Below are 144,179 nucleotides of genomic sequence, written 5' to 3' on the forward strand. Positions count from 1 at the left end.
GATGTGCCCATGTCCCTTTTTCGGGATGTGCCCGGCCGGGCCTCATGGACTAATGCCCGGCCCTCAGGCACCCTCCCCAGGCCTAGTTCCAGGGTGGGGCCCCGGTAACCCTATCCCAAGCAGGGTGAACTGTTCCCTTGATGTTCTACTTATAGGGGTCTTCTGAATTGCTCTTTGTCTGGTCCCTCACCCAGGACCAATTTGCCATGGGAGACCCTACCAGAGGGCAAAAGCCCCCAGACAACATAGCCCGTTGGATCCCTGGGACACACAAACCCCTCCACTGCGATACGGTAGCAATTCAGTGATTTGATGATCAATTTTGTAATCGTATCACCAAATCTGTACCTCCATTGCCAAAGCCGCTTCACTGAGCTGTGGTCGCAAGGTGATGAAGAGAGCCACCAGGCTGAAGAAGGAGTCTTATCGGGCTTGGTTAGCCTATGCTGTCTTGGTTGACACGTCTCTACAATGTTGCGTGGAGATCAGGGGCGGTACCTCTGGATTGGCATACTGGGGTGGTGGTTCCCATTTTTAAGAAGGGGGACCAGAGGGTGTGTTCCAGCTATAACACTCCACAGCCTCCCTGGGAAAGTCTATGCCAGGGTGCTGGAAAAGAGGGTCCGTCCATTAGTCGAACCTCAGATACAGGAAGAACAATGTGGTTTTCATCGTGGTCGTGGAACACTGGACCAGCTCTTTATCCTTTCAAGGATACTTGAGGGTGCATGGAAGTTTGCCGAACCAGTCTACATGTGTTTTGTGGACTTGGAGAAGGCATTCCACCGTGTCTCTCAGCGTGTCCTGCGGCAGGTGCTTTGGGAGTATGGGGTGTCTGGCCCAAACCTTATACAACCGTTACAAGAGCTTGGTCCGCACAGCCGGCAATAGGAATGTTTCAGGTTAGGCTATTGTTGACTATTACTGACTATTGTTGAAGAGTTCCCTTAAATTTTGAGTCAACATCTAAACAGTTTCACTAGCTGCCATATGAAAAATGCTAATCCTACTGCTAGTAGTGACCACAGCTTTGTAGTTGCCTAAAATTAACTGCAAAACACTTGCAGCTAGTATAGGATTTTAATTTATCTATATACTGGTGCAGCTGGTTGGGGGCTATTGGAGAAAGGCATTTAAAGTCATCACAGAGCGGTGCCAGTGGCCTCACATGGTGACCTGCCAGGCAAACTGCTTGTTGCCACAGGCAGTGTAACAACTGAGCCTTTGCTATGGCAACAGTCTCCTCCAACAAAAGGGCAAAGACCTGTGGCGCTTTCAGCTGGTGCAGGATTTAGAGAGTGTATAAACGGATACACATGGCTCGATGCACTCAGTTTTCAGCAGTGACGAATACACACAAAACTGTGTTTTGTGTGTATTCAGCAAATATTTTTTTTATTACTTTTTTTTTATGTTACTGCATGGTTCGGATTACTTGCTATGAGAAAGTTGTGACCTTAAGTCTGACCTTAACTTCAACACCAAACTCTTTTTTGGCCAACTGTGATTATTTTCTGAATCCCTAAAATACTTGGTATCCAAGACACGATGGGTCATGAGTTTGTAAACTCAGTTGAAAGATGTGCTAAACGTGGATAGCGCCGATAAGAGATTGTAGCAACCATTGACTGTAGAAGAATAACGAGTCTGTTTTGAAAATAAAGGAATAGAAAGTGTAGATACTTGTGTCAAAATTTAGGGAGTAAAAGTAAAAAGTAAATACTCAAGTAAAAATACCTGAAAATTCTACTTAAGCCCAGTTACAAAGTATTTTTACTTGAATTTGTTACTTTGGACTTAGTCTATAACTTTGTCTCACTCATTTCATATTTAAGTAAACCACTGCAGTCTTCTACATTTGACTTATGGGAAAGACTTTTGTCAGATAACTGCATCTGTGTGTGTAATTCATATTCATGTCTGGCAAACACGTAAATAAGACAGCTTTGTGTGTAATTGGATCTTTAAAACATGTGTGTAAGCATGTAAGGCTGAGTTAAGGAAGCTGATGCTTCTCATTGTTGAGGCCAATTAAAAGAAAACCAAATCATGTGTTGTTTCAAGCATCTACTCACTCAAGTCTGACATTTAAAGAACAAAATACATTTTTTATTATTTTTAAAGTATCTTTTGTTCATACAACAACTGGGCAGGTGTGTGTGAACAGCAGGACAGATCATTGCTATCACTGTCTCATCCATGCTGGAGATGATCAAACAGCACTACATCCACAGTTTCCAGCATCATGTAAGACACCTCCAGTGGTTCCCACTAAGTTTTTTCACTCTTACCATCAGGGAGGAGATATAAAAGCTGCCCCAAATGAAAACCTTTACGTTTCTCAGGAGCTTCATAGCTCAAGCTGTGAGGATGGGAGGAAAGAAATAGGATTGACATCACATTACAGTATCATGCTTAATATCAGTGGACTCTTAAGCAAACCCATTCTCTGACAAATAAAATGAGGCCGCATGGCTAGGTGCTTGATTTTATACATGCAGAAAAAGAAAAAGAGGATTCAATCAAACGCTGCAATTCTTCAGAAAAAAGGGCTTGTATTAGAAAAAAAACAAAAAATATAAAAGTTCACACAACTTGTAAAAAGTGTTTAACAAATACACATGCTTGGACCGACCATTCAAAAATAGGCACTGAATTAACATTAATTAACAATCTGTAGCATTTCAGTGGAGCTACAAAGAAGCAGCTTCTTGCCTTTTCAATCAGTTTGCTTGCTGCTCAGTTTTGATGCAAATGGTTTGGGTTTGTTTTGTACTTTTGTTATTTGCTTTTCTTCTTTGTGCCAGAGAAACAAATAGATTATAATAACAGTGACTTCAGTTTTTCCAGTTGATTTAAAAAAAAAAAAAAAAATCAGCCAGAGCAAAATCAATACGCAAACAGATCTATCATTTCTCCCCGTTTACGAAAAAAGAAAACTACCTTAAATGATCTTGAATACAAAAACAAAATTAAATTTAAGGAAACTGAGTCCCTCCTGGATCTACAATTCATGTAAATCTAGAAAGATCTACAACACAGTTCATGTAAATTCACCTCCTCCTGCACCGGAAAGAGCTTTCTGATTAGGCCAACGGCTCAATAACCCCTCTGCAGTAATGTGGCTTTTTTGTTGGCTTTGAAATATACATCTCCCAGACTTTTCAGACTGCTCACATTTAGGGTCCCGCCTGTTAAGGGTGGTTTAAAGCTCACATGTCACATCCACTATCGCGCATTGGTGTTGCTTCGGCCGGTTGTGCAAATCTAGATTTTTGTAACATCACACCACTGCGTTGTGCTGCTGTGGCTGCCGCTGGGTTATAGACATGAGTGTATGATTGTGTCAGAATTCAGATTATAGTGAGGGTGATGTTGCAACAGTTTGAAAACATAAGACTTTGTGGGAAAAAGAAAAAAAATCTCTGCACTGTCTCTGAGTCTGGTTGACTTCAGGTGACAGTGTTGTCTGAATGTCAATGTCTATCATTCAGTTTCATTCGGCTACCTGCGGCTTAACCGCGGTGTCTTTACTCCCCTTCCCAAACACAATCACATTCTTGAAAAAGGTTTCTTTGTCGCATTGTGGTGATGATGTTGATCCTGTTCTCGGACAGCTCCTGCAGCTCTCTGATCAGCTCCTGCAAAGACGGACTCGGCCAGGGGTGGTCGTTGCGTTCACTTTTGAGAATGTATGAGCGCTCCACGATCAGCTCCAGCTGCTCGAGGTGTTTTAGATTGCTGAGGAGCAGGAGGTCTCTTTTTGGTTCCTCATGGAAATATCTACAGAAAAAGGGCAAAAAATATGTTTTAGACTCCTGATAGGAAGATCTGGTGCTGGGGCAACTGGAAACCCAGAAAGAAAAAATAAAAATCACATGACTCTTATCTGCAGATTAATGTTTGGGTTGTATTTAAGAAAATGCTGCAACATAGTTTAAAGTTCTAGTGCCTTTGTTAAATAAATGAAGCAAGTTTAAGCCACCAACATTTTTTTTTTAAATTGATTTGTCAGTCAGTACTGCATGAAGGTAATCAATGAAATGTAATCTGTAATAATTTCACTGAGCAATGCTATCTATCTACAATAACAATAAATACTAAATATAAAATAAAAATCTGCCATCTCACCGTATCCTGAGAGTCTTGAGCTGAGGAAATAGTGAGGGAAGCTTTTTGCAGAGACTGCCGGAGAAGCGGTTCTGATGCATGTCGAGGTGCTCAAGTTTCTTGACTTTCTTCGCGATGAAGCATAAATCCTTGAGTGATATGATCACTCTCAGCGCCAGCCTGGTCACACGGGGTGGAAAAGTGGTTGTATAGAACGCAAGAGAATTCCCACCTAGACAGACAGAAATCAGAAGAGTTACAGGAGGCAGTTTTGGCCTAAAGCTTGATCTTTTGCATTTTTTTTTTAAAATTTGCTTCTTACTTTTACAAACAGGAAGAAGGAACAGGCAACACATGGGACAAACAAAGTTTTCATCCCCTGTTTTCTGATGATGTATTTTGTTAGAGAGTTTGTCCTTTGCTAACTAAGGATGTATACAGCATCAGAGTATTCACTAAAATGCTGGCAGGCAACCTATACACAAATACTAATACCTGCTTTTTAAAAATAAAATAATGAGCACTATTAATAGTGCTGCTAGGACTTATGTGGCTAGTCTGTGCTACTGCTTTATTTTGTATATCAGGTCAAATTTGTGAAACTAAACTAAAACACATTGAACAATGGTGACACTCACCAATGATTTCCAGTGATTCTAGCTGTTGCAGATGATTCAGCCAGGACTGCAGACGACATTTGACGCCAACTTTTAGGTACCTATAGTGAACAGTCAGTGACTTCAGTGAGGTCAGTCCCCTCAGCGCGTTCTCAGACAGCATGGTTTCTGGGTAATTCACCAACTCCAGCGAAGTCAGTGTTGGGCCACCGTACACTTCTACAGGACCAAATAATGGGAGCAAGTTATTCAAACCTTTCATTACTTCTCTGCTAATAATTTGGCACAGTGGCTGACCTAACTGTCCCACCACTACAGGCTTAGCTAGTAAGTAAAACTCTGAATGGTGACTGATCAGTAAAGGACATCTTTAGTTAAGTTTATTAAGATCCTCATTAGTTGCAGCAACATAGCAGCTATTCTTCCTCGTGTCACATGTGATCCAGCAACTCTTAGCAAGTTGACTCCTTTAGGAAAAAACTATGATAAACAGTATCATCCACTCTGTACTCAGTAATGTCTTTGATGCTGCAAGTTAGATACATTGCTAATAAATGTATGAAATTACTGAAAGCTGTCTGATTTTGTGACCTGCTGAGTCACAAAATACATTTGATCCAGTTACACAGCAGCTGTAAATGGTGTAAAGTGCGATTTTCTCTTGATGAATGTTATTTTAATATTTCAGGTGAATAAAAAAAGTATACTGGTTCTGATGCAGGGTTATAAAATGCTGTAAAGACACTAGACTTACCTGGGTCTTCTGGGTCTGGGGGATAAAAGTAGTCGTCGGGCAGTGGCACTTCTGGCTTCTCTTCTATCTCCCAGGATAAGTGTTTCAGCTTCCTTAGGTGCAATAGCAAGTTATGGAAGGCCTTAGATGGCACCGGTTCCACCACCTGCAGCTTTCCTTCAGCCTGCTGGTGAAACAGCAAATATTCCAGATTGAGCAAGCGTGACATGCTGTTTACGAACTCAGCAGTGCTTGGCAGCTGGATGTTACACACACTCAGGTGAGTCAGCCGCTCTGCTAGCTGCCCAGTCTGACACTGCTGTAGCATTGGCTCGCTCCATGTGGCGTTTCGTATCCCGAGAGTCTTCAGGTTGGGGAAATCAGGCTGGTTGTCCACATTTTTCTTCTTGTAATCCTGCTGACCCTCCATGCAGACAATAGTGGTGAGCCGTGGGAGGGACTTCACAAGGTGTTTCCAGTCTTTGGGCCTCAACCGTTGCACTGCAACACGGGTCACCCTGCGATACTTTAGTGTGTCCCAGAATCCAGCTGTGTAACGTGGAAAGTTGGATAGGACCACCATGTGGTTCCGCCATAGGCATGGGTGGTCAATCAGCTTTTTGAGGACTTTACAGCAGCAGCGTACCCTGTGCTTTTCCTGTGTGCTCAGGTAGCTGAACACCATAACCCAAACTTCGGGTGGCAGATGTGATAGCCACTTGACCCTCATGTTAACTTATTGGAAGCCTCAGCTACAGGCCTGTTTAACGTTCCTTTGGCCTAACTCCTTGCCTTCAAGTTTTTGAAGGCAGGCTGCACCTGCAAGTTAACAACAATAACACTTTTACCATCCAGACTAAAATAATACAAAGAATATACACAGAACTCACTTAAGCCATCTCTCAAATAAGTTTATTTTTGGCCAGTTACTCAAGAAAGTCTCTTGATGCATGCTCAGCCAGATAAGGTCTGTTCAGTGGAGAAATGTTTCTCCCACTGAACAGAATCAACTTTTTTGGTATTTCCATACCTGGCTGTAGTCGAAGGACTACAGTCTTTAATCTCTTTTAAAGACAAATATGACTGCAAATTCAACAGAATGCAGATAAACAGAATCAACTGAAGAAAGCTTTACATTATGTCCTTCAACTACTCAACCTTATTCCTTGAACTACTTGTAGTTGTAGTCCTTCAACTACAGTGGCAGTCTTTAATCTATTTTAAAGACAAATATGACTGCAAATTCAAACATCATGGGCTATTTCTTTAAAGACTAAATCACTGAAAACAAAGCAGTATTGTATTAATCCAAGTTATAGTCATATAGCCATTGTTTGGTAATTGGTGTCTAAACTCATATTTATACGGAAGTTCAAAGTTGTGCTGTGAAGAATGAAATCATTATATTACTCCAAGAAAGCTATCCAGCTTTTTTGTCAAAATTATTGCAAACACTTTTACCTTAGTGCAGATGTGGTAAAAGCATGCTGAAAATAATTATGTGGTAAAATTAACATCCATTCAAATACAATGCTTTCGCCAAATGTCCCTCCAGTTTACGAATAAATGTATATTTAACATATCTCTTTAGTGGATGTATATAGTTAAAAAATAATTGTGATTTCTTACCTGGTAGAAACTCCTGGGAAAAATAAATTTGGTCTTATGCCTTCAAAAAACACATCCCCATGATCCTAAAGCCCAGAGGCAGAAGCTTTTCCAGCCTGCACACTCAGAGTCAAATGAAAATGAGTGAGTATCTCTGGTCTGCGACTCTTAAAAAGCTTGCTGGTACTTAATTAACATATGACTCCATGATGGAATAATACCTGCACATCCTGTTTATCTACAGGTTACTATCTACATGTGACCTTACTAATCAGCCTTTTGTTTTGTCCCTGAGTGTTTCAGTCTTGATTTTGTCACTTATCCTTTGTGTAGCGACAGACTCCTTGATCACCCAGATTTAAACCACACTTCAGTGATTGATTGCTGTCCTCTCCCATCCTCCTCTGCAACATCATAAAAGTAAGGCTTTGCGAGAAGTCCAGGGTCGCTGTGTCTGAAAGCCCACCGTAAGCTTCAACAGTTCACACCTACCTACACCCTTATTCATGCGTTCCAAAGCATTCACCTCATATGACCTCAACAACAACTCTTGATAGCTGAAGCCCCGCAAAAGAGTTAATGTCTGAATATCTAAACCCATCAGCCATTTTCTTACAGACAAAGCAGCCAGAAATTTTTCTAGGCAATGAAAGACAGATGTGCATGTGAGAACACAAATGCTCATTACAGTCAGATCAGAAAAGAGTGCTTAATCTGCCGGCTCCAGAAAAAAGTCTGTCCAAGGATGTCCAGCAGTGTGAATGGGTCTGAGACAACCTCTGACATGACCTGATTACTCAAACATTATTGGCAGTTCTTGTGTGAAAGAACTGTTAAAATAAAGTACCTTGAAGGATGTAAACAACTACAAAAAGACATGACTGCACTACAACAAGATACAAAATGTGTCCAGTTCTCTCTGTGATCACATTTGCAGTGATGTGTATAAGTGTTGGCAAACAAATGTTGCTCGCCTATGCAGCACATCCTGAGCACTCCACTGATTATGAAGTAGAGAAAGAAAGTTTTATTTACAGTCCATGTAAAGTACTCAGCCTGTACTCTATTACTTAAGAATTAGGAGGCAAAATCTTCACATCTAACAGAACTTTATAACACTCAAAAGTCAGTGGCCAAACAGCTGAGACTATTTAGTCTATAGTCTGTAGATGGTTTCTGCAAGCTGCAAGCTGATAATTATAGTGCATGTCAGCTCAAACAACATTTCTTATTCTGCAGTTTGCATATAAATATATTTCATGTCTTCAGAGGAACCCAAAGTTCTCATTAGATGATGAGTTTAACGCTCATTCAGTATGTTCCTTCCATAATAACACAAAGAGGTCTAACAGAATAAACAACCATGTTTTCCTACTGAAACCGATCCAAAGCATGTAAGTAATGATCTATTGATACTTTGAAACAAAGGGAGTGAGAGAGAAATGATCACTTATTTATCTACAGTTTACAGTCTTTTCATCTCATGGCCGGGTGGGTCAATGACTCTCATAAAACCCCAACAACTCTCGATAGCTTGAGTCCCCACAAGGCGGTTAATGGCTGGGTCTCTATAGCAGCCAGTTGTTTTCACACATGCAAAGAAACCACCAGGTTCTAGACATTAAAAGACAGATGTGCTTGTTAGAATAAAAAAGTTAATCAAAGTCAGACCAGAAAACTGTGTTTAATCTGCCGGCTCCCTACAATATAGTCTGTCCAAATATGTCCAGTGGTGAGAATGAGGCACAGCTTCGAACATAAAATGACTGAGCCATCATTTCCAAGAGTTCTGGTAGAAGTGTAAACACATTCACACTTTCCCCCCACTATTTCATTTTGCTATTCATCTCTGTGGTTTTGCTACAGCATGCACACTATATTCAGAAAGAATTCGCATCCATAATTCTTGCTAAACTATTGTATGTAAAAAAAAAAAAAAAAAAAACACCAAACATTTTACACTGAGCTGTACAAAAAGTTATGCCTCATCATTTTAGCTAATTGCTGATCAAAACTGAAAATATTCTAAAAAATAAATTACACTGGTAAACTGCAGATACAGATAAGAGACATCTTATAATTCTTTATCCTAGAAGTTGTAACATCACAAATTACGGTATAATCTCACCTAAAACATTAAACAGACTGTAACAGATCAGCCTAAATAAAGTAAAATAATTAAATAACTGGAAATTTGTTTGTGATTTAGCTCATTCTTTCCTGAATTTAAACATTAGCAGGGTTAAATGCATGCAAGCTGCAGGTTTTCTACTGTTACAAGTAAACATGCTATATCAGTTATTCATCATCAGTTTATAATATTAAACCGTTATCAGACTTACAGTGTAGATGCTCCTTTGAGAGGTCTTGACCTTTATTTCTTGATCAGCTGATCCAAGTGCTTTCTTGGCAGTTATGAGGGAAATGATTGGTCAACTCCTGGGAGGGACAAGGAAAGAGATTTAGTTCAATTGTATTTATGTAGTCCCAAATCACAACATCAGTTGCCTCTATGCTCTTTGCATTAAAAGGTAAAGACCCTACAATAATACTGAGAAAAGCCCAACAATCAGATGAGCAAGCACTTTGGTGACAGTGAGAAGGAAAAATTCATTTAAACAGGAAAAAATCTCATCTCCCGAAGAACCAGGCTCAGGGAGTGGGGGCCATCTGCAGCCACTGGGTTAGGGAAGCTGATTGTTTTTAAATTTCATACTTTTCTTTCTTTTCTTTTTTTTAAGCAATGCTATCCCAATGCTAATGATATATGTAAATAATGAATATTAATGGCCAGGCGACGGGCTAGCCGTAAACACAGCAATATCAAACATAGTCATTGCAAGCAGAAAGAAAAAAACAAAAGAAAAAAGGGCAACTAAGTTGGTATATGTAATTCCAGATCAAGTAGAGGAAAAGCGTTGGATCACAGTCAGTACTTTGTTGCAGCGCCTCCGACTTTCATAAAAAGGCAACCTGAAATCTTTAATTGGAACGTCTCATGTCACGTCACTTTAATCCACAGTTGCTTTGGACTGTAAGTCTATGTTCTTGTGTTTAGGTGTTACTGCTGGTTATTTCTTATCCGTGTATTTCAGCCAACCAATTTCTTATAGTTCTGTCACAAACACTCTCCTTTCTGCCCATGTTTTATTTTTAAAAGCATGCTGATTTGAATTTTCTGCCTACCTTTTGGCTTTTTGTTTCTCCCTTCTATACAGTTATCTGCTCCACCTTAATGTGTCTAACCTGCATCTGTATTTAAGGTTTGTTTTACGTACCTTAGTTTCCTTCCAGATGTGTTCGCAGTGTTCTTTTAGTACTCCTCTCATGACAGTCTTCTAATGTTTTTGCCTCTGCTTGCTTCGTATTTCTCTGTTTGTGTGGTTGCATTGATTACCTATGTCCTAACCCCTTTTTGATCACAAAGAATTTGAACCTTAATCTCATCAATGGAGTTGCACATTTGTGTCTTATCAGTTGTTACACTGCTGAAAGGCCCTCCAGTGTTTTGCAAGGAGCACTAAAAAGACACTTTAGAAATGTCTACCATTGCATTTTGGGGTAGCCTGTTTGTTAAGGGTCACTAGTCAGGCAGGACTCAAACAGTTCAGTGCGTTTATTTATTTACAGCAAATAACAGTTTAAACAGGAGATCAACCCCAGCAAAAGTCCACACAACAGGGTTATTCCACAAATCCACATGGATCCAAAGATTCTCTCCCAAGAACACAAAACAGCTCACCGCTCTCCTGCAAAGGTCCCTCGTAGACAAGGAAACAGCAGGTAAGCTGCTTTTTTTTTTTTTTTTTTTTTTTTTTTTGTCCCCACTTACAGGCAAACAGCACAGTCCCAGTGGTGAAGGAGCCAGACTTCACTAACTGGTTAAAACTCAACAATCCAGCAAAGACTGCAGCACTGCCACTACCTTAAGTGGTAGCACAAACAAGGACATCGGGAACAGGTGCGTGACTCCTCCAGGTGTGTGAGCCAGAGGGCAGGAACCAGAAGAAAGTCCCACTTCTGAACCAAAACCAACCCATGCACTCACACACTCGATAAAGGAGAGACAGAGAGAAAACAGAGATCATGCCACTGCTCTTTTTTCTGAAGTTGGGATTGCCATCATTATTTTTCTGGTTGAACTTAGTCATTCAGCCAATCAAGTGATTTCTCAGAGATGTTAATATGAAACTGCTGGTTAGCCTGAAGTCCTCTTTCTATCATCCATGCTTTCCCTGATAAAGTGCTAAATAAGTTATTAAAAACTGCATATAACTCCTGTACATCACACATGTTGGCGAGGTGATTATTAGGATGAAAAGTAAACTATGATAAATCAAAGAGAGCTTTTTTACTCAACAATGCTAGCTCTCTTTGAGCACAATGTGCAGACTTTAGCTCAGGGGTGGGGAACTCCAGGCCTCAAGGGCCGGTGTCCTGCAGGTTTTAGAGCTCACCCTGGGTCAACACACCTGAATCAAATGATTCGTTCATTACCAGCCCTCTGGAGAACTTCAAGACATGTTGAGGAGGTAATTTATCCATTTAAATCAGCTGTGTTGGCTCAATGACACATCTAAAACCTGCAGGACACCGGCCCTTGAGGTTTAGAGTTGGACACCACAGAGCAAAGAAAGCAGAACCAAAAACAGTTTGTTGTGCAGTCACTGGGGCACCCGTCAGCCTCCCGTTAAAGACCACAGACAAACCCACAATGTGGATAAACAAACAACCAGTAAATGCTGCTTTAAATGCTGCTGGCCTCTCAGCTTGAAAAGCTCAGCGTTTTGTTACCAGGACGCAGACACACTGGTGAACATGACAGAAGCTGTAGATTCTAATGGCTTCTCTCAGAAGATGAGGCTACAAAACGGCAGTAATTTACAGGATGGATGCCAACAGGAGATATTTTATGGGACCAAAGCTCTCACCTAATGCTGTCTGAGCTGTAAGAAGAGAGATCACTTTCTCTGATAGAGTTGAATAGGGTTTTTTTTGTAAGAGTTCACTAGACTAGCACTGCTTCCTTGCTTGCCCTAACTGAATGCCACTGTGTTTTCATGCACGGCGCACATTAAATACAATAAACACACATTTTCCCCCAAACGTTTCATAATTAACATTTGTGCTTTCCCCCAGCCTCCCACATCTGTACTCAATCTGCCACTACAGATGAGCTTTACACTTCGTAGCTCAGCCATTCTCTCTGGATTTTATCTGTCAATCCCCATATTCCCTCTCCGCAGCAGCTCTCACCTTTACTCCTCATCTTTTGCTTCAGAAAGAAATATCCGGACTACGACTCGATGCATCACTATAACTGGTCCTCAGAGGGTAAATTTACTTTTGCCAGAAGCAATTTTTCTGGCCCTGACCTGAAGAGATCTACCTGCAGGATCACATTTAGGACACGATTTTTTCTTTCTGCTTCACAGATGACTCTGTTACCACTCTGTAACAGAGTCATCTGTGAATGAGACAAGTCATCAGACGGGTTTAATAAAACTAATGAAATGAGAATCTGAAGTGCTGAATGAACAAACTGTGTTGTGTTGAGGATTTTTTGGCAGTGCACACAGAGAGGGTGAGTGTGCAAGACATTTTTGGCTGTAACGCTGCATCCACTGCCACACATGAGGTCATTTTTGAAAGAGCTTGCCAACAAAATCGGTGCAAAAATAATTTTTCTCTGCAGAGTTGCAATGGGATCGCAACAAGAATATTACTATAAGTAACACAACATTAAGTTGAATAAATTAGCACAGGTGAAGCAAAAGTGTCACCCCCAGAAACAGCCTTACTGATGGGATGTTTACACAGCACTTAAAGTTACTGTGCAGTGTGAATGAACTGCAAATGTGATGCTTTTTCCCAAGTCAAAGCAAAAAAAGTGAAAAACCAGTACAATCCCTTCCCTTGTTTCTGTTTGAGAAATGTGTGATCTACCAAATTTTATCACCTTAGCTGAAAATATTGGTGACACTCCCATTTCTTTTGTCCTTTACTTAACAAACCAAGCAGAAATAAGTGAGGCATCCACAAATGTGCAATAACACAAATGTGCAATAATCTTTCTGGCACCATTGTATTTTTCACTCTGTTGTATATAGCATTTGTATTCTATTTTTATCCTATTGTATATTTTATTCTATTTTATTCTACTGTATATAGTATTCTATTTTTATTCTATTCTGTACAGTTGTGTACTGTATTTATTCTTATTTTATTTTATTCTAATTGTCCTTCATAACTTTTGCACTGTCCACTTCCTGCTGTGACAAAACAAATTTCCCACGTGTGGGACTAATAAAGGTTATCTTATCTTATCTTATAAGCCACCTTTTCAACTGCTGCTACTAATTCCTAATGGCTTTTCCACTTTAAAGGTGTATTTATTTAAAAAAGGTTAAAATGGGTTTTCAACAAGGCTGTTTTTGAAGAAGTGAAGAACTCTTCTGAGTCCACCCAGTTTCACTTTAGTCAGAACACCAGTCAAGCAGAGACTGACACTGCTAATTTTCAAAGGTCATAACTGGGCCAGGGATGGCTTCTCTTAGCCTCATCCTGAACCTTCCCCTCTGCTTGTACACTCAGGGCACACGACTGGCATTTACTCTGCAGAGAGAGAACACATTAACACACGAATCACGTTCCTACCCACATGACCTGTGGGAAGACGTAAGTGTGGCTTTTAGCATGTGGACCTGTGAGAAAGAGTGCATTAAGGGTATATAACACCAATATCTCCATTATCACCAATGAACTGCATACTTCAATTCAGCATGTCACTGCAACTATAACATTTTTTATCTTATAATACTAGGAATACCGTGAAGTAGTATTAACCTTCACTGTCAGCTATTTAGTAGCAATTGTTGCTGTTTTTGTAACTGTGAATTTTACAAGTTTGCTCTTTTGTCTTTTTAAAGTTCTATTTATGACTAGAAAAATGGAGCTGTTACCGGCTGGAGCGATGAGCATAAAGAGATTATAAGAAAGAGGATATTGTAAAATATAGCTGACAAAACAAGTTTTTGTTGCAGCCAAATCTCTAAGAAACAATCCTGAACTGTGTAATACTTGTATGTCCATCAGATGATGTTCACAAGGCCAAAAAATGGCTTTAAAATGGTGAACAAAGTTAAAAACACCATTAATGACTCCATGTTACAAATCAGAATTTGTTAAATATGTTTCAACATATTCAAATTCTATAAAACCGGAAAGATTATTTTTATTTAATCGTACTCATGTGAGGCAAGCAAACAGGAAGTCAGCCAGATTCTGAATAAGTATTCAACAAACTCATGGCAATCATGCAACTCTATGCGCTAAACTCATTTATATTGATAAATAAGGAGGAGAAAGCTAAGAGTAAGATGAGCACGCAAAAATATATTTGTAAAGTCAGCACTATTTTCTCAGACTGCATACTAAAAGGTCTTGTCACTAAAAAGCCAGTGTTTGAGCTCATGTGTCAAGTTAAAAGGCCCTTGTGTAAAACCCTCAACCACTTCTTTCCGTCTCGTTGTCAGGTATTTTTGGTATGCATCAGCAATATGCAAATTGGTCCGTTTTTGTATCCTCGTTGGCAGGCAGCCGGCCTGTTTTCGGCTGGTTTCTGATGTGGAAACCAGTCAAGGACAGCAGGTTTTAGAGTAAGACTTTGTACTGGATGGCTGCCCATTTTAAATCAAAGGGAAATTAATCATGGCTATTAACTCTAAATAGAGCTTCAGCTTAATATTCCATTGTGCTGCTATATAATATATCACCTATATGCTGATAAAAATGTTCATGTGCACTTTATATTAGTTTGCTGAACTAACCAAGCATGTTGATGCTCCAGGCTAAATATTTAGTATGCTAAATCTAGCTCAAAGTTAGCCACCTTGCTGAGGTGTCCTTCCAAGATGCCACGCAGAAGGCAAAACATCCAGACTTTAATGCTCTTGCAGTTTAAGTACTTAGCAGGTGTGTTCCTGGGAAGTCTTTGAGTAATGACTGCTGTCCAACCTGCAATTAATCAAGGGGCCTCAAGTGAAATTTCCGCAGACCACCAGAGGGTCTACTTAGAGTGCAGACATGCTTTTCATCAGATTTTAACAACTGCCTGCAGCAACATCATAAAATAATGCCTGTATTTGTCTTAAAAACAATAAAAGAAGGCTGTTTTGCGGTTTCTGGTGGCAAGAAATTCAGAGGAAGGGTCGGCTCATGTAAAGTGGAAACAATGAATTCTGACTACTGGCTATAAGTTGTATCTACAAATACTATTAAGAACTATTCACAATCACATCCCTTTGACAAAAGCCAGTCAGGGTTCCTGCGATGCAGGTGAGCAATATGGCAGTTAGATTGTCATCCTCCTCAGGCCAAACCTTACCAAAAAAAAAGTTCAGCTGTTTGCTTGTATTTTCACCCTCTTTCTAGTATAATCTTCTCTCATAGCAACCATCTGGATGTCTTCCATCAATACATCCATGGAACACAATAGCTCTCCCTTTTTTCTGTCCATAATTAAAAGCCCGCTTCCACCTTTTACCATTCATAGTCCTTTTGTTTAAAGTCCCTACGTTACTGTCTTTCCTCCTCTCTGGCTGCCCCCCCAAACAAGAAATAGCACCGGAAATTGGCCCTGTTGGTAAACACCATCAGAAGGCGGTCCTTGTTAACCTTGGTCAATCTGGAATAGAAATCTTATTGGTTGATTTGGCAAAGATTTGACACTGGATGCCCTTGATGAACCCTCTTCTTTTACGCAGGGCTCAGGACAAGCACAAAGAGTACACTGGCTTGCACCCTAGCCCCCCTGGCTGGGTTACTTCTCAGAGGCAATATTGCTACACTTTAAAAATCCCATGTAAAAAAACTCTTCTGCAACATAACTGCTGTGATGGCACCCTTAGATTTATGGACTTCACATTTTGAAGAATTAATTTAACTTTGAGTCAATCAGTTTTGGGCGTTCGAGCCATACGTGGTCAAAGCTTCTGCCAGCGAGTTTAAAAATACAGTCCTCCAGGACGGTCTGTACCTCATATCAACCGTATTATTTATTTGATAATTCCATTAAAAATTCTCCAGAATCACTTCAGCAAGCATAGTCCTGCCTGCCACTCAAAGGGGTAATACTAGTGTAAGTTTAAAAAAAAAAACAAAAAAACAAAACGTAAAGTCTAGTTATTAAAAACAATTGTTTTGAAGATGAAAATTAGCTATAGAGACAACAATCAGATAGCCATCAGAACTGCAGTTTTTCACACCAACACACGGACTTCATCCCCAGAAGTTGCTCACAGTGCTTGATGAGAGATGTTCCATTGCCCTCTCATCAAACTTCCCATCCCCCCTTTCCCAGTCCCACTCAGGGAGTAATCACCCTCTGGCCCCTCAAACCTCTCAATAACATACACATGGTCAATCTGCTGTATGCAGAAATCCCCCCTCTCGCCAGATTACAGTGCCGGCCGGCCGGGATTAGTTTTCCTCTTCGTTTGTTCATACACAGATGCTACAAGCAGAGAGCTAAGCAGCTAAGGCAGCAAAACAAGCACACCAATGACATCTTCAACCCAGTTATCATGCGTCCCTCCAAGACCTGAAAAAATGCTAAGAGTTTGTTGCTTTTTTATTTTACTTAACTATAATAGCCTAAAATATAACTTTTGCAGCCCAAATCATATAGCAGTAACTTGTGAATTTGTGGACAGTACTGTACCTCTGTGTTAACTTGATTCATTTTTCTTTTCCTATACTACAATTATTCTCTGAAGCTGTCTAAACAATACATAAAATACTTAAGGAAATGTTATTTGTGTGCCACACAAATGCAAATGTTTTAACTTTGTTATGAAAAATGTATCTTTGGAAATTAAAAATGTAAGAAATGTGCCAAAGGAAATGAAAAAGCTCAAATTATTTGATAATAACAATAATAATAATAATGTGACAGCACTTTGTGTCTATCATAACCATTGTTGAAGTAATGGCATTACAAATTAATCATACTGGTTAGGAGCTTGAAAGAATGGTTTATTGTGATTTAATTCAACTTTTTTCATTGACAACCACATATGCATGTTCTGTTTGGCCAGTGTTGATTCATTGCATGGTGCTCTAAAAATCTACTGTTCATTTCAAGTCTCAAAGAGATGTTTAGACTTCACCAATTTTCTTCCACAAAAGCCGGCTAAGCCTGTGACGTCACTGAAAACTGTAATTTACACATTGTGAATGCATTATGTGCAGATGTTTTGGAGCAATGTCCCTAATCCTGACACAAAAGCACGGGATAGATTATCCAGTTTGTCCTCTTGAAGCTTGTAGTTCACAAAAAACATGATCACATGAAGTATTAACCCTTACAAACTTGAAGCAATGTACTACTCGTGTATTCTGTTTTTTTTTTTCTTTTGGAAATGACTAATTCAGTATTTACTAATAGCCTTTTTTTAAAACTCTGAATTAACTTTAAGAATTACTTCATGGTTAAGACTTGGGGTTTCAGGTGATAAATTTTTAAAATACAAATCTTGTAACTGCAATATAAAAACGTACTTATTTTCTACTTTCTTCTTCTTTTTGTGCAATTTCATTTGAAAACTTTTGCAATTTTAGAAATTGTGCTTTTAGTTTAAAGAGAACAGACAAAGAAACAGACATTTTCATACAAAACACAGTTTATTCGACAGTGTCTAGGTCCAAGTACCAACAGACCCCATACAAAATAAAAAAAGGGGGGGAGAAACAAATGCTACAAAGAACAGAGAGAACTTCCATCTACACAAAACATCTCCTTGAAAATACATTACGAATAACACAAAAAAAGTATCCATTAAAGATAATATATGTAAAGGAAATCCCATCATATTTAAGTGATATTACATAACAAGCCTGGTAAAATGTTGAATGGGAGGGCACGTTGAACGAGAGTGTGAGCGAGGGACCGTACGGTGTGTTTGTGTGCTTTCTTCTTCCAACAGACTGGGAGAAGAGGGCAACAGTCAGTGATGCAGCAGTCATGTGGGCAGGACAAAGAAATTACTTTAAAAGAAATTAAGAAGAAACAAAAAGGAAGGAGGTGGGGAACAAGAGGTAGCAAAGGGGTGCGCAGAGAGGTAGCAGATAGCGAGAGGAAGATTTCTAGAAGAGGTAGCTAGCAGATGGAGGAGGAGGAAGAGGTAGCAGAGATACTAACAGTGCCAGCAACAGGGAAGGAGTAGTAGTTCTGGTTAAGACTTCACATTAAAACATCCTCATATTGGATTTATTATTCACTTGTATGTCAGCTTTAGAACGATGCAGGATGGTGAATGCAGACTAGTTGAAATGATGATTAGAGCAGCAGGAATAAAATAAAAATTTTAATTTATTTAAAGCTAACTTGCAAGTGTCATAAAATGTTTTTAATGGGTTGAAAGCACTTGCTGATGACCTGACAAAAACAACTACGTCATGAGGAAATGGGCTTCCAAATGTTGAGAGGGACTCGTTTCGAGGAATAAAATTCCGATTTTAATTTCCAAGATTACTGACATGAAAATACTTGGAAAATGTGGGGAATACTGCGACAAACCGCAGCTAATAAATGGATCTTGTGGTGAAACTGTTGGGCCATTGGCTTTTTGGAAATATGCTGTCCTATCCTAGTCCTAATTTAGAGGAGAGACAAAAACAAAAACAAAAAGCCCATAATGTTCCTTTTTTCCCCTTTTATAGCTACGGGACTTGATTTTTCAACTTTTTCAGACATTTTGTTCAGCTGATACTGAAAATTAACACGCAATAACTCTTTTTCTCTCAGCTGAGGTTACTTTAAATTTCCCATTACAGAAAAAGATAAAGGAAACCAGCATCCAGCTTGAGTAGCTGATATTTAAATACCAAATCTGCACGCAAGTATTCAGTGGTTTCGCCCCTTGTTTAATTTAATTTACTGTAACATCACAGGACAGAGCATTTAAGGACTAAACAGTTATGATTGCTTAGTAACTTATTTTTCTGTGTAATGGTTTGATACACAAAAATGAGGATATTGCAGAGTTTTACAGTAGCTGGAAATTAATGCAAAACGTGCACTAAAGAGGGGAGGAGGGGGAAGAGGGGTTAGCGAGGTAGGCAGCACTAGGCGTGAAGAAACTGAGCATAAGAGAGGGGGCGGGGTTTAATCGCTACAGTATCAGCACCTAAAAACATCTAGAAGCCCACCGTGCTGAGGAAGAGCATCGTCGTGTTGTGATGTTTCAGCCGCATCACAGTGTCTCCCTCTCTGTAAAGGCTGTGTGAAGGTCAGCAGGAGATTACATGTGTGTTTGTCCAGTGCTTTGTGGCAGGGTCTGGCCAAGTCGGTGTGTGCATGCAGCCTCCAGTGTTCGCCACAGCTTAGCTTACATGTCTGTGTGTGTGCGTTACAGTGCTGCAGGTGGTGTGACAGACAGAGGAAGGAGGTTTATGTACTTCCTTTCATGGCCGGAAAGTCCTAACTTGTGCCTCACAAAATGAGATTTAGCTTCCAATTTAGTTTATATTTGCTAAATACAGCAAATGTCTTTAGTAGGCAAAACTTTTAAATGTTAAAATCATACAATTTAAAGGTTTTACTTCTCTGATTAGGAGGTCACAAAGTACTGAGAAGAGAACTTGGGACACTTGGCTATTTCTGGTCTTTTTTAAATCAAATTTTAAAGTCTAATCGAATCCAGTAAAAAGTTGGAAAAAAAGTAAGTTTAATTGAACCCTTAATTGATGCACAACTAAGAACAGAAATTTAAACCTTTTCAGCAGGTACCCTCTCTCACTCCTATACTCAGATACTGTTAACAGTATTTACAGCTGCCATTTTTGGGGGGTCAAGGAGGATGCACCTTATCAGACAAAGGCAGCCTGCCTCTTTGTTCAGTTTTGACTTTATATCTCAAAATCAGCCAGTGCAGAAGTGAATGAAAAACAGATTCCATACATTTAAAAAAAAAAAAAAAAAAAAGAAAAAGAAAAAAAAGGCACAAATTACCATCACCCAGCCCTCTGTCTGACACACACATTCACAGACACACACTCACACACAGAACTACAGTGTATCATTTCAAGAGGAGCGAGAGGTAGATACTCGACAAGACAAGAGTGAGGGCAGGCTGGGTCCCCCGTGTGTGTTTTATTCATGTTAATGTCTGAAAAATCTGCTTGCTTCAATACACACACACACACACACACACCACCCACCCCTACAGGTCACACCGGCCCTCTAGTCTCGCTAGCTCCCCCTAGTGTTTGTCTTGGAGAAAGAGGAACCAGACAAAAAGCAGGGCGTGTGTTTTGTGAGACTGGAAGGGGGTTTCAGTGCAATTAAAACAGCACTGGAAAAAGAAAGGAGGAAAAAAGAAAAAGAGATGAGACAGTTTTTTAAATCATTATTTGTTCTGTCTCCTTGTTTTGTTTTCTGTACACAGGGTCATTCTCTACATCCTCGGTTTGGCCCAACAGAGCAGAAAACAGTGTTTATTACTAGACGACCCTTGCCGCTGTGCCCTGAGTGGAAGTCTGCATGTATGGGTGTATGTGTGAAATGTCGGGTTACCTCTGCTTTTGAACCCTGTGTGTGTCTGTGTGTCTGTGTGTGTATCCTGTGATGAAGTTTATAGTAGATGTGAGTGCTGAGTGAAAAATACCGAGCCAGTAGCAAAGGCCATCAAAAAGGGGTTGATGTTCAGAGAGTTAGCTTCAAGCTTGTGTGCTTTTGTGTGTGTGTATGTCGTGTGTGTGTGTAGCTCTTAGTTGTCAGCCACTCGCCCACTCGGAGGTGCTGGAGGACCTACGGGAGCAGGAGGGATCGCGTCAGGCTGTGCAGGTGGTGGACCAGGATCTAAGAAGGAAAATTTTTGTTTTTAGAGCATAAAGGAAGCAAGCTAAAGTTTGAACTAATATATAAATGAATATGAAGGTAACTGTAATCCTGGTATTTTCAATACCAGTCATGTGTAATCAACCAGTTCTACATGGTATTTAACCCTTTACTCTGGCTTTCATCGTTTGCATTTCTCTGTGCAGTCGCAGCTGCACTGTGTCTCTTCTGTCATATTCAAGACAACATTACAACACTGCTTCACTAAGTGATAAGCTTGGACGTGAAGAGCTTTTCACAGAACCAGAAATTCTCAAAGACCGCTTTTTCAGTGGTTCAAGTGGCTACCATCCTCCTCCAGTACAATTTATTCATCACAGGTTAATTGTGGATGCAATTTGTAAAGCTGATATCTGACTTTAAGAGCTCCCTCTACTGGATGATGAGGCAAAATACATCAAAAACAGTCCGTATCTTTAAAGACAAAAAGGTTTCATCTCATCACAACAATCTACCATGCTTAACCTAGCTAAAGGGCTAGTATTAGACTAACACACAGAGCAGTGGTGTGAGGCTTTAAATTAAAGTCTGTATTGATTTCTGGTAACCTATAACTTATGCTGATGGGCAACATAAATGACATCCTAAGGCATGAAGAAAATTGTATTTTTCTCCTCCTAAAAAAAAAATTACAGGTTAGGTATCAAAAAGTGCAAACATAGCTTAAAAGTTAACAGTCTAAGAATTAATGGTATCGCTATAATATGTCACCTGCAATAAAACTAACAAATTTTGTTTCTCTTGAGGAACGTAAATGCTGAGAAGTCTCTTTAATATAATGCAAAACAAAAAAACGATTAAGCAACTCCATTCTTAGAGTTCAAATTTCAGTTTTAGTACACGTGGAAACACAAACAGCAGCTGCCAAAAAACTTAAATACATATCATTACACTGGTGCTTAATTTCAGATGCTGATTGGCTGCTTTACAAGGTCAGAGAAATCAATGCAAACCACAGGGTCTGTGCGTGCTGTGATGCTAATAAGCAGCAATGATCCAAATGTTTAGCTGCAGCTGACATTCAAAGTAAATACCAGCTGTCAGCTCCGGGTCAAAGCATTATTTGATTTCCCAGAAAGATTTTTTTTCTTAGGTTGTTTGTTGGGTAAATAAAGGATCCTAGAAACAAGGCCATAATTTAACGTGTATTGGTTTTGGTGAATTAAATTTTCACAAATCAACAGAAATAAACCACCTTGAGTTTGCTTATACATATTCAAAAACAACACAAGCATAATGAGAGGGTGACTATTTATACTTACACATGCCGTTGGGGGCTCCGGGGTGGCGTGGGGGCATCATGGGAGGCATGCCACCGGGAGGAGGCCCAGCAGAAGGAGGGCCAGACATCATACGTCCAGGCATTGGCTGACCTGGTCCCATTGGTCCTGCAGCATGGAAAGTACAAATAAGAGAAATCAGACACATGGAGATCAGATGGACATAAGGAAGAAAACCTACATGAGGTGCTTCAAACCAGAAACAAACATTCAACCAACAACAAACATGATTTTGTAGAGGAAAAAAAGCCATTTAATCAATTCTGTCCTTATTCTCTGAGAACACTTGATATGTTATTTTGCTGAAGTTTAATGTAATGAGCCAATTATGTCCACATTTTCCTGCAGTTCGCAAAAGCAAATAATCACCAAGGGTTAAGTCCAAATTACCAAAATACCAGTCCAAATTAGTGGGACTTTAATAAAGTAATTCATGTAGCTGTTCTTTTAGGTAGATTAAGGCATCATCAAAAAAAAAAAAGAAAACAGAAAAAGAAAAAAGATCAAAATTGTTAAGCAAGTTAGCAGTTACTACCAAGCTAGCTAACAAGTGGCCAAGATCTAAGACTACAAAACATAGCTGCTAGTATAACTTTGGGTACATATGAAGACAACCCACTAAAGGCAGCAGAGAGTAGCTATCAGCTATCAATATCTGATATGGCAAATGTGTAAAACAAAGTCATAACCTGGTAAAGCTGCTGACATTCTTTTAATATAAAAATGCTAATATTTCACAATATCTAAAAGGACACAACTTCAGGGTTATAACTGCTCCCCCTGTTTCAAAGCACCTTAATCTCTGTATCACTTTGAGCACCAGTGTAGTTTTCCTTTCCCCTCACCTGTCTGTCCTGGGTGGTGAGGGGCCATTGGGTGGTGACCTATTGGGGGGTAGCCAGGGTGCATTGCAGCGCCGGGTGGGGGCCCTCCATGGTGTGGTGGAGGTGCTCCGTGGTGGGGAGGAGGTCCTCCGTGATGTGGTGTGGGTCCTCCTGGGTGCATGCCTGGTGGAGGGGGCCCAGAGTGTGGTCCAGCCCCAGGCCCCTGTCCCTGTCCCTGGGCCTGGGCAGCTGCAGCAGCAGCCGCGGCTGCCGCTTGCTGCTCCATCTGCTGCCTCGCCTTCATTTCAGCGTATTTGAGTTGCTCCATGTGGAACGCCTGACGCTCGGTTAGCAGCTGCTGCCTCTGAAGCTCCAACTGCACAGAAATGCAGGAACCATGAGGAAAGATGATTTTAAGACAGTTATAATACCAAATACCACCAACAACTGGCAGGTATTGCAGTACATAAAGTTACATTTTCATTGCTTTATATCCTGATAAAGTCTGCTGTACGCCAAAAAGGTGGACACTGACAAAATGTAGGCCTACATATTTTACAGGGCAGAAGCCTAACTTATGAATACCATGGCCATGAAATCTAAACACAGTTTTTACACATACAGGCTTTCTTGTTACAGGCCACAAAGGTATATTTTACAACTACTTTTTAAAAAGTTTCCTTTTTTTTAATCTTTAAAAACTGTGCATGCATTTAAGAACTGAAGAGCTTGTGCTCATTTCCATTTTGTCCAACTAAACAGGTCGCTGTTTTGGCCATTCCTGATATCAATCGGCGGCCTTTCCAGAACTTCTCTAATCTGGCAGCAATAATTCTTGCTCCAGACTGAACTTGCAGCAGGTGTACAGCTAGTGTGTGTGCAGCTATGCTGAGATGAATGAGCAAAGTCCTACAATAACTACATAGGCCGCTGCACTCACCACACATTCCTTATACTGATGAGGCTGGACCCACAGTATCATCAGGTGGGTATTTCAAAACATGGATATAAAAATAAAGAACTACAGCCAAAGTCAAAAAGAACGTTTATGAAGCTAAAAAGAAATAAACTAGCTTCATGACAAAAATCAGAACAAGAGAGGGGCAGGTCTGTTCAGTTCCTAAATAAAGCCTTGTGTTTCTTTGTTTTAGAGTCTCAGTGTTTTACAGTTTATGTTAGGAACAGCAGCAGGAGTGGGTTGGTTTCATTCCAGTGTTCAGAAAGCCTCTTTAACCAGACTCCTTTTCATGCACTGTTTACAGCTGTGAAACTGGGCTACACTGCCAATGCCGCTACCGTGAAAACACAGTTTTACACTCTCACTAGCGTCTCCAGGGATTGTGCAGGGACAGAACACACACAAACAAGAGCTGAGAGTCATTCATTTGCTCTGTCGGGGCAGGTAACACTTTCACTTGCCTCACTGAACAACAGCTTTGCTTTGGAAAAAATGTTCTCCTCACAGAGAATTAATGCTGCGTCTCTTTTTCAATCTCTATGGAAGACTTGGGCCAAGTGGGGACAAACCTGTTGACTGGCCAATATCTGTTGATGAATTAAGTATTTATTAGTTACTTGTGCCAATATAGCAACCAAAGAAGCGAAACTTTGTAACGCAGTCTTTTCTGGACAACTCCAAAGGATGTGCTTAATCCAAATACAAATGTAGTAGTTATCTTTCTTTTTCATTTTAAAGTGTTTTACAATTATTTTACATTTTTTTAAACAGTCTAATAAAGACTTGTAACAAGTAAGGATATTCGTATATTTGCCTATTAATTATATGGTAGTGGTGTAGGGCTGCACTCATGTTCCACCTTAAAACCTCCTATAATATTGACCTTTGTCCCAACTAAAAATGTCTGTTCTTAAATTTGGGAGTTTAAATCAAACATTCAACTTTATCTCAATATTTTGTTACACGTGTTGTTCTTTTTATAAAAAAATATTTCACAGGCTAAGATAGGGTATCTGTAAGTATGAACAAGTTAAATGTAAGACCTTTATAACACAATCTTAAGTGAATCTGCTGTGAAAGTCGCAAGTGAAATATACCCTTCCCAAGTAAACCTGTTGATGGCAAGCTGAAATGGTGTTTAAGGAAATGTACAAATATTTGGTTAATTTTAAAACACCATCCAAATATTTATCTTTTCAGACTGCTACAGTAAACCATTTGCACACATGCAAAACCTATTATGTGAAACCTTAACGATGCAGTCATGCTGTATGAGCTAATTGAGTAGCATTATGTGCCAGAGATTTTCACGGTGGTGAGAATGAAAACGTTCTTGACTCTGTGGTGTAGTGGTTGAAACATTTGGCGCACACAAAAGATCCCCGGTTCAAGGCTGACAGGAGACACAAACAACGCTTTAAGCCTTGATTATTGTGTGTATGTATGAGTCCATTTGGGTCTGAGTGACGTCCATGTGGCTGTCTGTTTTTTGCCAATGCTCGGACTTGTCTGTAGAGAATTTACATTACAATGCATGAGCCTCGAGTAGCAGACTTCAAAATGAGTACTCTGCTGTTGTGTCTCTAAAACTATCCAAAACAAGCAGTGCTGGATCTCCCCACAATGTAGTATAATAACCACACAAGGGTCACAGGCTAGTCTACTTTTCTACTTGCCAGTCCCAGATTAATGGGATGGCTGTGTCAGGAAGGGCATCTGGCATGAAATCTGTGCCAAACCAAGCATGCAGAGCCATCCGCTGTGGTGACCTCTTGGGAAATACGGAAGCAGCTAAAAGTACCCTGTGACTAAGAAAATTCTCCTTTGACTTCAAGTCTTTTTAAAAAAACTTATTAGTTGCATTAATATATTTATAGACCTTTTAAAGATCTGTAGACACTTTGTCTGAGAGGTGGGTAGTTTATGTCTGTCTTTGCTTCAAACAGCTAATTTTCCACTTTAGAGAGTAGGCGTAGTTTTAAAGTGCCGGATGAACTTCTGTTAACAGCTCACCTTCATTATTGATAACCACAGTTACAAGCCTTTACTGAGTATTAGAGGATTTGAGTGCCTGCATTAACTGAAAGTGAAGGGTCCTGCTGGGCAACAGAATACAACATTGTATTGAACTATTCCTGACTTACAGCCTCTTTCTCACGGTCCATGATGGTCTCAAGTTCCTCAAAGTGCCTCAACTTGATCTCCAGTTTCTTCATCTGGGTCTCGACCAGCAGAGCCACCAAGGACTTGATCTTCCTCTCCTCCACTGCTGCCAAATGCTAAAAGGAAGGCAATGGGCTGATGGTCAATATCTAATCAACGCTAAATAACCATTTCCAGCATTTTACTATTTTAACACTTACAAAAAAAAAAGAAAGAGAGAGAGAAAAAAAGTACAGGATTCCATCAGAACAACAGGTGCACAAAATTATAGCAGCAACACAGTGTCATTTGAGAAAAGCTGAAGTTGTTCCATGCATTTGCTGTTGCAGAGTCAGCAGTCCTGCAGTCTTACCTTGGCTTTTGTGGCAGCAGATGCCAAGGCAGCAGCGGCCGCAGTGGCAATGTTTCCTTCTCCGATATCATGTTCCAGCTTCTTGCCCTTGTCCTCTCCCTCCTCTGTAGGGGTTTTCTCCTCCTTCTCCTTCTCCTGGTCTGAAGATGACGTCTCCATAGACTCCTCTTTGTCTTTGTCTGATGAAGAAAAGAAAAAATAGAAAAGATCAAGCACTTTTTTGTAGACTTTTTAAAGAATGTGTGTGGAAAAACATTATCAGATATTACAGACTAATTGCTATTAATTAAACAATAAAACATTAAATACATTATCAAATCATCAGGATAATCAACCAGAACTAGACCCTTTAAATTGCAATTTAAAAACAAAGTTGCATGCCTGTGAAATGGAGCTCTAGTTTCACTTTGGCATAAACTGTTACCTGCTTGAGCGGTCTTAGCCTCCCCTCCCTCTTCATTCTCTTCTTCACGCTCCGATGCCTCCGCTCCCTCTTTTTTCACCTTTTCCGTTGCTTCTGTCTTGTCGCTTTTCTCGGCAGACTCGCTTGGCTTCTCAGCCTCATCCTTCAACTCACCCTGAAGGTCGAGGAAAATCAAAAATGGTAGACGTGCCACCACAGAAGGAAAAAAAACCCCAACAACAACAACTGTACTGCAAGTCTGAATTTAAGATTTGCCCTTAGATTTGAGAAATAAGTGTGGTTCAGTGTAGTTAGCTGCTTAAAAGTGTTGAATAAAGGACATTCATTCAAGGTTTTTCATCTACAAAATGCTGCGAGTACACTGAAGAGTTGATCAAATCTCGACCCTGTTAACTTTCTTCCCCCCAATCACTAATGTAAGAGAATGAATAAGTCAACAGCCACTAGTGTCATTACATTCACCTGCTTTTTAAAGCACGAGACAAGGGCTAAAAGTAAATGAATTGGAAAGTTCTAAATCGTGCAAAAAATAAGTGAAGTGGCTATCAGTGTAATAAGTGACAGGTCATCTGTCTGTACAGGAATACTCATGAACCTGTTACAGCATGCCAGACTATCTGAAGCTGTAATCTTGTAATAACATCAGAATAATGGAGTTAGTCTTTGTTTTTGTTTTGTTTCATTTTTTTTACTCTTGAGCAAAACATGATGAACTGATCTGGCTGGTAGTAAGACATTTCGCAATATTTTGCAATTCATACACTCTTAATAAAACCTGAGGTATAATTCAAACCATAGTTTTGATCAAAATAATCTACCTCACCATTGGATGGGATTATGTTGCATCTCCATTACCAACGCTTGTCACCCCTCCCATAATGTTACAAGTCTGGTTATATTGTGTACTGTCAATGAAAAACCTAAACCATGAATGAATTCAGGTATGTACACATGTCCAAGTTGGATGTTTTAATCTGATTTATTAATCAGTCTCACCTTTTAATTAGTAGGGGATTTATTATAATATCCATTTATAAACAGATGTTTAAAAACAGAGTTTTCCTATGAAACGTCAGTGAACGTCTGAAGATGCATGAAAGGTGGTCTCACCTTGTCAACCTGCTGGGAGTCGGAGTCTGTTTCCATCTTTTCCGGCTCTGTGGTTTCTGTAATTGACAGCAAGACTGAAAAATCAGCATCTGTCAGACAGATAAAACTAACAAAGAGGGTCAGAGATTATTTTAAATACATTCTAAATTTACATAGATATTACCAACATTTGTGATATGACTGTAGCTGAATAGTCAAACAAAGATATATCATCCTGTCTGGAGTAAAATGAACTTATTGATTTACTGAGATAAACACCATCAAAAAGCATCGTTTGACATGCAGGTACTAAGGTTGAAAGCACTTTAAATGAATAGGCCCACAGGAAATGATAAGTGTTGTGTGTACACCCACACGTGACCGGGTGAATACATGCGTGTGGCTGAGTGTTAAACCATGTCACGGGTGCACTTGAGCGCATGTTAAGAGTTTGAATATTGATTTTGTGCCAGCTGAGTGCTTTAGGCTAAAGGAGGCATGGAACACATTTAAACTTATTGATTACAACTGTAGCTCAAGAGAGCATTAATCCTTAACACGTGATAAGTATTGTGTGTGTGTGTGTGTGTGTGTGTGTGTGTGTGTGTGTGTGTGTTTGTTTGTGTGTGGGTAATTTTCAAGACAGCACAGAGAGAGAGAAAGCGATGAGAACATGCTAGAGCGTGGTGACCCAGTTTTCTCCTTCACCTCCTCCCACTGCGCTGCCCCATCTGCAACCGCAGCTTTAATCCACTGGTTACCACAGCAGTGTACACAGAAACACCACAACATTTCACAATATGTCTTTACTCCTCAGTAGCCTGCTGGTAAAAGGACTGATGTGTAGCAAAAGTCAAATACGAGCCTAAATATGATGACATGATGAGAAACATCCGTTAGACTGGACATATGCATAGAGCAGCAATTTACATTAGAGTGGACATCCCTCATTGCTGAATAACATCGTGATGTTGGAGCTGGTCACAAAACTACCAAACCTCAGCAAAGACAGACGATTATTTTAGATGATACCTACCTTTCCCCAACAGGAAATGCTTGAGGTATTACACCTTCTAACATGTTTAGAAATATGTTAAAGACTTTCGAGGTTGGCTTGGAGGCATTAGTCTGTCTTTCATTACTATCTGTACAAATAACACTCACCAGTCTTTTCTGGCTCCTCGGGGGCAGTTCCAGCAATGCCGCTGCTCTCCAAGCCGAAGGCGGGATCCACCTTCCCAGTAGTTCTGGCCGCCTCCTGCACCTTCTTCACGTGAGCCTCCACCAACTCAGCTGGCACCTCTTCACGCACACGAGAGAACTCCTCTGCAAACAAAGAGTGGATGTTTTTTACTTTCAGACTCTCATTGATAGTAATATGACAATTCATTAGTTCATGGTGTGCTCAGACATGAAGCTAGTGTTATATTCCCAAGCATGCCAGCTGGACTGTGCAGCTTGGGTTTATTCACTTTATAATGACAAAGTAGTCACATATACACAGACCGTTTTTGGAGCTGCTTTCAGTATTGTGTGTTCACTTGGTGTTCTCTGTTTATTTAGTTTCAAAAAGCAGTAGTAACAGTGTTAATTATTCACAGAGCTAAACCTTTTTTTTTTTACCTGTACATAGCTATTTTCCCCCTCTTATTCTTCCCACTTAAAAAGAAAAATGAAAGCCACACATCAGTATCGGCTCATATTCTAGCTTAGCTGACAAAAATCAAATCATTTGATATTTATTAATTACAGTGGACAGTGTTTGTCTGTTGTCTCAACTAAATCTCATGTTACGTTATCTGAGCAATTCAGTGGTTACATTTATCTTCTACTGGTCTTTTCGTTTTTAGTGTAACTGGCACAAGACCAGGAAAAATATTACTAACTTGTGTAACAGGTCACTTTTAGTAACACAAAAGTAACATGTGTAACCAAAAGGCAGACATTTCCTCTTTAACGTTCAAAAATCAGAACCATTCAAAACCCAACCTATGTATATTTGTGGCTGCATGATGTTGTTTAAGATAATGAAACTGAATATACAGATAAATTCCTCTGAAGTCAAGAAACTGCTGCACTGATATTTGTTGTAAATGTTTCTGTTTCTAGCTATTTAGCAATTAAAATACAGAAGCTCATTAAAATATCGTATAGACTCTAAACCCTGCAGTTTATGGCTTTTTCCCACCAGTTCTCACCTAGTGCTGCCTTGGCTGCAGCAGATGCCACTCTGGGATCCACAACAGATGCCAGGAAGGCTACTGTGCTCATGACTGGGTTCCCAGACTGGCTGAAAGGTATGGGCTGATAGGCAAGAGGACCAAGTGTGGCCTCCGTACTCTCCAGGTATGGATCTTCAATGGGCAATCGCAGGAAGTGCAGGATGCACTCATCTTGGGTGCGTGAACCAACATGCTCTGAAACTTTGTTCCAGTCATCTTTATACATCTCCAGGGCCTAGACATAGGTGACAGGAGTGACAATACAAGTCTTATTTTAAAAAGAAAGCCAGAAAACATTTAATAAAGCAATATTTATAATTCCATGAAGCATAAAGAGTTTATCTCCATCTTCTTTTTTTGTTAAAGACAAAAAAACAAAGAAAGATAATGACAGAAAAAAGTGTGTTTTTTTTTAATCAGGTCATAAGAACAGGCTGAGCTTGGTGATCAGCAGCAAAACATTGGAAGTTTTTCTTATTTAAAACAGGACACTCCTATCTTCTGTACTTTAAGACTCACCTCCAGCAGCAGCAGCGTCTCCTGCTCAGTCCAATCTCTGGTGGTGCTGCCTGCTTTACCCTGAGGGATCAAAGTCCACAATAGACATTTCTTTGTTTTTAAATTCTAACACACCAGCCCAGAGAGATTGTTAGAACTTTAAACATGAAAAACGCATTAGGAAGTTGAACAAGTTCCAACCTTGATGCTTTTCTTGTTGTAGAGGTCAGAACGAAGGCTAAAGTTCTGCAGGTCGATGGGCTTGTCTTTGCTTTTGTCTGCAAAATTGGGCATTGGCTGTGGAGGAGGAATCTGGAAGGAATAAAATGCCCACACATTAGCAAACCATCTTTATGAAGATGTATTTTTTTTTTTTGCAATCGGACCATCTGAGACGTGCAGCAGTTTTACAAATGAAGCACATCAATGAAATGGTACAAGGGTATAATGGAGGGAACCCAGAGAAAACAACACAGCTGTGATTTTTATTATTATAATTTCAGTGATAATTGTTTTACAACTTTCAGTTTGTTTTTCTTTTGACATCTTAATCAAAATGAAACATCCTTTGGGGTTGGTGTTTTGGCCAGAAAAAACCCAAAACAAACAATCAAATCACAGATGCCATGCTTCCCTTTTAAAGTGAATTGCTAGCAAAAAGGCAAAATTCTTCAGGAACTTGATCTATATTTGGTGTAAAAAAAACAAAACAAAACAAAAACAAAACAAAAAACCCCACAAAACTATTTTAGGTGTTTAGCGATAACGTTCAGGGATGTTATTAAAAGCCGCTCTGGAGTGAGAGTCATTGCTCAAAAATTTCTTTTTTTGGAACCAATCTATTTATCCTCAAATAACATAGTCCTTGCCCGCACGAGTGGATTCAAACCTACTTCTTCCTTCCCTCTTTAAGTTGTCCTTACCGGTTGGGGTCTGTGGTTAAGAGGCATGAGGCCAGAGGGTGTGTCAGCCAGCACAGTAAAATGAGGAGTGGGTGGGGGGCCCATCGGCAATGGACGAGACTCTGCATCGACCTGGTAGTTCACCAAACCCCACTGCTCCAAGAATGCATGTACCCTGGAGGGGGAGGGGGAATAATTAAATTAAGAAAAGAATTAAAACAATGAAAAGCTACTTATCATCTTCTCTTTAGAGCATTTGTGGTACCTACAAGGGTACCAGTCAAATGCATGGCATTTCTTCAGGACTGTGTTTGGCTGAAGGCCTCCCAGTAGGTGTTAACATGCATAATACAGTGACTAACTTTGTTGCGGCTTGGTCAGCTTTACCATTAGAACAATTCAATTAATTTAGGGTAAGTTTTTAATAATCACAAAAACTTTTTCACTGAGTTACCCACTGGCCATTAATCCAACCAAATTAATATGTAACACAAAAATCAAAACAAAACAAAACAAAAAACCCCCCAGAAAAGTTAACATGTGGATCTGTCAAACCTCATGATGGCACAAACATCCCCAGTCAGGTTCCTGCGGCAGGAGGTGGAGGTGAGGTACTCCTGAGGATTCAGCCGATACGTGTCGATCATGAAGTTGCGATAGGCCAGGTATCTGTGTTGGAGATGTCACAGTGCGTTAGAATGATAGGAAACTTATTAAATGAAAGCTACATTTTTATATATGTGGGACTGATGGGTTTGTGTGTGTAAACGCACATTTCTGGAGTTTTGGACTTGTTCTTTCCGTTGAAGAACTCTGGCAAGGCTCGTCTCTCGATCTCATGGATGCTAACAAGAAAGGAAAGGAAAAAATATTGATGGATATCAAAGTAGGAAGAAACAATGTCATTCCTAAAATAAAATTGTATTTTTAATGGGAATGAGATTAAGAATGGCCTGCAGATGTCTTCAAGTGCACCTCTAACTGCATGTAAACTGCAGCTGGTGGGTTTTTTTGTTTGTTCTTTTTAAATGCATCTGTAATCCATCTTCTTCCAAACAGCAACATCTCACTATCTCTCCAAAATAAAAAGCCTCCTATCATCTCCACTCCACATAAGTTTTTGAAAACTTAATTATAACTTATTAACTAAGTTATTTGTGTAATGTAGCTTAAGTTTCAGATTCACAACACTTACCTGTTGTAGTCAAACCAAGCAGCATAGCTGGGGATAACGATGTGATGCGTCTGTTCAGTCACATTGTCCTCATTGGCATCCAGTCGGTTTACTTCACTTTTGCCTTGTTCCTCATCATCCTGCAGAAGGATAAGCAGACAGATCAAGTAACAGCAGTCTAAAAAAGGCATCGTGCTGCGTAATTACAATTCATGAGACAGCCCTATTTTGGAATAAAAGTGCCTTTGCTCACAAACATTTATTTAAAAAAAAAAAACAAAGCCTGTATAAAGAATGAAGAAAAACAGCAGGTGCATGCTAGTTTTTAGTTCTTTGAATAATAACTATAGGGATATTTTAATCGTACTATTTCCTCATATTCCAATTAGATTTAGTTTAACTGAATCAAAATACACTGTTTATATTACATATCACTCCCAGGAGAACACAGTAATATTATCCTTCCTAACTACACTGGAGAGATAAAGACAGGCATCAGTGGTCTTACCTTTCCACCAGACATCACAGATTCATCTTCCATGTCATCTGAAAAAAAATAAATAAATAAAAATAAACGTCTCGACTCAGGTTTGCTTTTAAACTGCGGGACAGCTTATGCTCACATACAAAAGATGCTAATCTCACTCATATAACTCCTACACAAGGATACAAATTCATTTATAAATACATACCCAAGTCGGCCACATGCCCTCCTTTGACCGGTGTATTCTCGCTGTCTTTCTTTGAATTTGCTGTGCATGGAATAAAAGAAAAAAAATGAACAAAGTGAAGTACAGAAGAGGGGAAAAATTTAAATATTTAAGAAAAATTATTCAAAGACGGTCTAATTCAGCCATGGGCATGAAGACAATAACGAGCTTTCTGGTTTGCAAAAGGGGAGACTAAAATAGACTGAGTGTGTGTCTGTGTACTGAAGGAAGAGAAGGAGATTTCTTTGGGACAAAAGTGGGACATAACGAATGGGACTTGGTCTAAAAAGAGTATTTTAGACAGAACTGTGTGTGTTGGTTTTAAAGGGAATCTTTAAGCAGAATACAGATCATGAAAAAGAAGCACCCAAAGGCTGTTTTTCTACTTTCTGACTTGAAAACTGTGAGCGTCTCTGGGAATGTTTTTTTTCCCCTGCTGCTGAGGGGATTTTCTTGTCATCATAACATAATGATTCAGTGCACAGCAGCCACATAGAGAAAAATCACAAAAAAATGAATTTAAAATTGAATGAAATAAAATTTATCTCCGTTTAGAAAAGGACAAACCTTACAAAGAGAGAAACAGGACGAAAATCACAGTGCAGGTTTCTTACTGCTTATAAAGCTCTAGCTGAACATTGCAACACATAACAACAAGACTGAAGAGGGCACTTATGACAGGAATCATTTAAATATCCTAATTTCTGTCTCTGATCTTACTGGCAACTGCAGACAAATACCATTTAAAACTATTTAAAATATGATTATGTTACAATTATAGATAAAATCTAAATACGACTCAATTGAGGATCAATTAAATGTAAAGACAGTAAAGTCATTTTAGTTATGCGTACTTTGCTATACATGTTAGAGCAAAACTTTACATTTGTAACTGAATATTAAATACCCTTTTTATCTGCTTATGTAAAATTTCTTTAATATGACTATTCTGTGATGTTTAACTACATTTAACAAATCTCAAAGTATTGATGGCCAGGTTACGATGCCTACTGTGGTAAAAATTATTTGGTCTATGCAAGCAGTTTTTGTGTCCATGTAACCACCTAAATTTAAATTCAATTAGTTAGGCGTTTCATAATAACTGTCTGACGTTTTCTATGACAGCTAAGACAGAATAATTAAATTCATTTTAGAGGGCTAAAACATTTAATGAACAAGTGTATTTAATTAATCTAATGATAATCCAAATTAATGCTTTAATACACAGGAAAAGTATCTTACGTACAGATGGTAGTTTGCAACACAAACACAAATGGAGCCAAGCTTAGCCCCTATACTCAGCACATACCATTCTTGGAGATGCTGCCCTCCTCCATGCTAGCACCAGCTGAGGAATCGTCCATGTCTTTTGTCATGTCCTCTTCAGTGTCCTCCTCTTCTCCTCTGTGGCCCCGTCGTTTCCAGTGAGGTCCCGGATTCCTGAGAGAGAGAAATGATTTATTTTATTTTCTCTAACTGTTAAAACGTGACAATAAAAATCAAACACCAGGATAAATAACTGATATCTTATTATACTGCACCACAGGGCTTCATTGTCGTCCTAATTCTACTCACATCAGTCTCACTGCTGTACAAAGTGACATGTTCATTCATTAAACTATAGTCTACATTGACTCAATCACACATACACAGTCCTGCTACCATAAATGCTCCCTAGCACAATCACTGTGCATTAATATCCAAATACAATTAGTCCCCAAGCCTTGGAATATTTAATTTTTACAGCATAGTTTATTAAGACCTGCTTAAACAAAATTAATGATACATCTCCTGTTCCTGAGTCACATTTAGGCCTCTTGTCTTTTGAAAAAATGTACTGGATCACCAAGTTTTATCCTTTAGAGACAAATCTGAAGTTTTAGGAGACCACTTGCACAAATCTGTGTTTACTCAGTACTTGCTCCATTTTACACTACCAATAAAAACAAAAACAAAGAGAAGCATCCTTACCCCTTCTTGCCTCCCTTCTTACGGGACTCGGCTGGAGTGCTGGGTGGAGAGGGTGAGCGCCTCCTCTTCTTTCCCGCAGAGTTGGCCTTGCGCTCCTTGCGATCGGGTGTACGGGAAGACTGATCAGACAAACCCCGAGCAGCGCAGGGAGCGAGGGATGGAGGATGAGAGAAAGAGCGGCAGAATGAGAGGATGGAACGGTTGCACACACAAGGAGGGGAAGCGGTGGGAGAACGACCGTAGGAGGGGTGGGGTGGGGATGCCATGGAGGTGGAGGAGACAACCAGGGTTCCTGTATACTGTCCTCTCCAAACAGACACTCTTTCACACTGACCCTCATTTCAGGATCTGAGGAATTTCTCTTCAGCAGCAGACAAACTTCTTTTTGTCCAGTTGTCACTATTTGATTCTTTTTTTTTCCCCTTTTCAAATTTAATAAAAAGTAACAAAAAAAGGCTCCAGATTAGATAAAATGAAAAGCTTTTAATGTGTTTGCTGTGGCTCTATAGATGATGTTAACTTCGCACTCTAGGACTGCATTCTGGAGATTTATGCAAGTCCTACAAAACAATTCATCCAACTGTCAATGAATTTGGAGCTTTCACAAATATTTCTATCCTGCAGATGATGCTTCATCCACCAAATTATAACAACTAGTAGAAAAGACTAAGCCTGACCAGTCAGCTTTTCATATATGAAGTAAAAGCTTCATGTGAGTGCCCGCTTATTCAGCCCAAACTCAAGTGAAAGCTTCATCTACAGCTTCACACATGTAAACAAGGATGAATATGCCAGCCAGCATAGCAGTTCCTGATGATTAGGTCAGCTGGCAGGCTGTCCTGAGTGCACTTACTACAATAGCCATTCCTGGCAGTCTTTTTTCTGTTTACTTCCAGGCATATTCTGGGGCTGAGGAAAAATAAAAAGCTAATTCATATAAAAACTATTTATTTGAAAAGCTTAGGGAAGCATGTGCTTACTAACCTCATAGATGCAGTTCACTCAATGTTTTGTGTGAGTCCCTGTATGACAGAGGTCAAGAGTACAACGTAAGGGTAACCCAAAGAGCTACAATTAATGGGAAACTGGAGCACTTAAACATCTGTGTGGCCAGTTTGCTTAATGCTCACATGAGTGATCATGAGTGATCAGTGAAAAGGCCAAAACAGTGTAAAAGAAAACTTAATGTCTCTGGCATCATAACTTTCGGAGTTCATTTACTCAACATGAACAGGAACCCTGAAACTCATTAGAAATAGACAAAGTGTGAGGAAAGGCTTGGAAAGGATGGGCAGCATGCAGACTGAAGCCAGTTGTGATCGAAGAAAAGTGAGGTGCACAATCCATACAGCAAAGCAACATGCAACGGGACAGACTAACACTAAAAACATTCAAATTCACACCAACATTCACACCTAGTCTCAGTCAAATAATTTCTATTTCCAGGCTTACATACAGTACAGATTTGAAGACCAATTTTAGATCAATATCTCTACAAAAGAGCCAATGTCAACACAAGTCACTTGTAACAATGATCAGGTTGCTGCCCTTTAACAATGGCAGGAGCTGTGCTGTCACACTGTACTGATGAAACGTGGCTGGAAAACCTGCTTTCACACACGATTCTCTTGGATTTGAAGTTTGGATCACTGACTGACACACACACACACACACACACACACACACACACACACACACACACACACACACACACACACACACACACACACACACACACACCAAAAACACATACCTCTTCCTCTTTGGGGAAAATCCTCTGGCGGAAGCTGACTGGCTTCTTGTTCTCATCCACTTCGTAGTCTTCCTCATTCATCCACTCATTGAAGGCATCTGTGTCTAAAACCCACTTGGCATGGACCTTATCAGAGTAAGGAAGGAGATAACAGAGTAGAATCAACTCATCAATTTACTCTGCTGGCCTAATTTCCCATTATTTCTCAGTGGAAGACACTAGAGAACAAGTAGAAAAGACAGAAATACATAAACGTGCAAAACAAGGAAATTGGTTAGCTGAGGTGGTAAAGCCGCTTCACTTTACATTTTAAAATAAATGACTACAATAAAACTTTGCTTGGTATGCAGGTAGAAACACATGTCAGATGCATACAATAGTGACCATTTATATTTTCAGGACAATTTATAACCACATAGGTAACAAAAGCCAAAACTGGAAACTCTAATGGACACAAAAAAAGTCTTTCAGTATCAAAACAAAACCTATTGGTTACAGACATCTCACCTTCCAAGGTCTGTCAGTGCTGGGTGGGTCCTCTGGGTCACCGTCTAGCTCACTGGCTGACACCCAGGTGTCGTAGCTAACAAAATAAAAACAGTTATCAGTAACATCATGAAGTCATGAACAGAAATATCTCTCTCAGGATGATTTGAGTGATTATTTCTTTTTCTTTTCTTTAATAAAATGCCAACATTTTCCTGAAATGCCCAAATATTAGAAGGAAATAATTTACATCCACCAGCTGAAGCACAGATCTTTTTGTGAGCTGCTTAATGCCTCACTCTGCTCACCTGTCTGGGTAGAGACCCCAATGGACCAGCACCTGCTTGTCTTTTCTCATGACAGGACGCAGCCACTCCTCTGCAAAACATAAATACCAATATTCAGGAGTTTTCTAATTATTCACAATTATTTACAATTTTATAAGCAAAAACAAAACTAAAAAAAAAAAAAAGTGATAAGATTACCAAGCAGTATTTTATCACTTTACTATATTTTAAGTCACTTTTAAAATCTTTCATTATTTAACTTTAGTAATAAGTTGGTTTTAGGTCAGAAGGATAATGAAGTGAGAATGAAAGAAAGTAGATATGTGGCTCACATTACTTGACTAAGAATTAAGTCCGTAAATTACAGAGATAACTAACAGACCTTCTTCTTGCTGGGATAGTGATGGGTAAATGATATGGGTGGCCTTTGATTTGTCATCAGTAATGGAGCCCTAAAGAGAACAGAGAAAAACAAAATGAACAACTTAAAAGGCTGCTACACCAGAGCTTCCCACGAGAATATTTTACTACTCTGGAAATCATTTCATTCCTGTGCCCACCTGGTGTCTTTTGATGATGTCTTTGAGCTTACTAGCCTGTTTCTGCTCGATGTCTGGCGACAGGTAAACAGTGGGTCGAGTCAAGCAGTTATTCTACACATGAAGAAGGTTTAAATTAGAGTCACGCAAAAAGTACAAAAACAAAAGTACACTCACTCATCTCTCAATGCAGTGATTACAGCTGAAGTTTTAAGGGACACTTGACAACATAAAAACACACCCTTACCTCATTTCCATACAACTGTATACAGTCACAAATCTGATACCTGCACACTGGCTAAATGGAATCTGAACTTATTCATTTAAAATGTTAAAAGACTTGGAGTTACTGTCGTTTAATTATGAAACTTACAATAGTTTTAACAATAAACACCCTGTATACATTTTGAAAGTGTGAATGCCAGTTAAACACAACTGCGATATCTGAACTTCATAACTAGAATATATGAAGCCTAATTGAATTTTATTAAAGACTGCACTTTGATTAACAAATGTACTTAGAATAAACATAAGGAGTAGCTCGAGCATAAGGACTTTGTCTTGTACCTGGACCAGGTTCTTTTCAACATTTAAGAACATTTCCACGTTCCTGTCCATCCGGGAGGGATTCTGTAGGTCAAATCTTCGCCTGAGAATGACACAAAGCCACATGAATATTCAAATAATAACTCTGCATTTATTATGACTTTATGTGCAACTTCTATGACCTACGCCATCCATGGACTGCTGAGATATTCAACTTGGGGGACAAATAAAGTCATTCAAGGTAGTACAATCACTGGGAACTGACACAAATGGTTATTTAATTTTTTTTTTTTAACTCCATAAACCAACATCCTAAAATACAAGACCATTAAGATTTTTGCTTATCTTCAAAATGCACAACTGAGATAGTTCAAATTATATTTCTTCAATGACTTCAAAAGGAGGGTTTAAGTTGATGATCAATGTCAGACCCATCTGCTCATATTAAGTTACACAAGTTAACTTACCAGCCTTGCTCGCTCTTAAACTTGTAGACAGATCCCAAAATGTGACAGAGAGCACCTCCTGCCTTGAAATCCAGGAAACACTTGGCCTGAAGATATGAGAAGAACCATAAGAACAGAACACTTTACCATTTGGGATTCAACTGTGATGGCGATTTTCGTAGAACGTAATGTTTGTATGCTTACAGGTAGCTTTGTAAGAGCAGGATTGTTGACTCTTCGCCCAAATGCGTCTTCCTGGAAATGCAGCAGCTGGACCACAAGACCTGCCAGGGATTTACTGGAGGGGGAGTCATTCTGGACATACTGGAAGTAGGCACAGAAAAATGTTATCAGTAACATGATAGCAATGGCACAGATTCCCATCTCATCTAGCAGTCTTTTTTTAAGCAAATCAAGGTGGCCAAAAGACAGAAAAATACAACCTACAAGAGTTTAAAAATGTTATTAAAAATGAATTAATTGCAAAGAAATGCTCAAAAGTCTGAGAATGGGCTTCTTCATTTGATAATAAGATAACTCTTTATTGTCATTGCACAGCCATACATAGTACAATGAAATTGGAAAACTGTCCCACGTCGGCATTGCATACAACACGACACAACACATCACAGAAACATAACTTAAGTAATAAAAGGAAATAATAAAAAGAAGTCTGTTACCATGATATGAGCAGCCACGAGAGTCGTTTACTAGAGCTCTAATTCTGTTTTGTTTTGCTATACTAGTATTAAGCAGTGGGGTATAGATATGTTTGTCCTGTGAAGAGGCTCATGCACCTCTCAGATGGCTTAAGTCATGCTAAACATGGTTATCAGCAGCTGGGAACATCATCACAAAGATAAGAGCAAGCCTCGCTCCAGAGCATGTCCAATTGTGAATTCATGAACCAAATCATCTAAAAACTATTGAGTAATGTTAAAAATACATTTGATTATTTTGAAATTCAAAGGTTTCTTGGATCATTATTTTAATTTGCTGGGGGACAAAACAACAGGGTGATATTCACAGGTGGGCAGACTTCAGCAGATGAGGTACTACAGGGTAGAACAGGAGGTTTGCCTACAGGAAGCGGAAATAAGAGTTACTGAAATAATTAGGCAGATTAGTCGACTATCAAAATAATTGTTAGTTGCAGCTCTAGAGAGTAAATAGATTAATGATTTTTGTTTAAACTTGTTATATCTTTTGCGACAGGTTTCTGCTTAGACTGCCGTCCCTGAGATCCAGGTCCTGTTACCAGCAGGACAAGAGGGATAGTTGGATGCTATTTATTTCCTGATCTTTTTGCTCCAGAGAATCAATATTGATCAAAAAAATTTAAAAATCAAGTCATGACTTTATCCTTTAAGGGTTTAGCCAGTGCAAAATCAATGTGATCCAATGTGATCCAATATTAGTGAACCCCATTTATATACTGTTGCATCACCAAATAATGACACAAAGTTTTAGTTGCTTATTTTAGATTTAGTCTATGCAAAGTTAATGCAACACAACAACTAAACACTGGCCAGAGTGATCACAGTCAACAGCAACAAAGTACATTTAAAGCTGGAAGACCTTCCACTGCTATATGGCCTCAAATAACTCACATAAATATCTCTGCAAAAACATCAACAACAAAAAAAAAACAAAAGGATGTATTTATTATTCTTCAAGGCAAATTTATTGAACAGTGGATATGCTTAAAAAAAGCCAAGTTTAAATATGAAATATTGTAATATACATCTGCGTGTAAACGCTGTACTCACAAGCCCTTATCTATGCCATTTCATTTGAATAATGTTTCTGCTATAACTTGAGCGGGCACAGCGTGTCAGTAGTTTTGAATGAGAGCCTGATGTGGCAAGAGGAGCACTCTTTGTTTGGCTAATTCAGTAGGCAAGTGCAACCTGCACGGTGTGCTATGCTGCTGTGTTGACAAAACTCAACACACTGACAGCATGGAACAGGACTGGGCCTGCAAACAGCACGCAGTGAAGTAGATAACTACCTTCTAAGTAAAGTGCCTTTTAAATTGGCATAAAAAGAAAGCTGGGGTTTATTTAGCTAATATTATAAGTTCTGCATGGTATGTCCCGTGACTTACATACAGGTTAGCATCTCGGGCCTTTTGAAAAACTAATAAGAAAGTTTGGTTTATTATTATTTCTTTTTAATGAGAAACTTATTATATACGAGTTAAAAAATTATACGCGGCTATGTGCCGCTCGTTTGTAAACATTCCCCCCCTGAGCGTCATATTAGTAGCAACATTGAATGGGCAGTTAGCGAGCTAACTATAGCTATTTGATAAACAAGAACGGATAACTCTGTCTGTTTAAGACAATGGGCAGTATACTGACGGTGAACTCCCAAACAAAATTATATATAAGCACTCTTAAAACTTAACTCTACTTAGCTCTGGGTGGCTGCAGCTAACTAAAACATGAGCGCCCCTTTGTGCTAGCGGGACGCGGGCCTTCATAGAAATCAATGGAGGAGCGGGCAGCTAGCTTACCTTCTTGTAGTGCTTTCCGATCCAGAGTCGCACCGTCTCCAGCTGGGATATCGTGTCTGAACTTTCCCAAAATTTCGCAGACGGACCACCATCTTTCTTTCGTCCCACTGCGGTTAAACCACCGACGGGGCCAGTGGTCGGTCCACCCGAGCCCGTTCCGCCTGCCGTTGTCGCCGCCGTCGCCATTGTGTGTTTTGTTCGCTGCGTTGTCTTTCTCCTCCACGGCGTCCCTCAGCGTGCAAGTTTTCGAATGACATTGCGCAGCCGCAAACGTGTTGAGTAATTTGAAGTCTCGCGAGCCTGAATATCAGACGGTCCATGGGAAATGTAGGCACCTGAGAAGGTTCCTCCTTTTTGTAGTTAGTTTGTCGTAAGATTAAAAAAAATTAAAAAGGGGACCGGGTTGATATACTAACTTAATAATAGCCATTATAAATAATTTGGCGGAGTACAAAAAATATCAATTTCCAAAATTCAAGTCAAAAATAAAATAAAAAAACCCTCAAATAGTACATTTTTAAAGAAAAATCGTGTACTCTTTATGGTAATAAATTCACAAAACTAAAAGGAAAAAACATTTTTAAAAAATCTAAGATTAAAGTCTAAAATTTATTCATTCATTTGATTATCATCATCATTATTATTATATTACTCTTGTCCGTTGTTCTTTGTATTAACTTTTATAATCCAGTGAATGTGTTTTTGGCCACAAGATCCAAGTAGCCACATTATAGTAACAAAACAGAAAGTTGTATGTAAACTAATTCACATAATTTTTTGGTGTTGCTTACAGATTTTTTTCTGCTCTAACTACTCAAACATAATATAAGACTAATATGAGAGTTCAGTCTTACTTTTTTGGAGAGGGGGTGGGGGTTATATGTATTATATTAGCACTTTTACTTTTCAAAGCTATTGTCTATACTGGTGCAATATAAATTAACTATTGTCATGTAATTTGACAGACAAAGTTGACTATTTGTGAGCAGCAGTCAGGATGACGCCATCTTGTGGTGACACTTTTTTTTTTGCCTACCAGCTTTGGCCAGATTTAACCTCTTGCACAAACAAGAGAGATTATTTTTTGTCAGGTAATACAAGACTCTTTTCAGCTTAGTTTGTGCCTGTGTCTGTACAGAGCCAGGAGGTGGAGCAAGTTTACATGACTACACCCTGATGTAAGTAAAACCTCAATAACATGTAGATTTCAGTATCTATCTATGTCTGTTCAAGAATAAGAGAATAAAGCTGCCTTCACATAGGTTTACTTCTTGTAAATAAAGTACATTAACATATAATCTAAAAGTTAAGAAAGTGTTTCCAAAAAGTGGTGAAATGGTTATTTTATTTTTTATTTTTTTATGGACTTACTTTATTTGTTTTTGGTTGAACAGCAAAATTGCACTACATTCTACTTTTCTCTCTTTCTGTTAGTCTAATTAAATCCACTAATTAAAAAAAAAAAAGTAGCTTGTTAAAACCCTTCACAAGTTTAATCGAGCACAAGAGGTCAAAACTGTGGCACGTGCCCAGTAAAAAGGGTGTACTGTTTAAATCCCAGCTGAGCTGATAACGGCACTTTATGATACCGGTACTAGGAATTTCAAACCCAAGCTGATAAATATCTGATAGATTAGTGAGCAAAATCCTTTATATTCAACAGAAAAACCTGTACACGAAGCACAGGGAGTGGAACAGAGCTCTTTTTTTGCGTCAAGCACATTAGCGCATCCCTATAAATGAGAATAAATTACAATAGTGCAATAGTGTGGCATATTCAGCATAAATTTTCATATTTTGCTTATATTTGTTGAAAATTGAATATACCAGAAGCGAGTCAGTTCATTACTAAGGTTGGGGTCAGATTTACTTTAGGATTTAACCCACTTGAGATTGACTTGAGTATATGAAACCCATTTTACTTTTTTTAAAGTCTTTGTGAAATGTTTTCTTCTTGTTTTTATTAATCTTGCCACTTTTTCTATTTTTACATCACTTTTTTTTTACGTTTTAGTACGCATGGTACCATAAACCTTAGAGATGCATTTACCAATGCATTTTTCCAAAACATCAGGAACTGCCAATACCCTATCTTGTTTGGTAGCTGAAATGAGCCTTATCTCTATAAGGAAATGGACAAAGTCCTCGGTGGCCTTTTGAAAAACAAAGCTCATGTGCCGTGGTTGGATGTGAATATAAGTAACAATCCTTAACAGCAGCTCCTCATCTGCGTCTGATTTTAAGGTATGTAGTTTTCATTTAAAGACTTAAAATATTCTTTAAGTTTAGTATAGGCTTTAAAAAAATATGTAAGTTAGGGTGAATTCAAGCACATTTCCCAAATGTATTTCTATTTTCTCAGTGTGAACAGTAGCAACAATGAAACACATTTCAGCACTGGTTTTGCTCCTTCTCCTGGGAATGTCCTCAGCACGCAGCTATCGTAAGTATGATCTGGGTATATAAGGGCTCTTTTTTGTAAGGAAAAGTAGTTCTATGTAAAAGACAGTGTAATAATAAGAGGCAATGTATTTATCATCAGGTAGAGATAGAGAGTGAAGTAGTATAACAGAAACTTAACAGAGTATAATATGCTATAATATTTGCAGTCACTGCAGTTTCTAGAGTTTAGAGCTGGATGTTTCATGTAAGTAACACAAAATAGTTTTGCTTTACTACAAGTATGCAAATTATTAAATGAGACACATGAGATGTGGATGTCAATAAACCTTCCAAAAAACACATTAAGGAGTCTGCTTTTCAGTTTCTACAGTAAGAACTTTCTTTCGAACTATTCTTTTGGCTCACCAAATTCAACATCCTATGTAATCATTTTGAATCATGGGTAGACTTTGCTGACTGAGCAAACTAACCAGCAGTTGTGTTTGCTGATAATTGTGCATCTCTACCAAATATGCCTATCCAAATATGTTCATATACTACAGTCACTGTATTACTGTAAACAGAGTTATCAAGCTAACTACATGAGGAAGTAACTAAATGAGGTACATTTGAATGGCTGCTCATTTTCAGCAGCTTGCTTGAATGCATGTCCTTTCATGATATCTTTCATTTGCATTATGCTATTGCCAGAAAATGTGGCCCTGCGTGGCAAAGCAACCCAGTCATCCCGTATCAATGAGGTATTGTCGGCTGCCTACGCTGCAATTGATGGAAACCGTGATTCTGACCTTCGCCATGGATCATGCTCGCACACCTATCAACAGACCAACCCCTGGTGGAGAGTGGACTTGCTCGAGTCCTACATTGTCACTTCCCTCACCATCACCAACAGAGGAGACTGCTGTCATGAAAGGCTCAACGGGTTGGAGATCTACATAGGCAACTCTTTGAATAACGATGGCTTAATAAACCCAAAGTTAGTAAATACAGAGAAATAAGGAATTAGCAACAATGTTGTGATTTGGCATTTTACTCATTTTTACCTTTGCAGTGTTTGTTTCTTTCTGTTTTTCCTGAACGGCAACAGGAAAGGTTGCTGTAGGACTGACATTGTTAGCTGCCCATATTCTTTTTATTGGCACTCCCTATGATAGATTCCTATATTAAATCATTCCATTACATATTAAAATAGAGAATACCAGGTTACAGTTTTTGTAAATTTTGTAAGCAAATTCCACTAATTAAAAATGATCACGCTGACTATAACATGTTCTGATATTTGCTGCCATGGTAAATTGTATTTTCTCACACACTTCTTGTTAGGGTTGGAAAAATTTCTGAAGTTGGTGCAGGCAAATCCTACACTGTGAATTTCGCTGGTCGTGTGGAGGGGCGTTATGTAACCTTAACTCTTCCTGGTTCACAAAGGATCCTCTCACTCTGTGAAGTGGAAGTCTATGGATATCACGCTCCAACTGGTGAGAATGTGAACTATTCCATGAGCTGCACAGTTTGCAGCTCTATCGCCAAACTCTGGTATCCAAACTTTCAAGCTGATATTAAAGCAATTTAATAATAGATATTTATTATCATTACTGTTCATCGCTGTAACCATGATGACAAAGAGTTTGCTTCATGAATTTTCTTTTACTTAAATTAAAATAAATAAAAAGAAATACTATTGTATTGCATAAACAAGATTAACGCTGACAGCACTATTTCCTATTGATTTCTATGAACTAACTTCAGTAAGGCCTTCAGTGACACTATCAATACATCTATTAGCCCACATTCCTACAAAGAACTCTTATCATTAATCAATACTTTGATTTTAAATATGATCAGTTAATCTGTATTAAGAGGCTAAAGGCTTTTAAGTTGGAAGTATTAAAGTCATTAATTCAGAAGCCTTTACTTGATCCAGCTTACTTGTCCAGCCTAAAAAAAAAAAATAGGAATCATAATTCAAAAGCATAGAAAGAGGACTAGTAAAGGTTACTAATGATCTCTTTATTGTCTCTGGGAGCGGACTCATCTCTGTACTCGTATATTGTTGGACGTTACTGCATTTGATCACTCTGATCAAAACATTTTACAAAAGTAACTTCTCATTTCTAGACTACAACACTGACATGAAGAGAAATGTGTTGGAAATTATAGTTATCTGACAAATCCTAATCTGGTCACGTAAACAACAAGTTTTTCGCTCACAGAAAAGTTATTCCATTAGGGTATATTATCAGAAGTCAGAGCATATATTTTTACTACTGTGCAGTTATTGGAGAAGTGGCGTGGCACTAGCAATAAAGTGAACGCTGCAATCTTTGACTCTAATGAAAACATAGATGAGCTTGAAAGCAAGGCTCTAGATTTACTGGTAAATATGTGCCCAAACCCTCAGCCACGGCCACGAGCTTTAGGTAGTGATCAGAACTATCACACTACAGATACGAAGAATGGAAATGAGCTTCCTCTGTGGGGTACCTGGGGTCAGCCGTAGTTATACAGTGTGGAGCTCATTTGGGAAGGGGTAAACGTAAAGTCGCTACTCCTCCACATCAGAAGGAGTCAGTTAAGGTGGTTTGCATCTGACTTGGATGCCTCCTTGGTGGCTGGTAGGTGTAACCAGTGCAGGCAGATGGAATGACCTCCCTGAGCCTGGTTCTGTCCAGAGTCTCTTTGTATGAAGAGTTCTTTTTTCCCACCGTTGACAAGTGCTTTCTTATGTTGGATCACCTGATTGTTGGGGTTTTATTCCGGATATTTTAGAGTTTTTACCTTATAATAAAAAGCATTTTAAAGTAAATAAAACTGAATTAAAAAATCTAATTGAATGTAATGCATTTCTTGATACCTAATCGTAATTATTGACAAGACATCAATGTTTAATATTTTTTCATGAATTTGTTCTTTTGCAGGAGAAAATCTTGCACTTCAAGGAAAAGCCTCACAGTCCTCACTCTATACAATTGGTATTGCCTATAATGCCATCGATGGAAATCAAAACAGCATATGGAATGGGGCATCATGCACTCATACAAAACATGACTTCAGTCCCTGGTGGCGACTCGATCTGCGCAAAACTCATAAAGTTTTTTCTGTTAAGGTATTGAATGTAATAGATTCTCTCCCACAACGACTAAATGGAGCCGAGATCCGCATTGGAGATTCTCTTGAAAACAATGGCAACTATAATCCCAGGTACAATGCACACTAAAAACTGCAACTTAAATAGAAATTGAATTAATTACAAACTGGAACTAGGGACATTTGCATCTTCCAGAACTGATGAGAGCAAATTTGTTGTACAGCAGTGGGTTGATAAAATACAAATCATAAATGTGAACCATATTCAGGTTAATGTGGGAGTCCAAATAAATGAGGTAAAGAATATTAGTCCTCTTAAAGGAAAATACCAAAATCCAAACAGAAAATGAGTATGAACAAAAATTTCTGTGATTCCACTCATAGAAAGCAAGAACCTTATCTGACTTAATTTTCCCAATATCACCTTCGGGGTTGTCAAACTTTGCAGCTGTACACTGCCAAGTGAAGAATCCAATGTGAAATACCCTCTTAAATGTCTTGGGTTAACCCAATAATCTCTGCTTCTTCTGCCAGGTGTGCTGTGATCTCAAGCATCCCAGGAGGTTCCATTCAAGAGTTCCACTGTAACGCGAGTGACGGGATGGGGATGGATGGCCGCTATGTTAACATAGTCATCCCTGGAAGACATGAATACCTGACTCTGTGTGAGGTGGAAGTGTATGGCTCTGTCCTCGATTAGCTGTAAAGCTTGTGAAGAATAACTGTGCAAGGTTTCTCTTACAGTTTTAGATACACAATAACTCGAAAATGTTTTCCCAAATTCATAGGGACCTGCAAAAACAAATTAACAAAAAACAAAATCACAACAAAACTGTACTTTATTAGAATAAATTATGCTGGAGGAAAAAAAAATTATTTAGACTTGATTTGTGAATATCAATACTTGTACAAATACAATATTTTTATATTTATGCATATTTTATTGTCAAAAATCTTTCGGCTGTATATTAATTCTGAACTGATAATTGCAATGTGTAGCCTTTGCTTTAAAAATGTATTTGTAAATAATAAAAATTACTCAAAAAAATATTCCATGTGTGTCTGAATAGCATTACATAGTGCACGAAAACTTTGCAAAATAAATGGGGGACATTAAAGCCTCTTTTCCATTAGTACCTACTCATATTGACTCGGCATGGTTCGCCACAGTTTTCAGTGTTTTCCATTAGGTCATTGTGCCTGGTACTAGGTACTTTTTTAGTACCTGCTCGCCCAGGGTTCCAAGCGATCCATTAGGTACTAAAATGTGATGTCATCAGACTGCATGTCACTGATTGGCTGGTCAGTAGCGTCACTCAAGGAGTCATGAGAGCATCTCATTAGAAAAATTAAAACCCCCATTTTTGAACCTCGGCAATGAAGGAAATGACTACAAAAAACAAGGCTGTTTTCCCTGAGTCTAACGAAAGCCACAGACTGAGTAGCAGGTATATTTTTGCTTCAACATCCACCTTTTTTGTAGCGTTCATGTCACATATTACTTACGCCGCGGGACGCTCAGATGCATTGCTATGATGACAGCCGGAGCCGTACCAGATTGTAATGGAAAAACAACCAAAGTCGAGTCGAGGCGATCCGTGGCGAGTCAATCCGAGTAGGCACTAATGGAAAAGGGGCTTAATTCACAGGGAGGAAATCCAGTGGAGGTCTGGGGAACCTCCTATACTGGAAATCAGTGAACCCAATTGCATTAATCCCAGTGAATGGATTTTAAAGTCTTATTCAGCCGCTCCACTAACCCATCAGTAGTCATGAGTCGTCTCCTCAGGTGGGACAGGTCAGCCCACCACCGTTTGCTGTCCCCATGGTGTTGCCAGTCACGCTGTTAAATGGTCCTCCACCAGTGTCACTGCTGCCTCCAGCCGTTCCAGCTGGTGGCCCCACCACAAAACGAATGACCATCTACACCATCTGCTCCTCACCTGGGATGGGACCAAGTGGATGCTAATTGTGAATTATCTAATTGTTGAAGTTTTCTCTTTATCATTGTATGGTTTTTACCTTACAATCTGAAGCACCGTAAAGCAGCTGCTGCTATCAATTGTTTTTCTATAAATAAAATGGAAGTGAAACATTTTCCTGAATGTAGTAATCTAATTGTGATTACTGACAAACATCCAGGTGTAATTATTTTTATACATTTGTTGTTTTGCAGAAGAAAATCTTGCGCTTCATGGAAAAGCCGCACAGTCTTTGCTCCAGGAATTTGGCATCGCCAATCATAACAACATCTGTGAGAGGCATCCTGCAGTCACAAAAACAACAAACTCACATTGTGTAACTTAACAGAATATGTTACAAACTACATTTTGAGGCATATGTTCTGTAATCTGTTGTGGAATACATTTTAAAAGTAACCTTCCCAACACTGAGTTCAAGGATTCCAGAGTAATGGGAGACATGAAATGCATGGCCGCTATGTTAACAGTCATCCCTGGAAGACATGAATACCTGACTCTGTGTGAGGTGAAAGTGTATGGCTCTGTCCTGGATTAGATGTAAAGCTTATATCACTTAAAAAACAAATGAACAAACAAACAAACAAAAAACATGTTAACATCGTAAAAAACAATAACAAACAATAGCAATTATCAGAATAGATGGTAAAGTTTCAGTGCGATTGTTTATATAAAAAACAACCAGTATAACTATGGACTGATTCTTATATAGCACCTTTCTACTCTCACAGAGCATTTTATGCAACGCACTGCATTCACCCATTCACACAAACACTTTCTTCTATGCTTTAAGTACATTCTAACTGTCATTCACACGCATTCATGTTCTGATGGATGTATCGGAGAGCAACTTGGGATTAGTATCTTGCCCAAGGATATTTGGGATGCAGAGTGAGGGAACCAGCAACCTTCCAATCAGTCGATGACCTGCTCTTTCTCATAAGCTACAGCCACCTCTATGCAAGGTGTGAAAGTTTGTCTTACGCTTTTAAAGATATAATAACAATGTAAGGTAGCCCTAATTTTATTTTATAAGTACCCGCAAAACACACATTAGTCACTTGGACAGATTTCTGTACTTGTATGAACATAGTTGGTTGGAAATTGAATGTAAATGGGACTTTCTGAAAACCAAAGTTAAACTATGAACAGGAAAATATTGTGCATGTTTGTACTGGAGCAAAATTACTCGGCTAGTATTATGGAATCTGCGAGTGAGTGATATTGTCTAGTCAAATATGTCATGCGTGACAGTGAAGATAGTGCCATCCTGTGGTGACAATGTGCTACAGAGTCTAGAAGAGGCCACGGATCATTCATGTAATTCATATAGAGAAAAAAAAATGCAATATTTAAATTTTAAATTTAACACATTGGATTAGTTGTTTATTGTATGATATTCTGGGCTGCATCTCTAGTTCAGAACTGGTAATTGTACTTTGTTATCTTTGTTGCATTGAATCATTAGAAGTGTCTTCTATATCGGTCTACATAGAATTGCACAGTGAGTAAAAGCTTTACCGAAGAAATGGGGGGTCATTATTTTCTGTTGCAGTAATTGTTTTTTGTAATTTAGAATATAATGAACAATTTAAGTCTATCCACACCGTTTCGTTCTTAACCACGTATCGGTTTCAGGGTCATGCAGAAGCTGGAGCCTATCCTAGCTGTCATAGGGAAAGAGGGTTTGTCTGCAGTGAATCAAAGGAAAACCCTTAACACTCACAACTACAGACAATTTATAATTACCTATTAACCCACTTTTTCTTGTTTATTTCAATTTTCCCACACGTGGGACTAATAAAGGTTATCTTATCTTATCTTATTTGCTATGTTTATGTCATTCAGTAATGTATATACCTTTACATATTGTACATATATTTATTACTTTTTAGATTAGCCATTTTTATATTTTGCTTGTTTTACATTATTGTATTTTGCACAACTCTGTTGCTTGTGAAGCTCGCACACAAGAATTTCACTCACATGTACTGTACCAGTGTACCTGCACATGTGATGTGACAATAAAAGTGATTTGATTTGATTTGATCATGATCATCAAACTGAATAGCTTATGAGTAACTGCCTTCAGCTATTGTGTTACCACAAAGTCTCCCAAATATAATCAAACTGGTGTGCAAGGAATATGAATATGTAGAACAAATATCTCAGGTGGCACGTTGCTCATGATGCTACTTTGTTTGATTTGTTACCCAGTATGCAGCATCTTATCTACCCCTTAACCCTCTACAATGGCAGTGGTGAGTGCAAAGTTAGCATGAACTATAGAGCCAACAACAGCCACATTAATGGGAACTACACCGGGTTAAATTACATCTTTATGAAGTTATGTTCGCCTAAAAAGGCCCAGGGGATGTACTTTTGAAAGCAGCAAAAAAAAAAAAAAAAAAAAGTGTGAAAAAGAAGGCAGGCAGGCAAAATTCTCAAAGTAAAGGCTTTACTAAGAGTTCAACTAAAATGAACCGACAAGCTGCTCTCACCTTTAAAAAGAAAAGAAACATAACCATAATGTTTGTCACCAAACAAAAGAGAAAGTTAAAAAGGTTTAATCACCAAAAACACTCCTCTCCACAGAGCAGGAGTAAGCCACGAGACTCGCACATACAGCGAACCAAAAGAAAAGGCTGTTTACTCTGGTCTAATTGCTGAATATCACAGGAGGTCCCCCGCAAAGCTGTAACAATGTAAAATGAATGCTTGAGTATTCAGTACATATAATTCTACCATAGTAGCTACGATTGTTCGTCTCACTAATGCTAATTTGCTCCTGATGTCCAATCTAGGTAAATTATTTATGCAAGGTTAGATAATGTTAAAGTACTCTTTGAAAATCACCTCAGAGAAAGTAGAACTTCAAGTCTTGTTACAAACTAAACCTATCCTTAGACATTTGATAACTGTAATTGTTTCTGCTCACAACAAAATCTGAAGAGCCACATTAAAGTACCCAAACCAAAAGCTGTGTCTAAATGTTACTGATAACTAATTTTACTGCTGTGTCTTGGTGTTTACTTGGACATTGGCCCATGCTGTGGGTTTTGTGAATAAATTTGTTTAGTGAGTTTAAATTGAAAACATTTAAAAGTAAAAAGCAAATTTGAACATCTGTGAGTGAGAAGTGCCAACATGTGGTTACATTGTACTTCTTCGTTTGATGTCTGAACTTTTGTTGAACAGTGGGACAATAGATGTAGCTGTTTTTGTGAGCCAATACAAAACTCTTTCCAGATAGTTTGTACCTCAATCCCTGAAAGACCGGGAGGTGGAGCAGCTTTACATCATTGGAAGACTGGGGAAAAAAATGTTCAAGAATAGGTCTAGTAGCAAATGCGTGAGTTTTAAAACTTTAAAAATTCTTAATGTCAAAATTAACCCTCTCGAGGCAGGTGTTGCCGATTTGCAACAGTTAAAAACTAACAACCTGATTACCCCACATACATATTTTATGAGGTTTTTTTTTTGATAATTTTCCCCAAATATCAGATTTTTCCTGTAACTAAAACTTAATTTGAGCCTGAGAGGGTTAAAGCCTCAGTGCAACCAATCTAAAAGTGCTCATGTGCAGCATTAGAAGTTTCTTGCACTATGAATAAAGGCAATCTTACTTTAAGTCATATGCACTAGCTGGTGAAAGGATGTGCTTTTTTCAGTGATTATCTCCAGCATTGCTTGTGATTGGCACTTCTGCTGTTGTTAAACATCCGTCTCAGAATGCACTAAACTACCCTGACACAAGACAAGTTAATCAGAGCTTGTAAGATAATATAATAACCTTTTGGCCATCTGACCTACCTTCTTATTTTAATCTTTTATAGCAGAAAAAAAATAGAAAGTGAAACCAAAAGTTTTTATTGTAGGTTGACCTGTTTTTACCTCACGTGGAAGCACTCATCCTGTTGGCAGAGAAAGAGACCGGCACTACAGAAAGATAAGATATATTTTATTCTACCTCCTTTTTTCCAGTAAGGAAATTTGTTTTGGACTCTACACTGTAATATACTAACAAACTCAAAAGACCAAACAAACAAAAAACAACCAACAGATGTGATTTACATTAGTGAACATAAAAGAGACATCATCACCACCAAGAAAAAAGAAATATGAAATTACTAATATGATAACAACATGAATGTTTTGTGATCTAATAGCATATTTAGATAATGTGCATGTTGCTGAATTAATTTGTTTTGATCCAATTTTTGATCAATCGATTAAAGTCACAGTGAAATCCATTGGTGGGATGAGCTCTTTCAAATACTTTGTTCAGTTCAAGTTATATAGTCACTATCTATATACAGTAGTTCATTCGTTTTTACAAAAATATGTACTGGACGTAAGATTTTTATCCCCTCAGCAGCCTGTTAATTCAGACAGTGGTTTCCAAAATCTTTTGTCTACACAGTTTCAGGTCAATAGGGGCTGAAGAGAGTACATGTCTGTCATTATTTAGGGTGTTTAGGACTAATGAGTTGTCTCACTGTGTCCTCATTTTTTATAGATCAAGGGCAGAGTACCCCAAGCTTAAGTGTTCATTAAGTTGTTTGTCACATAGATATAAAATAAGCTCAGAGATTGAGTGGGTGTTAACTAAATAAGGGGGTAGGAACAGGAAAAGTGTAAACTTCATCCTACTCATTTTTGAGCACACATAGATATATACATAAAAACTTGATGATTTTAAAGTTTTTTTTTCTCTTGTTATTTCAATTATATTTGCATGTTCGAAATAAAATTCTATCTATCTATCTATCTATCTATCTATCTATCTATCTATCTATCTATCTATCTATCTATCTATCTATCTATCTATCTATCTATCTATCTAATTTGTGTAGCAAGCAGATTTTTACATGGCCCAACACATCATATTAAAATAAAAGAAAACAAGTGTATTTTTTTGTATTGCACTTTTTTTTCTCCATACTGCATTATGTTTTTCTTTTCTTGTGTTTTGGTTGTACTCAGTTATCTTTATAGCTGTTTCTCTTCACGTTTTATCGCTGATGTGACCATAAAATATTGAAAGTACATTTCCGAGCAATCCTTGATCTCACCCACGCTTGATATGTGAAATGAGTCTTATCTAAATACAAGGGAAGAGATAAAGACTTTTGAGGTATGTCAACAAACAAACAGCACGTGTGTTGGGTCTGTTCCCACAAACCCCGCTAGTTCTAGAGACTTATTCATCATGAAAGAAAACAAGACAGTCGATCGATCGATTACTTGCGCAAGGGAGGCCTCGTTGGTATCTTAGCTCATCACGAATGACCCCAAATCCGCCCTCCTCTCGCTGGCTTTTATTGAGAGACAGTTCACACAAAACACAGCAAAGCAACGCCCACATGGTTCTAAGGCATTATATGTATATGTGTGAACTTCTGTATGTAGGTAAGAATGTGTGTGTGTGTGTGTGTGTGTGTTACCTCCTGCTGACCAAAGGGTCGTAAACGCAGGAAGTTTACATCAAAAGAAGCAGATCTTCCAGATAGGATGTATCTGCAATAAAACCTCCCCCAGCACAAAGTGGTTAGAGGTGGTTAGGATCAAAGGAATGGCTTTGATCCTACTGCTTGAACTAAGACTGTACAAATTTAAGAAACACAATGGCAACATTCAACAATTAGACCTAACAACGTGTTGTGACAGGATGCACACATAAACAGCGACTTCTCATCTCCTTCTTATTAGTTTACGAGATATGAGTTTTTCATTAAACGGTGTGTAAGAAGTTCCAAACACACAGTTTAGGGGGTTATTTGTTTTTTTTGTATGCATAGTGGCAGCATGCTTGCTGTATAAAAATAAATATTATATAAGTGAGCAAAAATGTATTTTATGACTGGAGCCAACTATTTCAAAATAAAATATCTAAACATGCAACAACTATAAACGAGCAGCAAATCTGAAATGAAATGCTTTGTTATTGTTTTTCTTATTAGTATTAGTATTACAATTTGGCCAATTTGCATGATTGACACCTCTATTACAAGTGTATTGAGCTATTTTTGTAACCTTGGCAGTCACATCTTGCAGCCATATCACAAATTAGTTTCTTTTTTCGCACAGAGAGACTATCCATACATGTGCCATGCACAGACCTGCACACCATGTGTATAGAGACATTTGTTTTCTCTAAATTATTGTAGGGAGATTCAATTTTCCTGTCGACTCCTGGGGGAGCATAGGTCCGCAACAACACCACGCCAACGGACTCTGTTCTGGACTGCTCTCTTCAGCTGGGTCCACGTCATTCCAGCGGCCTTCACTTCGCTCGGTTTGTAGGGAGATTACCTTACAATATTAAGCACCTTGAGGTGACTGTTACTGTGATTTGGTGCTATATAAATAAAATTGAATTGAATTAAACTAAAATTAACTAAACTGATTTGAATACATGTGACCTTCTATTTTGGGTGAAAATTATATGTAAGGAAATCTGTTGTTTTTACTCTCTATTAGTCTATTAGTCTTATTTAATGTACACTCATAGAACAGATGTGTCAAATACAACACATAACGTGTTAAATCTTAAGACGTGCTGCATCAGCTCAGGGACAATGCATTTTGTCTGCATTTTTACAAAATGTGTGTAATTTTTCATCTTTCTTTTTGACATTGTGTCAAAATTCACACAAAATGAGTTTTGTGTATTTTTTTTTAAACATCCTTTCTAAGAGTGTACTGGTAAATACAGTAGCTTGTTAGAATTCCAAGACAAGATTTTACTCTGGCACATCCTGTCACCATTGTGGCACGTTTCCCAGTCAAAGGGTCTGACTGTGTAAATCACATGTGAGCTGATAACAGCACTTTATGACCAGTGCTGGGAACACCAAACTGTAACACATAAAGTTTGATGATTTGGACAAAGTCCGTGTTTATTCAGTGGAATTCATCTAGAGTAAAAACCTTGCAAACTAGGGCATGTTATTACAGTTAATGAAAACCCTCATATTCCACAGAGAAATGGGGAGAATGGAGTTGAACAGGAAAAGTGAATAGGGAGCGGAAAACTTGAGATAAACTCAACCTACATATTTCAATGACATGTTATGTTTTTCCTTTTGCTGTTGTGTTTGAATTCATAAATCTTAATGACGGCCATATTTAAGAATTAAGTTTTACAAAAACATCAGAGGTTGCCAGTACCTAACTATCTGCGTAAGAGGTAGAGTAATAAAAGTCATGTGTCATGGTAGGATTTGAATATAAGCAACACTCCTTAACAGTGGCTCCTCATCTCATTCTGATAACTTTGCAAGGTATGTGGTTTTCATTGAATCTTGTATAATACAGAGTTAAGGGTACTAGTCTTTGTTTTTGTTATTTTGTTTAGATTTGTTTTAGGTTTCTGACATATGGAACAAAATGTATTTTAAGTTTGGGATGAATGTATTACCACTCCAATGCATTCCATTATTAATTCTCTTTTCAGTGTGAACAATGAAACACAGTTCAGGTCTGTTTTTGCTGCTTCTGTTGGGGACGTGCTCAGCACACACCTATCGTAAGTATGATCTGGGTATATAAACTTTGTTGTAAAACTTAAAAAAAAAAAATAGTTACGCAGAACATGGTTTATTAAATAGGATTTAACATGTTTATCATCAGCTACAGGTAGAGATATTGATGTACTATAACAGAATCTAACAATCTATAACAGTCACTCGAGTCTCTCTGGAAAATCTTTATAAGAGATGTTGTACTGTAGTGAGTGTAAAAAAAAAGTGGGTTTATAATGCAGGTTTAATCATGTAAAGACATTTTATATTCAACATCTTAAATTATATTTCAACTGTCTTATCTACAGAAAATGTGGCCTTACGGGGAAGAGCAACCCAGTCAAAACAATTCAATCATCAGCTGGCAGATGCCAACAATGCCATTGATGGAAACCGTGAATCTGACTATAATGCTGGATCATGTGCCTGCTCTGAAAAACAGACCAACCCCTGGTGGAGAGTGGATCTGTTGGATTCCTATATTGTCACCTCTGTGACCATCACTAACAGAAGAGATTGCTGCCCAGAAAGGCTCAATGGGGCAGAAATTCACATCGGCAACTCTTTACAAGATAATGGTGCTGGAAATCCGGTGTAAGTAAATGTAATGTATTATTCAAAATTAAAAAATCAAACATAAAACTACTGAAATGATGCCAGACATACACACACACACACACACACACACACACACACACACACACACACACACACACACACACACACACACACACACACACACACACAAACATATTTTAGTGACTTCTTTGAAGACATCATGACTATAATAATACGTTTATAGGTACAAAAGAGATTTCTGTCTGTCTTTTTATATATCAGCATATTTTAATTTAACATTGAACTCATTTATACCTTCACCTTGGTAGATTCTGTTGAGTCTGTTGCACTGTTCGAAGATCATCTGGAAGTTCTGATAAAGAAAAAAATGTTTAAATTCTTATTTAGATTGCTTTCCCATGTTTTCAGAATATGTTGTTAATTTCTGAATTTTGGCAACAAAGCTACAGTCCTTTAATGCAGAAACTTTAGTCCTGTATATATACCATCTGAAATTAGAAGTCCTAAATATAAAGTTTGACATACCTGTGAAATCATTTCTTGCTATTAGCTATATTTTAGTTACATTGACAACATCTTTATGTGGTGGAATAAACAGCAGAAATACCAAACTTAACAAATATATATATATATTTCATTTATAAACGTGAGTGGAATGTAGAGAGTTTCATGCTGTATAATTGATTGAAATCTTTAAATTTGATGATGTACTGTATGTTAGTTTGTGGTACCATGCTGAAGCAGCGGTAAGTGCTGTTGCCTCACAGCAGGAAGGATTTAAACCTGTTCATTGATTTGGGATTTTTTTAGAGTGCCCGTTAACATGTGATTCTAAATGGGAGATGGGCAATAATGTGAGTGTGAGTGGTTTGTGTAGGTTGTTACCTTAGTGTTGGACTGGTAATCTGTCTCTTCCAAAAGCCAGCTTGGACTGCCTTCCCCTAAATCCATGAATATAACTGGATATGTAGTTAAGATAGTGGATTAATGGATGGATGTAAGTTTGTTTGTACAAGTATTACCATTCAAAAGAAAAATATGAACTCACTCCTTTTTCTCTCTTTTAGGGTTGCTGTAATTTCTCACATCCCAGCAGGCAGGTCTTTAACAATTACTTTTACCAGACTTGTGGAGGGACGTTATGTAACTGTGGTCCTACCTGGTATCAATAAATACCTTACTCTCTGTGAAGTAGAAGTCTATGGTTATCGTGTCCCAACTGGTGAGTATGATACTGCCACATTCTCTCAGTATTTTGGGGGTCTTTTGGGGTGGGGGTGGGGTTATTGGTGGAATGATTGTACATCATACATCTTTAACAACTTAAGAAAAACAAACAAAAATTGACACAAGTTTGAATTAATTTTGCATTTTCTCTAATTCACACGGTATTAGAGAAAATACAAAAGTATACATACATCAAAAGTATACATACAGGCTCAGATATCCAATAGCGAATTATACCATAACCAGATGCTTTTGATATCCGTCAGAAATTTTTATATTGTTGAGTTTAGGGCTTTTGGTTTTGGGTTTGGGTTTTAGAGTTGTTGATTTTGGAGGAGGAGCTTCTTTCTTGGTCAGCACCCTCTCAGTCCAATGTGGTATCAAACTCGCTTCACTGTTGACAATGATTCTGGTGTTTCAGCAGATTCTAGTTCGTGGCAGGTGTAGCCAATTCTTGATTTTTTAAGTCATTAAAGATGTATGCTGTGCCATCATCCCACACTGAACAGTTCAGTACAGTGAGTGTTACTATAGTTGATAATGAACATCTTAAAGTTCCAAATGTTAGAAAAGGAAATATGATGAAGAAAACAGAGAAGAATGATTTATATATTTGTTAGGAATTACAATATAACACTACTACTGTTAAAGCATCTTTTAAGCTTTGTAGTAATGATCCACATAAACAACAGACATTCAAACAACTTTATAGAACATTTCAGTCTTTTAGCACACCTTCTCATTATTACTGTAAAAAGTAACAATGTGCTTATAGTTGTGAATTTCGGGTTCAAGAGATACTCAGGGCAGAGCTCCTTTATTCTGCAGAAAGCATTAATTAGGTATCAGTACTGATCTTTGCAACTGTGTCATTGTGCAGGAGAGAACCTAGCAATCCAAGGAAAAGCCACACAGTCTTCACTACATTCAATAGGCGTTGCTTATAATGCCATAGATGGCAGTCGTGCCAACAACTGGAACCAAGCTTCATGTAGTCATACAAATGCCGACTTCTCCCCCTGGTGGCGACTGGACCTGGGCAAAGCCCATAAAGTGTTTTCTATTAATATTACCAATCAAGGAGATGGTGTTCCCCAGAGAATCAATGGAGCTGAAATTCGAATCGGAAATTCTCTAGACAACAACGGCAACAATAATCCCAGGTAGTTTACAGTTTAAAAAATTAACTTAACTTTCATCAATGACGATTTTGGTGAAGTAGTATCCTAAAGTGTTAGTTTTCTTGATTATTCAATAACAAAATCATTTCTCTTCTGAAAGGTGTACTGTGATCTCAAGCATCCCTGCAGGTTTCACTGAAAACTTTCAGTGTGACGGGATGGAAGGTCGCTATGTCAACATTGTCATCCCGGGAAGAAGTGAGCATCTGATTCTATGTGAGGTGGAGGTGTACGGTTCCAGATTGGATTAGCTATGAGGATGCTGAAACTGTTTAGCTTAGGGTGATGCATTTGTACAGATTCATGTTGCATTAAAAATTTTGGTTCCACATATTAGAGTTTCATTGTTATAAAGAATAGTAACATAGTTTGGGCAACATTTATTCTGCATGATTCCATTTTTGACCAATGTGAGGCAGAAGGATTTCAAAACAAGTTGAAAGACATTAACGATTACATTGAATATCAATGTTATAACAGCTAATGTGGTAGTAAAAAGTTGCCTTACACAACCTGCTGTACCAGTTACAATTATATGGAGTTATTTTGTTTGTGCCTGCTGATAATGGAGTAATGAGGCAATTTTTTAATTAAAAAAAAAACCTAATCAAAATAATGATCAAACATGATAAACGTTAACTTTATTTTTTGCACTCTGTATTTTTCTTTTTTGTTGCTTGTTTGTTGTTGTTTTTTGTCAGTTGTTGCTTTGCTTTTTACAGCTGCTGAGTTGTTTCTTTTGACTTAAGTGAAAATGTACATTTCTAATAGCGAGCTTTTCTATGATTGCAGATCAATATTGGCTAATTCTTTCTGAAATAAACTGAATCAATAAAAAATATTGGTTGTAATGTTTTTGTTTGTTTGTTTGTTTTTAAACAGAACAACCTTAAACTAAAATGACTGATCTTGTTTAGTTGGCGGGGCCATTGGAGTCTAACCACCACACACCTATCTAAAGTCTGTTCATCAATAAATTATGTTCATTTTTACTAATTATATTTCCTTTTTGAACTATTCGCCTGCTGTGTTTGTCAGTATTACAAAGACTTTGCATGCTGTGATGACAAGAATAGCAGGTTTAAAACTGAAAACAACCACTGTATGACCATGATGGTTATGGTTTCTATCCATTGTTTCTTTATAGGTTGGACTGTTTAAATTCTGTTCAGTGGGCACTAACAGGGTCAAAATGAGCCAAGAAAATTCTGACCCTACCATTCGTATCTCACACCAGGATCTGAGACTCATCAGAGCATACAACGTATTTCCAATCTTCTATTATCCAACTTTCATGAGTTGGTGCAAACTGCTGTAGTCCATCTGTTTTCAGGTTCAGTATGTTCTGCATTCGGAGATGCTATTCTGAATACCTTCAATGTAATGAGTGTATTTTTGAGTTACCGCTGCCTTTTTATCAGCCTAAAGCAGTCTGGCCATTTTTGTGTAATCTCTGGCATCAGCAAACCATTTTAATGCCTTGGATCCAACTTCTGCTCACTAGATATTTTCTTCCAGTACATTAGCAATTTCTGAAATAAGACCTGCCCAACTGGCACCAATAACCACACTGCATTAAAATCAGCTGCATTAGTAGATTTGTGAAAGAGTTTCTTAATTATAGTTACACATTTAATTGTCATTAGAGTTAAAAAGTACATGACACAGGACACATTCAGTTAAAGTACAAGAGAAGTACATAATGCACCACAGGAATATAAGCCTAATCGTTCCTGAAAGCCTACAAAAATGTTTTTTTAATGAGAAATTGATCTATGATGAATGATTCGATTAATGAGTATTTTTTTTTACTCATAGAGCTTTTGAAATTATCATTCCACTTATCTTTCAGATACAAGGACATTTCAAAATGGCCCCAACCCTTAAAGGAAAATTAAATTTTGTAAACGTCTGATTACATCTTGAGTAATAAGTTGGAGGATATTGCCAAATAACCAGAAAAAACATCAGTGATGTTGAGAACTGCTTTACTAATTTTTGAAAATGTAATTCACAAGTGAGGAAGTGAAACAAATGTGCATGGGCACAAACCAGTAGGAAATAATTGGATAGTTTTGAGGAGAATATGAATGTGGTTTCTGATGATTGGTTAGTTGTTGTTCAGCAGAGGCGGAGCTGCATATACATATAAAACACACACAAAAAACATCAGTAGTAGCACTTCTCTTTCACTGAATCATCAGTTTCCAGGAAGAAGCATCTGCTCAGTCTGGATACTCAAGTAACACATTTCATTTCTTTTCTTGAAACTGATTGTCTGTATTATGTTTCTGTATTTTCAGTTTAAATATAGAATTTCTTTTCTTTTTTGCTTAAAGCTCTTTTTTGTATCTTTCAACTTGTAGTTCATATTTTCAGTGTGTAATTTATGATTATCTTAAAATTCACATTCACAAAAAAGACAACTTGGATGTAAAAAATATATATATATAAACTAATTCAGAACTGAAGATCTGAAGAGTAGTAATCCTGTTCAAGGATCCTTTTGAAGCTTGAAAGCCACTTTTTTATTTATAGAGAATTCCAATGTTTTCAATGGTGAGATCAGTGCTTGCAGCTTTAAGTGAATGGGTGATGTATAGGCATATTGTTTGTAGTGGTTGTGGTCACATTAACATTTTTCCCACTGTCTTTCAAGTGTCTACCACACTGCATTTTACTTCTGACCAATAAAACACCAGTGCACATTTGTGTTTTTGCATAAATGTTTCTTTCACAAAGTTTCTTTTCCTACAATAACTTTGATCCTAGCTATTTCACCTTAAAGGTGGGGCTTAAATACTTTGACACAGGAACCAGTAATAAATCAAATTTGCAATAAAATATTGTTTACTAATAAAAATCCCATCTTTCTCAAATTCAACAGAATGATGAAACTGAATGCTTTCCTTCTGCTACTCCTCCTAGGAATAAGCTTGGTTTCCACTTATCGTAAGTGTGTGAGATATCTTAAATATAAAAACACCATGATTTAGTAAAAAAATACTAGGCAGAGTCATTTTTGAGCTTGTGTAATGTGTATACAGTAAAAATAAATTTTACTGAAAGGAGGTGGTTGCAAGTCAGTTGTGTTATAAAGATGATACTTTTTAATTTGCCATAAAATAAACAGATCACAACATGGAAATACACATTCCCAAAAATGTCTGCCACAGAAATAATGCAAATACAACAAACAAAACTCTTTTGTGTTCTTCTACAAATTCAGTTGCTTATAAGGCATTTTTACAAACTGTGCCTGTGTTGTTAGTGGATTAGTGGGCACATCAGATACCTGCTCTGAGCCTTCTAGTTTGTAAGGATGATGTACAAGTTGAGAACTGATGTCAGGAGTCAGTCTAGACTTGGGTTGGATTAAGAGCATCTGATTAGAGGATCTTAGTGCTTTTTTTGGTTATACAACTGGAGAAGTTCTGTTATATAGCTAGGTGGCATATTATTTAAAATTTTATAAGTGAGTAAAAGAATTTTAAAATCAATATGGATAGCAGATAGAGTGAAAGGAATGGTGAAGCAGGTGAACGTAGGCAGAAGAGGGATAATAAATATGCTAGACAAAGGATGCTGAATTGAGCTGCCAGGCCAGAGGAACTGAGGAGAACTACAGAGAGGATTCATGGATCCAATGATGGAGGACATGCAGAGAATTGCATGAGAGGAGGATGTTAGGAATAAGATGAGATCGAGGCAGATAATCCACTTTGGCAACGTCAACGTCTACTCTGGTGTTACCTCGTTATCATTTGGCCGCCTGTAACTCATCCAAAACACTGCAGCACGGCTCCTAACTGGAATGTATAAGCGAGATCACATATCTCCCATACTTGCATCATTACATTGGCTACCATTTAGTTTTTGAACTATTTTTACGATTTAAACACTTGTTTTTAAGACGCTGCATGGAGTAGCTCCTACATATCTCTCTGATCTTCTAACCTGGTATACTCCTGCAAGATCTTTGAGGTCTGCGGAACAAATGCTACTAGTTGTCCCAAGGTCCAGATTAAAACACAGAAGAGACCAGACATTTCTGGTGACTGCTCCTAAATTGTGGAACACTTTGCCTTTCATATCAGGACCTCCCCAACACTGGATACTTTAAAAACCCATCTAAACACCCATTTTTAGTCTCTGGCTTTAAATCAGTATGAGTCTGTTACTACAGTTTTTATTATCTTATATTTCTGTGATTCTATTCCCTTCTAACTTTATCCTATTTTATGTCTTCTGCTTTGACTATTGTACAGTACTTTGGTCAACAGATGTTGTTTTAAAAGTGCTATATAAATAAACTTGGACTTGAACAAAAGGAAGTTGCTAGTTAACTAGTGTGGGGCACCCCTGCAGCTGTAACACGAAATGCCTCCAGATTTTTTAATATAAATTTGGATTTTTGGAGCTGTGGTTTGCAGGGAAAAATTGGTTTTCTGCTTTCCTGGACTGAACTTTTCAAAGTCTTATTGCAGAATAAATTACAGTCTCCTAGAAGAAGTGACTTTATGAAGCATAATCAAAGCAACAACTTGCATTCACAACCTCTTTTATTTAGTGGCTTATGGAAAGCTATTTTTTAATGTGCAATACTCGCCATTTTAAAAACTCTCTTTGTTTGGATATTACTGTACTTTGTGTTTTGTCTGCTTAAATCTATTTAATTTTATTATGCATTGTATATTTTATATTCATTGTACATCTCTCATTTGCAGAAAATGTGGCCCTGCGTGGTAAATCAACTCAATCAACCCGTTTAACTGATAACCCCGTGTCAGCTGCCCACAACGCGATTGATGGAAATCGTAATTCTGAATTTTCGGTTGGGTCTTGCACACACACTAATGAACAGACGAACCCCTGGTGGAGAGTGGACCTGCTTCAGTCCTACATAATCACGTCTGTCACCATCTTCAACAGAGGAGACTGCTGTCAGCACAGACTCAGTGGGCTGGAGATCCACATAGGCAACTCTTTGAACAATGAAGGTTTAGAAAACCCAAAGTGTGTAAATATAAAGGAGAAACAAATCCTCAGCTATACTATGATTCTTTTTTCTTTAATTTTTGCATTTTTATGTTTGTAAGCATAAAAAAGTATTGTGGTGTTTACTTCTGCCTTTCTAAAGTAATTACTGGTAGCAGGGTTGGTTGCTGCAGGGCTGAATTTGTTAGCTGTCCATACTCGGACCACTGGCATGCTATATATATACTACAACAATCAATTTAATTATAGCACCCACAATGATTTAACTATTGTAAAAATGCATCCCAACTAAATTTATAGAGTAGTACAATATCTTGCTGCATTATTATCACGCTGACCATAAAATGTTCTGAAATCTGCTGCTGTGGTAAACTCTGTTTCTTTCTCATACTTTCTGTAAGGGTTGGTACAATTTCTGAAGGTCGTACAGGTGAATCCAAATTGACTTTCACCAATCGGGTGGAGGGACGTTATGTAACATTGACTCTGCCTGGTTCAAATAGGATCCTCACACTCTGCGAAGTTGAAGTCTATGGATACCCTGCTCCAACCGGTGAGAATTTGTGCCACTACATATAATGATATGGAAAAGTATTTGCCCCCTTCCTGATTTCTTGGGGGGGGGTGTATTGGTCACACTTAAATGTTTCAGATCAGCAAACAAATTTGAATACTGGACAAAGATTACCAAGAGCATTTTGGGATAACTGGATATGACGAACCTTCGCCTACTCTTCTTTGCTGAATTTTTCAGTCATGTTGGAGGGTTTTCAAGCATGAGGGGCATGTTGAAGGTCATTTTCCAAAGCATCTCAAACTGATTTAAGTTTAGACTAGGCCACTCAAAAACCTTCCATTGTTTTCTATTAAAAAGTGGACTTGTAGTGGTGGTGGTGGTGTGTTTCAAATCATTGTTCTGTAGCATAACCCAATTGTGCTTGAGCTCCATGGCATTAACTGATGTCCAGGCATTCTTCTTCAGGATTTTCTGGAAGAAAGCAGAATTTATGGCTCCACCAATTACAGCAAGTCTTGGGGATCATCAAGATATTTTTTTGGCAAACGTGAGATGAACTTTTGTGTTTTGTTTAGTCAGGTGTGGTTTTCACCTCTGAAGTCTCCCATGGATGCCATTTTTGCCCAGTCTCTTTCTTATTGTTGAACACTGACCTTAGCTGAAGTAAGTGAGGCCTGCAGTTCTGTAGCTGTTTTGTTTAGATCTTTTATGACCTCCTGGATGAATCTGCGATGAGCTCCTAGAGTAATTTGATGGTTCACTGTTCCAGGTTTTCTCTGTTTGTGGATGATGAACCAGGGTTTGAAGGAGTCTCGTTGCCTTACATATTATTTTGTAACCCAATTAGGGTTACATTGCCTACCTTGTTACAAGCTGTGGTATAAACCACAAAGTTTCAGGCTGATAAGCGGTGCTGCTGCAATAAAGGTTTAATCAAAATCTATTAATGCAAACTACAAAATTAGGGAAAAAATCTTTAATTTTGTTTTGTTGCACATGTACCGCAGCGCTTCGAGCTTATAATTGTGACTTAACAAACATGACAAACATCATACTCTTTTAAATTTGTTCTTTTTGCAGATGAGAATCTTGCACTCCAAGGAAAAGCCACACAGTCGTCAAGATATTCATTTGGCATTGCATATAATGCCATAGATGGAAATCGTAACAGCAAATGGGAAGAGGCTTCCTGCACTCTCACAAAAAAATCAATGAGTCCGTGGTGGCGACTTGATCTGCTCAAAACACATAAAGTGTTTTCTGTTAGAATCGTTAATCAAGATTCTCACCCAGAACGACTCAATGGAGCCGAAATCCGCATTGGAGAATCTCTTGAAAACGATGGCAACAATAATCCCAGGTACTTCACATTTCATCATGGCATGTCTTAACAGCTTATACTCTTCTTCTTTCGACTGCTCCCTTTATTGGTCACAGCAGTCAGTGTTGGGAAGGTTACTTTTAAAATGTATTCCACTACAGATTACAGAATACATGCCCCAAAATGTAATTTGTGACGTATTCCGTAACTTATCCTGCAAGTTACTCAATGTGAGTATTGTATTCTGAATATTTTGGATTACTTAATATATTGTCATGCTTTTTACAACTACATGAATATCCTATTACTCTGTGATTTATTACTAATACTGAAGGCTGTTCGCCACCAAGCTAACATTGTTAGCTGGCGTTAGCTGAGGTTAGACTGAGGTTAGACATAGACTGCTTTCAGAACTGAACATGATTATTTACAGCTAGCAGGTTGTTAATGCTATCCATCAAGTCTAACAACCTGCAGTCTATGAACTAACTAACCTGTTGAGAGCAGCTTGGTTCTTGGCAAACAGAGTTTGCATCGCCCATCCCTTTCTTCTTTAAATCTGAAGTGGTGTCAGAATTTCCACATAAGATATGCATTTCTGCTCGTTCATAATTAGTGATAATTGGTGATGCAGACAGGACAAACTGAATGAAATGGTGACACCTCCCCATCCTTACTTTTTACTTTTTATCAGGTTTTAATTGGAAGCATACTAATACGCTGAGGAAAATGGGTAATCAGGTAGAAAGTCATTACTAGTCATGATTATAATTGTCATGGTGAGTTTATTATTGTATAGATGTTAGCATTTATCCTCACATAATCAACAGTGAGGCTACGGCATAATTCAGGTGTTCAATGAGATTAAAGTGAGAAATTAAAGACTGGGGGAAAAAAACTCACACAATACAGATTTACAAGAAAAACTGATATTCTGTCAGGTTGTATAGTCATGAATTTACAAGAAAAAATAATAAAAACACCATCTAGTTTTCATTTTAACAGCATATAGTCATGGTGAAAGCCAACGTTTCAATTAATGAAATTATAATAGTGTATGCAGAAGTAATTGAAATAATTCAAGTCAGAGTCAAATGGAAGAGTTGGATCTGAGTGTGCATTAACTATGGCAAACACTCTGAGTGTACATTCATTGTGTGTGTGTTTATCTGACATGCCTGAGATTTGACTCAGTGACTTGATGTGAACTTTTAGGGTCCATTATGAATGTTATATTTGAAACTGAGGCTGAGAGTTGAGTTGTTAAATTCAATGGACAAATCAAGTGTTCTGATCAGAATTAACCAGATCATGTTCTGTTTCTTCTGCCAGGTGTGCCGTGATCACAGGTATTGCAGGAGGTGCTGTTGCTGATTTCAAGTGCAATGGGACAGAGGGCCGCTACATTAATATCGTCATTCCTAAGAGAAATGAGTTCCTAAGTCTGTGTGAGGTCGAAGTGTATGGCTCGAGACTAGATTAATGCTAAAGCAGCTAAATTTCTCTCTTAAACAAACAGATAAAAAACAAATCAAAGCTTTAATATAATCATGAAAAACAATTGCATCTAATTAAAAAAGAGCCATAATTTGAACTTCTTTGTTATCCACGATACAGTGTTCAGTGATTGTAACATTTTACCAAAGAGTCCTGCAAGCACATCAGCTTTAATAGTACTACTTAGCACATATACACAGATAACACTGTATATTTAAAAATGTTCCCATTACTCTTTAGTTAAAACAGCATTTTGTGACAACAATGAAAAGCAAACTTCAGCCTGCTTATGATGTATTTATTGTCACATGTTGCAATAATAATGTCACAATGTATATATTTGTTAAGAATGTGTTTACTGACCTTGTGAACTGTGTAAACTTCACTGAACTGTGTCAGGTTATTTTCTGTCAGAGAAAGGAGAACTGATGAAAGAACTTGGCACGTCTTAGTTCTGACTGAACTGTACTGTAGAATTTACAGTAATGTGAAAAAAAGTATAAGAAAAATTGCTTTCCAATTTTTCTTGACAACTAAACATTTGATACCATTTAAAACAGTGTCTTTTAATAAATTTGGTATGAATAAACAACATCACAAGTGAATTTATTTGGTTAATATTAATTTTTTTCTATTCTGCAAAAAATATAAATACATTTAATATTCTTCTCTGTAAAAACTAAGTACATATTTAGTCTTAGGAACTAGTACGCCTCTGTTTAAGCGAATCACTACATCACTGCCGTAGGATAGCTGTCATTTGAATTGTTTCTGTAGTTGTTTTGATTGTTGGTGAAATTACTGAATGCACAATAGATGTAACTCTGTCACTGTCAAATTGATATGATGTGATTATATGATGTTCATAATGTGTATCACCTGGCTGAGATCAGACACACACACACACACACACACACACACACACACACACACACATGTGTGTATTTATATCCTTGTGGGGACATCTCATTGACACAATGCTTTCCCTAGCCGCTTACCCTAACCCTAACCATCAAAAATGAATGCCTAACCCTGACCCTGACCCTAAACCTAACCATAACCTAATTGTAACCCTGACACTAAAACCACATTTTGAGTCTCAAAAATGCCTTCAAACTCGTGGGGACCGGGATTTTGGTCCCCACGAGGGCTGATTGTCCCCACAAGTATAGTAAACTACCAATTTTTGGTCCCCATGAAGATGTTAATACCCGTCCACACACACACACACACACACACACACACACACACACACACACACACACACAGATATATATATAAATATAATAGTATCAATAAATCACAAGCTGAATATTTATCTGTTTTCAGACACCAAAATACAGAAGTCACTGAGTATTTGTAATATGTAATTTGTTAATATTGTATATTAACACCCAGGCAAGTAAAAAAGTACCACTGAGCAGTTTTACTTGATTTGTTCATATTTGGTAACACTACACACATTAAGGCCCAAGGTACATTCAGAGGTTTGCTATGACTAGCAGCATCAATGGTGGATGGGGGTGGATGGGTTTAGGATTTCAGAAAAAGTTCCTTTCTACAGCTTGTATCTTGTTCTTTTGGTCACTATGCAAAGTTGATAGTCCCAGGTGAGGTTAGAATTAAACTAGCCACAAAACACTTTCACCTTCTTGCTCAGCTTTCTCTTCACCTTGAGAGAAGCCACAGCTCCGATCTGTCTGTATATCAATTAACTTGCTTTGAAACCCAGGAAAGGTGAACTCCACACTGTCAAAAAAGAAATATGTGTCATTTTAGGGAGCATACAACAAATACTTTTTGTTAGGATGTATAATGTGTTCAGGAGATGAGAGTTAATTCAAATAATTACTTATTTTTTTCATTTCATTCAGTTATACTAATCTGGTTTATAGATTTTTCTTCAGCATGCTGAAAATGGACCTCTTCAAGCCCATTTGAATATAAAATAATGTGACATATGAGAAAGGATTATATTAATCAATATTGTTCACTTACAACATTTATTAATCAATTTAAGGTTAAACAAACAAACAAAAAAGAACTGAAAAGAAAATGTGCTTATCTTCCAAAAACAGTTCAAAGTAATCCCACACTTTTGAGCAATAGTGCATGATTAAATCTTGAGTAATAACTGCAAACAGGATATTGCAAAATAACCAGGAAAACATCTGTGTTCTGGCACGCTGGCTGGAAATGTAATTCACAAGTATGGAAGTGAAACTGATGTGCATGGGGCACAAACCAGTGGGAAGTAATTGGACAGTGTTGAGAAGGAATATGATATATTTTCTGCTGAGGTAAAGGCAGAAATGCATACAAAAAACAAAAGATAAAAGAAATATCATCAGAAGCAGCTTTTCTGATTCACTGACAGTCCCAGGGGAAACAGTATCTGCTTTGTTCGGATCTTCAGGTAAGACTTTTTATTTCTTGAAAAAAAATCTTGATACAAACTTTTCTTGACCTCAGTGTGCAGCTTTCTCTTTTCTCAAAGTCTGAATATACAATGTAGACTATTACATCACCAATTTACAGCTGTGAACTTTTCTTTTTCTATTTTGAATTTCTGGTTAAACTTTTTTTGTTGTCAATTGCTTTTAGAGGCCAATCTATTTAAAAAAGAATCGAAGCTTACATCGACAGTTTATTCACGGCCACATATTTTTTGGATGCTTTCAACCATCCAATTGTGACTGGAGAATGCAGAGATATTTAGTAGTAGCAGCGCTCACAGAAAAATGCTATTTAGGTTGTTTTATTTAAAGATTGTCACGCGTGTTTTTGCACAAAAGCTTCTCTTAACTGGTGTTGAAAACATAAAATACCTAACAGTTTATTTTCTGTTTCTTTTGAAACCAGAATGATGAAACGGAGTGTTTTCATTTTGCTGCTCCTCCTGAGGACGACTTTGGCTTCTACTTATCGTAAGTGTGATGTTAGAGTCAGTGTGAGATGTGTGTCAGTTATGATTTCGTGATTTTTTTGTTATGACATCCCCGCCTCTCACCCTATGGTAGCTGGGATAGTCTGCCCCCCCCCCCCCCCCCCCCCCCCCCCCCCATACACCCACAAAGCCAAGTCGTTTTGTTTTTGTTGTTGTTTTCATTTGATCTTTTTTATACATTGTCATGGTCTAATTCACAGAAAATCTGGCTACGCGTGGTAAAGCAACTCAGTCAACCTGTTACCCGCATGCTAGGGCATCTGCCCTCAATGCGATCGATGGAAACCGTAATTCTGACTTTATGGCGGGGTCGTGCACACACACTAATGAACAGACCAATCCCTGGTGGAAAGTGGACCTGCTTCAGTCCTACGTCATCACTTCCATCACCGTCACTAACAGAGGAGACTGCTGTCATGAAAGGCTCAACGGGCTGGAGATCCACACTGGCAACTCTTTGGTCAATGACGGTTTAGATAACCCAATGTAAATATAAACAAATATGTAATTATCAGCAATATTGTCATTCTTTTGTTTTTCTTTTGCTCTTTCCTCGGCATTTTTCTGATCTTATCTCTGCAATATTTGGTTATTTGGGGTTTTTTCTTTTAAAGATATAAGAAGATAGTCTGCTTATTTATAGCCAACAACACAAAATGGCAAGCAAACAAAAAACAGCAATCTTTATATTTATAGGGGTTTTTTTGTATATGAATTTGTACATATATGGAAAATGTCTGTTACAGATAGTTAAAGGCACAAATAATACTATAAAAATACATCCCAACTTGATTCATGGGGTAAAAAAATCCAATATACTTTTGAGTAGACCTGGATTTGTTGCATTGTTTGCATTACCATGCTGGAAATTAAATGTTCTGACCTCTGCTGCTGTAAACTATTTAACTCTCACATTTTCTGTTAGGGTTGGTAGAATTTCTCGAATTCGTTTGGGCAAATCCTTCGATCTGACCTTTACCAATCGTGTGGAGGGACAGTATGTAACTTTGACTCTGCCCGGTTCACGAAGGATCCTCACACTCTGCGAAGTGGAAGTCTATGGATACCCTGCTCCAACTGGTGAGAATATGAGCTATTATATCATTTAATGTGGACAGTAATCAATATATCAGCAAGCTGTGGTATAAACTCAAAATCGTAGGTTGATAAGAGTTAATATCACTTTTTTTTCACTTGACACTGAAAAAAAAATCAACTTTTCGCTTTATCATAATTTGCTACACGCAACAAACATCACAGTTACTCTTTTAAATTTGTTCTTTTTGCAGAGGAGAATCTTGCACTCCAAGGAAAAGCCACACAATCCTCACTGTATGCATTTGGCAACGCATTTAATGCCATAGATGGAAATCGTAACAGCAAATGGGAAGATGCCTCCTGCACTCTCACACGAAAATCAATGAGCCCCTGGTGGCGACTTGATCTGCTCAAAACACATAAAGTGTTTTCTATTAATATAGTAAATCAAGATTCTCTTCCAGAACGACTCAATGGAGCCGAGATTCGCATTGGCGATTCCCTTCACAACAACGGGAATAACAACTCCAGGTAGCCCGTTTTAGCTATGCCCGTGCTGCATTTCAACACATCTTACAGCTACTGCACTCTTATTGCTGACAAAAGTAATTCATGCACTTATTGAATTAACCCCTAGATGCATAAGTGGGTCAAAAATGACCCGCATTCATTTCCTAATAAATTTCATGGGAACGTTTGATTCTTATAAACTGTGACTGTAAGGAATATATATTTTTTGGACCACAAACAGTGTCACTCCTTATGAAGATTACTTTGCACAGCGAGTACTAACAGACAGCATTAATTCAGCATTCAGACAGCGATTCAACCCCTGTGATGTGTCACTGACAAGCAGCTTGTGCCATGTGTACATGGCATACATTGGAGTAGTCTACAATGTGATGCGATTTGTTATTCTTTAATGGATAGCCCTTGCCCACTGAACTCTGCGGACAAATAATTTGTCCTGACTGGGATTAAAAAATTAAATTTCTGTTTCCTCTGATAGGTGTGCTGTGATCACAAGCATCGCTGGAGATGTTGTTGCTAAGTTCACATGCAATGGAACGGAAGGCCGCTATGTTAATATTGTCATTCCCAACAGAGAAGAGTTCCTGAGTCTGTGTGAGGTCGAAGTGTACGGCTCTAGGCTGGATTAAGAAAACAGAAAAACAAACAAGAAGCTTGCACACTGCAGAAGTTTAATTAGGTATTTATTGCATCTTGCGTAGATCAAAACAGTAGATTAATAAATAGAACATTGATTAGTCACTTATGGATCATACATTATAAAAGTATTTGGAAACTTAGAAGAACAAATGTATGCTAGATTAGAACTGTTACAGTAAAATAATTGCTTTGATTCTATGTAAAACATGTTTGTTGTTTGTGTCTTCTGACTGTTGATTCAAGTAAAACAATGTGATATTCTAGTATGTGACATTAGTGTGTAATTACAGTACATTTGATTTTTCGACATCTCAATTCTCTTCTCTGCTTTTTGTTGGATGTTTTGGTTGTTTTTTTCGAAGTTTCATCATAAGCATTTCATGTGCTGTAACAATCTCTGCTCCAAGAAAAGTCTGAATTTAATCACTGCAAAAATTACATTGTTTTAAAATTCTTGTTGTACTGTCTAATTTTATCAGCTTTAGTCTTGAGTGTGACCCTTTTTTTATGCTGAAATTTCAATGCGGATCATCTAGAATGAGATTACCATACTGGGCCCAGGTTAACAACCACCACATCCAGTGCTGTTGGCCAACAGAGTTGCAGTGGAAACTTGGTAGTGTTGACCAAAGACAAAAGACAAAAGTAAGAAGAACGATGGAAGATGTTTTTGCAGAAAGTGAGTGAGAAGGAAAGGTAGGAGTGTGGGGGTGAGAACAGAGACTTTAAAATACAGGAAGATGGAAAGAGCTGGCTGATAGATGACATAACTGTAGATGTATGGAGGTATGGAGATGGACAGTGGACTTTTTAAACAACTTTAACACAATCTTGAAACGTTAGAGGACACCTGAGGAACGGGAAAGAAGTGTGCTGGTGCTGATTTTCAAGAGCAAGGGTGATGTACAGCGCTGTAGAAACTACATAGGGATAAATTTCATGAGCCATACCACGAAGATATGGGAAAGAGTTGTTGAAGCTCAGGTTAAGAAGAGAGGTGATGATCAGCAAGCAGTAGTATGGTTTTGTTCCAAGAAAGAGCACTATAGATGGGCTGTTTGTTTTGAGAGAGCTGATGGAGAAGTATAGAGAAGATCAGAAGAAGCTTTACTGTGTCTTTGTGGACGTAGGGTAAGAATATGATAGGGTGCCAAGAGAGGACCTGTGGTACTGCATGAGGAAGAGGAAGGATAGTGGGGCAATGGGCAATGGATGTTCAACGAGGACCTGCCAGGCAGGAGGAAAAGAGGAAGACGTCAGAGGTGGTTCACAAATTTAGTGAAGTAGGAAACCTGTCACATGTGGCAGAGGAGTGTGGTGGGGAAGAAAATGACTGAAACAATAACATCATACAGTTGCTGCAGATTTGTTGGCTTATATGTTTCAGATGGGAAAATAGAGAAGTCACAGTATTTGTCGTGTTGAAACACCCGGGCAAGTGAAAATGTGCAGCTTGGCATTTTTACTTTTCACTAGAAGTTTGTGGCTTTTCTGGTACTTCTGCATATTTGTGCTTAAGCTGCATTTTCAGCTGCTTAACATAGAACTACTTTTATCTGATTTAAGTTCAGTCCGAACTTTGATCATTGATGGCTCTCTTCTATAATTTCTAATTCCCACTCTAGAACCACTTTCACACATTTTCATTAAAAACACTGTTGCTGTTGCCAAAGCCTGGCACATGTACAACACCAAATATACTGGGCCCAATACTGGAATCAATAATGTCAGTACACATGAGAGGGGCAACAAAGTCTACCAGTAACTGGCACATGAAGTCCATAAATTCTATAGATCTTCCTCAGTGAAATTGCAAAACATGCTCTGGATCCTGTCATGGAAAATATGTGTGTTTAGATTTTTTTTTGTACAATAACCTCAGGCACAGACCTCTCTATTGAGTGAACATTTTTGAGCATTATTTCATTGTTTCAATAGAAAATTTTTTCATTATGTAGAAAAACAGAAACAGTTATTGGTGCCCTGGAACCTTTATCTGTTTTCTGAAAGCTCAAAGTGCTCCCAAGCTTTTGAATAACAGCGTGTGATGCAAGTACAAGAACAAGGATGTTGCAAAATAATCAGTAAAAAAAATCTGCATTACGGTGCACTGTTTCGCTCACAATGTTAGAAATTTAGGTCATGACTGGAAGTGAAACACAGATGCCCAGGAACAAACCACTGGGTCGGGAATAGACAGAGCTGAAGAGGAATATGAGATAAATTTTAATGTTTGGTTTGGTGTGATTCAGCTGAGAGATGAGATGCATTAATAAAAACAAACAGAAATATAATTAATAGCAGCTTTTGTTTCAGGAAAAAGGCAACTGCTTTGTCCGGATCCTCAGGTAACACTTTTCTTTCTTTTATTTATTAAAAGCACATTTAGAAATTAGCATCTGCTACAGACAAAAAGAGGAACTCAATTGTAAGATCACTTTTCAGTATAAATCACCATCTGTATAGCAACTTATTTTTTTTCTTTGAAAAGAAAACTTTGAATGGCAACCTGATTTAACAGATAAATGGTGTCTGCTAGAGACTTTACTTCTAGTATTTCTTCAGAGTCTACAAATTGTGCATATTGCTTCTCACCATTTAAGGAAGGAACCTGGAAAAATATTGTTTTAAAGCCTTTGACTCTCACTGACCAGATTCCACAGGGAAAAAAAGAGAGAGACTTAGCTTATTTCTGAAGAAAGAGTCCTAATGGAATATACTTACAGTAATAACTAATAACTAGGAACTAGAAAGGACTAAATATTGTTTATTCTCAACAGATATCATCTTTCTTAATCAGAATAATGAAACCGAGTGTTTTCCTTCTGCTCCTCCTCTTAAGAACGAGTTCGACTTCCACTTATCGTAAGTGTGACATGAGATTAATGTCTTAAATGTTAAAAATGGCGTATGAACATCATACAAAGATGTCCCTTAGCAACAGTCCTTGCCTCAGTAGCTATGAAAATGCTTGCTGCCAAGAGATAATACTCCTGATTTAAAAATCCACAAATGCTTAAGTGGGGGTTATCACATAAGTCAAAGCTTTACATAATGCTAATTAACATGAGGCCATAATGACAAAAAAAAAAAAAAATCACCTATGAGATTGGAAAGTTGTGCAGATGATCTGCTAATGTGTGAAAAATGCTGGTGCAGACAGTTTATTTCTAAAATATAGCAAAGTACAAAGTACAGGTATTTTCTGTATGTTTTTAATCTCCAGAAAAAACAGATAGGCAATGGGAAAGGAATTTATGCGTTCTGATACAGGAGTGAAAAATGAAATCAGAAATCCATGGAAACTATGAGAAATCAGACTACATGCAGGATTAATCCACAGAAGGGTTACGCTATTGCAAATGACTCAACTGAAAACTTTGCAAATCAGCAAACTAGCTGCATGTGTAGAGGAAAACAGAATATTATTTACTGCCACATTCAGAGTGGTCTGTTTGTAGGAGTCTTGTAAAATAATTATACTGACATGCTTCTTCAAAATACATTACAATATCAAATAATGTATCTTTATAATTTGACTGTCTGGACTGCTTGAAGTATTGGTGTTATTTTCTTCCAAAGCAGACACACTCGTCTCCAAGACGACTAGTTTTGGACAATTTCACAACTCTGGCAGCAAGTGCCTATAAGTAATTCATATACAGTATATTTTGGTTTTTAGAACTGTGTTCTGCATAAAGTTTGCATTTTATGTTGTCCTGCTGTAAAAGCTAGACTGACCTTTCTGAAAGTCATACTACAAAACAAATCTGTCTTGCATAAGCTAACTCAGAAAGGAAATAATTATAATACTTTATTAATTCCAGTGGAAATTAGGTCACATAAATAAATACCTCATAACTCATGTGCAACAATTTAGATGCTTGGGCATTTTTTGCTGTCTGTTTGAATGTCTTTCCTATTATTTTTTCTTATTTCTGTGATTCCCTAATTCACAGAAAATGTGGCCTTGCGTGGTACAGCAGCCCAGTCGATCTCTGAGGACCACATCCTCTCAGCTGCCCACAATGCAATTGATGGAAACCGTAACTCTGACTTCAGGGTGGGATCGTGCACACTCACAAGTGCACAGAACCGTCCCTGGTGGAGAGTGGACCTGCTTCAGTCCTACATCATCACTTCTGTCACCATCACCAACAGAGGAGACTGCTGTCATGAGAGGCTCAACGGGCTAAAGATCCACATAGGCAACTCTCTGGACAGCGAAGGTTTAGGAAACCCAAAGTTAGTGCAATTAAAGAAAAAAATACCATCAATTTATACAGAGAGATTTCTTATCTTTTATTTAGCCTTTTTCTGTTTCTCTTGGTGTTTGTGATCTTTGCTTACCTCTGTCTTTCAAACTGGATCAGTGATACCAGTAGAGGTTGTTCCTTTGTTTGTCAGTTTTGAAAAAAGGGTTTATATATCTGGACATGTGGTTATAGTTAAATCAAATATCGATAGTCTGAAAGCTGACAGTCAATGGTTTTGAAGGCTCAACATCTGGTACTTCATTTGCCATCATTAGCGCATACAGATATACCACTACTTAAAAATACATCTGAGCAGTGTATTTTGGAGAAAGTCTGATTTGCTTTAAAGTTTGACCCACAATTTGTTGGATTGACACAATTTTTGTGTCAGTCAAACCAATTTTGGAATTGATTTAAAACAGCTAATTGATATGTCAATGAAGTTCAGACTTCCAGATTTAATTTGAGGGAATAAGTGTATATGAATTATAACGATTTTTAAACACAGTACCCCCATTTTCAAAGTCTCATAAGTTAAAGCTTGACAGGCAGTTTTATGGCCAGGTTAAGCCAGTTCCCCGAGACTCCCTGAGGCTTTTCATAGTAAATTTAAATATAAGACCAAAAACCATATTGTCTGAAAATATACTGGAGGCAATCTGATGGTACAGGCAATGTATGACTGAGAGTGTTTGATGATGTTACTGCCATTTGAAGCAGCTGGATGAATCTTGTGGCATACAGGGTACAGAACTGCAGAACTCTAAATACAGCTAAATACTGTAAAACTGATTGTATACTGTCCAAATGGACAGTGAAAAACTGAAGGCAGATAGACCCAGAAACAAGCAGCAACTGAAGGCAGCTGCAGTAAAGGCCTGGCAGAACATCTCAAGCAACTAAACAGCACTTGGTGATGTCCATGGGTTGTAGACGTCAAGCAGTTGTTCATTGTAAGGGGTTAAAAACAATCCTTACCTAAATTATGTTAGTTTGTCCAATTAATTTTTAGCCTGTGATAATATATGTATTAAGACAGATGTAATTCCTAAACAACCAATGTAATTATTTTCTTAAATCCCTTAAACCAAAGCTGAAAGCTGCATATCATTTGATTTAAAAACCTACAAAATGTCCAACAACTTATGGAACCAACTGTATTACCATACTGACAATCACATGTTCTAATATGTTACCATGGTAAGCTACACGCAAGGACAGTAAAGCTATATATCCTATATTTCTCTCTCACACACTTTTTGTTAGGGTTGGTGAAATTTCTGAAGTTGGTGCTGGCATATCCTTCAATGTGACTTTCACTGATCGAGCAGAGGGGCGCTATGTTATATTGACTCTGCCTGGTTCAAGAAAGATTCTCACACTCTGTGAAGTGGAAGTCTATGGATACCGTTCTCCAACTGGTAAGAATATGAGCTATTACATAAATGTGGACAGTATGCAGCCTTACAGCCAAATTCGTAGTAATGCTAGTGATGCTAGTCTTATTAGCTTAAGAAAGAAAAAATTCTCTTAGGTAATATTGTTGGAATAGATAACATACATTTTCACTGCTATGCAGATGACACCCAAGTATATTTATCTAGAACCCAGATAACAAAAATGAATTTGTTAAGTTATATCCAATAGACATACTGCGCTGAATGATCTGTAAATTCAGAAAAAACTGAGGTTATTGTTCTCGGCCGGAAGTTTATAAACATGTTGCCTAACCAGGTGCTTACTGTGGACTGTATTACTTATGTCTCCAGTAACACTGGGGTATATTTAAGTCATTTTTGACCAGGATATGTTCATAAATGTGCATATTAAACAAATATGTAAGACTGCGTTCTGTCATCTGCACAGTATTGGTAAAGTTAGAAACATTTAGTCTCAGAAAGATGTTGAAAACCAGTCCATACTTTTTAGTATTCCAATTACTTATTATCAAATTGTTCTAAAAGATCCTTAAAGAGTCTTCAGTTGATCCAAAACACTAGTACTCAAAAAGGGACTCAAAAGAGAGATCATATTTTTCTATATTAGCTTCTCATCATTGGTTTCCTGTTAAATTCAAGATTGAATTAACAATCTTCTCACAAACGAAATCTGGAATGATCAGACCCCATCACATCTTAGAGCACTTAAATCTCCCAGTGTGGGCTTATTTCAGTTTTGGAGTATTTGTAAATGATATTCTAAGTTGGGTTACATTCTTCAAGTGGTTTATTTTGGGTTTTCTTGTACTTTTCAGTTCTTCTCAGATTGTTTAGTTTTTCTTTAGTTTCTAGGTCTTAGGTTTTTAGTTATTTGTCATGTTTAGAGTGTAGTTCATTTAGCCTTCAGTTCTTAGTGATCATAGTTTCTCCCTCCCTCAGTGTCTAATCTTCTCCTGTGTTTAGTCAGTCCTGTCTCTGTGTTTATTCTTATCGCTCCAGTTTCTGTGTCATTCCCTGTTTCCTGTCAGGGAATCCTTCCTTGTGTTTCGACGGTTCCTTGTTAATTCCATGGCTTCCATGGAATTAGTTTTCCCAGTTTAGTTTTCCACATGTGATATTCTTGATTAGGCTCTTTGAAAAGATCAGGACAGAAGGACGTGGATACGTGCTTTATTGAACAGCAGGACATCACACACTAACTTGTTGTTTTCCTAGCAGTGCACAAACTACCCTTTTTTTGTTATATGTGGTCAACCAAGAACTAGCCCTGTAACAGGCGTTTCTGTATTTTACCACTGGGGGGCAACAATTCACTCTATTACACCACAGCCTGTTTTTCTTTTCTATTTTTGTTATCTGCTTCAGTACCTGTTTTTATCATCTGCCTTAATAAACCATTATAGTTATAGTTTGTTATAGTTTAGTTTTGTCTCTCTGTGGTCTGCGTTTGGGTCCTCACGAAATCACATCTTCCTTGACATTGCAAAGGTAAAATAGGAAGAGTCCTCGGGTATCAAACCCAGGTATCAAGCTGGTCTACACTCAGGCTGCTGGAAATAAAACATCACTATATGCTTAAATATCCCCAAAAACAAATCTTATTTTCAAAAATGTGATCACCTCAAATTACAGAAACAAAAGTCTAGATAGTGACTATAAAAACGACTAACCAAGAACAGCCACAGGTATCACAGCTGGTTTATGTTTTCTTTGGTGTGTGGGGAGACGTTGACATGCGGAGTTTAAAACAGCCTTAATTTTGTAGTGGATGACTTTTCAGCTGGTGGTATAAATTCATGGTACTACTGCCTTTTGCGGCAAAAGTTTTTACAGCATGTTTAGCAAATTACTACATTTTGCTCGACATCCTCCTTGTGAAATCCAAATGACGGAGTCTCATTCCCTCGCTTGTCTGAAACTCCCACTGTTGCCATATTTTCCCTATCAGGTAGTATGAAAACATGCATGCTCAGCGTGTGACTTTGACATTCTCTCTAACACAGTTAGTGCTTGGTCCTCTTTATTAATCATAGTCTCTATATGCTGTCCTTTTTTGTGTTTTGGTGCTCACCACACCAAGAAGAGCAAATCACTGCACCTGCACTGCAGTCTAGTTCTGCTGGAGGTCCTGTTAAAAAGAAGCTCTTCCTTTCACCATTACCAAGTGCTATTATAGGGGATCATCTGATCATTGGGAATTGATCTCAAATACTTAACCTTGGAACAGAAAAGAAATAATAAATTGAAAAAGTCAATCAAATGGCATGCATTTCTTCAAGACTAACTGTAACTGTTAACAGCAAACACATGCAGATGTTGATAGTTATTTTTATCAGTTTATTCCTTTTGCAGGAGACAATCTTGCACTTCAAGGAAAAGCCACACAGTCATCGTTGTATGGATTTGGATTTGCATACAATGCCATTGATGGAAATCGTAACAGCAAGTGGGAAGAAGGCTCCTGCACTCACACAAACAACAACATCAGCCCCTGGTGGCGACTTAATTTGCGCAAAACCCATAAAGTGTTTTCTGTTAAAATTGTCAACATTGACTCCAACCCCGAACGACTCAATGGAGCTGAGATTCGCATTGGAGATTCCCTTGACAACAATGGCAACAACAACCCCAGGTAGTTTAAAGACTGTTGACTTTTGAAATCTGTTAAAATCTGCAAAATCACCTGGCAAGTTGCTCCCAGTACTGATGCCAGTTTCACAGACTTTGTGGAAACAACAGATAAGCCGTTCAGTCTCACAAATGCCAGAAATTCCTTTTATAATATAATTTTAATTGCCATGATAAGAATGGTGGTGTAGTCTTGTTTTACTATTTTAGCTCTACCCAAATGTAGCCTGAATACTCTTATTCTGTAGCATTTATAATCAGACTACCACATACAACTGGAGCTCTGTTTCCAGCTCCAGCAATAAAAGTTTCTTATAATTTAAGGTGCTACCTACCAGATACTGGAAAGTATAACTTTGGCATTCTAATTGGACTCCAACTGGAAAAACAAAAAACAAAAGCATGCATGTGTAGTCCTCCAACAAACCTGTGTGTTTTTTAATTTAAGAAATTTTTTAAAATACAAAACTTGCTAACCTTTTTGTTTCATCTGCCAGGTGTGCAGTGATCACAAACATCACAGGAGGTGCTGTTGCTAATTTCACATGCAATGGAATGGACGGCCGCTATGTGAACATTGTCATCCCTGACCGAGAAGAGTTCCTTAGTCTGTGTGAAGTTGAAGTGTATGGATCTAAACTTGATTAGGTTCATAACATTCAAGTTTTACACAACATCATGTGAACCAAAACTCACCTGTCACTTAACCTTTAATATGATTATATCTATCTATCTATCTATCTATTATATAATCCAACCAGTTGCTAGACAAAGCTGAACTGAAAGACAGCACAGAGGCACTAACCATTGCAGCACAGGAACAAGCTCTGAGCACAAGATCCATAGAGACTGGGGTCTATCACACCAGGCAAGAGGAGGGTGAAGGTAACAGTGGTCCCAGTGGTAATTAGAGCATTCGGTGCAGTGACTCAAAGCTAGGCAAGTGGCTCCAGCAGATCCCAACAACAGCGAGGATATTGGCAAGACCCCAAGCTCCCTGGCCTCTGGTAGAGGACCTGGGCTTGAAGGATAAAGAGCGGCATCTGCAGGGGCGAGAGAGGAATTTTTAAATTAAAAAAAATAAATTATATATATATATATATATATATATATATATATATATATATATATATATATATATATATATATATATCCATGTGTGTGTGTGTAATGAATTTTGAATTCCCAGACAACTCATTTCAAGTTTTTCAGTGACTGCATGATGACACTTTAGGATAGAGGACTGAAAATACTTTGTAAGATAAATACAGGCAATATAAGAGCACGTTCAAACAAAGCTTCTCAAAAAAAGCACGTTTCTTCCCATTGCTGAATCAGCTGAAAAAAAATCAGATAAACATGTATACAACCTGCACATTGTGATAGATGTCTGGAAATGTTTTCATTCCAGCTCCTAATTTTTTTTCCTACCATAAGCAATTGATGGATTGTCATTGTACCTGCTGAAGAAAGAAAAGGCTGTATGTAACGATTATTGAAATACAATAAAACCATTTAAAACCTTTCTTTTCATTTTATTATTTATTCATCATTTAGACTATTTTCCACATTTTAATATTAATAACTGCTGTTTTTTATTTCCCAAGTATTACTAATGTGTGCTGTATTTAAAAGGAGGCATGAGGAGAAATTTAACATAATTTCATTTAAACGTTTAATACTAGAATGTCAAAGTGCTTCCATGTTTCTATGCTGGCTGACCAGTATGAGTTGAGGACTGGCAGATATGTTTATTTTTATTATATTTTATAATTTTTGTTTTTAAAGTTAAAGTTATTGAGAGCATCCTTACAGTCCATTCATGTGGTGACACTGATCTGTGTAATACTTACCCAAGCACAGAGTGAGGTAACGACATGCAAATATTTTGATAGGCCTTCATGTTGACTCAACTGTTAAGTACAAAGTTCAGTACTTACCAAAATGCTGACTTTTTGAATTATATGGAAAACCAAAAAAAACTAACCTGTAGATAAAGGTGGTATAACTGAACAACATCACAAGGACAACTAGCAATATTGTTACAGTGTACAACACAGCTAATATCTGTCTTTTGATGATGTGTTTAAATTTTGGAAGCCAAAGGAAATGTAAAAAGGTAAAAGACTTAACTCAGTAATTTCCCAGTCAAATAGCAATGTGAGACCTGAATGTACATTAATGGGTTTTATGCTCTGTAACATGTTTGCCAGACTCTATTATTAGATATGATGGTGTTGATGATTAATGTGACTTAAAATGACCGACTCCTCCTCCAGAGATTTGACTGCGAGTCGACACCTTGAACTGCATGAGGAAGTTGACAGACGACCATCTTCTACGGTCACTGGTTCTGACCAAGATTAAATTATTTTCTGTTTCTTCTGCCAGGATCCCACCACATGTGTTCACGTCAAAGTTCTAATTGCTTTACTCATTAGAATGGTCACACTGGACATGCACACATTTTCATGCCCAGCAGTCAACCATTGTTCTTTTTCTTTATTTTACAGCTCCAGAGGCAATGTATGGGTTTTCACAAAGCAGCATGAAGCTAATTTTTAAAAATGCACAAATGCTGATTTACCATTATTTAAGTCACCAGGAACAAATTTATTTTTGTTTGTCTCACTTTTAAAAAAATGTTTATGTAATGATACAAGACTTCATTTAGCACAAATCATTATCTGCTATGTTTGACACAAACTACAATCAGGTGGAGGGTAACATAAAAAAAAGACTTAGAACGGTGGTCAAATTTTTACTCTAGAATTCAAATAATAAAGATGAACATTCTCCCAAGATTGCTATACATGTTTCAGTCACTCCCACTTCCTATACCTCAAAGTAAATTTAAAATATGGGACAAGATGATTTCAAGGTTTATATGGGATGGGAAGAAGCCCAGAACAAGGTTAACAACATTGCAACTCCCGAAGTGTAAGGGAGGGATAGCTTTGCCTAACCTAAGGGAATACTTTTACGCAGCCCAATTTAGACCTCTTGTTTGTTGGTGTAGACCAAATTATGAGGCACGGTGGAATGAAATTCAGAAAGAAATTGAGGGAAACAAAATCCAGATTTTTATCTCTGACAAACAATTAATGACCTCTTACAAAAGTAGAATGAATCAAATTGTGAAATTTACATTAGACATATGGCACACAGTAATAGAAAAACATCAGTTAAAAGAACAATTATTTTTGCTGAGATGGTTTAGACATGATAAAAAATTTAAGCCGGGACAATTGGACCAAACATTCAAACGATTGGAGTTAAAAGGGATTACAGCAGTTTGTACTCTAATGAAAAATGGAACACTAATGAGTTTCCAACAACTGAAAAATAAATACAAATAGGAAAATAGAGATTTTTTTAGATATCTGCAAGTAAGGGACTATTGCGTAAAGCAAATAAAGACTGACTGGCTTGAAAAACCATTTGGTGTTATTGGACTAGTAAAAAATTGCTATGAAGATAAACAATACAAAGCAATTTCCAAATTCTATAGATCATTAGAAGAACATAGACAGGATACAACCTTTTACATTAAAAAGAAATGGGAAGCTGAACTGGCCATAACTATAACAGAGAAGGAATGGGTTAGTATGTGTGAAATACAACACAGCACAACAAATTCGCCGTTGTGGAGGGAAGCCCACAGAAATGTTGGAGACTGTGTGGAGAAACATAAGCAGATCATTCACATGTATTCTGGAAGTACATAAAAAGTATTGGGAAGACCTTAAAATGACCATGGATAATATTCTGGGTTAAGCACTCCCAAACACCTGTCAAGTGATGTACCTCGGAAACATAAAGGAACAGATACAAAAGGAGGATTTATATCTAGTAAAAAATAATTCTAGCCGCAACTAAAAAAGCAATCACGAAGAAGTGGTTACACCCAGACCCTCCCACTTAACAAGATTGGATTAGGATTGTAGAAGGTATCTCAGAGATGGAAAAAATAACATTCAATATTAGACTGATGGGATGCAAATATGATAGACACTGGAGGAAGTGGAAAGCATTCCGAAGTGGCACCAAAAACACAACATAAAAAGAAATTTGCATGTGATAGGTGGAAAAAGAAATGCAAACTCCAGACTGTTTGTATGTTTGTAATTTTCTTTACTGTATCGTTTTCAATGTTAACTAAAACTAATAAAAATTAAAGTTGAAAAAAAAAAGAGACTTCATTTAGCATAAATGATCTGTTAAACAAATGATTGGGAGATTTGTGTCACTTTTATTTTTTTGTACTTCTTTTTTGACTGTTGATGTCAGGTACAACAGTTTGAAAACACTGGGCACTTCCTCCACTTCCCAAGTCTTATGCTGCAGAAAAGGTCTTGAAAATTGTCATAGAATCATTGTGCCGCTTGGATTTTGTCCTAATTTTGCATTTGCATTCTGATGTTTTGGAAATTAACATTGCTGGATATGTGTTTTTTAAAGCGTAATAAGTGCAGCAAAATAAAGCCCCAGTCAAATATTAAACCAGAATGTTCATTACATTGACTCTGTCAAACATTTCATGGTGTCCAAAGGTGATAACTGGTGGGAGTAAACTATATGATGTAATTGGACAGTGTACATGTTGAATATGGCATTTAAAGTTAGTGATAATAATAAGCTTCGCCTTGACTGATAGTTGACTTTTTATTGACTACGTGAACAAATTCAGGGTAAGAATTAACATTTTCATTTCAGTCATCTTACTTTTTTCAACAATTCACTGTATTAAAGAACTTTTTGACAGATCTGTGCTTGATTGTGCATGTGTTCAGTTTTTGTACTACAGTACAAAAACAATTTAAAAACTTTGTCTTCTGAAGACTGAATAGGAAAGTACTCAAAATGGCAAAACCTAAATTTGCAGGTTTAATTACTTGAATCTTCTTTCCTATCTTCTTTGTGTCAACCAGAATTATGAGCTTCAGTATAGCATCTCTTTTGCTGCTCTTTGTGCAGATGTCCTCAGTCTTCAGTTACCGTAAGTAGGATGTAAAAATACCTGCATGTTAGTGTCAATTATAAAAGATCACTAGAAAAGAAGAAAAGATCACTGCAAATTTCATGGCTTTCCGTCCAATACGTGTTAAGTACAATCTGTAAAAAACAAAACAAAATATTAACCCTTTTGAAGATGATGCACAAAAGCTTAGCAATAACCAAAATGAACTGATCGAGACAGTCATCTGTGTGTTGTTACTACTTGGAACCCTAAAAGCTCAACTTTCATGTCAAGCTAATGATCATAGATTGAACACACAGGTTTTTGGATGATATCAATTCCTCCAAAGGAAAAAGAAAGCCGATGAAAATGTGTTCATATCTTTTACAGAAAATGTGGCTTTACGTGGAAAAGCCACTCAGTCACATCGCTACCAGGGACCGTGGGATGTCTTTGGGGCAGCGAGTAATGCTATTGATGGAAACCGTGAATCTCGCTTTAATTATGGATCATGCAGTAACACTGCAAAAGAGACAAACCCCTGGTGGAGAGTAGACTTGCTGGAGTCCTATATAATCACCTCCATGATCATCACCAATCGAGGAGACTGTTGCGACGAATTTATCAATGGAGCAGAGATTCATATTGGCAACACGTTACAAGACAATGGTGCTGCAAACCCACGGTGAGTCAATGTTAATTTCCAGTGTATTCAGTATTTATCTGAAACTTTTCTGTATAATAGAAAAACTTGAGACTAAAGGCTTCTTCCTCTCTTTTAGGGTTGCTGTAATTCCTTCAATTCCTGCAGGGAGCTCACACACCATAGCTTTCAGTAATCGTGTGGAGGGACGTTATGTCACTGTCCGTATACCAGGTCCAAACAGAATGCTTGTGCTCTGTGAAGTGGAGGTCTATGGGTATCGTGCCCCAACTGGTAAGAAATTAAATAACACCCTTTTCTTTCTCACCATATCAATAATTACAGTCAGGTCCATGAGTATTTGGGCAATGACAACTTTTTTGTAATTTTGACTTTACCACTAGTCGATTTTAAATAAAATGTGACTGAAGTACAGACTTTTGTCTTTAAGAGTTTTACCAAAAGTATTACATTAAATGTTTATGAATTGCAACCTTTTTTTTTTTAATAAAGAGTCCTCCATTTTCAGGAGGAAAAGTTGTCCTGACTGACAAACAGCCATTAGCGTAGTCAGAAATCCAACATCAGTCTGCGCTCTGCGAGTTCTATGTGAATAAAGAAGTGGTATAAACAAATGTGAATATTTTGAGAAAAAATATGAGACTTTTAAGTCTTTCATAAATGTAATTTTCCTTCACCACCTTCACTTCCTTCAAGTCGCATTAAACCGCTACCAAGTTTCCATTAACCCACAAATAACTTTACCAAATAAACCAGAATAGTTCCACACCGCAAAAACTCAAAATCTTACCAAGTATATTTGTCTTATTTCTAGTCAAAATAATAATCTCATCACACTTAAAATAAGACAAAATCAGCTAAAGAGTAACATCTTAGTAAGATATATGAACTTGTTTTTAGACACTGGATCTTGAAACTAGAAAATTTTCACTTGTTCCATTGGCAGATTTTTTCACTTAATACAAAATATTTTTGCTTGAAATAAGAGGAAAAAATCTGCCAATGGAACAAGTGAGCCAACAAGCCGCTTTCAGTTAAAGTGGCTTGTTGGACAGCACTAATTAATACAACCACACATCTTAGGGCACAGTGGCCAAATGGCAAGGAGACATGCTGCTAGCGGTAATGTATATATGTAGATAGTCACTGCTGAACCACAATCTGGAAAACAGAGGGAGGGAGAGAGCAGCTCTCTTCCAGGAAGATGCCAAAGTGTAACCATTAACTATTGAGAAGAAATTCAAAATCAAGTACAGCACAGTTTTAAAATTTGTTAGAGCTTGTTTAAAGGTCTCTGAGTTGATCATCTCACCTATTCAAATAAACTGTCGTGATGTGCCTGTGATGAGAACATTAAAATCCCTCAACCATATTTTTGCAGGAGAGAACCTTGCACTCCAAGGAAAAGCCACGCAGTCGTCAGTGCAGACCTTAGGGCTTGCATATAATGCTATAGATGGAAATCGTAACAGCAACCCAGAAAAAGGATCCTGCGCTCAGACAAACTATGACGTCAGCCCCTGGTGGAGACTTGACCTGCGCAAAACACACAAAGTGTTTTCTGTTAAGATAGTCAACTCTGATTCTGACCCAGAACAACTCAACGGGGCTGAGATTCACATCGGAGATTCTCTTGACAACAATGGCAACAGTAATCCCAGGTACTTTACAGAACAAAAACTGAAAGCATTATATTTTCAATCAATCACAAATTGGACCTTAGCTGGGATTTTTGTCTTTTACTGTCCTGATGGAAGCAGCAGTACATTAATCAATACACTCTGTGACTCCAACCATTAAGCAAAAACATTAATAGATTAAATTTGCCAGCTATCTCCTTCATGGTCGTCTCCTTGTGCAGCTCTAAGTGAAATCTGAAGAACCCAGTATTATTAAAAACCATTACATCAGAGACGTGGTCAAAGTATCCAGGTTAAACAAGTGATTTCTGCTTCCTTTGCCAGGTGTGCTGTGATCACAAGTATCCCTGCAGGCGGCATTCAAGAGTTCCAATGCAACGGGATGGATGGCCGCTACGTTAACGTTGTCATCCCAGGAAGAGAGGAATATCTGAATCTGTGCGAAGTGGAGGTTTATGGTTCTGTCCTGGATTAGGTGGAAAAATTATTTCACTTACTGAATTTTAACAAATCAAAAGAAATCCATCACCCTATGACAACTGGGATAGGCCATCATAGGCAGGGGACACAGAGCCAATTTATCAGAAAAGAATCAATAGAACCAATCTGAGCATCACACACTGACTTTGTGTAAACAACAGCTAAAGAACAGTTAGCTAAAGGCAGTTACTTACGAGACATTCAGCCTCACCGATATAACCAAATAGGTGTGCAATGAAGAAAATGGACTGTGAGCAGCTCAGTGAGCAAGTTTCTCCCAATGCTGTCACCACATGTTTGATGTGACTCTTGAATGTCTACAAAGGCAGTGCAGAGTGCAAAGAAAGCATGACGAATACAGCCAACAAAAAATAAATGGAAAATACACCAGGTTCAAATAAATCAATAAACAATCTTTTAAGAATTCAAATAAATGTTTGATTTGTGCTTTTCACATCTACATTTAAGACAAAGCAATGGTGCTCATTCCAAATACTTTATTTTTTTAAATACAGAAAATATAGACAAATAGAAAAAACATCAGAAACACAACGAGGCCAGAGAGTGGAATAAAGTGATTTTGTCAAAGTGTCTGGGAAAGTGTGACAATGGCACAGTTGCTTAAAACTGGGCACTTGCAAGCTCGCTTGTACACCATTAAAATCTTCAGACATTAATTCGCCACATTTAGTCACATCACAAAAACGACTTTTTCCAACCGTGAAGATGAGATTTTTTTTGTTGAAAACTGTTATCTTATTCCTGATTCCAAAGTCAGGTAAATTATTCACCCCAAGACATGATCGTTTTAATCTGTCAAGAAAGCAAACAAACAAAATCAGCATCTTTATATAAACTAAAACAATCATTGATACATTTTTATAAATGACTGGAGGAAATATCTGAAGAAGAAAAGTGGCAATAGAAAAAACACCTGAGTGGTGACGGTTGAGTTACTCCTGTTGTTGTAGGTGGTTCACTCCTCTCACAGGAATAGTTTTACATTTTTAAAAGAGCCATACTAATCACATGTCTGTATACCAAATATTAAGCTATAGCCAACAAGTTTGTGTCTCAGCTTAGCACAAGGACTGGGAGGAAAAACAAACAAACAAACGAAACTTGAACATGGAACTGTGATTTTGTAGGAAAAGATTTTCATCGCACCACCTAAGAGCCACGTTATATCAGCCGCCCGGTGCCTGGCGAACGGTACAGTGCGACAAACAGCTGTTTCTCCAGGTCGTGCACCTCGGTGAGTTGTGGTGCTGCAGGGAGTAAAACACAAGTGTACGCAAGTGTATTGTGCTGGTTTTTACTGTCATTTTAATATTAATTACACACCAGTAAAGAAGCTCAGAGATTCATAAATTATACAGAGGGATACAAGTCTGAAAAGATTAAAAAACTCCTTTACCAGGAGTCATGGCACTTATGAATCTTAACAGGCATAAAACTGACTCCAAGGGTTTATTGAATCTGATTATTAAGACAAATAAACCAACCAAATCTCTGAAATAGGGAAAACTGCAGCATTACAGGCAAATCCATGTTTACCCGAATTAAAATATTTCAACTTTGATGAGAAATTTGCTTTGCAATGTAAAAAAACCCACGAAAATGGTCTCTGAGGTTCGTTCCTGACACCGGCTGCTGAAGCTGAACGGTTAAACTCTGCTCTGAGATAAAAAAGAAATAAAAGAAACAGCTGTATTTTGAGGGAATGAGCAAAATCTTAGTTCTTTATTGTAAATTGTGAAAATATTAATGGAACTTGAGCCATCAGCTGTTGATCAAGCCACTGACTTTTAGATGTGAAGACTCAGGTTTATTTACACGAGTAATTCACGGCCTAGGTGGTTTTTAGAAAGCTGACCTTGAGGTCGAGGTCACTGGGATTCAAACTCGTCTGAGATTTTTAGCAGACAGACCTACAATTTGAATCGAGTGTCATGTTCCCAAGATTCACCTCTGAGCTCGACTTTGAGACCAAGGTTACCAAACTTCATCCCTAAAAGCGATTCAGACTTTTCGTTTCAGATTTTTAGTAAATGCACCTATGCCATCAATTTGAAAATCAATTGGACTTCCATCTGGAGTCATCCTGTTACAAGATTTTCAGAAAACCTGACCTCTGACAATGAGGACGAGGCTGCCAGGAGTTGTTAGTAGATGCACTTATGGTATCAATTTCAAAATCCTACGTCACCTCGTTTTCAAGTTATCACAGTATAAACCTGTTATGTTTTTTTTCTATAACCCTCTAAAGGAGCCAATTAAGCTCTTTTCCCCATTTTCCAGTCCTTTTGCCAAAATAAGCCAAGCTGATCCGCTTCTGGCTATACCTACATATTTATTAAACAGACATGACAGGGGCATTGTTATTCTCAAGTAATGGCATAAATCAAATGAGGCATGTTTTTAATGTGGTCCGACAAAGGAACCAGCGACTGCTACCATTAACATAAAATTTACTGCTACGAATAACTGATTGGCTGTCACATAAAAAAGAATTTTTCATATGCTACAGTACCCTGAATATGCAGCTTTGATAATAAAACTTCCTTTGGCAACAAACAATAATTCAAGAAGCACAAAGAACCTTTTAAAGGCCATCAGCAGTTTACAAAACAACATAGTCAGTATTTACAAAAAAAAAAGACTCAGAGAAATCGATGTTTTCGTTACCTTCTCGGACATAAAAATTCTACAATAAACTAACTATTACTGAAGCAACAACAAAAGCTCTGCTCCCAATTTAGCTAAAATGTTTTTTTGAGTGAATTCAGTCCACATAGACATCAATGTTATGTACATTTTAAAACACAAGAACATTATTTTCTTCCTAGTCTCCCAAAAGTCTCAAAACACTGTTTGCTTGAAAAGAAAATGTTTCAACACTTTTAAAGTTGCATAAAAACGGTGACACCAATAAATTATAAAAATAGTGTACTACTGAAAAATCATTTCATACATCAACACTGTGCATAACAATAGAAGAAGTCAGCTTTTGCCAGGTTTGCAGAGGGTATTGCTTCACAGTATGTGGACATCACTGATTGGTCTTGCCAGACAAAAGTTTACTTCTGAAGTGAAAGTCAAAATCAGTTCTACACAGTAAGAAAAACACTATACAAATGTAAGGAGAGCATCCCTTAAAATACATAAGGAATATATGTAACAAGACCAATGCCAGGAAGCTAAATGGAGAGCTACAACCACCACCGCCTGGCTTTCATATAATGAACATCACTGGTGACAACAACGCAGCAGTAGCTAGTCTGGAAAGAGACTTTGAGTTAAAAATACTGAGAGCTGTGACGCCACCAAGAGGTTTTAGACTCATGGCATACTTGTTTGTTATGTCCAACCTGTTTTTGAGCCACTGTTTGGTGAATCGGAGTAACAAAAGAAACGTGGAACCAGGGTTTTTGGGAAGTAAAAAGCAGCAACGGCAGTGAGTGACTAAAAAATGTATGACAAAGAAGTGACGCAAAGAACAGTTTGGTGTTGAGCCAGTGTGTCCAGCGATGTTATCTGAGATCTTTGGTGGCTTTGGGGACTTTGAGAACTTTGTAAATGTCATTGGAAAAGACTGTGGTAAAGTGGGGTCGAGAGTTCCTGGAAATATGGGTGCAGAGGGGGGTTTTACCAACATTTTGGGGGTCCTCAATATCCCAGATCTCTGGCATGCTGCACCCAGGTCTGATGGAGAGGAAGAATGAGAAAGAAAAACAAGAATTAAATAAGATAAAAGGCAATGTTAAAGGTTTCAGGGATACCATTTTGCTGACCCACATCCACCCATCTACATTAAAGGGATGGCTGTGGAGCGTGTGAGCAGCTTCAAGTTCCTGGGTGTCCACATCTCCGAGGATCTCATCTGGACGACCAACTGCTCCAAGCTGGTCAAGAAGGCTCACCAGCGCCTCTTCTTCGTGAGGACTCTGAGGAAGAACCACCTGTCCCTCAGACATCCTGGTGAACTTCTATTGCTGCACCATCGAGAGCATCCTGACCAACTGTATAACAGTCTGGTACAGGAACTGCTCTGCCTCGGACCGGAAGGCGTTGCAGAGGGTTGTGAAAACTGCCCAGCGCATCACCGGAGCACCACTTCCTGCCATAAATGACATCTACAGGAAGCAGTGTCTGAAAAGGGCTGGGAAAATCATCAAAGACCCCAGTCACCCAGCACACGGACTCTTCACCCTCCTGCCCTCTAGGAGGCGCTACAGGAGCCTCCGGACTAAGACCACCAGGTACCGGAACAGCTTCTTCCCTACAGCTGTAAGACTCCTGAACTCTGCCTCCTGACATCTGACCCACATTAAACTCATGGACTGAACAAACACACACTCACAACCACCTACACACACACAATGGACAAAAACAAACAAATGGACAACTGTACCCTCATACACACAATAATAACATGGACTGAACCACCACTCACAACCACTAGCACTTTATATAGCCTCTGTAGAAATTATCCACATATTTCACTTATCTTAACTGCACTACTGTATAATTCTGTATAAACAATCATTCTGTACAATACGATAGTTTTAATTCTACAACTGTTTACAACTTGCATAGTTCATATTTCTGTATAGTTTTCATATTTATATCCTGTTCATAACCTGTACATACTTATAGTTATAGCATATTCACAACATACCTTTCATAACCTACCTTCATACTGTGTACATTGTAACATATCCATAATAGACCCATATTTTGTACCCTCATACCTATAACAGACCCATTTCTGTAATATATCTATATATCTATATTATTGCTAATATATATTTGTAATATATCTATATCATGGCTAAAGCACTTCTGGATGGATGCAAACTGCATTTCGTTGCCTTGTACTTGTGACATGTGCAATGACAATAAAGTTGAATTCTATTCTATTTTGTCTGTCTTTTTAATCCCTTTTTGAAAATATTCTTCATATTTTTATTGTGCTGTGACAACAAAAAGATTAATGGAAACAGTGGTCAAAACAGATTTAACAGCAAACTTAATGGTTGCACTGTTTGCCTAAAAGGAATAAAAGTTGTCCAGCAGGGCAGCGGTCCCCAAACTTTTTTGCGCCATGGACCGGTTTAATGTCAGACAATATTTTCACGGACCAGCCTTTAAGGTGTCGCGGATAAATACAACAAAATAAAATGATACGACCAACACAAAAACTGTGGTATTTTGTAAATATAATAATAAACATGAATTCACTGTTTAATTGTGCAACTTCATTAGCAGCGTCCTCCTGAAATGCGCCAACAACATTGAGAGTAACATCCTGCTCTCTGCCCCCTTAATGCTCTCTGGTAGCTATGGCAACGCGGAAATATTTATTTCAAAATAAGACACACAACTACAACACGGGAAAAGACCGAGTAAACGATAAAAACCCTGAAAACCATAACTTTCACACCTGAACCTCAACTCTCACGGACTGGTACGAGTCCGTGGCCCGGGGGTTGGGGACTGCTGCAGCAGGGGGTCCACTTAAGCTTGTCTACTGTGCACACGACAATGAAAGGAGCAGCGGTGCTGTTGCAGTACCTGGTTCGCCTGGTGCACCACGAATCCTCAAGGATGAAAAAGTCCACTCCCAGCTTCATGAGGTTCCTCTTAACGGTTTCTCCAGACATGCGGCTGTACATGGAGTAGACCAGCTTGGTTCTCTCTCTGTGAGGATCAGCAATGTTAGAAAGTGTGATAAAGCAGTGGGATGAGAACAAAAATGTAACAAAGCGCCTGTATTTTTATGGGAATGTGTGGGGAAAAATTGACTCAACATTTTTTCTTCCAGAATTAAGTTAATGAAGTGAAAAGTAGCACAATCATCATTTGAAGAACGGTCCTTTTAAATGCCTGTTTGGTGCAGTGTTTGATTCATTTCTTTTATTGTCAAGATGAAAGAAATTGTGAAATACATTTTTTATAGCTAATTTAATGCTAGATTGGAGATTGAAGAAGAGCTGTAGATTCCTCTGACCTCAGCCCAGCGTCTTCATAGTGAGGGTGGTTGACAATAGGCCGACCTGTGGAAAGCTTTACGCTGGCCATGGTGGGCATCGCTCCAGCAAACACAGCATCTGCAATCAAAGCAAAAACCAAATTAAAACAAACAAACAAACAAAACAAACAAAGCAGAGCATCAAACAGGAACAGTTTTCATTCCTTAGATTATTTACAGTACTTGTTCTTCATAATTTATAACAATAGAATATACTTTAAAATTGTATGCTGCAATCGGGGCGAGCTGCTTATTAATCTTAATACTTGTTACAGAGTTGTTTTAGTCACATAAGGTTAAGCCTAACACCGGAGCTACTGCTTAAAAGTAAGAACAGCCAAAAATCAGCATCTAAGATTAGTTTTTAGGGCTTTATTAGTTTTAAAATTGATTTAGATTATTACAGATCACAGATGGTGTGACATCGTGTTAGAATTCTCTAAAAAACAAACATTACAACAATACCCAACATATACATACATACATAAGTGATTTAACTGATGACTGACTTTTAACTCTATCACATCACGTCTGTTAGGTTTGTTTGGCCGAAGAACCAGTGAGCTTAGTGGTTCTTCGGCCAAACAAACCTAGCAGACGTAAATAAATAGGTAAATTCCAAATTTCCAATCAAGATTCTGAAAACATCTAGCTCTTTTTATTTAGAAGGATAATCACCACTATCATTTGCTCGGTAGCGATGAAAGAAGGCAAGGTCACTCACTAGGACGGGAGTTTTCCTGGATCCAGTCCAGCAGCTCCTCCTGGGGCAGGTTGCTGAACTCTCCAATGATCGCCCACTGGGCCTGCAGATTGGTCATTCCCTGTATGGCCATGATGGCCAATACAGCAAAAACCACAGTGTGCTGCTTAAACTTCTCCCCAATCCAGCCAAAGAGCTGAAGGGACAGAACATACTCATTATATTTAAGTAAAGAGGAGACTTTGTAGGTAAAACAATATTGAAAGCTGTTTTTTTTTTTTGTTTTGTTTTTGTGCATCACTGAGAGACAGACCTGTCTGGAGCAGATCAATGACGCCATGATGCACATGTGTGGCGTCAGGAAGAGCTTCAGGCGCATAATGAGGATGGCCAGGACAGCAAAAGCCACCAGCTGCAGACTGTGGTACACCAGCTACAGAGAAACAGGTTCACACAGATCGAATCAAAACTGACACACACAGAAAATTAAACAAATCCACAATCATCTACCAGAAACTCTTTTGTAGCCGAGTGTTTAACAAAATCTGTTTGACTCATAAAACACAACTTGACTGACATTGCTATATAAATTCATATTTCATAGTATTTTACATAGCTGCCATAATGACTACTTATCACAAAGTGCTTTTCACACTGATTAAAGGGCAGAGTGTATATTTTAACTTAGACCTGATATTTTCCTTACTGTCAGGTTCTCCTAAAATATTTCATGAAGTTGTCAAATGATTGAAATTTAAATATATTGTAAGTAATTTAAGAAGCAAAAATTGAGCCATTGTGGCTCAAGAGGGACCGCTGGTTGTCTAGCAACCGTAGTTGTGCTGCTGGACAAGATGCTGAACCCCAGACTGCCCAAACTCATTGAATCGCACCACATGAAAGAGTACAAGTGGCTTTTAGTAAAAAGCACTTTGACTCCTCAGAATGGAAAAATTCTATATGTAGATATCAGTTCAAAAAACTCAATGTTTCATCTGTGGATATAAGCCTACAGTGTGTCCACCTTTGAGGTGTAACAAACATAGATGGTCTGTTTTTAAATGTATTGCTCAGACAAAAAATAAATAAATAAATGAATCACTGTAATAAAACACAAAGTCAGTTACGTTTAGAGATATCAACCAGTTCACTTAGGAAGCAGAATCCACTGTGAACCCATTTTACATCCTGTGGTGCAAATCAAAGTAAAAACAGGTGCACTGGAGAGACAACAGCAAAGCCACCACAGAAAAAGAACGGCTTTCCAGGTGGTGACTACAGGCTATTACTCTGTCTCAGTATCTGTTACTATCCTTGCTACAGTTGGGAGCATGAAAGAGAACCTGCAGCCCAATCAGGTTGCAAAGGTAGTGTGCTATGTCTGCCAACATAGTCTCCAGAGTGTGGAGGAGATGGCAGGAGACGGGCCGTTACACGAGGAGAGCTAGACAGGGCTTTGGAAGGGCATCAACCAAACAGTGGGACTGTATCTACTTTTTTGTGCTCACATTTTGACCTACATTATGTTACGTGTGTGCATGTTTCTGACCAAACGTTTGAAAAACAGACTTTATGAGGGTGGGGTGAGGTCGTGGGGTCTTTTTTTGAGATCTATGTTGATAAACCAGCATTTGCCTGATAACACCAGAACTGGCAGGTATGCCAATGGGACAAATGACAGCGGGAAAAAAAGAAGAAAAGTAGACAGAGGATGGCAAATGTTACGATGCCCGCAAAATCATCTTTGAACACAAAAATGTAACTATTAAAAAAGTATTAACAAAACCACAAATAGAGCAATTGTTAATAGGGCCACTATGTTTTATTTGAAATTAAACTCAGTATTTAGTCTTTAACGGTGTGTCTTAATGCTCGCCTTCCTGTTGCTCTCTGTTTTAAATGACAATCAGCCAACTGAGTACTCTGAATTCAACGCCACAGATGGAAAAGTTACAGATGACAGCTGTGCTGTTTACGGACATAAAGTGCAGACACATTTCAGTAATGTTAGTGTCGCTCATTTGATGTAGGATTGGATTATGCAATCAAATGTATCTGATCTAAATTTGTGCTGCACATACTGCAAACTAAAAAACAAACAGTGGAAGTTGTCATTAACTACAATCAGAAACAGCACTGCGATCTGCTCCTCAGCTGTGATCTCTTCAGTACATTTTAACCTGTATTTTCCTGCGCAGTGAGAAAGCGTTCCTCTCTGAGCATTTATAGACCATCAGAGCCATTATATGGGCAAGCTTTAGAAACTGAACATCTGAACATTTTACTGCCCAGAGAGAGATATTACAGAAAATGACATGAAGCAGCTGGGAGAAAGCAGACAAAAGGCAGTAGAGTGGGATTTCATAGCAGAAGGGAAAAAATGCCTTTGATTTCCTGGTAATGAGAAAAGGGATCAAAATCACTCTGGGGCACAGAAACTGAGCAGACTTCACTGCACGGGAGAATATAATCATATAAAACAGGTTTAGGAAAAGGGAACACGTGGAGGTGTGGTCAAGATAATTGTTATATCTGCATATATTTAACAAAAAAATAAATGATATGCAAAGTATTTTTCTCACCTCTCCTTTTGCAGCTATTTCAGACCTGCAACACAGAACAGAGAAATATGTGAAGCCAGCTGCCCACTCAAAACAAAAATCAAGCAATTATTTTACTTTTAAAGGTAAGACACTGCATTATTTTAAAGCATTTTATCAATCAACAATCAACAGAGTGCATCAAGTCCTTGAAATCACCCTAGAGAGGAAACCTCACCCTGTAGCTTCGTCAGCGTCCTCAGTCTTGGCCAACATCTTCTCCCCGTGCCTCAGGGACCGGACTATATCCTGGATGGTCTGAAAAAGACAAATACTTAGAAGGATATTTCTTCTTATGTTTAAATTCTCTGCATATCATGCTTTGTCAAACTGATTCATGTGTTCTTAGCTTAGCGTGGGCAGGGTATAATGAGATTAAATCATATAAATAGGACTTCCTCAAATATTTTTCCTCTGATGTTTCCCCTCTACAAATGTTAGCGTGACCAGAATCAGGGGGAAATCTTTTCATTCTTCCCTTCCTTAAAGGCTTAAATATAAAAATGTATATCAGTTCCTGACAAGTCCAAATAAAACAACTGTAGTTTACTGAAACTGAAACAACAACACCTGAATTTAAAAAAGCTTCTTAGTCTACACAAGAATGGAAGGAAAGCTACGTGGACTAACAAGAGCAGACAGCAGCTTTGTCTTTCAGCTGCTGTGAAGCAGAAGCTCACGGCTCAATAAGTGATTTGATCTTTATGTCTGACTGCCTGCTGTTCTGAAAGGTGAGATCGTAGCTTTCATACTGCAGACACTTTCTGACAGTCATGCTGCATAATTTCTTCTTCACAGAAGAGTTTGAGATTTTAAAAAACAAAAAATGTCTTATACACGATAGTTTGGGCTTTCTTGCTTTTTCTGCCAACATTTCCTCACCTCAAGACTTTTATATAACTTGTAAGTAATGTAGCATTTCACTGATGAATAATTTCTTGTCATTGTGCATTTTAAATTGCTTCTTAGATTTTTTTTTCTGACAGATCAGATCCTAATGCTATGCTACGCCACCACAACTCAGACACCAAACCCAGAGTTATCCTTCGGCACTAGTGTGTGCATGTTAGTCAGAGAAAGCATAAAAGTATGGAAAGCAAAATTACTTGTATAAATGTGTGTATGATGGGTGACCGAGGCTTGTAGTGAAAAGCACTTTTGAGTGCTCAGTTAGAGCAGAAAAATTCTATACAAGTGCCAGTCTATTTACAATATCCATATAATACTTCTCAGAAATACAGCTGCTTCATAAATACTTTTTTGCAGTGTTATTAATATTAGGATGCAGTGAATAGCATGACTCAGGAGCTAGCTTAACTACAATAGTCTGTAGCTTTACAAGTTGCAGAAAAATACCATTACTACTACAGTAATTTTCCCACTGGGTAGGATTACTTCAGAGTTTTGTGAGGTAGGCAAGTAAATTTGATCATTATAGATTATATGAAATCCTAAAAAAAGATTAACTTGCATTCGCAATGTTTACATGAAATAACCCAAAAGCAACCAATCACATCTTCAATTTAGATTTTAAAGGTTTTTTTTTTTTTTTTTTTTTACACTCCAGAACAGCAGCCAGTGTTTCCCACTATCAAGTCATCTTCCCTTTACGCTTTAATTTTATGATGAGCTGCTTAAAAATATAAAGTATCTAAGCTCATCAGCCAGTATGTGTGATCTTCTCTGGAGTTTTTTCAGTAAAAATTGGACTTATGAAGTCAAATGTCAACTGTTTGAGCAATTTCGATGGTTCAATATGCAGGAATGTACTGTAAACTATAGCATAGGCGGTACAAGAACAAAAAGAGCAGTGACTAAGACAGATCTTGCTAATTTTTATCCATTTTCCCACAGACTGAGAGAAACCTACGACTGTTCTGAGCAAGACTTCCCAATACACCTCACCTGATACCGTCTGCTGCTTTGAAAACAAATGTTTATCCTTTTCATAGGGATGGTTTTATGCCTACAAGAGGACTTACCCTGCCAGCAATGAGAGCAACCACCAGCACATTGATGGGCAGCAGCAACGTTTTAAGGTAACGCACAGGAGTCTGAGGCATAGAAGCAGACAATTAAATTCAATTCAATTCAGTTTTATTTTTATAGAGCCAAATCACAACAACAGTCACCTCAAGACCCTTTATATTGTTAGGTATATCCTACAATAATACTTTCAGAGACAGAGGACAACTATCACATCTGAGCATTGTAGTATATCTAAGCTGAAATAATTTCAAGGAGGCCGGCAAGTGAGAGACTAATACACAGCAAATTACTACTAAAATACAAAAATGGTTATAAAAATAAATAACAGTTTGGGAAATTCTTAATTGAGCACTGTAATAATTAACTGCAAATGCTTAAAGGCCAAAATATTATGAATCATGATATGTTGCAATTCTATATATAATAAACAGATTACAATAAAAATGCAAAGTGCTAATTAAAGAACATGAATCTTAAAGCATTAAGAAAGTATATAACTGCACTGATTACAGCTGATTTACTGCATTTTGCTTGAGCCAGCCTGTTCCAAAAGCATGCACTGTTTTCTCTGCAGTGCTGAGAGACCACACGCAAAACCAGGCGACTGTCTAGCCCATAACTCAGCCCAAAATGAGCTGCCAGGTTTTGCTGTCAGATTTTGTTTCGTGTCAAATTCAGAGCACAGTTCTGGTTTCCTCCACACTCAGCCCTGCTGTAAGACAATCCAGCAGCTCTGATACAAAGGAGCAGGCCTTTTACAGCATTTCTGACATCTTCACAGGACTGACATTTTAAAAAGTGAGACCTGGCAAGATTTTCCTCAAAAAACTGCCTGAGACTGGCATTTTATCAGGGAAGGCTTCAGCTCAGAATCACAGTGATCACTCGTTATCCTTTAGTGGCAGGGAGACAAATTTTAGCTCTGACAAAGGAACAGAATTTACCTCCAACTCCATGAAGTCAAATTCAGCAGCACACGTGTACATCAGAGTGTGAAAGTCCTTGTAGCTCGTGAACTTAGACTTGATTAGTCCACTGATGTGAGCCTAGAAAACATACATTTTTGAATAAAACTTTAATCCACCCTGTGAAAAAATTATTCTTAAATTTTACATATTTAATTCTGTTCTTAATAATTCAATTTGACATTTTCTGATAGTGAATATCAAACATGGCTCAAGCACTCCATATGGCTAGTCCATTTACATTTATATTAACTGAGCTACTATATCAGCCCACTTATGAGGTCATTTTTGGTTCATCTACTTAATATCTACACAATGACCTAAAAAAGTTCATTTCCATTATTAATGTTGAGTCAAGAAAAAGGGTTTGATTTTACAGACGGGGAGTTAGAGTTACTTACATCATCAGAGGCACCCAAGACTGTGGATAGCAGGAATTTAAGCAGAACTGTTGAGCCGACCCAAGCCAGACCCTGCATGACCTGTACAGAAAAAAAAACAGATCGACATTGGTGGATTGACATGTTCAAATACACACATAAAATTCAGACGTGATGTATGGTGGTGAAGAACAAAGCAGTCAAACAATGAGGCTGACTGGACAACTACATAAACAAAAGCATGCTTACTCTTTGAGATGTTAGCTTCAAATATTTTAGCACAGCAGGGATACCCAACTGTCTGATAACACTCTGTTCTGTTAGATCAACATTATTCTATCTCTCTCTCTCTCCCTCTCATTCATGCAACCATTTTCTCGTTTTATTTTTTCCTCTCAAAAGTGTGTGAATGTTGTAAGAATGACACAATTACTGTAAAGTGGAAACATGTAGTTGTGCAGTAAAGCATAGATAACAAAACTCTTTAGTACCCAGATGACAATGCCTTGTCTGAAGACTTGAGCAAATCGCTCCCTCATTGCAATGATTACCTAAAAAATAAAACAACAAATCTTAAGTGAAAAGCAAGTGGAATAACTCCACTCCAAAGAAAAAAATACAATGCAGTTACTGTTACACATGTGTTACAACTGTGTATTCTTACAAATATGCTGAAATTTAAACCCACCTGCATCACTGATCAGAGTGACACTGACTGACTTGAATCAATCAGTGACTAAACATTCGTAATACAGGAGCCTCCAACTCACCCAGATTGACACTAGCGAAGAGGCATAGAAGGATGTAAGGAGCATGGAGTTACCAAACATCAGGACAAAGCAGACGCCGAGTGTGATCTGCATAAAGAGCACAAAGAGAAAGCATCATTCCTCACATGAACGTGGTATTCAAACGACGGAGGACCGTTTAGTGCAGCCACGTCCTATTTGGTGCAGCATGATGTGCATGACCCCCGTGTGTGCAATTAAACAATGCTGAACATCCAAGCTTGGCAGGTAGTGCTGAAGTTTCGCCAGTATTTCTATTGCTGCCATAAAAACACTTAGTCCCATGTTCACTGCCAACACCAGGAAGATCGTCAGGGATACAGCGTATTAATAGTCTGCATGCCACTGTTGATGTTGGCGTTTGTATGTTTTTTTTTTTTTTAAAACCCAACACTTTTATTATGTAAACATGCATTAATGTATTAAAACATAAATATACAGCCACAACTAAAATACAATCCTATTCAATGACCTGTTTATAATGTTGACAGTGATGACAAACCAGGGGCTTCAGCAGCTGCTGTAATTATTATGAAAAACTGTTGTAGATACTTATTAGAAAAATTATACCGATTACAAAGCCGCTGCAATGCTTTACAGATTGTAAAAAGACTTTGGCATTTTATATCTAAAAAGGTTTACTTGTTCTGCTTGTGTGGCTTCTGTGATGAGTCTAAACTCAGAGTATTGGAAACGTAAACGGTACTGCCAGATGAACCTCAGTGGTGACAGTCAAAATGTTACCAGTTATTCAGGCACTGAACAGATATTTTTACTGAAACATCATTATTATTATCATCATATTGATGAATGTTTGCTCTAGAAAATGTCAAAGTGCTTTTAGACTGATCAAAATTGCTTTGATTACTTAGTACCGTACATAGATTCAGGTTCTCATACAAGTTCCAGAAATTTGGTGCTAATCAACACTGAAAATTTAGAGCTTTTCCTTTTCTCTCTCTTACAGTACTCAGTCTCTGCCTTTGTGTTAGCTCAATGAAGAATGAGAGAGATTCATTGCTCACGTGCTGAGCTGACTTCTTGCTTAAGAGCAAGACCCCAGATCGCAAAGCGATCCTGTGTATAGGTTTTTCCACTCAGTGGTTTTTTGAGGAAAAAAAAAAAAAAAAGTAATTTAAGCATCTGGGAAGATTTTTACTTTGCAAAGTCACTAAAATGGCAACAAAAAGGTGGGAAGAAGCATGATGGATGCTGTAGGAGAGAGAAATGTCTTACATATTTCCACATAAAAAAAGCAGCTTAAAAACCTAGAAACCAAATGATATCCAAATAATCAAATACTGAAGTGCTGCCATACAGACAGGAAGTATTTCTGGTATTTTTATAACAGTAGCTCACATAGCTTTGTATGCAATTAGAAACATCCTATTGGCATATGAGTGGACACGTGTGTACGCTCTGTAACTAATGACAGTTTTCAGGCTCATTAAAACAAGCTGGAGGTCACAGAGGACATCGACTCCTGGTTATGTCTATTCTTTTCTTGAACACACACACAGAGTCATCACTCCCAAGCTCTCTAAATTATGCAGAGCCATATGCCTTCCTCTGACACAAATCTCCAGCATCTTACCACAAAGGCGCTTCTCCTTATCAGTGGCGCACACAGGCCCTGGCTAACAGCTTGGCATGCTGAGAGGATTAAGGGTAAAGAATGTGGAGAAGAGGGACAACCGTCCAAAATACTACACCCACAAAGAAAAATATCTTTACACGTTTCCAAACAAATACAGATATCCTTTTGTCCTTGGTGGTGTGAAATAAATTGCCCACACATCCCTTGTCTTTTAGGCACTCATGTATGCACAGTGGTATCCTTAAAGCTTTTTAAAGGACAAAGTCTCTGCTGACTTTGTCCAACCAGTTCATGTGAATTTCTCCCGGCCGAGGAGCTGAGGGAGATAAGGAGAACTGAGCGGGAGCAGGTTACAGCTCAGAGGACAGGAGCAGTGAAAACTTTCACTTATGCCCAACACCTGATTCAGAGAAAGTCTACCTTGTACATCTTGGTAAATTGCTTTAAATGAATACATTTCAACTATATGCAAATACACTAGTGTCGAATATGTGAAGTTGGCCATTAGAAACAAAATAACTGCAAAAGGAAAAGTTATCTACTGTACCATATGAGTGACGAGGATGGACTGCATCTTTGCAGCAGCGAGGTAGCCCAGAATGTACGACGCAAACAGAGAAGCCACCTGGAAAACAAAGCGGAGTTTACCTTAACAATTCACTCCACAAAGCTCATTAATGCATCACATACAAAAAAGTCCAAAACAACAATAACATTCCCATGATTATCTTTACATTAAAAGTTGCTGATGTCAAGGCTGGATTTGAGCCTTTAGGGACAATTTACATTCCTTCCTTCCAACAGTAATTTGTGGTATTGTATATTAATCAAGAAAGAACAGGGAAAATGGGGTGCAATAAAACAAAAACAAACTGTAAAATCTGCACTTTACATGTAACAACTCATTTTTTAAAGCTTTTATGGCATTGCATTACATAATGTATCTTGTGAAGCACTCTAACATAATATTTTTGTTGTGCATTTCCAGAACTTAAACCCAAGGCCTGAATACATCACGGTATTTGAAAGATTACAGTTAAAATAAAGTGACTCTCTAAATCAGGGGTGTCGAACTCCAGGCCTCGAGGGCCGGTGTCCTGCAGGTTTTAGTTAACACCCTGGGTCAACACACCTGAATCAACTGATTAGTTCATTACCAGGCTTCTGGAGAACTTCAAGACATGTTGAGGAGGTCATTTAGCCATTTAAATCAGCTGTGTTGGATCAAGGACACATCTAAAACCTGCAGGACACCAGCCCTCGAGGCCTGGAGTTTGACACCTGTGCTCTAAATACACATAGCAGTTGTTATAAATGTAACCCGAATACCACTTGGATCCTTTATTGCATTCCTCTTCCCTTTATTTCCTGTTGTCTTGTCACAGTGTATTTATCACATAAAAACCCTACTTTATATTTAGCATCCATCCATCCAGCTTCCATGCGGTCTGCTCCTATTTGGACATGCTCAAACACCTCACCTAGGAGGCATTTTAGTCATTTACTTGAACCGTCTGAAGTGGCTCTTTTCAATGTGGAAGAGTAGCAACTCTACTCTGAGCTCTAGGTAAATGACACCCTTCAGCTCCAGCTTGTTTCGGCAATCTCATTCTTTCATTCAGTCCCCACAGCTAGAGGCCACAGGATGGTAGGAACGTAGGTCAACTGGAAAATCGACATCTTCGCTTTCCGTCTCGGCTCATTCGTCATCATGACAGACTGGAACAGGATCCACATTTCTGCACACACTGCACCACTCCATCTGGCCATCTCCTGCTTCAGTCTTCCCTCATTTATAAATAAGACCGCAAGATACTAGAACTTTGATTTAGACCAGCAACTCATTCCCCACCTGGAGTGGGCAAGCTACTCTTTTCTAGCTGAGAACGGCTTAGATTAGGAGGTGCTCATTCACATCCCCACTGCAAACCACTCCAGCACAAACTAAAAGCTGCTAAATAAAGAACTACATCATCTGCTCAAAGCAGAGGTAAGACCACCAGCACCCACTGGGAACAAGTCTGAATTACTGCTGATAATGTAAAACAAAACTAACTACAGTTATAGTGAGCGCTTTAACAAAAAACAAACAAGCGAACAAAAAGAAACAAAAAACCCCCGATACTCCAAAGGACCCACCCCATAGGACACCATGATGGGACGCTGTCCAGTACCTGTTCTTGTGATGGGAATTCACACTCAAATGTGATCCGTTGGAAGGTTTTCTAAATTGGCCAATACAATTATTGATCATAATCAAATTCTGTTTGACTATTGTAATTGCTCAAGGGGGCTACTGTAGGACTTGTAGAAAATTAACTTTGTGACTGCAAATTTTAAAACAAAACAAAAAAACAAAAAAATAGTAAAACCCAACAAATGACATCAAACTCCCTCTGTACTGATGAGTAAGCAGTGCTTGTGGGTGTATTTGGCCTTGGATTGCATTATGCATGCAGTGGCTGGGGTGAATGGGTTCAATTAGCAGCTTATAAATGTGAAACAAAGAAATAATAGCTGTGAAACAACACGTCCCGCGTTAAAATCCCTGCACAAAAGCAGCAGAGCCCTGAGGGGGCAGCAGCAGCAGCGTGGGCTAAACTGTTACTAAGCACATATGCTTGCTGCAGTGACCTGTTTGTTCTGAAGTTATTCGACTCTTCTGTCTGCCAGCCCACACACCTTAATTTACTACTTCTTTATACTAACCTAAATGTGTCAATCAGTTAGAAAAATTTCAATTTAAGAATGTTCTTTGAATTTTATATGATTTGAATCTCCTGAGTTTATCCCTTTTCTTTTAGTCTTTCTGATTTTTTTTTATTTCTTTGCTATGTTGCCCAGCGTCTGACTTTTTGCACCTGCCCTGCCAGTCCTCTGTTCTCTCCAAGTCTCTATTTTCTGTTTAATCTCTGTGCTTCCTTTCCATTTCCCCCCCACATTCTCTCACAATGTTTATCTTGCTCTGTTTACCTGGGTGAGCAGCACAAACTGGGCAAACTGCCAAGGCAGCATAAAGCACAAATTGGAGATGCCCAGAGCGACCATAGATGTCCGGCTCGGGTTCCGTGTCCTGGGGAGGGAAGAGACACAGATGGAGGGAAAAGGTGTTGAGAGCAAGGGTGTAACAGAGATGAGATGTATTAAGACGCTTGAGAAAACACAGACGTACAAACATTCACTCTCACACTAATGGTAATACAGAAACCTGATTATGGACAAAGTTACGCTAAAAAGAAAATAAAACAGAAGTACTTCTCAATTTACTGTTAACTGTGACACTAAGAGAAGTCACACTATCAAAACAGTTTTCAACCAACATGAGCTGTCAACCACCAGCTGGGTGTTAAAATGAAAAGAAAAAACAGATGCTTCCCCATCTTTCTTCATATTTTTGAAACCGTTCAAGCGCTTAGATATAATTAGGCATGCGGAGTATATACCCAACTAATGCACCATATAATATCTGAGCCGTGTAGGTGTCGGTATTATGAACTGATTACATGAACATGTGTTCAGACATCTACTTGGTGATCGTTTTATCTGGATATTATGCTTAGCTGCTTATTGTCATATAATCTGATCAGACAATCACGTGACGGCAGTGATGATTTGGGATTTGCATAACATCAGTCTTTACAGTTCACCCAGAATAGTGAAAAACAAAAAAACAGCCAGCCAGCAGCAGCTTAGCAGGCAGAGATTCATAGCTGATAAGAGGTCAGAGTAGACTGAACGGCTAACTGTGCTGAGCAGAATTAGTCAACTATCCTTTAGGTAGTTGTGCTTCGACAGCACAAAACCATGCCTGGGTCAGCCGGCAACAGAAATCTGAGGCTGCAGCGAGCACAAGATCAATCGAACTGGAAATTTTAAGGCTAAAAATAAAAAACTGCAGCTAGTCTAATGATTCTCCACTCTGCTAAAGCTTGAGACAGTATCCAAAGGTCCAGGCTGCTGGTGGTGTGATAGCATTGGGAATGTTTTCTGGAACACTCTGGACTTTAATTCCAATCACAGTTTGAACGCCACAGAGCCGGAGTATTGTTACAGACCATATACATCCATTCATAGCTACAACTTATCATCTTCAAACAGAGCAGTGAACTGTGTCAAAAATAGGGCTGCTCGATATAACGATATATATATGTCGGATGACGATATAAAAACATCTATCGTTTCATTTACGCTATCGTTTGTTTCGTGGTGTCGCAAAATAAACTGTTTACGTCAATATTTTTTCATCGTTTTGATGGTCACTGTAGTGGCTATATTAATTTCTTAAAGTTCTCTCTTTCTCTTATATTTAATATAACCACACTACAGACGGACAAGCGCCTGTTTTTATGCGTTGTCGTTAGCAACAACGACGGTAAAACTATCGCGTATCCGCTTGTTTATTTTCCACATAAACCTTTCACAATAAAGCTCAAGATCCTGTTGAGACTTTTCAAAATAAACTGAATCACGTGAAAGAGTATGCAGAGTGTTTATGGATGAGAAGCAAAAAAGAGCCATTAGGTGCTAAAAAATAAACCTTAGACTCAAACGTTAGAACAGGCTTTTCCCCGCAGCACGCTGTTTCATGCATCGGTTAAAACACTTGACTCCAGGTACACGACACCCAGCTGGAAACACTTCACGCAAATCGAGCTGCCAGAGATTCACAGAATTTACAGAAAATGTAAAATTTTTGTGATTTATATCGTTATCGGGACGTAGAGCTGGGCGATAGAACGATAACGATATGTACTGCGAAATAACTTTTTCTCGATAGAAAAATTAAACTGTTGCGATAGGCCTCATCTCTCTTGTCCTCTTAAAAAAAAAAAAAAAAAAAAAAAAGAACAGCCAATCCAAATTAAGTAGCGCAGAGCCGAACCAATCACAGCCGCAGCGTCATGTCACGTGACTTGTTACGTACAGCACAAGTGCCAAGGCGCACATGTGTATTTGTTTTTGCAGCCGGGCCGCCCGGGTAATGAAGGAAATGAGTTTGCCGACTAGAGAAAAATCAACCGAGAGCGTGAGCGAAGGTTACCGAAGAAAAAAACGATGATGGTTCCAATGCTGGAGAGATTGTCGAACGGAAGAAGTTCCGTAGTGTGAAGGTATTTCGGCTATTTCAAGTCTGACAAAAAACAGAGTAGCGCACTGTAAATTGTGCCGAAAGCAAGTCTGGAAATACAATAAACCCGTGCATGCTCAATTTCTCTAATTCGTCATTCGGCTTTTGTCAGACTAAAGTCACTGTTAAAACTAGGGATGGGTACCGGTGTCCGGTGCCATCACATAAACGGTAGTAACCAGACCGAAAAGCAGCGCACATTTCGGTGCTTTATTTCGGTGCTTTTTTTTTCCTGAGCCAATTCTAGCCAATCATTTTACGTTTCCGAGGATAGTAGGCGGGTCCAGGTACGTAGGTTCTTTTAGAGCAGAGCTACAGATTAAAAATGCCCAAGGCGAAGCGGTCAAAAGTCTGGCTGTACTTCACAGCAAAAGATGCAAACTCAGCAGCCTGCAACAAGTGCTTTAAGCTGGTACTTTGATACTGTCAAAGGAGGTAACACCTCAAATCCGATGAAACACCTGGCGACGCATAGCGGTTTTTTTAAAGCCGAGAAATGCACCGTGTTTGATAGCTTGCTGTGAGACCTCACACCGGCACATCTACTGCGGGTGTGGTGCCTGTTATCGGACCCGGAGTTAGCAACATCCCCCAAAAACCCGAAGAGTAGAGTCCTGGCCGCTAGCCCTGCCAGTGTAGCAGAAATGATGAGGATGATGATGTCAGCAGCAGCCGTTCTTCTCTGGGTCAGTAGCTTAATGTTGTTCGTGTGTAAATTAATGCATGTAAGGTGAACTAGCAAACACTGTTGTAGTTACATGCGGCTGTCTTCTTGTTTGATGGCAGATACTCCCTTCACCCTGGCCAAAAAGGCTAAAATGACCAAAGAAAAAGTGGAAAACAGCTGAACATGAGAGGTTTTTGGACAAAGTTTGTGTTTTTTCCATTGTTTAAGCACTGCTTCCAGCCAAGAGTGATACCATATATGCCCTATAGCTGAAGAAAAGGCTTACACTGTTATCTTTTTACAAAAAACCCCCCCAAAAAACAGCTGAACATGAGAGGTTTTTGGACCAATTTTGTGTTCTCCATTCTTTAAGCACCGGTTTGAGCACCGGCACCGTTTCAAAAGTACCGGTTTGGCACCGGTATCGGATAAAACCTAAACGATACCCATCCCTAGTTAAAACTGTTTGAAAAGCTAAGCTATACAACAAGGAGAGATTGAGAATTTCCTTTTAGTTCTCAGTTTATTTGATATTGACAAAAGTTAATCAATTTTGTCTGTTCTTCTGTAAAACAAACTAAGATTTATTTTTAGGATTAATATTTGGTTTCAAAGTGGAATTGACAATTTAGTAGTCTGTTTTGTTTGTTCTATTTTGAAACTTAAATGCTTTAGCGGCTGCCTTTTGTGTAGTTTGCAATATTTGCCTTTATTTATCTGAAACTGAAGTCTCACGTTCCTTAAGTACATCTACCCTGTTGAACTTATTATGGGAAATAAAAATTTAAATCAAAACAAGCTGCAGATTATTTCACATTTTACTTGTGAGCAACGGCACATTTAAATCTTACAAATATAGTTATTTGGCTTATATGGTGATATATATCGTTATCGCCTGAAATGAAAAAAACATATCGTGATATGAAAAAATCTTATATCGCCCAGCTCTATCGGGACGATAGATGTCTTATATCGGGGATATGAGATTTTGGTCATCTTGCACAGCCCTAGTCAAAAAAGTCTCCAAGTATGGATTTCATAAACATGATACTGAGATCAGATTTTGTTGACCTCCCCAGTCACCAAATCTGAAACCAGTAAAGCCCTTTTGGGATGTGGCAGATGGCTGTTCAGCAAACAGGCCTTTTGTGATTCAATTATGTCAACATGGAGCAGAATCACAAAAGATGTTTCCACCATCATTTGGAGTTCATTAAGCAAAGCGAGGTCCCACACCAGTATTAACATGACAGTTATTCATGATGTGCTCAGGTGTGTTTGTGATACCTTTGCACATTCTGAAACACTTTACCAAATTACAACGATATGAATTTAGCAGAGCAGTGGAGACGCTGAGTGAGTTTACCGTAGGATGTATGTGAGAAGAAGCATCTGCAGGACCAGGAAAGGGTAGGCAAAACTCTCCCTCAGAGGCGGAGTCCACATCACTCGAGTGCTCTGATAAAATACACGTGGACAAGAAAAGAATCAAATTTGCTCAAACTCAAATTCACATAGCTCTGATTTTCTTTGAGAGAAAAACAAAACAAAACACAGATACATTTTACTCCTCTGCAGCTTATAAATAAATCTCAGTTAATCCTATATTGACACAGACTGTATAGTAACACACAGCTTGTGTAGAGATTACAGACACTTAATGTAAGACATCTGGTATCGGTCTATTGGCAGGATTTCTTAAATGCAAAAACACTGTGGGTGAGGAGGTTTGCATGTTCTTAATCTATGCTGTAGCAGGAGAACACATTTATTGATGAATTCTAGGTCACCTCACTAGAATAAAATAAAGCAGGTGAAAGTTTAAGCCAGTGACTGCATTTAGCTGTAGTTAATCAACTTTAGGCTGATGTGTGACTGTTTCTTTGTGACTGTACTTCATGCTTTTCAATCCTCAAATAAAGTGACTGCCTACAATCAAGTTTAGACAAATGGATTGCACCTAACTTGCTGAATGTCTACTTTTGACTGATATGGCTCTATATACTCGCTATAGCATTAATCATGAATTGCATTGTGGCTCATAGCAAAGCAGGTGTGCAGTTCCATAACATGAGATACCATACCAAACCCCCCCCCCCCCAAAAAAAACCCCAAAAACTTCAATGAAGTAAAAAATATTACAAATGAAAGACTCACAATTAAACAGAAAAAACTGAAATAAAATAAAAAAAATAAAAATAACACCATGTAAAATGCTGAATATAGAATAAGGAGCTCTTGTATTCCAACAAATCATTTATTAATTTGGTTCCTTACTCCATTTTAGTGTGAAAACAGGAACAGTAGACTAATAAGGTACAAGCTGCACAGTTGCAGCTTTTATCAGTGCACGGACCCAGCGAGCAGTCTGCTTAGGTCCAGCTGTTAAGCTTGATTTACACTTCTGCAGGAAATCTACGCCCTAACTTGCATTGTAACCAGAAACTCCTTTTATCCCTATGCCGCAACCTTCCCCACCACTCAAGTTGTTGTGGTATGCGTCCACCCGACGTGTCGTTACATTTCTCGAGAGGTGAACGTCAGGTCATGCAGAAGGTTACAGCGTAAAGTTAAAATTAGTTTCAGATAATAGAGCAAGTGACGATTTAGATTTCCCGCAGAAGCATAATTCACAGATTAGTGAGCCTGTCTCTAAAGGCTAATAAACACCCACACCTCTATTTTAATGCAGTCAACACTGACCTGAGAGCGCCTACCCAGCCAGACTGCCATTTTACTACTTCCTCCAAAAAAGTGGAAATTACAGATGCTGCTGTCACAAGCCGCCATAGCACTCAGGGAAAGGACAGAAATGCGTTCGAGTGTGCGCTTGACTGAAATTTGTTCTAGAGGAAACTTGAGAGAAGAAGATAGGCGGAGGGATTCAGCTTTGAGTGCGAGCCAAAAACAACTCTAAGCTCCTTTGAGGGCTGAAATGAGTCCCTATTAACCATCCTTCTCTTTTTCTGAGGGTTTTTTTTCCATTTTGAGTTTTACAGATTTCAGAAGCTTACACTTCCCAAAGCTCCAACATTTGAATATCCTGATAAAGATATTAAAGGAACTGCACTTACCTCACCGTGATTGAAGAAAAAACACAATGTGGTAATAACGCCACCCAGTCGACTGCCACTAATGAGGAAAAATGAAAATGAGGTGGGATTAAAAGAAGAGCAGAAAGCAGCAGACGGATTCAGAGAGGTTATCTTCTTTCCGATAGTTCAAATCTATAAATCTGACAGAGACAGCAGACAAATGGTCTACGCCTGACAGCTTATTGCTGGGATGGACCATTTAAAAATCATCCTCTCCTCACTAGTGTCCATGTGAGCAAGTCAGGAGAGAGTGCTGGGCTGGAGAGGTTACCTGAGGTAGGAGCCGTACATGAAGAAGATGCTCATCATCATGCCGTTCAGCAGGAACACACAGGCCACATAGAAATAGGCTGGGTCACCCATTCCTGGAGCGTGCAACAGAGACAAGCAGAAATGCAGTTTTTATCCAGGTTAAATGCTACCAATAGAGTTCTCTGACATATAATTCAATTTTGATAACATGATAACTGATTATTTTTCCATTTACCAGCTAATTTGCTACATTTCACAAAAACTTATTAGAAAGTAGTAACTTGAGGACATTGTTTGGACACTGGAAATTGCTGATATAAATTGTTACAAATGTAAATGACCAAAAGCTGTACGTGAATATTCAACTACTGGTATATTTGCACGTCGCATAGGATGTGAAACAAACCCATCATCTCTGTCTGCAGTTATTTTCACTTCAGTTCACCTTACTGTTGCTAATTACCTATTTTGTCATGTAGAATAGCGCTTCATGCTCCTTTAGCAAGATTTTCCTTGTTTTAAAAAGAGCAACTGAAAAATGTATGAATAATACTGCTAAGCTCTACCATCCTACTATTCTCTCTCTGAGCAGCAGCACCACCCACATGGAGGCTGAGCAGCATGTGAGAAACTGTTGCTTTAACATTTTTCTATAATAATGACTTTGTACATTATCCATCCATCCATCCTCTTCCGTATCACCGGGGGACTGGAGCCTATGCCAATTAAAGCAAATCCATTATTAATATGCACTTTTTTTTGCTTGTAGGCCTGCCTTCTATCCTTCTCCATCGAACAGGTGATAATTATGCTTTAGTTTACATCACTGATGCAAACATAGAAACTTTGTTGCAAGATTTAACAACTTATTACAGTGAAATATTGATGGGAGACATACCTCCTTCTGTGAGTTTGTGCACTGTGTGAAACATTATTGATTTTAAGTTTTTCTGACTGACTAGCACAGCCAATATGTTTGAACTTATGCATGATTTTAACTTCACCTTTGATTTTGTCAGACCACTTTGCAGTCATCTCACACACCCTAACACCCCTTGAAAATGACTGCAATCACGAAAAGAATCTCTGATTACAGGAGTAATCTGAAAACGCACCCCTACACACCCCTACATATTTAATGATCTGAAAGTCACATTTGCAGGCATCTCAATCAAGCTGTACTGCTTGCGTTTTGTGTGCAAACTGGGGCACTGCAGATAAATGAGTAAGTTAGGTCATGCAAAAATAACCCATGAAACAGGTAGGATTTCTGTGCTCTGCTTCTGCAATGAAGACACCACAGACTGATCACTTCCTGCAGACTGTGTTGCAAAAATTTTCAGTTCTGCTACTTAAAAAATTATAGTAAAAAATCCATATGTAATGGTATGTGTGAGATAAATATATGCTACTAAGGTCATTTATATGTCCTCTCTATGTCTGCATGGGTTCCTCCCGTAGACAAAAATCATGAATGTTAGGTTAAATGATAATTCTAACTTGACTGTAGGTATGAATCAGAGTATGAATGGTTGTTTGTCGGTCTCTAATTTAGCCCTGTGATAGACCCGGGACCTGTCCAGAGTTTATGCCACCTCATTCCCAGTGTTGGCTGGAATAGCCTCCAACACCTCCATGACCCCGAACTGGATAAGCAGTTAAGCAAACCGATGGGTGACAAAAATAACAGTTTTTAATACAGCAGCTGAAGTGTCATATCTCAATGACACCAAAGTTGAAGCATAACAACAGGAAGTACATTAAACAACATGTCACGATCAGCCCTATCAAAAAAAAAAGAAAAAAAGTGGGGTTAAAAAACCCCCAAACAAAAACCATCAAACTGGAATAATACATTATTAGAGCACATCCGACTGCAGGTTCCACAAGTCATTCTCTAAATTCTGATGGTGAGATTAAAGTTTGAAACTTTAGTGACAGCAAATAGGTTTTGTTCACTTCGCTGCTCAGTTAAATGACGTCTCGCTGCTATATTCTTGGCACGATCTCCTCTCAATGATTCCAGCATAATAAGAAGGTACACAGAACAGACCCACACGGCCACAATGACTAAGAGATTGGAGATGCGTTGACATCGCTAAGAGCTGCATCGCATCATCTCCGTGATGTGACGGTAAATCACTGGACAAACAGAAAACGGATCTTGCTCCAACTCTGCTTGTTCCGTTCTATTGTGTAATTTTAAACCACACAAAAATAACATACTGGCTGACAGTTACAGGAAATGCAATGCAGCTTGCATCAGGTTTATGTAAACACTGTGAAAACAGCCTGTGTACATCAGCCGTGGGGTGCCACATTCACTAATGAGACCGACAGAAACACGGAGACTGCAGCTTCACAAAGGAAAGCTGACAGCAGCTTTTGCTTGTTTTCTGTCAGCAGACTTAATTTCCAGGAAATGTTCCCGTGAGCCAACTTAAAAAAAAAAAAAAAAAAGATGTGGAAAAGGTTAAAAGCATTTTTCCCCCTCAAGGCTAGAAGAAAAAAATCAATGAGTATATTTCTCTTCTTTCGCATTAAATGTTATTCAGTAAATGTTAGTTTTGCAGAGGATGCCTGGATGCCTTAAGCTTAACTACTACTTCTTCTTTTTTTTTAAACCACAGGCCTAAAAATGATCTCTTAGCCGACTGCCGGACTGTTAAATGAGGTCAAGAATTACTTACCAAACTTCTCAAATCTGCGATATTTGTACTTCTCTACATCTTAAGTGACAGCTAAACCATTTATTCAAGCAAAGGGGCTACAGTTGTCACCAAGTAGGATGAAATACGGGAACGGATTAGATTTCACCCGTGTGTGTGTGTGTCTAAATGCACACAACTGAGCACGTTTCTAGTTAAGACTTACATGCCATGGCAACAGTGTTTACCTTCACAGCTGTCCACAGGAGTGAGTCCCTCTCCTCTGTTGATGGACCAGCACATTTTTGTGGGAATCCCAAAGTAACCCATTACACCTGTGTACATCCGGTACCAACTGGCCAGGACCACCTGGGGAGAACAGACAGGATGTAAAAATCCCGTTTAAACATCACACTATGTATATGTATATAATTTTTTTTAAGTCACCTAACTGTAATAAAATAAATAAATAAACCACACACAAAAGAATCAATGTTAAGCTGTGCAATCTATCATAACCTAATTCAACTTTCAATTTGGCTTCTCAGAAAATTACAAAAAGACAATGGAGATAAAACGCTGCTGTTTCACAGTCTGTTCTGCAACAATGCTCTACGTTGGCTTTTCAGCACATCTCTCTCCTTTATTTTGTTCCACCAGAGTAACCTGATTACTCACTCACTCATCTTCAGTGAGCATATTTCTTAACCATCACGTAAAGAAAGAATTAAAGAAATCTGGTTTCTCCATCCAGCAAGATTCATTGTTAGGAAAGCGCATTAATCTGGCATGTATACCACAAAAGTAGAGGGGATGCATGAAAGGAGAAAATGCATGGAGCAAAATTCAACATAAGCAATTATCTAAAAGACTAAAAAAGTTTAATCACCAAACATCTATTTGCTAAATTCATAAACTGTTGTTATGTAAGTTCTCCAATTACCTGCATTACCTGATTTGGCTCATTAAATGCATCCAGATTCTTGTACTGCCAACACTGCAAACAATATAATACTAATGAAGTGTTGTAAAAAGGTTTTTTTTATCCCAAAGCTTAAAAACATCTTCACGATAAAATTACCTCACTCTTCAAACCTTTTATTCCTTCTGTAAAATAGTTTTGTTTGTACTAAGGGATTCACTGTATACATCCCTCTAAAAGTCTGTGCGAGAATGAAGATTTGATCTTCTTCTGAAAATATTTCAAAGTTATGGATAATTTTAGTCTGAGAGCAGCAAATAAAATACGTGCATGGTAATTTGCCAAAAATCAATATTACCTCCGGATAGAGGTTGAATCTCTTCAGTGTGTTAATAACCAGCGGATGCTCTGTCAGCCGATCATTCATGACCATGTGAAGGCCGTCCAGGAAAGAAGGAGCCTCAATAATTGTCTTGTAGTAGGAATAGTACAGACCCTGGTATCAAAAAGAACATTACATACAGAAGATTACAGAAAGAAAAAGGCAGCAGACGGATACTAAATATAACTCCAGCACTACAACTCAGACAGAAGAAACTGGAATGAGTTACACAGGCTCAGCAGATGGCCATGGCTCGCAGCCCATTTGGTAGCACGCAGCAGGGGGAAAGCAAGACAAGTATTCTGTTTTCATCTGACAAAGTTTTCACCTTGAGCGTCACTTAAACATCAGCAGCTTTTACACAGAGTGATGGTGATCTAAAAAGCAGCAGTGCTTATAGAGACAAATGTTGATTTTGCTCGTGTGCAGCTCTTTATCGAGCGATCGACATGGAAAGTGACAGATGAGTAACAACTGTAAAGTCCAACATGGTTAGTATTACTGATTTGATTTTCTCTGAATGGACAGTCCTAGTCAAACTAGGTTAACTACAGTCATCAGTCAACAGTAAGTCTTCTAAATATTTATTCTCTCCCCCTTTCACTTCAGCTGACGTCTGTGCAATGGTTATTGGTGACCAACTCTGGCTGGTGTGCTCAAGGGTCAAAGTTCACTTTAACCAACTTTTCATTGGAAATCAGTTTGCATGTCAAATAGAAGCACTGTGTTTGGGAAATTATTACAACATCATCTTAACTATGCAGGAATGTTTTGTGATCAGCTTGCCTTGCATTTCTTTATTAACCAGGCTGATCTCACTTTGATGGCCTTTTTTTAAAAAAAAATGCAAACTGCTGTCATATTTTGTTTTACAGAAGGCTAACGTGACAGTGCTTATATGCTCACTGGGGCAGCAGCAAATATTTATTGCCAATAACAATCTACTCATTAAGTTTTAATGACTTCAGCAATGATGTGGTCTATAAAATGTGATGAAAATGTTAAAAAAAAAAAGCATGCTGTGAAAGCCAAAGAGCTGCCTCTGCCTGATTTGTGTGGCTAACTTCAACACATTTAAATTTTAAGCACAACTACTAACCCCCCCCCACCCCAAAGAAAAAAAAACCATTCCCTTAAAAATGTCACATGCACTTATTATGTTGAAAATCCTATTTTAATGCAGTACCATCAAGGCAACATCTAATCTGTCTCAATGTCATTTGGCAGCATGACAAAATAAAATATATCATGCCATAGTTAGAAGGAATTAGAGGCATAAAGTCTCTGAGAAAGTTGTTGGCCCACATCCTACCACAACAGCTCAAACGTGAAGGTTTTTTTTAATGAAGACGGTGGAGAGCACTTTCTAACACGTGGGTGTAAAATCCACCACATATGTTCAGATGGGCTGGTATCTGTTATTAACACAAATCTATAATTCACATCCTCTCATAGCTGAACACAAATCATGGAGCCCTCATGCCTGATGGATGCACTGTCCTCTTGGAAGAGGAGACCACAAAATCATCATCCTGTTTTAGTTGCTTCCTTTAGGGTTCACCCTATCATCCTCCAACCAACCCTCTACATTCCCTCCTTTGATACATCCATGAATTATCTCTGTGCCATTCTTCTTTTCCTCCTTCTTGGCAGCTCCATATTTAACATCCTTTCTCCAGTATATCCACCATCCCTCCTCAGCACATGTCGAAATCTCAACCAAAACAAAGTTAAATATATAAAAATAATCACTCACAATGGCTCTTTATTGATTTTCAGTGACCATGTAATCAAATCAGGCAAGTCAGCTCAAAAAAAAAAAAGAAAAAAAGAAAAAGAGAAAGCCACCACAATATCCATCTAAGCATATCAGAACCACCAAGCCCTCTTAGTGTAGGTCTGATGAGGTCTGTTTTTGTGTGGACATCATTCACATGTATCTTCAGCTACAAGGACAATAAACTTCTCTGCAACAGGTGTAGTGCATGGCTAAAATATAGCCAAATACATTAACATCATGGGATTGAATTTGGGGTTATTGAAAGACCCAAGATAGTTTTCCAATCTGCTCAAACAGCCCCCCTAAATGCAGTGAGCAAACGCCAGGAACAACTGCTGTTATTTTGATGGTAAAGGGAATACATGCTAAATATTAATTTGATTTAGACTTTGATCATCTTGTTTTGTAGCAAAGGATTGCACACTTTTTACTGTCTTATGCCAAAATAAAGGTAGACGATGGTAAACAGTGGCCATACAAAAACTGTGCCCTTCAAGATTCAAGATGACAATATTTATCAAAGATTTGTGCACCCTGCTGTTGCCTTACAAAAAAGAAAAAAATTACCATTTCTGTTCGAAAAGCCATTTCCTTCTCCAGGTTAGACAGGTGTGAAAAGTGCCTGTCATTCTCAAAGAGCTGTGTGAGATGATACCTAATTGCAGGGGGGAGAAATATGTGTGAAGTAAGAGCAAGTAAACGCAACAGTAGTTAGTGAACGATAACTTGGTAAAGCCGATAAAAGCGCAGCTTACCAGTGCAGATATCCAGTCAGAGCAGCTGTGAACAGAAAGAATTAACTTTAACTACTGCAGAAGAAAAAGCTACTTCATCACTGAGAAAGGAGGCTAGAATTGCAAAGCCACAAACCGCTGGTTAGACTACAGGAGAGAGGACTTTGAGTGATACGGGGGTTATAACTATTGTGCATTTAGAGGAGAACGCCAAGCTTGAAGTTTGCCAGAAAACCTGTTAACACGTGTGGAGCTGATGTGGCATATAGGCGAAAGAAATACGGGACACTTTCATTTGATTTTAACGGACAGCAACAGCAGGTAACTACCGCTAGAGAGATAGCGTTAGGGTGAGCTAACGTTAGCCAAGTGATCGGCAGCGGAGATAACTTAATTTAGCGGAGCCGCTAATGCTGCTAGTGTTAGCACTCGTTAGCTTGTGGTTCTGCAAGAAGCTAACGGGCTAGTGGTTCTGAACTTACCGAGGAGAAGAGTGATTCCCAGCTTGGCGGCTGCAGACGGAGTTAGCCCCAGCTTGTGTCTGATGCCTGAAAGCCCGTTTGAATGCGTGCTGTTGAAAACCTTGCCCTCCCTGCCTGGTCGCCTAACGTTACTTTTGCCAGGTGGCGAAACAAGCGGGCTCCTGTCGCGGTCAGTCTGGGTCGCCGGACTCTTCCCGGTTTGCTTTTTGGTTTTAGCCACCATGATTTCCAAAAAGAGACGAGTTAAACCGAGCGGACAGCCGCTGAAGAACCCAAGGGGTGTGAGCTGCGCAGCCCCAACAGACGCTCGTATCTGGTCCTCGAATCTGCCCCTTTACTACCTGAGTGATGCTTTGACTGGTTCCTGCCAGAAATCTTGTGAAACTGCGCCCCCTGGTGGCTGTTGGGCACCACTGCAATGAGTTTGGGATCGTAACCATGGCAACACCAACCGCGAGTGCATTTTTATTTTTAGTTTTTTAGTGTCAGATGCGAAATAAATAAAATAAAAATAAATAAATAGTAATACATCTAAAATGTGCAACTACCCGATGCGACAGACACTTGCAGGGGCTAATCCAGGGGCCTCTCTTGTTGAAAGGTCAATTAAAAAAAAAAAAAGACTGCAAATCTGAAATGACCCCAAATAGACACAAAAAAGACATAACCACCAAATCTCAATGTAAAACAATCACACGCTGTAAAAAGATTACAAAGATGTCAAACATGAAACAGGCATAAACAGAAAAAAAAACTGTAGTTATATCTCTGCAAAGTATCGTTTATGATATGTAACATATAAGGAATTCTTATTTTTATTATATTTTTTTGAGCAAGAAAGATAGCTTTTACTTTTTAAAAAATGTATTTATATTGCTTTCCAAAAAGTTCCAGCAGCATATAACTTGCCTCCATCACCTTATCAGGCACTTTCAGACTGTCCAAATTGCTTCCTCTGGTTTAGATCCAGTGCTCTTTAGAAGTATGCCAAGTTTCTTTCAGAAAGGGATGTGTTCTTTACAAGTGCCACTTTAGCTGCCTTGGCAGCGATGTTTCCACTGCAGACAAATAAAGCTGAAGCAGCAGAAAGAAGATTTCTATTAACGTGAGATACTGAGCTGTAAGCTGACACGATTCACTACCAGAGCAGTAGAGGAGCAGAGCAGCATCTAAATGAAATCCTGTCAGATATGCAGCCAAAGGTACAGCATCACACACACATAAAAATAAAAATGATTGATAAATTCAACTCCTCTGATTGATTTTATGATATTGCCAGCTGTTTTCTTCTGAGTGTATGACAGCATTCTGGTATTAGTTAAATAGGACTCTCTGTTTCTTCTGAACAAATGAAGGATATAGGCTTTGTAGACTGATAACTGGCACTATAATGGTTACAAGCAAAATGAAAACCAGCTGAGTTACAAGACCTGTTATACTGATACTCATTCCATCAAAAACAGGAGTTGATTAAAAGTTGTGTGAACTTTTATTGTTTCATTTATCAGTGCTGATGATGACACAACAATAAAAGATACAGACTAGCAACCGGGTTACATGGGGTTAAAGTTCCACTCTTCCACATAGAGATGGGAATTGAGAACCGGTTCTTGTAGAGAGTCGGTTCCCACTTGTCCAGTTCCTTGGAATTGTTGGTCTGTGCCAGTTGATCCCACTTATCGGTTCTTGCACTCCTACACACAGCTGATTTTGGTTTGTATGTTGGAGGAGGAAAACAGTGACACATGATATGGACATTACTTTTATTTTTATTGCACAAAGGACGAGAGCGTGATAGTAAAGTGGAGAGTGCATCCCGGACAGATACAGCTGCATTATGCTGCTACCTGCACAGTCGGCATGCTAACACTAAACCAGCCAAGAACCCTGAGTGACGTTAAAGCTGAATGAATGCTGACCCCAGCCCAGTATCCAGACCCTGAACTTCAACAGGTAATAAACTGATGAGTAGTCAGGCTGCAGCCTCTGTTTCTACCTATTTGTGTTTCTTAATTAGAATCACCATGGCGATCAGTTTGCTTGTTTGTGCTGTTGACTTTGTGTTGTACTAATAGTAAGATCATATGTGTCCTCATTAGCATAGCGATTTGTGCTGGTGTACAGGACTATAGCCTATATGTTTATATTGTTAAATGGCAATTATGAGATAAAACAGGTCATTTTACAGAGTAACATGAAAGCAATGTAACGAGTCGTATAATGAATTACTGTTTCATCAAACCTGCGAGCATCTCTTAGTCATCTACTGATCTACTGAAATGAACATAAAAACCATGGAACATGAAGGCAGTAACACTACATAAATAAAAATGTACGATTCAAAGTTACAGCTCGGTTTCTGAGATAAAACGAGAGATAACTAGCTTAGCTATGCGGCGGCTGTGATGCCAGGCTGAAATTTATTTTTAAAAGTTTCCATATCACATGATATTTTTGATTCATGAGTCCCTTCGGTTCATTTTCAACTGTTTTTCTTGTGTTTGCCAGCACTGAAGGACAAGGAGTTAACAAATGGACAGTGTAGGTTCAAACCTGGACTCCTCCAGACTAATGGAAACTGAATGAAAAAAAAAATATGGCAAGATACACAAATAAACACAGCATTCAAAAGAAGTTGAAAGTATTGCAGGAAATGAACTAAAAACTATACATGAAACCTTAAAAATATGCAAAATACATTCGAAACCTGTATCAATATGAGGGTTGGTCCCAATCAATTTATTTACATTCATTTATTTTATCTTAGAAAAAAATCAATACTGGTAATGAATGTGAGCCTTGAATGTAATCCTGAACTCATGAACATGATTGAGTCAGAGACTGGAAAACAACAAAGTTCAAACAACTGAGTATGTCTGTTTTGAGTTAAACCTGTGCATGGGTAATGAAAAAAGTCATCACTAACTAATAGTTTAAAATATAAAAAAAATAAGAAGAATTAGCATATAAAGGAAACTGGACAGAAAGTATTATTGACCACAAAAAGGTAATGTCAGAAAATTGCTAGCACCATCAGGAATAACCAGCAGATGTCACTAAATGACAACAATACATGTGAACCATTAACCCACATTTCATCTTCACATTGTTATCATCATCATCACAATCATCATTTTCATCAGAGTATTAATAAAAAAATGAAAGAAAAGAAAGAAAGATAAAAGTAAGGCAGGTAATTACTCCAAGAAGAAAAGCAGACACTTTGATGCTGATGTGTTTGAGTTGAGATGTATTTCACTGATGAAGGCAGAGGCAATAACATCAGCAAAGATGATTTCATCTCATCTGTTTTTCTTCGGGAAGGACTGACAAGGAGAAAGAAGAAGAAATGGGAGTGACATCATTACATTTCTCTCAAACTCCACCAACAATCGATTCCCGTTCAGGGTGGGTTATGGTGTGGCGGGCTTGTATGTGGGTGCAGGGAGATATAATCATAAGAGATGATGATTATATATAAGGCAGTGTGTTTGTTTCCAGTGTCTGGGCACAGCTCTTTGAGATGTGATGAGTTTCAGAGGCATACTACATTTTTTAATAATGGGAAAACAGGAAGTTTAAATCCATGCAAGTCCTCAAGTTGCGTATCCTTCATCAGCAAGGAGTGAGATGGATTTCAAATTATTCTGCAGCAATTTTAGAAAGGCAGGATCTGTTTAGTAGGTTATTTAAGTGCAAACTAACGATTACAGATAGGCTGGGGTGGCTGGCATATTGGCAGGTGTGCAGGCAGGATTACCAGTTGGTTGAAATGCAGAGAGGGAGGCAGGCAGAAAACAGGATCAAACACAAGTCACACAACTGGAGCGTAAGAATAACAGAGCAGAACTAGAATAAAATGACACTATGAGAATGAAAAAGCCAAGATTTCAGGTATAAATACTTTGAGGCTGGTGTTGGAACTGGAATTCGGTGAGATGGGTGCAAGTTACAGGTATATTACATGTGAGCTTGAATAAATGGACTCATTTCACCACTTTAAATCCTCCCATACGGGACTGTTCACTTTCCTTAAACAGTTGGTTCTCACAAACTGTAATTCTCCCGACTGGTTTAATGTCACAACTTTGTTCAAACAGGCTTTCTCACTGCCTACAAACATTTGACATGGTGCTTATTGTTACACCACCCTCTGCAGTTATTTTTGGAGTGCCATCCGTATGTGCCTTCCCTGTTTTGCTTGTCCAAAGCCTCGCCTGAAAACCACCGGCACATGTGGACATCGCATGGAATAAAAATCCTTTCCTGCATGCCACATCTCTCATCATCAACCCCAATTTCCAACCCACCAGAAGCCCTCTGCCCCTACTCGCTACCATAGCTGTATTTTCTTAAACTCCCTTCTGATTAGAGGCGGACAGGCCAAGACAAAATACAATAACTGATGCTGAGCGGTAGCCAGGGCTGTCAGAAATGCAGAGGTTTTGCTGTACGGGACGACGGTGAAGGAGAAACTATTGAAAACTGTTAGCTCAGCTTGTGATTACACTGAGGGAATTTGTTTTTACACCATATACAGCATGACAGAGGCACCGAAGGGGTGAGAGTGTGGGTGGGTATACTCAGCCTAAAAGTCCTGACAGTAAGTGTTGTGGCATGAGGTTTGACCTCCTGCTAATTAAAGACAGCTAACCTACACAAAAGACAGTTTTTTACTAAGACAGTTAGTAATTAAATGTAATCATTTCTAATTACATTTTGCAGGCTATGGGCTAATTTAGGGTTTCCAGTTGAATTTAGCTAAAGAAAAGTTAGATTCATTTGTAGATTCCTGGGTATTCACTATACCCGTGACCCAATATTTACAGTTTTCTTTACAAGACTGAAAACATAAGAGAATTTGTAGAACAAAGACAAGCCACCCCCCCCCCACCCCCCCACCCAAACATTTACATGACTACTATGTCCACTTCTTGTCCACTGTGTCTCATCCTAAAATTCTTTCTCTTGCAGTCAAATCATTTCAACATGTGCAAACAGTCCTTGTATTTTTAATGAGGTTTTGCAGACATGTGACTTGTAACCACATGGCAGTAGCTTGTTGGCTATTTTTGGCCATGTGCCTTTTGAAACATGCCACTGTAAGGACAAACTTTTACTTTGAAGGTGAATCTTCTCCATCACCAGCTTGTGTCATACTTTCTCTCTCAAGTTATAGTATTAGTAGTTATCAAGTGTCTAAGTGTGACAAAACTATGGGCAACTGTAGCAATCTGCTAGCTACCAAAGCAATCACCTAGCAGGTTTTTGATGGAGCATCTCTTTTTGCAACCAATTTCGTTCATTGATACCTGGTAACCCTTTAACTGGCATTGTAGTGGTATCGTATCCAATATCATGGCCAAATTCTGTGTGAAAATGATGTAAAATAAGAAATGTCACTAATAAAACGATTTCACAAAACTGTAGCAACCACGAGCTCTTATTAATCCTGACAAAGAGCATCTTGCTAGCTTTTGAATTTAAACAAACAATATGTTACAATTTTTAAAAGTTTTCTTTTTAATTTGGTGATACAAACCAAAGAAAAAACAATAAGGCCTACCTCAAGAATTTTATCCATTTTCCACACTGAAAATAGAGGCAGTGGAGCCCCTTTACTGCCCAAAGTAAGTCACTGAGATAAATTAACCTTTATATATAAAACAGGTATAAAACATTTAATTAAAACTGAGGCTCTTTTCCCATTTATTTTGACAAAGACTTTAAAAAACTGCCTGAGGCTTTAGAAAAAATGACTAATGAATGAAAAGACATTGAATGGTTTCAACTTAGACTCTGGTGTTGCCAGTGTTCTTCCTAGCTGTTTTGCTGGTATATGGATGACAATAGCAGTGAGCTGTGCTGTACTTTGAGTTGAAACCTGTTCAGGGGACATGTGGGTCATTTAGATGACTCAATGAAAACACGGTCTGCTGATAAAAAGTCAGAAATGAGCATCTTCTTTAACAACAACAGCTGGACAGAGTGTTTTTATCTCACTTTAAGCCTGAAAGCTTGTGTGATTAGAGTACTAAATACACAAGTAACTTGAATGGATGAATCAAATCACATTTCTTTTAAAAAAATTTCTTTTACTCTTTTGCTTGAAAAAAAAGCCAAAGTGATCAAATAAGACAGATTATATTACTGCATATAATTGTTGAGGGTGATAGAAAATAAGATGACAATAAAGGAGAGAGAGGAAAGACTAAAGCAAGGCTAATGACAAGACTATTTAGTGTTAACAATGTTGACTGTATAGATTTACTTACTTACATCTGCTCTATTTATGAAAACTAATTTGAGTTTCAGGTCCTGACAATGGGGACATTTTCTAGTCTTGCTGGTAGCATCGCTTTAGGCTTGGCAATGGCAGTGTGTTGGTCTCTCTGCCTGTCTGAGAGGCAGACGACCTGCTTGATTGAACAGGTGTTATACTTGTCTTCATAAGTGTAATTTAAGCAAATCACATGTGTGCATGAACCGGGGAGGGACTGAACAGGAGGGCGGAATTAATTTACGGGCCAAATGGCCCCCCGTGCTGTTGTGACATGTTTATAACAGAGCAGAAACACATGGTGTCAATGATCACTCGCTGTGTGAGTATCAGTTATCTGGACATTAAGGCCCCATTAGTATTCTCTGGAAACCAATTCAATTAGTGCTCTCCAGGGGCCACAGGGCCACAACACCACATCAGTCAGACAGGGTGTGTGTGTGTGTGTGTGTGTGTGTGTGTGTGTGTGTGTGTGTGTGTGTGATAATTTAAATTAAACAAAAACAAAACTTAACAGTGAGAATATTCTGCTAAATTCTTACTTTAATATCCATTGACTGGTTTGGACTAAATATATAAGAAGTATAATATAACATTTGGAGACACTGTTTGTATTCACACTTACTATGGAGTAATCCTAAGAGAAGAATTCACAATAGGAGTATTTGCTTGAAAACCAGTTCTAATTAATGAGATAAATAAGGATAACTGGCAGTAAATCTGATGGTATTCAGTCAAAAATGCCTTTTATTATCATTTATTTTAATAGCTAATTTGTTGGATTACAGACTGGAATCATAGTATAACATTTTGTATTCGGGATCATTTAAGTTACCACTTCACAATTATAACCCTGCTCGTTGACACTTGACAGGTTTGAATCGGTTCCTCTCATTAATGCTAAAACCCAGCCCAGCAGGGCAAAGATGCTGAGGGACACCATGTTCATAAAAGTGCTAGTCAAAAACATCAAGGTAAGCGCGCTAGCTGTTAATACTGTATTTTGGTTAAAAGTCAAGTCAGTTAACAAAAAATTAGAATTTATGGGCTATGGGCCTCTTGTCATTCATTTAGGGTTTATTACAACAAGTATTATGACACTTTATTACTCACAATTTCTTGAAGCAAGTTTGTAGGAACAGGTGTATTTGTGCTGGGTATTTACATTTACTGTTAATGTTTAAATTACAAAAACACTTTCTAGTGTCAAGTAACCACAGGAAAGGCATTTGGACTGAAACACACTACAAATTTGAGAAAGGTAAAATATGAATGAAGAAGGCACCTGTCTAATTCTGTAGCTGATGGCAACCATGTGATAATATCTTAATTGTATTCTCATGTTCTAATGTTTTCCCTTTAACCCCAGCAGGTGCAGATATAGAACTTTTTCTCTACCCCTCAGGTTGTTGTCATGGCAACACCTGTTTTAGCAGGACACAACGATGGCCTTGGCCTCATCTTAATCCTGGTAACACAGCTGCCTGGATTACCAGGGCACCTTGACCTCGAGCGTTTGAATCCCTCGCTTCCCAGGACAAAGCTGTCAGCCAGTTCACCTGCTGCTCCCTGATGGAGAGATAAACTGACGGTGAGATGTCAGACTTAACATCAGGGCTGGTGCTTCTATTCTCCTTCTATGCTGTCTTGACTGAAAAACTGAATAAAGTGTATGGAGGCTTTAATTACATTCATATATTCACATTATATGTCTTTTCTATTAAATATCTGCAAATTTACATTTTCCATAATGAAAATAAGGAGGAGACGGGGATTTTACATCAAGTTAAGCTGTAAAATTATGAAGTATTAATGTGAATTACTCCATTTAAAGAACTCTGAGCAGGTTGGAGGCAGAATGTAAATACCACATCTCCCCCATTAGTGTTGTTGAGACTTGAAACTGAAAATTAAGTCACCAAAGCAAGATAGCAGCAAAGACTGGAACTGTTTGCATCCATTTCATGCCTTATGGACATACTTTATATACAGATGGTTGTTGATATGACGTTGAGTTGTGAAGCCTCAAACTGAAAGTTTTCATGGTTACCAGCTCCATGTTTTAAAACAAGGGGCTCAGCTGACCAAAAAATATAGCATGTGACTTCTGGCTCACAGAGAAGGAACTTGTCAGTCATATTCTGAGCCAACTCTTTCTAATAATAAACCCATAATTTAAAAAGTAAATAGTATGTAATGAACAAGACCTGACACTTGAAGCTGAGAACTCTTAGTATTTACTGAGGTTGAAAATCAAGGGAGCAGACAGTTTTTTTCTCCCCATTGACTTCTATGTAACTGGACGTTTTTAATGCCAGCAGCGTGGCCCCCTCCTGGCCAATAGAGAGAATACAGGTCTAAGATGCTTCAAGTCTGAATTCACTTTTCAGACTGAGAAATGACCACCATCTTTTCTACGCAGTCTGTATTTTCAGAGGATTTTGAGAGGATTGTTTTCTTGTTTGCTTCTTTGGTTCTTACTTAACACTGACCTATGACTTATCCAAGCATCAAAAAATGACACCTAACTCTAGGGACGAAGCAGTGTTGTGTCTACACACAAGAGACAACTTAAAAAAGAACCAATTTTTCAGTCGTATATTCAGGCACTTATTCAGCAAAGGCCTGGCAACAGACCTGAGAGATGCTTCTAGCCCTTCCATTTAGCTACTGTGGAAGTGCGACTGACAAGAAGCCATTCTTAAGGAAGGGAAATTCCGTGAAAAGGCAGCGGTATACCAAATTGTTCTGCATCAGTCACAATAATTGGACTGAAAATCAGTGGCAACAAGTCTTAAGAAGTGATGAATCCAAATTGTCCTCGATATGTAATGAAGAAGTGCAATGGTGAGTGTGTATGTGACACCTACAAATGTATGGTCACAATTGTAATCTGGTTTAAGAATTAATTGATGTAAAATGCCTTATTTTATTTTATTGGAGTTATGGAGATGTATACAACAGGTTAGTAGTCTGAGTTAATTGTATTGCACATATAAGGACATTAAACCATTTTTTGTCTTAGTTTGAAGAATGCGAATGTTGTAAGAAAGTCTATTTTCACAGACTGAGAGAAAACAGAACTTTCCCACCAGTTGTAATGAGAGCTGCTATTCCACCTGTAGTGCAATTAGATGGCAGACCTTAGTGCATGTGCTTCATTATGTGGCAAATGTAGCTCTGGGGCACACCTCTTTTATTCTAAAGTTACTGGAAATTTTACAATTGAGTAACATGATTTTGACATAACCTTACTTACTATGTTTCTATATGCAAATAGTCTAGTCTATACCGATTTCTGGGCAGAATATATTTGTTTATTGTTTGCATATGTGATGTATTGGTGAACATGTTAAGACATAAAGAGAGTTTACAATGTTAATAATAAGCAGGTTAATAGCAGCATTGATGCTACTGCACAAAAATATTTTTGAAGCAGGACAGCAGTTAGTCACAGATTTATTGTAAATAAGGAAACTGATTTTGTAGACTTATACATGAAAAAAAGCTAAGTGGGTTTAAAATGAGAACTTGATAAGATGTGATGCTTTTTATTACAAGAGAAACAAAACTTTTGGGGGAAAGAGGAATGTATGTGTAAATGAACAGTAAAGAATGATGTGAAATTCTGATGAGGAAAAGACTCCGTTGAAGGCCTGTAACATCTACAACTATCTGTAAAACAAACGGGAGGCTTTTCATGGTTCGTGTCTGCATTTCAGCCAGTTGAGTTGGAGATTTTGTCAAAACTGAAACAGGAATTATAAATACAGAAAAATACTATCAGATTTTGACCCACCATGTGATAATGCTTCCATTTCCACAACTCAAAAAAGCATCAGATTGATAACAGTTTCATTTGTCAGCATGCCACAACACAACTCTATGTCATGGACTGGCCTCCCCAGAACCTGGAACTTTATAGAACAATACTGAAGCCGTGTAGGGGCCATCTTAACAGAAAATGAAGAAAAATACAGCTAACATCCAGAGAAAAGCCTTGAAATCTGAGTTCAGGTTGTGATGAAGATTAAATATATGGACTTTCAAGCAGGTTAGAACTGTACAAACTCTGCTTCCGTCTCATCTTATGTGGCTTCATATGTGTTTCAGGTTTTGCATGTTGCTGCACCTCTTAGCAAAATATACTGTGCAAAAGTTTTTTTGAATTTACTGTATGCCTTGCATTTTTCCTACTAACTATTTACACATTCAATATAATAAATATAGGAATGTGAATAATACTTGTGTGGTGTTCATGCAAACATACCAAAGCAGACATAAATCAGCAAATAAATTTCAGAAATTATGTTAAAATCTCTACAGATTAACAAATCAAATTTCCAAATCTGGAAACAGCAATCAATACAAAGCAAAGTTAAAGAGGCTGAGAGAGAGAGCGAGACCAAGCAAGAGGCCAAGCAGCGGGTTGAGAGAGAGGACGTGATTGGCTTAAGTCAGTGCAGAAAGATTGTTTCCTTTGGCCCTGTGCTGTGATTTCCTGCTCTGTGATCATCTCTTCCATATGATTAGGCCAATGTGCAGAGCATGCAGTCATATGATGGGCTTTGCTACACGCTGGCTGTGCAGACAAATGAAGCAAAGCAGCGACACAGTCAGCAGGCCAACACACAGAGGATTATCTGTAGCAATGAGGAATACACATGGGTGAATTGCTTTAGCTACCAAGTTGGAACTGTTAATAAGTTGGAACTGTTAATATTGGCTCAGAAATATGCGTTAGCACCTTGTTTGATGGTCAGAGTTATGAATAATGCCTCTACATGATATTTTGAAAGTTTGATCAGTCGTGTATCAAACCAGGTCCTTTAAATTTGTATTTTAAATAAAGTCTGTACATGGATGCCTAAAACCAATCCTCACAAACATGGATGTTGAAATTCACATACACAAATATATGCACACACATGCACACACATATGAAAGTAGACCTAAGGAGCCCTGAGTAGGGTCGACGTAATATAATTAGCCCAAATCAGTGACCTCTTTTCAGACCCTACACAATGCCAGAGGGGCCCTGCTCTCCCTCCACGTCAGCCTCCCAACACACAGACACAAATTCATCTTGCCACAATCAACACAAGCCTCCAGAGTCACCCAGCTGGGACCTTCGGGATAATGGACCAGTTAGCAGTGAGGGACAGTGTGCCAAACACAGAAGGGGGAAAAAGGAAAGCCACACCAAAATGTAACACTGAGAAAACATCGTGTCCAGAGATCCAGAAGAAATAAAGTCTATTTATATTACTGTAAAACTAGCCACATATCACAGCCACAAACACTTTCAAATAAAGCAGCAATATCATATATGTATGTATATGTAAGCATATATGTAGTATAAGGTATATTGTATGTAGTATATTTTATTGGCTACATTTTTTTAATGTAAAATCTTGAAATGGAGCAAAAGAATCACGTGCAATATTGTTCTGTTATGTTTACATTTCAAAATAATAATAATAAAAACTGAAGAAAGCCACAATAAAAATAGGATATAAGAATAAAATCAAACTCTGCCCAATAAGAGAAGCAGTAGCACAATATGTTTTGCAGCAGCTGGACAAGTCTGTACTGTAAGATACATAACTTGGTTTTCAGAGTATTCATGTGATTACAGAAGATAAAACACAAATGCAACAGAGGGTGAAAGAAATGAAACATCCAAATTCCTGAAGCTCTTTCACCAGATGTGGTTAGTGTCTATGTTTATTTCTCCTTCTCTGTCCTCCCTCCTTGTTCAGTCCTCCCTCCTTCCCATTACCGCAGCGATTTTTGACTAAGCCTCTTACTGCTACACATGTACCTGATCAAGTATTGAGGAAGCAATCTGGAAAGCCAATTGCTTTAATTGAGGTGAAGAGTTGCTGACCATTTAGAAAAAGGGGGGAGTAGACCCAGCACACAGTGTGTAAATGCATGTGTGTGAGTCCACTGCTGGGACTTACACACTCGTAAAATTTCTTCTGTCACTTGTCAACACTCTGACGGTTTAATCTTTCCTGCCTGTGCGAGTATTAAAAGATTATGAGTGTTCTGCATGGCTTCATGCACACTGCATAAGGACTGGTTCTCCATGGGCCCCTTAGTGAGATCTCAGAGGGGGTGAGATGGAGGCCGATGGGGACAGAGGCACAGAGAAGATGCAGACGTGATGGTTTCTTAGTTTTATGATGTGAACAAGACACTAAAAGCCAAAGCAATATTTTTTTCTATTAGCTTTTTAGCAGGGATTTACTAGTGAGACCTTAAGGGGAACATTATTTTAATAATCACTGGCCTGTATTGACCTTTTGTTAAGCTGCAATCAACCTTTCAGTTTACTTGCTACTAACTTTTGAAGTAACTGGTTCTTCATCAGTTCTTTGATGGTCTGACGAAGGACCAATAATCTGTATTAAAAATCAGTGTTGAAAAAATATTTATATTGTACAGGAATGGAAGTTGTGTATAGTTAGGTCTACATACAAAAATCACTTGGTTTGGTTCAGGGGGGAAAATACCACACACACTAACGTAGGAAATGCCACTTCTACCATGTTAAAGTCCAATGTTTTGCTGACCCATCCACCACAGTCTCCTCCTACTGTAGACGTGATGGCAGTAATAACATCGTAACTACAAAGGCTGCAAAAGGGCCTCTTAATATAAATACCTGAACTACACATTGTCCTTCCCAATAGCAATCCAAGACAAAAAAGAGCAAATCTTGGTAACTCATGATTGTTTATGTAATAACTTCACAGATAAATATTATCTGTATCTTTGAACCAACTTTACTTAAAAAAGCCACCCAAATTGCTAAATCACCTCACTGGCGGCATAAGAAACTGGTCAAATATTTTCAAAAGTAAGTAAGCCAAAGCAAACTTGGCGCGTATTTTCAGTTAGTGTGAGATCTGCAGGACATAAATAAAAAGATCTTTACTGGGTTGTATAGACAAACACTCCCACAGTGCCTCCCTACCAGTCTGCAGTCTATATTCTTGTACAGCAAGTTAGATCAGGTAAATATAGTGCATGTGTCTTACAGGCAGAGCCAATGTAACTGTAAGTTTTCATTAACACAGGGTCCAGGTAGAGAGACGAGGTGTAATAGGCTCTTTCAGCACCTCAGCTGGCTGGCGTGCTGCGGTGATCTTTCAGCGGCGGGGCTCCCCGCTAACACCTCTCTGCTCACTGCGGTCCTTCAATTAGCAGTTTATTATTGCGGGGGCCCTCGATTTCAGCCTCCCAGGCGCTGATAGCTACATGCCAATACTGCTACTGACAGTGTGTGGCTTATAGGTGTGAGAGAAACTGGGTGCCAAAGTGCAGAGTGACACCTATCAACGGTGATCTTTGGAGTTTTTAAAAAATCTATGATGTGAGATGATCAAAATGTCCTGTTCTACAATGCAAAAGCATAGCTGGGTTGTAACAAACAGTATGGTTGGCCAAAATGACTGCCTGATCATTAAGTCATATTGAACATGACTTTTAAAGAATTTTAAAATATTTTAATTTTTCTTTTTGTTTACATTTTTTTTTAACTTTGTATTTCATTTTACGCAAGAGTAAGACGACCAATAGTAATCTAATATTTCTTATGAAGGGTACTTTAAGAAGCTTAGCTTAGCATATATATAATAAAAAATAAAAATCAGGTGAACCACATTACCTAGTACTTTCTCCAGTTAATGTATAGAACTCATCAAACATCTAGTCTTGAAAAGTTGAAAATTAAAATTGTTCCAATTATGGAAACATAACATTGCTGATGCCTGGCTGCCCTTGTTGGACTTTTTAGTAGGGAGAGTCTAACATTTTACTAAATATTAGATCTAAAACAATAAATTTAAGTAAACATTCCCAATAGAGAATGACTAACGAGTAAGAAAAATGTGCCCAAGATCAAACTCGTTGTTGGATGTTGTGTGGCTGTCTGTTAGCAACCATTTGGTACCCAAATTAGTTTTCATTTAAGTTTGACTGTCTTAAAAAGTCCATTTGCATTCCGAGTTTTTCATTGTCATTTCAACTGTGCTTGTTGGGAAACATTCTGTGTGTGTAAGAGTCCATTAAACCGAACTCGGACACACTAAACAAACAAAAAAAAAGATATTTATGACTTCTACATTGGTTTTTAGGTTGTACTTTGGACAGCTCAGACTTCAGGTTTGCTAAGATGATGCTCTTGGCTTTAGCTGCAAACAAAAACATGTCTTTGGACTCATGGCATTTGACACGATCCATCAAAATTTATGACATGAAATCCTTCCTTGAGATGAATTAGATGCAGTATTGGGGTAACAGGTTGCAAAGTAAGTTGTTATGGTACTCACATTTTTGTTGTAAGGCGTAAACAAAGTAAACAATTTAATTGGTTATTTGTGTATTTTTAAAAATAAGCAATCCTTTTTTCTGTTAAAACGTTAACTTTATCTCACTGTTCCTTTTGTTGCCACCAAACAAAACAAAATGAAAAATCATTAGCACATCCATTCCAGTGATTAGCTACAGCCATTGTTGTTTGGCTGCATTTGGATTGTTTGGAATTCGTGAAAGGATATTGCAAGGTCAAGGACAGCTGCAAACTTAGCAGCTGTTGGTGGCTCACTGAGGAGGAAAAATGATGTCAGTGATATAGCTCTGAAAAAGAGCTTTGTGTTCAGCTGATGTCACTCTGAAGGAAATTAACAAGCTTGCTGCTGGTTAGGTGAAGGATGCTATCAAAATCAACCCGTTTTGAAATGAGCTCAAGTCAGTTCATCCAGAGGTAAATGTAAAAAGACTCTCTGGAGAATATAACCAACATCTGCAAAGGGGTGTTAATGTCAAAGTACGAAATTTCCTTTCACAGTAGGTATCAGTGTACATAAAGTAATGGATTACTTTTTCATGGCAGCAATGAAAAAACTTTTACACGTTAACAAGTTAGTTCTACCCCACAAAGTGACTTGTCCTATGGTGAAACATAGGAGGAAGACACCCTTCAATGAGCTGAAACATTAACTTGTTATTCATCCTGCTTAAAACAGATTATTATGGATTTCAAAATCTTATTTGGTTTTCATATGTAACTATTTTCAGTGATATCAAATTTAATAGCAGGAAATTAATTAGGCATATAATTCTTTTCTTTCTCTCTCTTTCACCACATTTTTCCACAAGTAGCCTGTATTTGACAGCAGCATAATAAAACTGAAAATTCTGTTTTTGGTATGTCACCCCAATATTTTTAGTGGGCCCTATGTGGCCACTCCTATGAAAAAATTCTGGAGCCGCCCCGGTCTGCACAGAGGACAAACTTACTGTTACAGTTTGTCCTCTGTGTATGATCCCAACTATCTTTTTAATAGATTTTTTATAGACTTCTTGATACATTTATAAAAATATGCTAAATGTAACCTGATGCCAGGTATTGTTTTTCCATAGGTTGGCTGTTCTGGACAAATATCTATGAATTTTCACAAATGCTCCAATGACTGTATTCACACAATTCATACAAGTGGAAAGATTAGACATTTATTCACACTATCATTATCTGTACATGGAAAAATTTACCATGTGTCATTATAATCACCGAGTCATCACCTGTATGAAGACAAAGACAAATATATTCTTTAACTCCTTGAAGCATTTGTTTTTCCTCCAAAACATACGGTTAAGTTTAGGGTACGAGTTACCTGCTATCATTAATGATGACTCAGACATCACCAGGATAACCTTTAAGAAATAAGAAAAGTAATGGCTTTAGTCAGATCTCTAAATAGTTTTCACGGTCACAGTTGGATAGACATCCAGCTGAAGTCCTGTTCACTGCAGGCGTCTCGCATCTCTCTGCTGCTCTGAGTGTTTTTCTGGGTGGGAGTGGGTTAACACACACTACTGGCAAATTGTGAGCTTCTCTCTCTTGTTTTCTGCATGCTCAGAGACTATGCGCGCACACACACGCACACACAGAGCTGCAGCTCCCTTGCTCTCTTCTCCTGCCAATGCGCTGCTGGTTAGATATTGTTAGCATTCCATTTGCCATTTACATTTTCTCTGCTTGACATAATTGAGGAATGGATGCTCTTATGAAAATTAAACTCGCAGTCCTCCTGGGTTACTGTAACCCTGTTAAAATGTAATGAGATTCTTTATGCGTCGTCTTGTGATTTTTTTATTAAATAGAATATCAGTATGACTAATTCCCTGGGCCCAAATGTGGACTGGGACACCGCATTATTGATAGGCCAGTGCATAAGTGGTCTCTCTTGGCCTGCCTCTAATGGCCTAATAATGCATTATACCAGTATCAGTGGGCCTGCGGCTTGCAGTGCTTATTGTCGTTATTGAAAACACCTGGGCGGACCATTCATCAAGGTTAAATCACCAGGGCCCATCCGTTCATTAGGCTGTCAGTAAACATCTTTATTTAGTTTCAGCTGCCGATACTGACAGAAAAAGAGGCTCAAGGAGCCCTGACGAGCAGCTGCGGCCCCACAGCGTCCAGGAAGACACAAGAACATGAAGCCAGTTGTGTCAAGGCTTCCAGCCCGCGGTTTGTCCACAAGCACCGGACCGAGGCTCTCCTGTCAATTGTTGGGATGATAGAGTGGAACAGATCAGGGTGGCCGTTCCTGGAATAGAGGCAATTTTACGATAGCTGTGCATTCACTGTGCATATTTATCTTCTCTGATGATTGTTTTGAGTGTAAGCAGAGGGAGAGGCTGAGAAACTGTCGGCCAATCTCAGAGAATTTGGAGGCTTTTTTTCCCCTCGTGACAGATAGATGAAGGGCCTAATGAAGAAAGATTGGCCTGTTGGAGGAGCCAGTGGAGAAATGATTAACCTCATTGACTCCCAGCTGTAGTTAAAGAGCAACTTGACAAATCATCACTGCACTGGCTGTATTAATATACTAATATGGATATTAAATAGCATCAATTCAAAACGCAGACACCTGACAAAGGACATTAAAATACTCTAAGCCTGAAAAAGTTTGTTTCATGTATACTCTTTTAAATTTTTATAATTGATTGATCAGTATTACTTTATTTTACTTATTTAAAATATATATATATTAAAAAATATATGTTTTCCCTCTGGATTCTAATCACATCCAGTTAAAGTTTGTGCACTGAAAAAATTAAATTCTTTTAAATCTTTTGAGATCAACTTCTTCTACCTTTGGTAACATTAACAATCATACAACCATGAAGGAAAAAACAAATAACAAAACCCAAACTTTTGGCCTCCCACTGAGCAATAAAACATCATTAGGCTGTACTGAGACATTTGTTTAGCCCTGGTTCCAACATGGATAAATAATTTATCGTCTTTTCATTATTAATCTCTTTACAGCCACTGCACCCTTGTAGCAGAATTGGACAATTTAATGAATAAATTAGGACGGTTTGAGAGAATTAGTGACGTCTGCTGCTGTGAGCTGTAACACAAATGGGACCTAAAATGGTTGACCATGACATTAACCATTAATTCAGAGAAAATTGCAGCAAATTAAGCAGATGGGATAAGGTTTAAGGCCTTAATTTTAATAAATAATTTCGGAAAAAACAGAGCATATAGGCTCTGCTTTATTGGTTTGGATTCTAATCTGGAAAATGGGCTAAAAATCAAACCCTGCCATCACTGGCTTTTAGTTGCTTTGAAACAAATGATGTGGGGGGGCTTTTGAAGATTACAAAAGCACGGTGGTAAAGAATTTGCTGACTTGTGGCCCAGTGAAACAAATGATGTGTTGCTTCATCAGTTTATCACTGACACTGACTGTCTGGAAAATGCACATATTTACCAGAATCATCAGCGGGGCTCTTAATAAATGTCATTTCTTTTCCTTTTCTTTAAATAATCACTCTTCTCTTTAGCAGATGACAGTAAACTGTCCTGCCCTACAAGAAACTCAGGCTTTTAAGATATTTACCGAACGTATTACTGCTATACAATAAATATCTGTCAGGAAAATTTTAAATATTTTCAATATGTATTGCCATTCTGCCAAGATTAAATCTGTTCTGTAATTAGCTGTGCAGTTTCCCACTTCAGGGCTTTTAGTTTCCTGTCTCACTGAAAGCTGAGTCTAAAAAATGTAATATGTAAATATGTGATTGCCACCACAAGCTCAGTCTAAATAAAAATACACATATTTCTTACCCCAGTTTATGCAATTCTCTGCACAAAGCATCCACCTATGTAGTTTCCAGCTCTTCTTTATCATGCATGGACACAGTAACAGATGTACAGAGTTTGACCCTGTAGTGTGTAGTTTAAACAGAGTATTGTCGCAGCATTTTCGAAGACTTCATGAAAATGTATATTCTTCCTGAAGATTCCCTCTTTTTCTGAAAATATACCCTTTAATTAAAGAAATCAGCTCATCATTTTTATACATATACATATATATTTTAGAATATTCATAACCCATTTTGACACGGGTGGTGCAATTTTGCTGTCTAAGTTTGCATTGCATTAAAAGTACAAATTATTATTTTAATAAATCGTGAAGCTTTGGAAATTTCCTGCTAGGTGTCCAGAACTAAAGCATGATTTTGCATCTGGAATTTGCACATGTTGTGACCCGTGCATCAGTCTGATTTGAATGAAGTCGTCATTTAGCTGTAATGTGTTGTGTAATCTCTACTTGACGCAAACTCAGGGGTGACGTGGCTTACACACTGCACAGAGGTCAAGAAGTGAGTGTGTACGCAGATGGTGTAGCCGTCGGCCCCGGCTGCAGACGGTGAGGCTCTACACACACATACAAAGAGACGTACACACTGCTCCAGCACACTTGGAAGAAACTGCTTGTATGAAATGGTCAGTTGCTGGTGTTGATAAATTGATGGGGCAGGCAGCTCAGGACACACAGCTGGAATTCACAGGACACCAAACCTAACAGAGATCCATATATCTCTCAGAGGCAGAGGCGCGTTAAAGAGCTGCATGTATCTGTCACTGAGCTCGCCGGGCCCTGAGACCTCAGACCAAACACAAACAAACTGCAACAGCTGGATCCTGCGCACTTTGATGCAACAATGTTGTATACATAAGAGACTCTCACACACTGCTCAGACTAATAACCTGGATTCAAGTTATCGTGCATAACAACTGCTTATTTGAAGGAGATCACACAGCTGGCTATGGGAGAATGATTTTTATTGTGGCTATTGAATTTAACAAGCTCAGTAATATTCAGGAGGAGAACTGGCTGTCAGTTATTAGAGAGAAGTGAGAGTTTATTTTTTACTTAAACCTGCAGTAATTTATTTTTAACCCCTGAAAGTGTTTCTTTTAAATTGGAAATACATCTAACATAACCTGGGTTTGTAACAATGGCCAACTGTTACTTACTGTTGTTGGTTTACATTTCTTTTGGTTCAGAAGGATTTTGGCTTGATAACAGTGCAATGGAAAATGAATAGAGGTTGCCCATAAATTTGGCAACATCAGGCTAACAAAAAGAGCTAATCTGAAACGTCCTTTGAAGTTGATACATACAGAATGTGTGAGCATCATATTTAAAGTCACGTTTCTTGAATATTCACATTCTGCTTAGCCTGATTGTGTTTTTGCCTGAGGACAATGACGGTCTCTTTAGTAATTAAATGCTCTATTATACTCACCGGTGAACTGCTATGCATGTTAGTGGTGAGCATGTTGCGTGTGTATGTAGCATTTATTTTATTTTATTATATTTATTTGTTTTTTAAATTGACCTCATGAGAGCGGTGAAAGAATTGGGTCCATTGCAATAACATACATGTGATTAAACGTTACTAAAAATACCAATTACAGCAGAAACAAAGGGGAGAAAACCAGATACAAAAAGTCTGAATTCCCAAACTTTCTTACATATTACATATATATTATATTATATTTGGTCATTCATAAGTGATCAGACAGTGTAGCACACAAAGAAAACAAGAGGCAAAAAAAGAAAGCCAAAGGTCATGTGTGAGAAAACTAGTGAGGAAACACGAGAACAAAGCTGCACAAAAGAACACTAGGAATGCCAGACAACAGCTTAACTGCTGCAAGCACTGAGAAGACGGAGAAGCTGAACACAAATGATGCTAATCAGGGCGAGGCAGGTAATCACAAAAGACGGGAAATGAACCAAAGACTGGAAGCAAAACAGAAATGAATTTCACAATGAAGCTGGACTTCACAGGAACTGAAGCTCAAAACCCGGACACAGAGCTCACCATTAAGTATTTATTTTGATTTTTTGGGATGATACAGGATTTGTTCTGTCAGAGAACACCTCAAAAAAAAAATATTTGAATTGTTAAAGTCTATGTCTTATAAGCTCACGAAACCAATTTATAAAATCTATTTCATTACTGAATTTCTATACATTTAATCTGGTAATGAAAATGGATGTTTGAGGAGATTGGAATGAATTTGATATTAATTTTTTAACAAACAGCAAACAAACAGTTGTGCACTCATTCCTCGTTGTTCTCTGAGCGGTGCTGGAAGGTGCTGCGTGTGCTTGTGATTCCCTAATGGACCTCTGGGGGGCGATAACAGCTTGAAAAGCACTCAGCCCTTCAAGAAAAGCAACTGCAGAGGGGGGGAAATGTAAGCTTTCAAAAAACAGAAAAAAAGTCAGAGATGGAAAAGTATTTTCACCTTCATCTGATTTTAAAAACACCATTTTTTCATCTAGGTACTTTACTCATAGTCTTTTACTTTTACTGTTTTTATTTTTATTTTTTTTTACTATTTATCCACATTAAAGCAACATATGCTGTTTAGAAATATATATAGGACAAAGTGACCATAAGTCAATTTGTAAGACCTACAAGAAAGAAATATATATAAAAAAGAAAAGAAATAAAGCTGCACTTTCTTTAGCATTCAGGTTCAACTGAGCCTTTTATCTCTTTTTTCCTGAAATTATAAGAATTGCATATCTCTATCGTGTCTTTACAAAAGCAAAATTAATAAATGCTTTCTGCCTTTTCTCCTCTTTCAGAACAGTGCCAACACATTTTTCCAAGGATCTGCAGGCAGACAGGAACAATTAAAAGCTGTTAAATGACCTTGTTTGGCAGCAGCAGCGACAGCACGCAGCTCTCCTGGCAGAGCAGAGTGAGGGGAGAGTGAAGCCTTCTCGACAGCGTTCGTCATCCCATCCGGCCCTCGAGAACTTCTGAATGAGTAAAATGATTTGATTATGTTGAGGCTAATGACGAAGGGCATACTTAAATCCATCTCCACGGTTTTCTTTGCTTCTGTCCCTGATTCAGTGCCCTGTCAGCAGCTTGTTAGACAGGTTTTTCACTACACTACAGCTGCTCACTGGCCTCTTCTGACAAATACTGGGAAAGAACTGGGAAAGAAGAAGTGAATGAGAGGCAAGAAGGTAACGTAAGGGGAAAAGAGGATTAAAAATGATACAGAAGCTAAACGAATGTTTAACCCATGTTTGATCTACTGAAATTGGCACTCAAGCAAATACTTTACTGACACCACGGCTCTGTCACTGAAAAACTGAATTCATAAAAATAAGAAAAATAGAACAATTTGATTCTCATCTGTGTGAGAAATATAATTTTTAAACAAAAACATTCCCTCCAAAAATGTACAAACACTAAAAAAGGTAAAAGACAAAAGAAAATCCCAAAGACAATATAATTTAAAATGTACACACAACAAAAATAAAAGGTAAAAAAAAAAATCAACAATGATTTCTAACATTAATTTGGGGAGAGTCTCTGGTTTTAAGCTTAAGCAGTGCCATAGTTTGTACTAAATTTGTACTAAATTTAATAATACAGACTTTGATTGTCAGGCTATCAGAAGGGACAAGTAATACCACACACACACAAACGCACACACACCTACAGCCAGTTTAGAATTAAACAAGTCTTTTGGTCTGTGGAAGGAGGAAATATCATTAAAATGGTGGTAAAACACAACAGTTGTGTCTTCATCTAAGCTGCAGCAGCAATGGTAAAAATTTGAGAGGTGCATGATTGGCAGAGACAGTGTCGAGCAACAGCAGATGTGACCTTAGCAGGTATAATGGGGCCCCAATGTTTACGTAAAGGCTGCAATAACTGCTCAAAAACAGCTTGAGGAACAGACGAAAGAGACCAAGGCTTTGCTCCAACCCAGATCACAATCCAATCTAGACTTTGCAGAATGTCCCTTAAAAAGTCAAATCCACAGCCACCCCACACTGCAGCCCACGCAACCCACTGGTGCCAGACATCACTGCCAAAAGGTCCCGCATGGCTCCACGCCCCAGCAGGTCAGCAACGTTCAGTAACTCAAGATCGACCTAGACAATATTTGGGAAGGTGTCTTTAACTTTGTGAATAATTGAAAAAAAGTAGTGTTGTTAACATGTCTCCATAACACAAAGTCATTTTGGAAATACCCTTAATCATTAAAAGATGCTAAAGATTAAAAGACGTCATCTATCTTTCAGCATGTCCATACACAAACTATGATGCTACTGTCAGCAGCTGGCTAAGCTAGCTTAACACAAAGACTGAAAACAAGAAGGGACAGCTCACCAGTATCGAGCCCAAGGTAAGAAAATCCACCTAGCAGCACCTCAAACACTCAACGATGAATATTTTATAGCTTTTTTATTAAGCGATACAAAAACAAAGTATAAGAAAATGTATCAAAATGACCATTCCCTGGTTAATGGACTCTTAGTTCACCAGAATCACTGATTTATTATTGAAAAACTGGTCCCAATTTGAATATCAATAAGATCAGTCAATAATGATTTGGTATGTGCTACTAAACTCACGTATGTATGTGTTTAACACAGACAAATACATGAAAGAGACGTTAACATATGGATGTTAATTAGCGTCCCTGCTGAACGTTATCAATTGAGACCATATGGAGGCATGGGATCCTTTCTGCTGTAATTGACAAAAGTTTAATAACAGGACCAAAACTCTACAATCAGCAGTGTGTAGAGCTGCACATTGATTGACATGTCGAAGCAGTTGAACAAAGCTGGTGACTGCCAGACAGTGACCCTTGCTTCCTGCCCGTCAGCACAACAAAGATACGCATTTACAGACAGCTGCCGCTCATGACACAACGTTAGGCTGACCTGAAACAAA

General features: G+C 38.3%; 7 protein-coding genes across 9 annotated transcripts; 5 read left to right on the forward strand and 2 right to left on the reverse strand.

The window, feature by feature from the left end:
* Positions 1 to 20,257: 20,257 nt before the first annotated feature.
* On the reverse strand, positions 20,258 to 42,345 carry smarcc1a (SWI/SNF related, matrix associated, actin dependent regulator of chromatin, subfamily c, member 1a). Of its 2 annotated transcripts, none has more exons than XM_063485353.1 (28): positions 42,111 to 42,345; positions 39,797 to 39,916; positions 39,614 to 39,699; positions 39,168 to 39,249; positions 38,622 to 38,714; positions 38,444 to 38,513; positions 38,083 to 38,152; positions 37,796 to 37,871; positions 37,289 to 37,414; positions 35,536 to 35,630; positions 34,874 to 35,004; positions 33,547 to 33,606; positions 33,363 to 33,400; positions 32,876 to 32,994; positions 32,454 to 32,525; positions 32,236 to 32,349; positions 31,702 to 31,855; positions 30,980 to 31,090; positions 30,800 to 30,859; positions 30,257 to 30,515; positions 29,223 to 29,384; positions 28,080 to 28,135; positions 26,970 to 27,123; positions 26,546 to 26,724; positions 26,175 to 26,309; positions 23,094 to 23,448; positions 22,231 to 22,356; positions 20,258 to 20,929 (listed from the first exon to the last, which is right to left on the reverse strand). In XM_063485353.1, exons 1-28 carry the CDS (start codon positions 42,294 to 42,296, stop codon positions 20,838 to 20,840), a joined length of 3,381 nt encoding a protein of 1,126 aa, XP_063341423.1. In that variant the 5' UTR covers positions 42,297 to 42,345; the 3' UTR covers positions 20,258 to 20,837. The 2 variants fall into 2 exon arrangements, with proteins under 2 accessions (XP_063341423.1, XP_063341422.1); XM_063485352.1 differs by having other exon boundaries at positions 35,536 to 35,654.
* Positions 42,346 to 44,489: 2,144 nt separating this feature from the next.
* LOC134636552 (fucolectin-1-like) lies at positions 44,490 to 48,313 on the forward strand. Its single transcript, XM_063486580.1, has 5 exons — positions 44,490 to 44,553; positions 45,204 to 45,489; positions 45,837 to 45,991; positions 47,432 to 47,714; positions 48,135 to 48,313. The coding sequence occupies exons 1-5, from the start codon at positions 44,490 to 44,492 to the stop codon at positions 48,298 to 48,300; spliced, it is 954 nt and encodes a 317-aa protein (XP_063342650.1). The 3' UTR covers positions 48,301 to 48,313.
* Positions 48,314 to 57,046: 8,733 nt separating this feature from the next.
* On the forward strand, positions 57,047 to 60,343 carry LOC134636553 (pentraxin fusion protein-like). Its single transcript, XM_063486581.1, has 5 exons — positions 57,047 to 57,110; positions 57,414 to 57,699; positions 58,752 to 58,906; positions 59,792 to 60,074; positions 60,193 to 60,343. The coding sequence occupies exons 1-5, from the start codon at positions 57,047 to 57,049 to the stop codon at positions 60,341 to 60,343; spliced, it is 939 nt and encodes a 312-aa protein (XP_063342651.1).
* Positions 60,344 to 62,279: 1,936 nt separating this feature from the next.
* Positions 62,280 to 74,033, forward strand: LOC134636526 (uncharacterized). The gene is made up of 12 exons (XM_063486541.2): positions 62,280 to 62,334; positions 62,980 to 63,044; positions 64,820 to 65,108; positions 65,492 to 65,643; positions 66,688 to 66,967; positions 68,261 to 68,410; positions 70,803 to 70,841; positions 71,288 to 71,352; positions 71,573 to 71,858; positions 72,298 to 72,452; positions 72,662 to 72,941; positions 73,420 to 74,033. The coding sequence occupies exons 2-12, from the start codon at positions 62,981 to 62,983 to the stop codon at positions 73,568 to 73,570; spliced, it is 1,911 nt and encodes a 636-aa protein (XP_063342611.2). The 5' UTR covers positions 62,280 to 62,334; position 62,980; the 3' UTR covers positions 73,571 to 74,033.
* Positions 74,034 to 75,721: 1,688 nt separating this feature from the next.
* LOC134635541 (fucolectin-7-like) lies at positions 75,722 to 82,961 on the forward strand. The gene is made up of 7 exons (XM_065471759.1): positions 75,722 to 75,928; positions 76,361 to 76,445; positions 77,540 to 77,825; positions 79,103 to 79,257; positions 81,628 to 81,907; positions 82,401 to 82,551; positions 82,665 to 82,961. Exons 2-6 carry the CDS (start codon positions 76,385 to 76,387, stop codon positions 82,549 to 82,551), a joined length of 933 nt encoding a protein of 310 aa, XP_065327831.1. The 5' UTR covers positions 75,722 to 75,928; positions 76,361 to 76,384; the 3' UTR covers positions 82,665 to 82,961.
* A 1,802-nt stretch (positions 82,962 to 84,763) lies between these two features.
* LOC135933610 (uncharacterized) lies at positions 84,764 to 89,642 on the forward strand. Its single transcript, XM_065471723.1, has 6 exons — positions 84,764 to 84,843; positions 86,835 to 86,902; positions 87,254 to 87,548; positions 87,646 to 87,800; positions 88,909 to 89,188; positions 89,492 to 89,642. Exons 1-6 carry the CDS (start codon positions 84,764 to 84,766, stop codon positions 89,640 to 89,642), a joined length of 1,029 nt encoding a protein of 342 aa, XP_065327795.1.
* Positions 89,643 to 90,135: 493 nt separating this feature from the next.
* dpy19l1l (dpy-19-like 1, like (H. sapiens)) lies at positions 90,136 to 121,139 on the reverse strand. Of its 2 annotated transcripts, XM_063487625.1 has the most exons (22): positions 120,794 to 121,139; positions 120,333 to 120,357; positions 120,145 to 120,232; positions 117,774 to 117,911; positions 116,742 to 116,862; positions 113,865 to 113,958; positions 113,573 to 113,630; positions 111,865 to 111,956; positions 107,677 to 107,776; positions 105,251 to 105,328; positions 103,089 to 103,175; positions 102,810 to 102,869; positions 102,340 to 102,420; positions 101,918 to 102,019; positions 100,967 to 101,038; positions 99,163 to 99,242; positions 98,967 to 98,991; positions 96,698 to 96,817; positions 96,406 to 96,580; positions 95,661 to 95,760; positions 95,225 to 95,350; positions 90,136 to 93,352 (listed from the first exon to the last, which is right to left on the reverse strand). In XM_063487625.1, the coding sequence occupies exons 1-22, from the start codon at positions 121,014 to 121,016 to the stop codon at positions 93,181 to 93,183; spliced, it is 2,217 nt and encodes a 738-aa protein (XP_063343695.1). In that variant the 5' UTR covers positions 121,017 to 121,139; the 3' UTR covers positions 90,136 to 93,180. The 2 variants fall into 2 exon arrangements, with proteins under 2 accessions (XP_063343695.1, XP_063343696.1); XM_063487626.1 differs by lacking the exons at positions 120,145 to 120,232; positions 120,333 to 120,357 and having other exon boundaries at positions 120,794 to 120,877.
* Between the last annotated feature and the right edge of the window lie 23,040 nt (positions 121,140 to 144,179).

The sequence above is a fragment of the Pelmatolapia mariae genome, linkage group LG10_11 (genome assembly GCF_036321145.2).
Source record: "Pelmatolapia mariae isolate MD_Pm_ZW linkage group LG10_11, Pm_UMD_F_2, whole genome shotgun sequence".
Lineage (NCBI taxonomy): Eukaryota > Metazoa > Chordata > Actinopteri > Cichliformes > Cichlidae > Pelmatolapia > Pelmatolapia mariae.

Bases quoted from the DNA above. Each gene is read 5' to 3' on its own strand.
- smarcc1a (XM_063485352.1), bottom strand. From the start codon at position 42,296: ATGGCGACGGCGGCGACAACGGCAGGCGGAACGGGCTCGGGTGGACCG. The intron at 38,715-39,167 runs GTACAAGACAAA...CTTCATGTGTAG, and splicing joins TTGAAAAGAACCTGGTCCAG to AATAACTGCTTGACTCGACC. The intron at 35,005-35,535 runs GTAAGGATGCTT...TCTCTCTCTCAG, and splicing joins AAGAAGGGAGGCAAGAAGGG to GAATCCGGGACCTCACTGGA.
- LOC134636552 (XM_063486580.1), top strand. From the start codon at position 44,490: ATGAAACACATTTCAGCACTGGTTTTGCTCCTTCTCCTGGGAATGTCC. The intron at 45,490-45,836 runs GTTAGTAAATAC...ACTTCTTGTTAG, and splicing joins GATGGCTTAATAAACCCAAA to GGTTGGAAAAATTTCTGAAG. The intron at 47,715-48,134 runs GTACAATGCACA...TTCTTCTGCCAG, and splicing joins AATGGCAACTATAATCCCAG to GTGTGCTGTGATCTCAAGCA.
- LOC134636553 (XM_063486581.1), top strand. From the start codon at position 57,047: ATGAAACACAGTTCAGGTCTGTTTTTGCTGCTTCTGTTGGGGACGTGC. The intron at 57,111-57,413 runs GTAAGTATGATC...TCTTATCTACAG, and splicing joins GTGCTCAGCACACACCTATC to AAAATGTGGCCTTACGGGGA. The intron at 57,700-58,751 runs GTAAGTAAATGT...TCTCTCTTTTAG, and splicing joins AATGGTGCTGGAAATCCGGT to GGTTGCTGTAATTTCTCACA.
- LOC134636526 (XM_063486541.2), top strand. From the start codon at position 62,981: ATGATGAAACTGAATGCTTTCCTTCTGCTACTCCTCCTAGGAATAAGC. The intron at 70,842-71,287 runs GTAAGACTTTTT...TTTTGAAACCAG, and splicing joins TGCTTTGTTCGGATCTTCAG to AATGATGAAACGGAGTGTTT. The intron at 72,942-73,419 runs GTAGCCCGTTTT...TTCCTCTGATAG, and splicing joins AACGGGAATAACAACTCCAG to GTGTGCTGTGATCACAAGCA.
- LOC134635541 (XM_065471759.1), top strand. From the start codon at position 76,385: ATGAAACCGAGTGTTTTCCTTCTGCTCCTCCTCTTAAGAACGAGTTCG. The intron at 76,446-77,539 runs GTAAGTGTGACA...CCTAATTCACAG, and splicing joins GAGTTCGACTTCCACTTATC to AAAATGTGGCCTTGCGTGGT. The intron at 79,258-81,627 runs GTAAGAATATGA...TTCCTTTTGCAG, and splicing joins TGGATACCGTTCTCCAACTG to GAGACAATCTTGCACTTCAA.
- LOC135933610 (XM_065471723.1), top strand. From the start codon at position 84,764: ATGGGACAAGATGATTTCAAGGTTTATATGGGATGGGAAGAAGCCCAG. The intron at 84,844-86,834 runs GTAAGGGAGGGA...TGTGTCAACCAG, and splicing joins AACATTGCAACTCCCGAAGT to AATTATGAGCTTCAGTATAG. The intron at 87,549-87,645 runs GTGAGTCAATGT...CCTCTCTTTTAG, and splicing joins AATGGTGCTGCAAACCCACG to GGTTGCTGTAATTCCTTCAA.
- dpy19l1l (XM_063487625.1), bottom strand. From the start codon at position 121,016: ATGGTGGCTAAAACCAAAAAGCAAACCGGGAAGAGTCCGGCGACCCAG. The intron at 105,329-107,676 runs GTAAACAGAGCA...TTTGTTTTCCAG, and splicing joins AGTTTGTGCTGCTCACCCAG to GTGGCTTCTCTGTTTGCGTC. The intron at 102,870-103,088 runs GTGAGTTGGAGG...TTTATTTTTTAG, and splicing joins CTTCGCTAGTGTCAATCTGG to GTAATCATTGCAATGAGGGA.